The following is a 144,179-nucleotide window of genomic DNA, read 5'->3' as shown; positions in this document are numbered from 1 at the left end:
GAGATCTACAGTCTTTCTTTAGGTGTCCTTTCTTTCCACATTTCCAGCACACTATCCCCGATCTGGACTTGGATCTGCCTTTCCTTGATTTACTGCGATATCCTGAGCTCTTTCCTCTTTCCATTTTTCTTCCTCTAGACTCTGCACTCAAAGCATTTCCCGATGTCTCACCGGAGCTTTTCCGTCGCATTTCCTCACTAAGGATAGCACCGACAACATCATCAAACTTTAAAGTACTAGATCCAGAAACGGATTTACTAATGGCCATTACCAAACCATTCCAACTTTCTGGTAATGAGCACAAGAATAACAGAGCTCTAACTTCATCATCAAAGTTTACCCCTACAGAACTTAACTGGCTTGTAACTGTATTAAAATCATTTAAATGGTTTGCAACAGATCCACCTTCCGACATATTCATATTAAATAACCGTTTCATAAGAAATACCTTGTTTGAGGCCGAGGGTTTTTCATATAGTTTCGACAACGTCTGCATCAAACCCTCTGTTGTGGTTTCCTTCGAAATGTTGAAGGCGACTGACGCAGCAAGGCACAACCGTATTGTTCCGAGTGCCTTTCTATCGAGAAGGTTCCATTCTTCGTCTTTCATACCCGTCGGCATCTTTGTTTTTCCGCCCAATGGTAGGTATAGATCTTTCTAATACAGATAATCTTCCATCTGCATCTTCCACAGCGAGAAGTTTTGGCCGTTAAATTTCTCGACCCTAAACTTACCATCTTCCGCCATTGCTCCCACTCGAACCAGGAACCCTTCTTTCCTGCGAGTTTATCAGCTAAATAGACCTTCGGCTCTGATACCAGTTGTTAGAAAATTATATATTACGGAGCAATGGAACACATAAAATATTGCAGAAATATAAACACAGAAAACGCACAAAACAAGAGAGACACAGATATACGTGGTTCACCCATATTGGGCTACGTCCACCCCGAACAGCCAGTCCTTCCTTTCTATTATCCAGCAAAATGAAGAGACACAACCTACAGCAAAACCGCTGTAATATCCTCTGTTTTCTCTCACAGTCTCACCTCTTTGATTCTCACTCACAGAATACACATCTATCACACAGCCTCAAATACAATACCCTCATACAAAGAGAGGGGTTGCCTTCTAGGGCAAAAAACCCTAAACTAAACATAAGTTCTACCGTCAAATCATCCGCCTAATGAACGGCCCAGATTGACTAGAAATTACTATACTTTTACAAGGCAATTTTACAGTTGTTTTTAGCTTCGGGGGCGCTGCCCCCGAAACCCCCCGCCAGGGGGGGGGCTCCCAAAGGTCGCAGCCGCCCCCCCCTGGACCCCCCGTGCAGCGAATATTTTACGGGCGGCGTTGCCGCCCCCATTTCGAACTGGGGTCCTATGTGGCGATACCTTTGAATATAGAAGATAATCAGGGTCCACACCCAACAATATACGCGAGTTTCCTTAAATGCAATTGCGTATATACTTCGTTTCCACTAACTGAAGTAGCATATGCAAATCTGATTATGAAATGAAAAATAATTGACTTGATAATACTAATTCACCCCCCCCCCCCAAGTATTATTTCCAACAATTGGTATCAGGGCAGTCCTTCAGAAGAATCTTGATCGCTTGAAGGAAGATCTATCATCATGAGCAACTACGAAAAAGAAGCATCGATCAGGCCACCAATCTTTGATGGGAGCAACTTCGTCTATTGGAAGGTAAGAATCACAGCCTATCTTCAATCTCTTGGTACATAAGTTTGGGATATCGTGGAAGCAGGATACACATTTCCATCAGCAACTCCTACAGATACGGCTGGTAATAAGCAGTATGAAACAAATGCAAAGGTTGTCAATACTCTATTAGGGAGTTTATCTCAATCAGAATTTGTCAAGGTTATGCAGCTCAAAACCGCAAAAGTAATATGGGACAAGATCGTTTTGAGCTATGAAGGAGACAATCAGGTAAAACGTGCAAAACTACAAACTCTCGGAATTAAATTTGAAAATCTCATAATGTACAATGATGAAAGTGTGGCTAATTATTTCTTACGTATAGATGAGATTGTTAATAGTATGAAAAACTTGGGTGAAGAGATAAAAGAAGTTACTTTGGTTGAAAAGGTTCTAAGATCTTTGTCTTCTAAGTTTGAATCAAAAGTCTCTGCCATAGAAGAAAAACAGGATCTACAGAGTATTACCATGTCACAGCTGCACGGAATCCTAACTGCTTTTGAAATGAGAAAAGGGGGACCATCAGACAGGAGAGAAGTCGCATTCAAAGCTTCAGGAAAATGAGATTACAATGAGTCAGGACATATGTCAGAAGGAGAGGAAGAATCAAACTTTGTCAAGAACCTTCAACGGGGTTCTGGAAGATTCAGAGGTAAGCTACCTTTCAAATGCTTTGCTTGTGGAAGAGTCGGTCACTATGCAGCCAAGTGTCCTCATAAAGATAAGCTTGATAAAGGTAAGGAACCAGTTAGATGGAACAGAAAACAAAATGTAAGTAAGAAGAGCTATTATACACATGAAGACAGTGATGGATTTTCAATTAGTGATGAAGATGAACAATGTAATGATTATAGACTTTTGATGGCTTTTGAAGATGATGATTTCTTGGATGCTATAGATGAAAATGATCTCTATGAAGAAATTTCTAAACTTAAAATCTGTTTAGAAGAAAAGAGTATGATCATAGATACTCTGACATTCCAACTTGATGAAAGGGAAAAACACAATGAAAAGTTAAAATGTGAAATTGTGGGACTTAGAAAAGATATTGAGAAAACAAAAGCTCTTAATATTAGATTTGCTAAAGGATCTGAAACTTTAGATGAGATTTTCAAAGTGCAGCGTTCTCCACTAATCAAGACAGTCTTGGATATACTGAAGAAACATCTCAAGCACAGAAGCCATCCACCTCCAAAAGTTATCTTGATGGAACAAGGAGAAGTGAACAGGTTGACAATCGATAGCAAAGGGATAAAGCAGATCACCAGGCAAATCAGGGTCAATCTACCTCAAGGATGAACAGAGATCACCAAGTACATCAGGGACAATCTACTTCAAGGATGAACAGAAGCTACAACCAACCGCAGGTAAATCATTCTTAGTTTGCCTCAAGAATGAATGTCTATGGAAACTACAATCACCTAGACGGAAGGTTTGATAATCGCAGGAATTTCTTCAATGGCCAATGTTTCTCTTGTCATAACTTTGGACACATAGTAGCTCAATGTGTTGCCTACAAGACCATCATGACCAGAGAAGCACGAAATCAAAGGAGTGTGACTGGAATCATGAAAAGAACCTACAATAACTTTTCTGCTCTTGAAAATGAAATAGAATGTTTTATTTGTAACAACTTCGGTCATGAAGATTCTGAATGCAGGAGTAGGTTTCGGCAAACAACTCAGAAGGAGCAAGCTTCATTAACTCCCAAAACATGGAGAAAGAAAAAACCGCAACCAGAAAGATGTGGTATAGCCTTATATGTGGAAGGACAGGAAAATCAGTGATACATCGACAGTGGATGCTCGAAACATATGACAGGTGATAAAGAAAAACTTTAGTCATATAGTGCCTTAGAAAAGGAAAGGAAGGTCTCATTTGGAAATGACACCCCTGCATTCATAAAAGGTAAAGGTTCTGTTATTTTGAAAGAAAAAGTCAAAGCTGGAAATTTTATGTACGTTGATGGCTTAAAACATAATCTATTGAGTGTCAGTAAAATGTGTGATCAAGGAAATGAGGTAATATTTCGATCAAATGGATGTATTGTTCGTGAGCTTGATACAGGAGAAACAGTGATCAAAGACATAAGAACTCCAAATAACTTATACATACTCAAGGGAGGACAACAACAATGTTATCTAAGCAAGAATGATGAACACTGGCTATGGCACAGAAGATTGGGGCATCTAAGCTTCTCTCAGATAAGGAAAGCATGCAAATATCAAGCAGTTCGTGATCTCCCTGACATCAGAATTCCAGACAATACAATATGCAAATCATGTCAATTCGGTAAGCAAACCGGAAGTAATTTCCCTGAGAAGGAAGGATCCGCTAGTAAGCCACTTGAACTTGTCCATACTGATGTATATGGTCCATCTAGGAAAAGGTCACCTCGAGGAGAAGAATATTTCATATTGTTCATTGACGACTTTTCCAGGATGTGTTGGATAGGACTTCTGAAGCATAAAGATGAAGCTTTCGAAAAGTTCAAAGCATTCAAAGCAAGGAAAATTTTAAGGACGGAAAATTTTCTTGAAGTTTAAAATATTGGCGAATCTCACTAATCCCTAATATGCAAATTATAAATGTTTATTGATATATTTGTAAAATTAATCAAATTTATAATTATTTTATATATAGTCTCTATATAATGTTGGTGATTTTTAAGGTAAAATAATTTTATATTCTAAAATTTGGGCGAATCGTCTTTTATAAAATTGGAAATTGGCGAATCTTTTTTGTGGAAAAATCATGGAAAATTAGCCCACTGGGCGAATATTAGCCCCTAAAATTTTCCATGATTCAAAGCCTTGGTTGAAAACGAATCAGATAGCAGAATCAAATGCCTCAGGTCTGATCGAGGAGGGGAATTTACCTCGGATGAATTTTTCGATTTTTGTGAAGAACATGGAATAAGAAGGGAATTCTCTACTGCAAGGACTCCTCACCAAATGGAATAGTAGAAAGGATGAACAGAACGGTTCAAAAAATGGCTCGTGCTATGCTTGATGAATCTGGAACTCCCACAACCTTCTGGGGTGAAGCTGCATTTGTTGCCGTTACTATTCTCAACAAGACAAACGTCCGGGTGAACAGCACTAAAACTCCTCATGAACTTTGGTATGGTAAGACTCCTACGGTAAAATACTTCAAAATTTTTGGAAGCAAATGTTACATCAAAAGGACTGATGAAAACCTTAGCAAATTTGAACCTAGAGCAGATGAAGGCATTCTCCTTGGTTACTCTCCCCAAAGCAAAGGATATAAGTGCTACAATAAAAGACAGAAAAATTGTTGAAAGTATTGATGTAGTGGTTGATGAAGAAGGAAACATTCCAAGGCAGCTAAAATCCGAAGATTTCGAAGATGATGAGGACTATAATTCAACATCAAATCAAACTAATGATGAAGAAGAAACCTATGAGGCACCAGAAGAACAGATAAGGGTAGAAGAAAAGACTCCATCCAGGTATGTCCAGAAGAATCATCCAGAAACTCAAATTTTGGGGTAGAAAGAGGCCGGTGTACAAACAAGAAGAACTATTTCAGAAGCTTCAAGCTATCTAGCATTGCTCTCCTCCACTAAACCACGAAATGTAAGTGAAGCATGCAAAGATGAATGCTGGGTAAAGGCCATGAATGAAGAACTTGAGCAGATTGAAAATAATAACAATTGGGAGTTAGTTCCTAGACCAAATGATAAGAATGTCATAGGGACAGAATGGATATTCAAAAACAAGCTGAATGAGAATGGAGATGTTATTAGAAACAAGGCCAAACTTGTTTGCAAAGGGTATGCTCAACAAGAAGGTATAGACTTTGAAGAAACTTTTGCACTAGTTGCTAGACTTGATGCCATAAGAATGTTCCTTGCTCTTTCTAGCTTTCAGGAGTTCAAAGTATATCAAATGGATGTGAAATCTGCCTTTCTAAATGGAGACTTAGAAGAAGAAGTGTACATTCAGCAACCAGATGGATTCATCCTTGGGAATGATCCAAAACTTGTATGCAGACTCAAAAAGGCTCTCTATGGCCTTAAACAGGCTCCAAGGGTTTGGTATTATCATTTGGATAAGTACCTCCATCAACAAGGTTTTTTAAAAGGATCAACAGATAGTAATCTATATATAAAAATTGATAATGATAAATTGCTAATACTTGTTGTGTATGTTGATGATATCATCTTTGGTAGCAACGAAGAAGCCATGAGTCAAAACTTTGCTTTTGGTGATGCAGAAAGAATTTGAAATGTCCTTACTTGGTGAGCTCACATATTTTCTTGGTTTACAAGTCCAACAAAACAAAGATGGTATCTTTTTATCACAAACCAAGTACCTCAAGCAGATCTTGAAGAAATATGGGATGGAGGATTTGAAACCAGTATGTACCCCTATGGTAACAGGATGCAGCCTCAACGCAAATGATGAATCAGCAGCAGTACATCAACCAACCTATAGATCCATGATTGGTAGTCTGGTATATCTGACAGGTACCCGACCAGACATCATGCATGCAGTGGGAATAGTTGGAAGATTCCAGGCAAATCCAAAGGAAGCACACCTTCAGGCAGTTAAGAGGATCTTCAAATATCTTCAAGGAACGCAGAATTATGGCTTATGGTATCCTAGAGATACAGACCTCACACTTCATGCATATACAGATGCAGAATGGGCAGGAAGCGTGGATGACAGAAAAAGCACTAGTGGTGGTGCATTCTTTATGGGTTCCAGATTAGTATCTTGGTTCAGTAAGAAACAAAGCTCAATTGCATTATCTACAGTTGAAGCAGAATATGTGGCTGCTGCATCTTGCTGCACACAACTCCTTTGGATGATGCAAACATTGTAAGATATTCAAATCACTTGTACTCCACCTATCTCCATTTTTTGGGATAATACAAGTGCAATCAGTATTTTAAAGAATCCAGTCATGCATTTGAAGACCAAGCACATACCTATCAAATATCATTTTCTCCAGGAACAAGTGCTTGAACAAAAGGTCAAATTGGAGTATGTTCCTTCAAAGGAATAGGTTGCTAATATATTCACCAAACCGCTGCCCAAGGAGACATTTGAATACCTCAGACAGAAGCTAGGAGTAGTTGATGCATCATCTTGTTGTTGAAATTATCTGTTTTAGAGAAGAGTGGTTTTACGCGAGTTTGATGAAGAATATCCGCGTACATACGCATATTTCTGTGGATACAGTCGCGTATATGTTGGTTTGAAGATAAACAGTGGGACCAGACTCAGGATGAAAAGAGTCTGATATGGGTCTGACAGAGACCATCTGGCACAGGTTCAGGGGGAGCATATACTTCTAATAATGCATTGTTGGCATTATCTTAGAAGATCTTGGTGCATTTTCACAACTGTTTTGTTTCAGGTGGAATGGGTGCAGAGGGAGATCATGGTTGTTGGTCTTGATGATGATTGACATATGCTACTGATGTTAGTTGATGATTACTATCATAGTCTTGTCTTAGATATTTACTCTCTAGGTCATGTATTTCTTGTATTATCAAGGTCATGTAACGGCCTATGTTGGTTTCCCCACTATACCTGGGATGGATGATGTAATGTTCTTGCTTTATCATGTGTAAACTTTTGGTGGAGCCCCACTTGGTTGGGTGGATGAGTCAATATTGGTATATCCCCACTTGGTTGGGAGATAGATGTATGTATGAGTCTTTGGTGATAGGAAGGTCATATGAGTCTTTGGTTTCTTCTTGTAGAACATCTTTTTGCAAACCTTGCCTACAGTCAAGGGGAGCATGGACAGCGCAGCAGAGCAGAGATTTCAGCATGTACTCAGGGGGAGCATAACCCTTTGCACTTGATGACAAAGGGGAAGAATGACTTTAAGTGACTTGGGGTTGCCATCAAGTCCAAAGGGGGAGATTGTTGGCATTATGACACAAGTTTGGCGCTATGACACAGGTGTTGTTCTTGATGGCAACTCACTCAGATGACAAATCACAGTTCAGGCTCTCAGAATGAAGGAAAAAGATATATACGCAGGTTCCTCTTAACCAAGTCGCGTATACACGTGGGTTAGACGATCAAAAGGCGCGTATACGTATGCACGCACTTTCATGCAAGGAAAAGCGCGTACATGTGGGAAAACTTATTTTTTGGTCCATGGTATTTAGTCCTTGGTATTTGAACCTATGGTTTTGAACCATGGTATCTCATCCGAAGTGTTAAAACCAGGTATTGGGTCCATGGTATTGATTCTCTATGGTTTTGGACCATGGTATTGAGTAAGGCCTAAGACTATAAAATGGGAAGGAGATCATTAGGCAAAGGTATTCACTCAAGCATTGAATATCATATGAAGAGCAAGATCTGGAACACTGGTCATGGGGTTATGGTGCATAGCTGGATCAAGGAGGAACCTGAGCGCAAGGATAAGTTCTATTGATGGGTCAAGATATTAAGGCTTGAAGAGAAGTATCTTTGTGTGATTTGATCTGTTATATTTGGCGCATGATTTGATATATAAATTTGATGATCTGGGTATTACTAATGTCTGAATAACTAAAAAGGGTAAGATTATCTTTTGTAGATCTGTACGTAGGTTCAGTGAAGCAAAGGCGCGTATACACGCTGGTTCTGTAATTCAAAATAGTGTATACGCAGGTTGGCCTTAATACAACAGCGTATGCACGCAGGTTCTACATATTGAAGTAGCGTACGTCTCATGAAATATGTTTTAGCCACTTCTGTTTATTGTTGCAGTGTTTTGGGTTCAGGATTGGTTTCTGGTTACTGTTGATGTATTCTGGTTACAACATTCAGAGAAGTAATTGTTTGATTAAGTTTTGATTGAAGCAAAGGAGATTGGTTGATGCAGACATATTTGATGTTTGATTATTGTAATTGATGGATCCAGTCTGAAAATTTATGAAACGTGGTCCCTGGAAGAAAAGAGAAGGTTGTAGCCTTCTGTAGGTCAACACCTACGTACTAGTACATCAGCTAGTACAAGAGCTAAGGGGGTTGTAGCTCCCTTCCAGGAGAAGCTGGAGAACGAGAGAAGGTTGTAGCCTTCTGTAGGTAAAAGCCTACGTACTGGTATAAGACTGCATTAGTACAGAAATATTGTAAAAAGAAGTTTCTTATTAAAAGAAGATAGAGACGAATTACAGCAGGTGGTTTTCACCCACATTGGGTTTCCACCTTATATCTTGTGTTCTTGTGTGTGACTGTCTGTTCTGTTTTATTGTTCGTGGTTACTGTTTATATGGTTCTGACACACAAATTAATGATCAACATTTAAAGAATAAATTAAATTACAAGTCTGCAAGTTATACGCGAGTTTCCTTAACTGCAATTGTGTTTATACGCTGTTTCCACTAACTGAAGTAGTGTATGAAAATCTGATTATGAAATGAAAAATAATTGACTTGATAATACTGATTCACCCCCCACCCCTCTCAGTATTATTTCCAACAATTACTCACATTTATTTTTCACTTCTAATTACTTTATCTCTTTTTAAAGTTGATATGAAATTATATTATGTCATATAGACATCAAAATATTTTATTTATGATCGAGAGTGAGTGAATTATTTTTACCACAATGAATTGTAATATCACCAGTATAGATCCATCTTAACCACGTATCTACCATGTGCCTAGAGGGATCGAATATCTTGACATGCAAACCTATTTTATAATGCAAAACTTAAAAAAATGTTTGCACCTCAATAGATTTAATCCTACTTGTGCTTATATATATATATATATATATATATATATATATATATATATATATATATATATGTATGTATGTATATATATCATGTGTAATTTTTCATTGTTTAAATTACATTTTTGCATGCATAAACATATACAGTACTTTGAAAGTCTTCTTGGGCACTTGGATTATGTGGACTACACAATTGAAAATTGCAATTTCGACAAACCTTTATTTTTTCTTTCGTGAATCTAAAAGGTTATGCATATATCAAAAGATTACTTATAGAAGTACTATGATAAATGATTGATAGTTAAAAATATTTTGATTAGCATTTGGTTGAAAATATTACATTGGTTAATACATATTTCCAAAATTCTACTGGCCTCACTCTTACCAGATTTATCTTCCAGTAGGTAATTACCAAAACATATAGCAAGCTACCAAAAAATATTCACTAACCTGAACCAAAAAGACACATGATACCGAAAGACCTTCATAATTAAGATACAACCAAAAACCATTACAAATCAGAGGAATTAACTAGGGTAGGATGTTTTAGTCTAGAGCCTGGTGATGGAGGAGGCCCAGAATCACAATGAACATGCTTCTCCATATGGGCTAGTCTCCCTTCTAGACAGTATAGTTTATCTTATAAGTGCCACTATCCCCTATGTATGCTGGAAAAATGGTCAATCATATGCTACTGATTACTCTGAATCATTCAAAAAACAAATAATTGCATTCTTGTCATCATGCCATTCCTTTCTGAGTCGCCCCACAATTTGAGTGATGTGTATTAACTGATTGTCAAGGTTGTCTTAAGAGGGGAGTGTCTGTTGTGTACCAAGTATTTGGGTTGGGTTGGGGTCCATGACCTCACCAAGGCCTGGGTTTCCAAATAAATTCCTACCCCATTGACCCATCTCTCTAATTCCCCTTCTAATTCTGCCTCATTGGTGAGGCATTGCAATTTGAGTTGCACAACAATACACCCTGCAAGAAGAACGACTACATTTTCACCACTCAACTTCAATACATCAAAAAAAGCTACCTATAAGACTCAACTATAAGAACCTCTCACTTAGATAGGGGCCTAGGGAAAATTTTGGAAAACTAGAAACACACACAATCCTCCGACAGATATTCTAACCTTGAGGCCTCCCAAGTACAAGGACAACTTGACATAGATAGACCCTCTTGTATGTCCAAGACCACCCACAACTAGGCTTGACCCAAACAATTAAAAATAAATCCAGGAGTAACCCAAAAACCAATAAACCTCTAGTATTCCAATTTGGAAAATGAAAGAGCCTACATACATGCTCTTTTAAACACAAGTCCAAGATTGAAGAACTATGGTTGTTATTTGTCCTTATATAAGCTCGATCAGAAGTATCAGCATTGGTACCTAGACAATGAGTTCATGCTGGCGATGAATAAGTAGCTGCATACCCCTCTAGCCAAACCCCATGAACCAAAAACAAAAAATCAAAACCCTAGTCCCCTGCTCTAGACTCAAAGTGATGACACCACTATAACTTACGTAAAGAGCCGTAGACACCCCAATACAAAGATTGAAACTGGAAACCACTTTGATTACAAGGTAATACCAAGCAGATAAACCATTTTTACGTACCTTCCTCCAATCTAGAGGAACCAACTACACATCCGGTTGATGCTCTAGCATGCAAAAAATCACCAGGAGCACTATGTTCCATGCCAGCTAGTGTTTTCAAGCCACAAGGAGTATTCTTATACCAGGGTCCCATGTACACTTTGACTAGGAAAGTTTATATTCATCCCAAACTATCCTCGTTCCATGGCTTTGTTGCCACGACACCACCCTAAAACTATTATAGTAAGCATCCTTTGCCAATTTAACTCTCCACCCATCTAGAACCAACCAGACTCACACTCTAGTTTGGCCATTACCAAAACGAGCCCAAAAATCTAGTAATAATGTCAAATGCCTAAATCAATTCCATTGCTACCACACCCATTGTCCCACTACAAATATTGTGACTCTCCGCGTATTGAATTAAAAAAACTTTCGCACAAGACTTTATGGCTGGGGTGTGCCATGTCATGTCGCCTTAATTATCGTGCAGGTTGGTGGGGTGGCGAGCACCCACCCTGAGCCCCACATCATGTCGATTTGTCACCCCCATCGAGGATTCAACAAATCTTTTTTAGCTTTTAAACTAAATTGACTTTTAAATATACTTGAAAAATGACCAAAATGTAAAATAGTGAGACTGCTTGAAATGAATTTTGATGTGATTATCGCCGAAAACATGTCTCAAAAACATGCTTTATACTGTTTTAACCATAAGAATTTTCTATTTATTTTTATTTTTTATTTTCATTTCCTTATGACATATAACATAACTGACATTGAAATATTTATTTAATATGTACATTCAAATGTTTTACTTATGAAGCATATTATCCATATTAAAATGTTTTTCTGTTATTAATATAATTTTAAAAACATGTCAATATTATTTAACCTTGTATAGTGAAATATTTTATTTATGACCCACATTCAGTACTTTTATTATTATTATTATTATTATTATTTTTAAATGCTATATATGAATTTTATATTAAAAATTGAATGAATTACACATCCTCATTTTATTAGGAAGTAACTAAATTATTTTTCTTTTTATTACTTCTTCCCTGTGAGAATTGAAATATTTTCCTATGGTGAACACACACATATATTTCAAATTGAAATACAATATATAACATAGATATTTAAATAACCTAGTTTGTTTAAATTTTATATTGAAATATTAATAACCTAGTTTGTTTAAGTTTTATATTGAAATATTTAGAAGGAAAATATATGATATTGTTATTTAAATTACTTTTTTTTTTAATTTAACATAGAAATATTTTATTTGTGGCTATTATAGTGAAAGTGAAATATTTTTACCATGTCTTCTTCATACTGGGGTGTAATATTAACTACTATAGATCCATCTAATCCATGGATCTAGCAAAGGCCCAAAGGGACAAAATTTCTTAAGGTGCAAACCTCTTTTTAAGTGCAAAAGTAGAAAAGTAAGAATACTTAGATAATTTAACCAAACCAATTTTAAGTATAAAACTTAAAAAAAAAACATTTGTATTTCATTACTTGGTCTTGAGGGTTAGCTCAATTGGTTGAGTCTCCATCCTTGAAGCACCTTTGCTATTGAGAGGTCACATGTTCAATTCTCTCAACACCCTCAATGTGAAGCACCTTTGCTATTGAGAGGTCACATGTTCAATTCTGTCAACACCCTCAATGTTAGGTTTCGTCTTCACCCTCAAATTTAGTTTGTTTTAACCATAAGAATTTATTATTGTCATTTTTTAAAAACTATATTCAATATATACACACTTAATATTGAAACGTTTTACTTAATATAGACACTAAAATATTTTATTTAGAGCCCTTGTCAACATTAATTATTTTTTTGTTATTAATATATTTTTAAATACACCTCAATATTACTTAATTTGGCATATTGAAATATTTGATTTATAACTCATATTGAACATTATTATTATTAGTTCTAAATATGACATAAATTTTATTTTGAGAAATGAAATATAACACAAAAACATCATGACGAGATGAAATATAACACAAAAACATAAAACATAATAATTTATTGTGTATATAGTAATTTGATTTTCTTACTTATCTAAAACAGTTAATATAACATAGTGTAAAGAATGTTCTTCATGCTTGTGCGACATATGCACTATATCGTGTACATGATGTGATCGCTTGCCTCCCATGTAAGTAGCTACACTTACATGGGGAAAATTACCTTATGGCGTATGGCTTTATGTCTTATTACATCATTTTACTTTCTTTTTTTAATTTTTATTTATTTTTGTTTTAAAGCCAATATAAAATTAACTAATTTTATATGGACATTGAAATATAAAGTGAGAGTGAAATATTTTTACTAGATCTCTTTCATACAAGGTTGCAATATCAATAATGAATTGAGAATGAAATGGTTTTACCATATCTCCTCTATATTTGGTTGTAATATTTTTTATTAAAACTATCTAAACATGTATATTCATTTTTCTTTTTTAACTACATTGTTTTTTTATTTACAAAGCTTTTTTTTTTTTTTTTTAAAGGTACACGTGTCAACTCCATGTTACCTCATACTACGTTGTAGAATGTGTCAACTCCATGTTACCTCATACTAGGCTATAGAATGCAAAAGATTTATTTTTTATTTTTTTTAACCATATATAATCTATAAAGTTGAGATTAAAACATTTTAATTAATATAGAAATATTTTATTTATTCACATTATCCATATTAACTTTTTTTTCATTATTAATATATTTTTAAATACATCTTGAGGGTTCACTAACCCCCAAAACCACCTAAGGCTCAAACGAGGTTGGTATAAAGGCACCAGGGCCTGGTTAAACCATTGGGAGATCAACGAGAATGTTGCATTGCAAAACTTTAATAACATTAAAAATATTGTTACTTCTAAGTTCAAAGAAAAATGTGGCATGAGAAAGATTTAGCAGCTAAATGAAAAATAAGATATTATAAGGAGGTCATCAACCCCACCCTAGAAGATCAAAAGTATCTCTCTGTTTTATCTAGCTCAAAGAAGAAAATTAATATAGCGAAGATTAGAAAGAACTCTTATGAGCTCCATAGTGAAACGGGTCGTTGGGCAGTTCCTAAAACACCATGGATGGAAAGGTTTTTCCATCTCTGTGAGAATACGAACATCGAGGATGAAAATCAATTCCTCTTAGAGTGCCCCACATACAACCACATTAGATCTCAATTTCAAAATCTTTGTTGCAATACTGACCTTCCTAACCTTTTACGTTGTCAAAATTAAAGTGAGCTCGGGAGGCTTCTCTCCAAGCTTTTTGAGCATAGGAATAAAATTTTAAACAAACTAAATAATTCGTTTCTTTAGATCCGATAGACGAAAGTTTGGTCTCAGTGGACGTTAATCGTCATCATCATCATCATCAATATTCCTTAACTTTGGCATATTGACATATTTTATGTATAGCCCATATTAGATTTTATTATTATTATTTTTAAATGTGATATATTAATTTTATATTAATAATGGAATAAATTACATACCCTTGTCTTATTACAAAGCAATTGAATTTTTTTACCTTCAATAACTTCTTATTATTAAGCATTAAAATATTTTATTATTATTAACATTATATATATATATATATATATATATGGGTTGGAGTATGACCTAAAACTACTTTTACATGGTTAAGAGTTGGTCTTCCTCGGATGTAAGGAAATATGTTAACATCCTATGACTCAGAGGCATCTAACACTAGTGAAAGCCTGCCTCCTTACATATTACTAGCGAATAATTTCAGGTGCTGTGGTTTTCCTTGAATAATGGTGATGAGTCATCCTGCATTAGCGGATAACAACCAATAATCGTTATCCCCAATGCTGGTTTGAAAATTGAGTTATGATGGAATTTACCACTTTTTTCTATTTATACAACCAATAATCATTATCCCCAGTGTTGGTTTGAAAATTGAGTTATGATGGAATTTACCACTTTTTCTATTTATACAACCAATAATCATTGTCCCCAGTGCTAGTTTGAAAATTGAGTTATGATGGAATTTACCACTTTTTCTATTTATTTTTTCCACGGAAAATCAGGGTAGGTCCACCCGAAGGGACCACAACCCCCAACCAAAGTAATCTGAGCCTAACCCTAGAGGCGTCCAGGAGAATTAAATATGTGATGTTCCAATAAAAAGGTGTTTTTAACAACGATACCTCAACCACTTGAGCTAACCCTTGAGACTAAGTTTATATATATATATATATATATATATATATGAAGTTGATATTAGAATAAAATAGTTAACATGAATATTCAAATAGTTTATATAAGTTTTACATTGAAATATTTTCAAATAAGTATAAGAATTATGCATCTTCCTCATACTAAACAGTGAAAATATAAAGTTTTTTCTTCATTATTTTATCTTTCTTTAAAATTATATAAAATTAAGTTACATCAGATGGACATTGAAATATTTTATTTATGGTAGATAGTGAGGGTGAGATATTTTTATCACATCTCCTTCATACTAGGTTATGATAATTTTAATAAAACTATCTAAACATGTATACCCATTATATCTTTGACACATCTCATTCATACTAGATTATAATATTTTTAATAAAACTATGTAAATATGTATATTCATTTTTGTTTTTTATTATAGCCAACATTTTTTATATTAGACTTTCAGACGCATCACATTATGTTTTTGAGTTTATCATCAGGACAGTGATGAGAAATATGATCATTTTCATTATATAAATAGGTGAAATATGCAAGGTGAGAAATTCAGAAAGGGTAAAAAACGAACAAAAACCCAATAGAGGTTAGGTCAAATCAGAGTTGCGGGTAGCGCCCCCCCCCTCCCCCGAACCCGCTCCCAAATCACGCTCCGGGCGAGAGCGGCTCCGGAGCGCGCTTCCGAAAAAAATTTGTGCTCCCTGCCATTTTCGGGAGCGCTGTAGGGAGTGATCGCTCCGTCGCTCCCGGAGCGAAATTTTAAGCCGGGGAGCGATCTCTCCCGAACATTAAAAAATCGCTCCGGGAGCGTTTGCGGGCGGCGCCGGGAGCAATCCGACGAAAAAATAAATAAATAAAATAAAACCCCAAAAAAAAAAAAAAAACAACAACAACAACAACAAAAAACCAAAAAAAAAAAAAAAAAAAAAAACAAAACAAAACAAAACAAAAAACAAAAAACAAAAACAAAAACAAAACAAAAAACAAAAACAAAAACAAAACAAAAAAAAAAACAAACAAACAAACAAAAAACAAAACAAAAAAAAAAACAAACAAACAAACAAACAAAAACAAAAAAAAAACAAAAAACAAAAACAAACAAAAACAAAAAAAACAAACAAACAAACAAACAAACAAAAACAAAAACAAAAAAACACAAAACAAAAAACAAAAACAAAAAAACACAAAACAAAAAACAAAAACAAAAACAAAACAAAAAAACAAAAAAAAACAAAACAAAAATAAAAACAAAACAAAATAAAATAAAATAAAAACAAAACAAAACAAAAACAAAAACAAAACAAAGCAAAAAAAAACAAAACAAAACAAAACAAAAAAAAAAAAACAGAAAAACAAAATAAAACTAAAAAACAAAATGTTTTAAAAGCCTAATAGGCCTAAAAAAAATTCATTATCACTTCATTGAGTTGAGTTTCTTGGAGAGCAAAAGCAAAGGAGCAAGGAGAAGCGAGGAGCAAGCCTGCAAAGAGGTAAGTAACTTAGTAATTTAGTTAGTTTAGTTAGTTTAATTTATTTAATTTAATTTAGTTTATTTAGTTTAAAAATCATGAATTTAAATTAAATTAATTAATCCCAATAAATTAAATTAATTTGCAGATTCAAAACCCTACAAACATCAAACACCATGGACCTGGCTATATTTCTTGGCATTTTCCTCTTCTTGGTCCCTTTTATGGTTATTATGGTGCTGGAGAGTAGGAAACGGAGGGGCCAAATTGAAGAGGGGGATGAAAAAGTTGGAAAAAGTCGAATTGATCAAAACCCAAGTGAGGAGGAGCTGGAGGAGGGTGAAAATGACCCTCAAAAAACTAAACAAGACCAAACCCCATTGTGGAAATATGTTAACAGAGCTGAAACAGGGAGAGGGGTGGAACCACTAAATTTCATTGCCCCCATTGCAACAATGATTACACAGGTTCATACACTCGTGCTAGAAGACACCTCTGCGGGAAAAGGCCATGGGATGGAGACAAACAAATAGGAAACAAAACTTGTCTAGCGGTGTCAGCAGTGGATAGAGCCAAATACATAAGGGAAGAGGAGGAAGCCCAATACAAATCAAAAAAATCAAGGGGTTTCTTTGAACCAAGCTCACAATCACAAAGAACTCCTTCAGCATCCTCCCAAGGCAGTGGATATGGAGGCACAGGGTCATCAGCTTTAAGACGTAGAACCATATCAGATTTCCTTGATGAGGGGTGTAGGAATGATGTGGATTCAAAGGTTTACAGATTTCTCTATGCATGTGGGATACCATTCAATGTTCTTCGCTCACCTTATTGGCACGAAATGGTTTCTGCCATAAATGATGCCCCTAAAGGATACAAGAGCCCTGGGTATGACAAGGCAAGAACCGTTGGCCTTGATCATGAAAAAGCAAAAATATCATATTCTTTGAATAGAATGACAAGTTCTTGGACTGACCATGGGGTGTCCATTGTATCTGATGGATGGACAAATGTAAAAGGCAAGCCATTGATAAGTGTTCTTGATGTGTCTGTTAGTGGTCCCATCTTTCTAACTGCACATGATTACTCAGACAAGTTCAGGACCGCCATCAACATTGCAGAAGCATTACTTAAAACAATTGACCATATTAGGCCATACAATGTCATCCAAGTCATCACTGATAATGCTCCTAATTGTAAGGCAGCGGGAGCAATTATTGTGGATAAATACCCCAACATATTTTGGTCTGCATGTTTGGTTCATACATTGAACCTTCTAATGCATGATGTTGTCAAAAACAAAAATGCACAATACCAATGGATTGGTGATTTGTACAAGAAAGGCAAACAAATGATAAAATTTATTACAAATCATAGCAATACCCATGGCCTTTTCCGCAGTCACTCGTGATTTGAGTTGTTGAAGATTGCGAAGACCAGATTTGGTAGCTATTACCTCACCTTTAGGCGCCTTTTGAAGGTAAGAGAGTCATTGGCTAGCATGGTATCAAGTCCACATTGGCAGGTATTAAAGGAAAGGGCTACCAATGCAGCTGACAGGCGAGGTTTTGAACTGGTGGAGGAGGCCACTCTTGATGGTCAGTTTTGGACAAGTGTGAGGCAAGTATTGGATTTCACCAAGCCCATTTATCACATGATTCGGTTTGCAGATACAGACAAACCAGTGATTGGCGAGGTGTATGAGCAGATGGATACCATGTTGGGGGAAATAAAAGATATTGTTCATAACAGAGATCCCGACTTGTACAATCTGATTCACGATTGTGTGTGTGAACGGTGGAATAGACTTAATCTTCCACTACATTGCTTGGCGTATATCCTTACGCCAAAATACTACTCTACATCTTGGTTGGGCCAACCTGCACCAGGGGGTGGGATTAGGACCAAACCCCATTTAGATGCAGAGGTAACTAGAGGATATTTGGAAGCATTAGAAAAGTTGGTACCTGACAGGGAGGAATGTGCAACTGTGCGCCTTGAAATAGGCAGATACTTCAGTGGCACTGGTTTGTATGGTAACTTCCATGCAATGGACGACAGAGATAGATTTCATACTCTCACATGGTGGGAAATATATGGCGTCCAGGGACTTTTGCCAAAATTGGCAAAAAAAGTTCTTTCACAGGTTGTAAATACTTCTTCTGCAGAGAGGTGTTGGAGCACCTACAGCTACATACATAATGTGAAAAGAAACAGACTCAATGAAAACCGAGCAGAAAGCTTGGTTTATGTGCACTACAACTTGAGGTTGTTGAGTCATTACTGTGATCGGGCTTATGAAGATCCCACATATAAAATTTGGGACAATCACCCAGAGGATGACAATTTGGAGGATGGCATTGTACATCTTGAAGAACTGGAAGAGGAACTTGTAAGGGATGAAGATGAAACAGCTGCAGCAGCCATGCCACCTCCACCTCCACCATCCAGTAGCAGTGCTCGAGGTCTGAATCTTGTTCCTTTGTTGTCGCCACCTCCATCTACACCCTCACATGGAGGTTCTAGTTCTGGTCGTCGGTCTGTGCGGGAGACTCCTAGAAGACCACCACGACCTACTTATACTCCTGGAGACTCTCGTGGCAAGGGCCACATGTAGATTTACAGTTTACTTGTCTTTTTTAGTTTCTATTAGACTTTAGTTTTCATAACTGTTGAGTTTTGAGTCCTTGACTCTTGACTCTTAACTCTTTCATATCATAATGATATTTTTTGTAAACAATATATCACTGTGACAATGAAAATTTGAAGTTTGAAGTTGGGCCTTGGCAATTATAACTCATTGGTAATGATTGTGAATTATGAATATGATGCTTCGTGAAAGACTAAAGTTGTTTCATTTCATTTCATTATTCATGTTTCATTTTATAAATTTATAACATTTCATATCATCTTCACAGTTAGAAGTTAGGACTTAGAAATATCTAAGATATTACTTCTTGTAATGGTTAAACTTAGCTTACAATACAACTTTGGTGATCAATGATGATAAATGTTATTGAATTTTCAATTTTGAAAGCTTGAAGTTGAAACTTTAAGATTGAATTTGATGAATCATGATTCACGAGACTCAATATGTTGCAGTTGTAATATGTATTTTACTAACTTGTGGACATGGTTGATGAACTTGATGACGATTATAATTTCTAGATGATTGATGTGATATGGTTCAATGATCAATCTATGTTTTTTTATGTTTTTTATATCTAATTCATCATTCTACATGTTTTTGTTGACATATATGTATCAAAAATTAAAAAATATAAAAATATATATATTTTTAAAAAATCGCTCTCGGATTCGCTCCCAAACCGGGAGCTTCTGAAAATGGTCGCTCCCGCTCCCGCTCCCAAGCAACATTGGGTCAAATAATCATTAGAGAAAAAGAAAAAAATAATCAATAAAATAACAAAATAACAAACCATAATAACTAAAATCTAACATACTAGATATGAATATACTATTAACTAATATAAATAACAATATATATATATATATATATTCCCCAGATTTGGGTGTCTATACTATTCCAAAAACTTGCAGTACGGAGGGATGAAGGCTCCCTTGATCCAAAATGATCGAGTGATTCGAAGGATCCAAAAGATGCTCAAAGTTCCAGAAAATGCTTAACAATCAAAGTTGTGAGAAGTTTTTCAAACTAGCTCCATTACATAGATTTCATCGTTATGAATCCAACGCAACTTGAACAAGTGAAAAAGGATATCATATGACAAAGTTATAGCCAGTCAAAATTTAGGCCTAAGCAAGGCAAAAAGTCAAAGGTCAACAGGTCAAAGTCAAGTCAAAATTCACGCCCAAGCAAGGCAAAAATTCAAAGGTCAATAGGTCAAAGTCAACGGTAGATGCTCAAGGTTCCTTAGGTTAACGGTCAAGTCAAGTTTCCAAATCGAGGTTCTAGGCTCATGATTCCAACAACCAAGTGGTAGATTCTAGTTGGTTGAATTCAGGCCGATACTGAGGTGACACGTGGCTCACTCAGGAAAGGCCACGTGGGCTTGTCACATTGGTCAAAATTTGTTATGGATCGACTAACGAACCGGATGGGATTCAAACCAATGACCTGCTTTCAAACAATCTCGTGCCTTACCACTACACATCTGGTGTTACTTGTTAAGTGTAGCGAAGATATTGTATTTAAATTATATGGGCATAATAGATGGGGGGAATGGGTATGGCGGGAGCTCGCCATATCTGACGTCTCTTCCATATCCACGTTATTAGTTATCATAGCCAACATTAGCTATGGATATACAATGTATTAGCAATGGAGTATGGAGTGGACACGTATTGTGGTAATGGTGTAGGGCCATAAAATTTAATGTTATTCGTTGTATTATGGTATGGTGGGGTGGCAAGTCCGTTGACCTCGCCACCATATCCTTTAAAAAAAAAATATTTGCCATATATGTAATACAACCAACCTCTGACATATCAAAACAAATCACACTCATTAGGGATTGAACCCCTGACCTGGGGCTTTATAAGAAACACACCCAATCATTGGCCCATAGGTTGATTTGTTGAATATTTTACAGTGCCAATTCTTTTTTAGTTGCAGCAGAGAGTGTTTTTGGCTTGTTGTGGCCATTTGGAGACTTTTTTTAGCACGGGAAGAGCTGAAACAGGGGTTTTGAGGCCTTATGAATGCACTAGTGGAATTATTTTGACGAGATGGAGCTTATATTTTGATGTACATGCATTTTGAGCATTTTAATAAAGAGTCCTCTCCACTGAAGAACAGGCCCGAAGACTTAAGCTTGAAGATAGCCAGACTCCGTTATCAACATGCCGTGTCATTTTCTCTTGTGTGGTTTATTGTTAATGCTTATTTGCTAAAATTTCCTTTCAAGTTGCCCATGTCTTTTAAATTGAGCTCTTTTTAATGTTGATTTTATGTACATGCAAACACTTTTAAAAAGTTAAAGAACCAGTATCAATTTCGTTCGGGATTTCAAATCAAGTAGTATTAGATCGGTTATTAATAGTTTGACTGTGCATGATCACCAGGAGAAAATCAAGGCATGGTGAAAGATAATTCGTTGAAGGAGATCCAGAAGTTGACTCGAGAGGAAGGATAAATTGAGGAGGAGAGATGGTTGAAGAATGAAGAGGTGATCATCCTATTGGATCTGATGCAAGCTTTGTGGATGCTTTCATGACATTACGATGCATGGTTGAAGAGATGCACCATGAATTCAAAACGTCGAAGAAAGAGGATAAACCCAAAGATGAGGAAGCTGATGCATAACATCCCAAAAATCCTAAAGATGAAGGACCATCTGATTCAGGTAAAAACATAGAAACTGATGATGATAAAAAAGATCCTTTCTCTTCTCTTTTTGGTGGTCAACCTGAATCATCTTCTCCAAAACCTTTGCTTAAATTGGATGTGAAATTCGACTTACCCATGTATAATGGTGAAATCAATGCTGAGAAACTTGATAACTAGATTAGACAGATGGAGGTGTATTGTAGTGTGCAACAGATTTCTGATGATGTGGTCAAGATTCGATTGGCTTCACTTCGTCTAGAAGGCACAACACTCATCTAGTGGCAGAGTAAGTTACAACATGGGACTCAACAGATTGGTAAGATTTTTCCATCATGGAATGATTTTGTTTCTGCACTTAGAAAGCAATTCTACTCGTTGGGATATAAGGAGAAAGCCTTAATAGAATGGAAAAGTATTAAAATTAAGAAAGGACAATTAGTGCAGGAACATTAGAGAACTTTTGAGGTCTAAAATGGGACTCCTAAGAAAAATGTACAACCAAAATAAACTTTATAAGAACCAATAGGATTCAAGATGATGATGTCAACCATGGGGGATGATTCACCATTTTGAGGGTAAAAAAGTAAAAAGATTAAAAAATAATAAAATAATAAAACTATTTTTTTCCACTTGTATTTTGAACTTATCTCCTTAAGGTTTTACTCAAATTTCAAACGGGGTTACTCGTTGGATACAAAATTTGATTCCTCATCCAAGGAGTACCCATGTTGCATGCTTTCGATGGACCCAACTACATGAAAAAATAGAAATACGTGAAAAAAAGTGATTGCAATCACGTTTTTCATGTATTTCTCATTTTTCGTGTAGCGAGGTCCATCAAAAGCATGCAACATGGGTACTCCTTGGATGAGGAATCAAATTATGCATCCAACGAGTGTTCTCACTCAAAATTTGAGTAAACCCATAGGGAGATAAGTTGAAAATACGAGTTGAAAAAGTAGTTTTTTTTCTTTTTTCCCTCTAAAATTTGATGATGTAATCTAATCTTATTTTATTATTTTCATTATTATTTTATAACTTCCTTAGGAGACCCATTTTAGACCTCAAAATTCCCCTAATTTACACAAATGAATTTCGCAGAAAGTCATTAATGCTTGATATTCCCTTACATACACAAGAAACTCTAATGAAATATATAGGAGGATTACCTGAATATATTCGTAATACTGTATTCATGTTTAGTCCTACTAACCTAGATGAAGTGGTTGTTCAAGCAACTTACATTTAAGCAGGAAAATCTAGAGTTGGCGTATCATCGAAATCAGCATCCAAAAAAGAGGGCAAAGGCAAGGGAAAAGCCAAGTGGACAAATTCCATTAAGATGGAAGAGGAGAAGCTCTCTTGCAAGAATTGCAAGAAGGAAGGGCATGATGAAGAAAATTGTTGACAACTACACCCTAATAAGAGACCAAAGTGGTCTAAAGGAAAGAAGGGTAAGCAAAAAGTTACAACAATAATAGCACCAACGGATTTGGGTTCAGAATTAGGCGATGAGGCTCAAATTGCAATGGGTTTGGTAGGTAAATCAGATAAGGCTTTTGAATTTGATAATTCTTGTGATAAGAAGAGATGCAAGTTATTTCACATAAGGGTCTTTATGAAGAAAAATAAGGTCGACACTTTAATTGATAGTGGATCTCAAGTTAACTTAATTTTTGAGGAAATGGTTAAGCAATTGGGATTAAAAACTAAAATGCATCATAAACCTTATATTTTGAATTGAATGAGTAAAAGTCATAAGTTGGAAGTAATTAAGCAATGCACTGTGTTACAATTTTCAATTACATCTCAATTTGTGGATAGGATAACATGTGATGTAGTACCACTAGATGCATGTGGAATGGTATTAGGTAGTCCATATTTATATGATAGGAAAGAAATATTCTACAAGGAAAAAAAATCAATATCACTTGTTTAAAAGGGGAATTGAATATATTTTACATTCTCATCCTATAAAGGAAAATAAATATTTTCAAACAGTGGAACAGTTAAAGAGGGCATCTTATGCAAGTAAAACTATGTTTATACAATCAATGACACAATCATAAAACAACTAAAACAAATCAGAAAGATGTAATTAAGGAACCAAAAATTGTACAACAAGTATCGTTGCATGATAAGTTGAGTTGTGTTCCAGTTATGAAGAGTCAGCAGAGTACAGTTCATTTACGTCAGTATGTTCAGTGTTGTTATTCATCTTGCTTATATTCAGTAGTATGTGGTTGATTACAAAAAACATGGATGTAGATATGGATGGTGTAGAAATTTTGAATAATAAACACTTATTCAACAGAGATTATCCTGATTATACACTATTGTGGAATACATTCATAATACATAAGCTCCTCTATGTTGATAATCAATTTAGCAGCATCAATAACAATGAAACATCAATAGCATGCACACATTAACACAGTATGTAACCCGGGGAAAGCTTACAGCTGAAAACCCCACACTATCTGTATATTAATGATTGAGAACATGTAACATTACATAGTACAATACTCCTCACAAGTATCCATCACTATCTCCACCTATTACACACAAAACTAGCTCAGATCCGAACAAGTCACAGGTTCAAATCTCCACAGCTGCTTTGCCTGCCTCCACTGCACAATACCTTGTGAAAATCACTCACACTAAAAATCACGTGAGCACAGGCTATAATATTGGGCATATACTGCATAATTCTCATGGGCATACTCAATCCATTGATTGTGCAAAGTCTCATGCACAACTATAGTCACAACTGATAGCAATCTCAACCTCTAACACCTGTCTCCACTGAACTGTACATGCACTGAGTTAATTGATGTATTCTTCAGTTGCATTATGAGTTAATAATTAGTGAATTAATTTAATCAATTAATTCACACAACTCATCACTAGTCTATTTGCAATTAGACTAATTACAATTAGTTTAACAAAGTCAAACTGAACACAACTCCATCAACTCCACATCTAACTCCACCAAACTCAACCACATGAGTTCTAACTGATGTCCTGCATGCAATAGCTCAAATGACCCACAAAGAAAGCGTATTTCCTTCTGACAGCTGCATGTGCCACATCTGTAGCTCAAGCTGAAGTGCTCCAAGAGGATAAGATAAAGTTTATAGTCTAAATATTATTATGAGACATTAATATTTGACTTTTCTATTTTTGACTAGTAGTCTAAAAATAGACTCTGATCACTCCTGCTGTGATCCAAAAATAGAAGTCCATCTACTTTTCCCAACATGACCAATCATCCGTAAACAGCATCCTGCAACTCATAGACCATGATCCATATGTCTAAAAATAGACATAGTCTAAAAATAGACTTTGCGCCATAATTTTCCTGCGGGCCCACTTAGTGAAGGCGACTCCTTTCCACTAAGCTCCATCATCTTGTTGCATTCTCAACACTCCCTTTCAACAAGATATGGATTATCAGCAACCCCTATCCTGCCTCGGCGATATTTGAATTTGCTCCTGGTGAGCGCCTTCGTCAAGATATCAGCATCCTGATCCTCCGTTGGAATGTATGAAAGTAACATGATTCTCTGCTGCACACAATCTCTGATATGATGGTACCTGATGTCAATGTGCTTAGATCTATCATAAAATACAGGATTAGCCGAGAGTTTAATGCAACTCTGATTATCACAGTAAATCACAGTAGGCTCCAAGTGAGAACCAAACAAACTGACCAGAATCTTCCTCATCCATATAGCCTCGCATGCAGCCAAACTTGCTGCCATATACTCAGCCTCTGCTGAACTGAGTGCCACGGATCTTTGCTTCCTTCTGTACCAAGAAACTGTTGTCGACCCGATACTGAAGACCCCTCCTGATGTGCTCTTTCTGTCCGTTGGGCTCCCTGCCCAATCTGCATCCGTGAAGCCACATAGCTTCACCTCATCCTCCTGTCTGTACCACAAACCATATCTCGATGTGCCTCTCAAATAACACAATACATGCTTGCCTGCCTTCCAGAAGAGCTTGGTTGGCTTAACCATAGCTTGTGAAAGCTGGTTAACAGCATAGCATATATCGGGTCGTGTATTGACCAGATACATAAGTGACCCCACCAACTGTCAATAAACAATGGCATCCAGTTCTTCTGCCGAAGTGGCATCCTCCTTCCTCCAACCTCCAGGAAGAGGAGTATCAACAGGCTTGCAGCCATGCATGTTGAACTTCTCGAGTATCTCCCGAGCATACTTACCCTGAGAAACAAATAGTCCACCACTGCGCTTCCAAATTTCCAATCCCAAGAAATAATGAAGGAGGCCCAAGTCCTTCATTTCAAACTCCTTAGCAAGATCATCCTTGCATGAAAGTATCAACAGCTCATCACCTGTTAGAATCAAATCATCTACGTAAAGTACAATGATAAGCAACTTACCCTCCACCACAATCTAGTATAGGTTAGGATCCACCTCACTCTTGGAGAATCCAAGTCCGGTGAAATAACTGTCTATCTGTGTGTACCAAGCACGTGGTGCTTATTTCAACCCATACAACGCTCTCTTGAGCCTGCACACATGCGACTCACTGCTGAAGATCTCAAAACCTTCAGTCTACTCAATGTACACCTCCTCCTCAATGACTCCATTGAGGAACGCAGTCTTCACATCCATCTGATGAATGTGCCACCCCATCTGCGTTGAGAGAGCAAGAATCGTCCGTATGGAAGAATACCTTGCAACAAGTGTAAAGATCTCCTCATAATCGATCCCCTCTATCTGTGAAAAGCCTCGGGCAACAAATCTTGCCTTGTACTTCTCCACACTCCCGTCAGCTGCCTGCTTAACTTTGTAGATCCATCTCGAACCCACCGCTGATTTCCCTTCCAGTCTTGGGACATTTCTGACAATCGAATCATACTCTTCCACCATGGTGTCTACCCATGCAGGATCCTCCACAGTTTCCTTGAAAGAGGATGGCTCAATCACAACACATTTGCTCATAAGAGCCATGTATCCAGTGTACCGATCAGGTGACTGTCTCTGCCTGCGTTGGGATGTAGGTGGTCCTACAACTTTCTCTGCATCTTGAGCCAGTTGCTCAACTTCTGTCAAGCGCTTTCGCCCTCTGATGGTTGGCGCTGCATGAGTGGTCTCTTCCACTCCATGAACCTCATCCTGTGGCTGATCCACGTCCTGAAGCTCATCCTTAGGAACTAATAGCTCCTCATCTGCATGCAAGTGTGGCTCCCTCTCAAGCGAACACTTCATGGCTTTCTCCTCCTAAAATTTTATATCCCATCGCACAACAGTCTTACCACTGTCTAGAAAATACACACGATAGTTGTGGGGCGTATCAGTGTACCCCACAAATATCCCAACCTCTGCGGTCGGCTCCAACTTCTTCCTGACATCCTTCGTCACATGCATGAACCCACGATCGTTCTGTTCTTCCGCTCGACAACCCCGTTCTGTTGTGGGTTATGGGGAGCTATGAGCTCTCTTCGAATCCCTTCTGCTTTGCAGAAATCCTTGAACTCGTTAGAGATGTATTCACCACCATTATCGCTCCTAAGAGCCTTCACCTTCTTCCCCAACTCCTTCTCAACCAGTGCTTTGAACTCACAGAACTTTGAGTATGTCTCGCTCTTCTTCTGCATGAAGAAGATCCAGCACTTACGAGAGAAATCATCAACAAAGATCACATAATACCTGTGTTTTGCTGTCGAAGCTACTGAGAAAGGTCCACACACGTCTGTGTGAATTCTCTCAAGGATCGTCGTGGCGCAACTATCCTTCTTGTGAAAGGTGGCTTTCACAAACTTTCCCAAAGTACACTCCTTGCACTAATCTGACTGCGCAAGTGTGCCTTTAGGAAGCCCTGTAGTGATCTGTTGCAGTATCTTCAAGGCTCCATGGTGAAGGTGACCCAATCTCCTATGCCACAGCTCGCCATCATCCCGGCTCACCAATCCTTCTGCCTTGCATGCCATTGCTGCACAGCCATCTACATGCAACTGATAAAGGTTCCTCACTCGAACCCCTATCTTCCAGGTTTCTCTAGTTGTCTTGCTGCGCAGGAAAGCCTTTCCCTTGCTGAAAACAACATCATATCCCTTGTCTTCTAACATCGCCACAGAGATAATATTCTTCTTCAATCCTGGAACATGCATCACTTCCTTCAATACAAAGGGTTTACCAGACTCCCTCTCAAAGGAAATGGTACCGATACCAGTCGCACTGTATCTACCATCATCGCTCATCTGGATGTGCACTCCAAGATCTTTTTCCTCCAGATCAGAAAACAAATATCGATCTCTTGTCATGTGAAAAAGCGCACCACTATCCAAGAACCACACCGATCCCATCAAACTTGAAACCAAGCATGCGATCAATGAAAAATCAAGCTCAAACTGCGAGGCTAGAGCCTCTCCTGCTGCAGATCCAGCAGCTTGCTTGTTCTTCTTCTTCTGCGAACAATTAGTGGCATAGTGTCCGTGCTAGTGACAGTGAAAGCACTTCACCTTGGACATGTCCTGCTTCTTTCCTTTCGCACCAGATTGAGAATCTTTCTTGCTCTTCCCCTTCTTTGCTTTGGCAGCCAAAGCGCAATTTTCTTCATCAGTTCCCTTTGATGAAGATCCATCCCTCATATTCCGCCTGATCTCTTCCTGCACAAGATCTGACCAAAGTCTCTCCCATCCTGGCAATTTCTCCCGACCATTGACAGAGTCCTGATAGGAATGCCAACTCTTCAGAAGACCAAGGAGATCCAAGCTCACCAAGTCCTCATCATCGACAGTCACCCCCACACTTCCCAGCTCATCTCTGCACTGAGTGAACTTCGTGAGATACTTGGGCATATTGTCTCCCTTCTCACATTTGATGTTTCTGAGTTTATCCTTGAGCGCCAGCTTCCTCTGATCGCTTTTGCTTTGAAATAGATTTGTCAACGCTTTCCACATCAAGTATGGAGAAATCTTACCATGCAGGCTGGACACAATGTGATCCTTCACGCCCTCCAATAGAATCCTTCGACATTTTGTTGTCTTCTTTTGCCAAGCATCAACCTACGCAGCATCAGTAGGCTTTGGGACATCAGCCTCTATGAACTCCCTCAGCCCGTTATCATCCAACACTGCCTCCATCCTGTCCTTCCATGCAGTATAGTTTGAGCTGCCCTCAAGAGCATACTCCAATCGCAATCCGTTGAAAGACATTGCCACGTTGATACCAAGAAAACATTGTTGCAAATTCGAATTCCACCAGCTCCAAACTCAACTGCCTCGGATCTAAGATTCATGAGAACAAAGTATTTCTCGTACAGAGATTGACTGTATGGGCCTTTACCGAATATCTCACCTTCCAAAGGAAGGATGAATCCAGAGGCTACCTGGCCCGATTACAGACTCTGCCTGAAGAAATAAGATGTAAAAACTTTCTGAATAGTAGATCTGATGATCAACAGCTCCGATACCATGTATAAATTTTGAATAATAAACACTTATTCAATAGAGATTATCCTGATTATACACTATTGTGGAATACATGCATAATACATAATCTCCTCTATGTTGATCATCAATTTAGCATCATCAATAACAACGAAACATCAATAGCATGCACACATTAACACAGTATGTAACCCGGGGAAAGCTTACAGCTGAAAACCCCACACTATCTGTATATTAATGATTGAGAACATGTAACATTACATAGTACAATACTCCTCACAAGTATCCAGCACTATCTCCACCTGTTACACACAAAACTAGCTCAGATCCGAACAAGTCACAAGTTCAAATCTCCACAGATGCTTTGCCTGCCTCCACTGCACAATACGCTGTGAAAATCACTCACACTGAAAATCACGTGAGCACAGGCTATAATACTGGGCATATACTGCACAATTCTCATGTGCATACTCAATCCATTGATTGTGCAAAGTCTCATGCACAACTATAGTCACAACTGGTAGCAATCTCAACCTCTAACACCTGTCTCCACTGAACTGTACATGCACTGAGTTAACTGATGTATTCTTCAGTTGCATTATGAGTTAATAATTAGTGAATTAATTTAATCAATTAATTCACACAACTCATCACTAGTCTATTTGCAGTTAGACTAATTACAACTAGTTTAACAAAGTCAAACTAAACACAACTCCATCAACTCCACATCCAACTCCACCAAACTCAACCACATGAGTTCTAACTGATGTCCTGCATGCAATAGCTCAACTGACCCACAAAGAAAGCGTATTTCCTTCTGACAGCTGCATGTGCCACATCTGTAGCTCAAACTGAAGTGCTCCAAGAGGATAAGATAAAGTTTATAGTCTAAATATTATTACGAGACAATAATATTTGACTTTTCTATTTTTGACTAGCACTCTAAAAATAGACTCTGATCACTCCTGTTGTGATCCAAAAATAGAAGTCCATCTTTTTTTCCCAACATGACCAATCATCCATAAACAGCATCCTGCAACTCATAGACCATGATCCATATGTTTAAAAATAGACATAGTCTAAAAATATACTTTGCGCCACAATTTGCCTGCAGGCCCACTTAGTGAAGGCGACTCCTTTCCACTAAGCTCCATCATCTTGTTGCATTCTCAACAGAAAATGGAACAATGTGCTTTGCAATTTTTGTGTTGTACTAATGATTGTGTGGATGAGTAACATGTACATATTTAGAATAGGTTGGCCCAAAGATACCAGGCAGGTGGAGAGACATTTTCTTCACCTTCAAATAGTGTAGACAACCTTTTGGTGGTCCAAAAGGTCTTAGTGGGGAGGAATGATCCAAAATGATCAAGGAGTGATCTAGAGGATCCAAAAGATGCTCAAATTTCCAGAAAATGCTTAAAAATCAGAGTCATCAGATGCTTTTCAAACTAGCTCCATTGCGTAGATTTCGTCGTTCTAAATCCAACGCAAATTGAACGTGAAAAAAGGATATTTTATGATGAAGTTACAACCAGTCAAAGTTCAGATCCAAGCAGGGAAAAAAGTCAAAGGTCAATAGATCAAAGTCAACGGTCAATGCTCAAGGTTCCATAGGTCAACGACCAAGTCATGGTTCCAGATTGAGGTTCCAAGCTCATGGTTCCATCAATGGAGTGACAAATTCTGGTTGGTTGAATTCAGTTCAATCCTAAGGTGACACATGGCCCACTCAAGAAAGGCCACGTGGCCTTGTCACATTGGTCTCAACCAGCGAACCCAACAAGATTTGAACCAACGACCTGCTCGCAAACAATATTGATCGTTACCACTACACCATCAATGTTACTTGTTAAGTGTAGTGGAGATATTGCATTTAAATTATATGGGTGCCATATATGGGGGGAATGGATATGGTAGGAGCTCGCCATATCCACGTTATTAGTTATCGGATCCAACCTTAGCTATGGATATACAATGTATTAGTGGTGGAGTATGGAGCAAACACATATGGTGGTAACAGCCTAGGGCCATAAAATTTAACAGATATATTGTATGTAAAGAATATGGGCCTCATATATGGGGGGAATGGATATGGCGGGAGCCCACCATATCTGGTAGCTCTGTCATATCCACGTTATTAATTATCAGAGCCAACCTTAGCTACGGATATATGATGTATTAGTGGTGGAGTATGGAGCAGACACGTATGGTGGTAACGACCTAGGGCCATAAACTTTAATGTTATTCGTTGTATTATGGTATGGTGGTGTGGCAGGTTCGTTGACCCCGCCTCCATATCCTTTAAAAAAAATGAATATTTTCCATATATGTAATACAACCAACCTCCGACATATCAAAACAAATCACACTCATTTTGGATTGAACCCCCAACTTGGGGCTTTATAAGCAACACACCCAACCATTGGTCCATAGGTTGATTCATTGAATATATTATAGTGCCAATTCTTTTTGAGTTGCAACAGAGAGTGTTTTTGGCTTATTGTGGCCATTTTGAGACCTTTTTGAGTGCGAGAAGAGCCTAAAGAGGGGTTTTGAGGCCTTTTGAACACACTGGAGCTTAGACTTTGATGTACAAGCATTTTAATAAAGATGTCTCCCCAACTGAAGAACGGGCTCAGAGACGTAGGCTTGAAGATATTCGAACTATGTTATCAACGTGCCGGTGTCATTTTCTCTTGTGTGGTTTGTTGTTAATGCTTATTTGCTACAACTTTCTTTCAAGTTGCCTATGTGTTTTAAATTGAGCTCTTTTTAATGGTGATTTTAAATACATGCAAACACTTTTAAAATTTTAATGAACCAATATCAATTTCGATCAAGATTTCAGATCATCCATGCACCTGGCAACCATCATTCCCTCTGCGTCACACCTGGCCGCAATTCTCTTTAAAACACTCAAATTGCACCTTAGCAGTGTCTTCAGACTCTCGACATTAATGCTCACCTACTTCCTCCCCAAACTTATTTACTCCACACCATGGCTATTGTCTGGGACTTTCATCTAGCTCCTTTGTTCAAATCTTTGCCTTTCCTTCTCACCAGTTCTTCTCTAGCCTCCATTTCTTCCACTGTGCCTTCTACTCAGCTCTATGAACCTATCAGCTTTGCCATGATCCATGAACAGGGATGAGGCCACCGCTCCAGTTGAGGTAAGGGAAGGGCAGAGAACTCCAAAGGGTGATGGGAACATACCCCCAAGTCCACCAGTTTGTATGCTATGTAAATTTCTCTATTAATATAATATGATTACCTTTGCTAACAAAAAAAATAATAATACACACACACACACATAGAATTAATATATATTTTATTTATATATTATATTAGGTTAAGGATATTTCATTGATAAAGATGCAAGTTTGATATTTGATATGTAATTTTTGAAATTAAAATAATTAATTGTAATTAAGTTGTTCACAATTTGATTTGATTGTTGAGTAATTATTAGAGGAATCTTAACCATGAAAACATCAAATAAATGGATACACTTTGAAATTTGTTATAAACATTAAATTTCATGAGAATATGATAAATTATTCCATAGCCAACAAGCAAGTAAGAAGGAAAGAGTGTTTCGAAATTTCTAAGGAATATTAATTGTCCATGAGAACCTCTGTTTTAAGTTGGTATGTGTTGGTAAAGAAGACCCGCCAACCAAGGTAAGTTGACATGATACTACTGAAGGTGGAAGCACCCATTACCATATTCATCACAACCAGTTGGAGTTGAATTGCTTCGAGAGGAGAAGAACCACCCATGATAAGGCCAGTCATTGCCCCTGGTAGTGAAATAAGCCCAACCGTCTTTGCATTGTCGAGAGCAGGTGAAAGGGCCAATTTTATAGCCCTTCTAACATGTTGCAATATTGCTTGCCTTGGAGATGCCCCTAGTGCTAGAGATGTCTCTACCTGCATATACACAATGGTCATTCATTATTTTTTTATTTTTTTTGGTTGAGTAATGAAATTTAGAGGGGAATAAATGAATGAATAGACAAACCAATACGTGTTGACGTTTTAAATCCTCTCGGAGATGCCTCATGGTGACTCCAGTGACAGTCATTGCATTTCCAACCATCAATCCTGCTATTGGAATGATATATCTAGGTGTTAATGGAAACACATTTAATATAACAAGCAAACATAGTGTAAAGGATGTTCCTGAGAGAATTGATGCTCCTGCAACATATGAACTATATGGTACATGCTTTGCTCGCTTGCCAGCCGTGTAAGAAGCTACACTTACCTGCATAATAAGATGGGGAAATTATTCTTTAATAAAAAATCACCCATTTTTCAACTATTATGCTACTCATTTATTATTAAAACATAAAATATATTTTATAAAAACTATGAACGTGTATTAACCATAATTTGAAGACCAACTTGGCATAATCATGACATGATCATTTAATAAACAATGCAACTTTGACCAAATAAAGTGTGGAATATCATATAACCAACACCACACATTTCATAATGCATGATAAATTATCAACAATATACATTAAATAATATATTGTGTTACTTTTGTGAAAAAAAATAGTTGACTTGCTATTATTTTTTTAGTAGTTTAATTTAATTAATGGAAGAAATGATTTTATTAGTCATTATGTTTTGATGGTGTAATTTAATTAATAGAAGAAATGATTTTGTTAGTTAGAATTTGAAAATATACAATTTGAGTGAGATTACTATTTTTTATTGTTTAAAATGCATTTTTGAATGTATTAATAGATTCAACACCTTGAAACATTTGATATTTCCAAATTAAACAATTTAAACTTTTGATTTTTTAAAATAAATTCACCACCAAAAAGATCCATTTCATATATTAATTAAACTACACGTTTTTAACGCATTTTGTTTTAACATTTAAAATTTAAATTTAAATTAAATTTTTTTGTCTATTTTAATTTTTTGTAACTAGTAACTTAAAAAAATGTAAAAAATTTAATCTATTTTAATTTTTTTGAATAATAATTTTAAAAAATATAAAAAATTGGATAATAAAATATTTATATTTTCCTTTTATCACATTTGAGAATCCCTCTCTTTCACATATATAACTACTTCAAATAAACAAATTCTTATATTTTAAAAATTTGGACCATTTCTCGATTTGTGTGTTATCATATGCTAATCTCCTTTGTATCATTACAATTTTATAAGACGTCTCCTAAAAGAAAAATAAAATCTTATACTAGCCTAGATCCATCTTAACCCCGAATCTGTCAAGTACTGAGAGGGATCAAATCTCTCAAGGTGAAAACTTCTTTTTTGAGTGCAAAATATGAGGAAAGGTTTGCAATTCGAGATATTTGAACCGTCTCAGTGCTTGATAAATGCAAGATTAAGATGGATCTAAGCCAGTTTCAGTCATGTCTGGTCACACAAAATTTGTTGAACATCTAATTATTCGATCATTTTAAATATGCTAAATATGTCCAAGACTAATCTAGTCATTTTAATTTTAAATTTGCTTAGTTACCTCAGTTTATTGAGATGATAGAGATTGGTAATTACTTGAATGATGAAAAATGATGAAATAAAAGTTATGAATGTAAAGTGAAAATGTAACAATGTTGAATAATTGAAAATATGCATAATAAGAATATATTCAATCATATATAGTTTTCAATGTGATCAGTGTCCAACTATTTTCTTATACTGTTCTTATTGTCACAATTGTTAGTTTTGCCATCTTTTCATATCGATCATATGAAAAGGGCAGTGAGCTATTGTAGTAAATGTCATACCTTGTCTCTCTTGATATTCAATATTAATAGTAGCTTTCTCCAAAGTCAATCATTGCGACTTATGGAGTGTTAAACCCCAAGTAAGTTTCAATTGTAGTTGTCTTATATTTCCTCATTTGAATGAAAAGTGACTAACAATATTGAATGATAGAAAATGAGAATAATAAGAATATAGTCAATTACAAATAACTTATAGTTTAACTAAGCAAACATTTTAGGTAAGTGAATGTTTCATTTAAGCTGAAAATTCAAGTATTTTATTTATGGTTGAATTACTGTAATACAAAAATCAATGCACGTCATCAATAATTTTTTTGTGCTTACATTGAAATCAATGCACACTATTAATCTATTACTTTGAATTACATCAAATCAAAAATCAACATCTACATTGATATCAATGCATCTAGTGCAAGCAGTCAAATAGGATTAGAAATCAATGCTTCTAGTGCAAGAAACCAAATAAGATTAGAAAACAACATCTACATTGCAAGCAATCAAATAGGATTAGAAATCAACAACTATATTGAAATTAATGCATCCAACACAATCAATCAAATATGTATAGGAATGAACATCTACATTGAAATCAATCCATCTATTCTAATGAAAAACGAAGATATCCATGGCTCTCTAACCCAACTTATTTTACCTTATGTAAAAGTCTTACTTTCTCTCCCTCTATAGTAAATAATGTTCAAATATTACATAATACTATATAATATTTGTATTTGTCTCTGTCTTTCTTTGGGAGAAAGTGAGGGGCGCTCTACAACTCAATATAAGGGGATGAGTAGACGTAATGCAAGTATGTCAATCTAAATATATGCTCTATTACACAACATTGGTGAAGATACATACAAAAAATATGTAGAAAAAAGAAAATATAAGAAAAAAGAACCAACAATTAAATTCTTCCATAGCGTGTGTGATAATTTACTTAACTTGTGAGGCGATGACTATTCCTCCAATAAGCACATATTGTTATTGATACAAAATGTTTTGAATTTAGAGATTTTTCCATTATGCGCAACACTACTTTATTTGTGAGATATTGAGGTCGCCTTTGCATTTCTGTTGTTATTCTTACTAATTACGTCGAAAGGTGTTTCCTCTGCGGGGTTGGGGTGAGCAAACATTGTTCACCCCAACCAATAGAATGTCATCATTTTCATCCTCCCAACCAATAGAATGTCTTCATTTTCATCCTTCTCCATGTAATTAAAATTTGACACTTGGATGTTCTAACACCATTTGCCTCGACTTTGTCACCGTTTGCCTCTATTTGCTTGGCACGACCATCCTGAATTGCTGCAACGCAAACGCCTCCGTGGACATCACCATAAAAAATGCAACACGAAAACCTTCCTTTTCCAGTTCCTCAGCACTGAGTCCTCAAGTCCAATGCTCCAGTTGGTCATCGTTCAACTCAAGAGGACATTATTTCATTTTATCTACTGGATGCTCTTCATAATGATTATAGAACATCTCCAAGCATGTATTTCCTTGCACTTGTCTACTCCAAAACTCTCCGTAATATTCATTGTATGTGGTTGTCGCTAGTGGCCCTAACGGAAAGAACTACTTGGTTAAAAATACACACCCAGACAGATCTGTTGCCACCCTGAGATCCAAAACTCCTAAAATTTCTGCAACAACAATATTAGAAGCTAAGAAGACACATGTTGTGTTGTCCAAATATTGTAAAACAACAGGAACACCTGCTAGACATGGGTACAGAGAAACAAAAACTCAAGACAAGGAATGTTCAAATAGAAATCCTTTCGCTGACTCACTTGATCTATGCCAAGTTAAATCCTTGGAAAAACACATATCAGGTGTGAATGAGGAAGTTCATGCTTAAGATAGTACCAACAACTATTGCTTTTGCATTGGGACTAAAGCTCCTGACACTCTAGAATGACATAAAATGAAGTTTCCAAATATAAAAATTGTGATTTTTACCACATAAAGCCCAAGAGATTCTGGTTGCATCAAAAGAGAAATAGATCAAATTGGAAAGAAATCATTCTTTGCACAAGATGGGATTATGAGTACACCTTCCATAGATAAGGGGGGTGTTGGTAAGCCTTTAAGAAGAGAAATTGTGAATGTGATTAGTCATGTGTTGTCTTTTTAGGAGGACGAGGAAGACAAGTAATTATGGAAAATAGTAAAGCCTCTACTACGAGATAGAAACCAATTTCTCTCACATATATCATAATCACAATGACAATCCTAATAACATGTGGGAAGCCAAGAAAAGTTATACCTACGAATTAGAACGCCTCCGCCTTAGTCTCCAAAGTGGTCGCGTTCTCCTTCACTTCCATATGTTAATTCCAAAGGTCAAAATTGGTTTTGCCTTTTCACAGACGAAAATTGTTGTTGCTGCTGTTATTGAACAACACAGGCAGACTATGTGCTCTGAGCTTACAAGGAGGAGAGCCTAAGCTGTGAGATTCCTAAGAAGGACAGAGCCGAATATCCTTAGTAATGGTGGACGCTAAGGCCGCTACAATCAAAACTCGCCTAACAAGTTTTTATTAAAAAAGCAAATTGTGATTGATGTTCTTCATCCTGGTAGGCCAAATGTATCTAAGGCCAAGACGAAGGAGAAGCTTGTGAAGCTATATGAGGTCATACATTCACAGACAATATTTGTCTTTGGGTTCAGAACCCAATTCAAAGGTGGAAAATATTCAAGGTTTGGCTTGATTTAAGACAACTTCGAGCACGCCAAGAAATATGAAGCCAAGTATAGGCTTATCAGGAATGGGCTTGCAACCAAGGTAGAGAAATACAAGAAGCAATTGAAGGAAAGTAAGAACAAAGCTAAGAAAATTAGAAAATTCATGGAGTCAAGCAGAATAAGGCTGGAGATGTAGCAAGGAAGAAGAAATGATAGGTTTTTGCAGTTAATGAGATGAACATTATTGCTTCTTGCACAAATCAGGTGACCATTTCTCGAGGAAGCATTAATTTTTTTTGGAAACATGAAATGGAGTGCTGAAATGAATTTTGTGTCGACAGTGAAGCTGGTGTCGACACTAAAGCTGAGGATGTCCAGATGTAATTCTACTACAAAATTTGCATGTTTGGTACACATAGAAGCAAATTATTTGGACATATGTCATAAGAAGGAAATCCACTTGTCATAGAATCACTTCACTCCTCCACTCACCATTGAAATGTGGCTGAAGCTTCTAAAGAATTTACCCCAATCAATACTGAATTTAGCTCGAATTCATTTCAAGAACATGGAAAGTTTATACAAATGAACCAAAGCTAAGGGTAGCAACTTTCATTTAATTGATATTATGGCAGACATAAGACTGAGATTGATAGTTGAAGGCACTAATTTGGTCAAATTATTATAGAACAAAAGTTTAACTCTATGAGGCACAAGTGACATTTTTGAGTCAATTAAGATAGCGATACATGTACATTGGCTAAAAAGAAGCCAAAGGGCCTCTTCTTGGAGACTATTTTGGTAAGGTATATCTTGATGACATGTGGAAGAATTGGCCCATATTTCCTCTAAGAGATTTTGTTTGAATTTAGATCCACTTTTGATTAGACCCTTTTCCATTACCTGCCAAATTTGTTGTATAACTTCTGCGGCCATGGTGGTTTTATGCACTCTTAGTTTACCAGGAATTCTAACTTTCTCTTACCAATTATTCTTGTTTGGGATTTCAATTGAACAAGGAGTTTTTGTTTGAAAGCATTGATACATCTGTGAAGCTGGTGCGAGGAAATTCTAGAGGCATGATTACCACATACTATTTATCTTCTCTAGGTGACGAGCATGACAAAATTGATATGGAGTTCTTGCAAAATGTTTTTTAAGCAAACCCTACATTTTACACAAAAATTTATGTCAATGGTTCAACCAATAGAGAGCAATAACAATTCTATTTATGGTTCAACCCAAGAACAAATTACCACAATTACTCTATTATCTAAACCCGCAACAAATTTTTATTTTTGTTGATGATTTACCAATCAAAGTATTTGTGAACAAAGAGGTATTGTTTGAGTTGCAAAAGTTGAGGTTGTCGGTTGATGTGAAGTGTGATAGTAATAGATATTATAATCAACGTAGAGAGAACTTCATATTGATTAATCCAACATGTTTTAAAATCAAAGTTGTTAGAGTTAACAACTAAGACCAACTATGTTATAAATTGTTATAAACTAAGAAATTTAATAAATAATAATAAATACTACTCCTACATGTTATCACAAACTTTTCTTGACCTTCAAAGTTTAATTTTTTTTTTTTAATATTTGAATGTGAATTATGTTATAATTGTGCGTGAATGTCATGTACAACTCAATTTTCTCTTCTCTATTGTTAGGCTTTGGTATTAAATGTTGTTACATTTTGGTATTGAAAATCAATGTTTTTGGTTAAGTGTTGAATAGATGCATTCTTAAATCTATTTTTGATATGCTCATATCTTTGATTGAAAGTAGCACGACTTCGATGTCTTCCTGAAATAGATAATGGGTTCTCTCAGCACCCCTTTCATAATTTGAGGTCAACTCCCTACTCTTCAGGTTCCTTATCTCTCCCAAACCCAACGATTTATAGAATTCAGTCATATGAGTAAGAATTTTAGTGATTTCAAAGCTTATTATGTATGTGTTTATGAATGTAGTAACCACAATAGCTAGTGGACGAAGGGATTTAGAGTTTTTTTGGATTAGGAGATGATCATAATGTTGTAAATGTAAGTAGTTGAAAGTTGTATTCTAATTGACTCATTTATCTGAATACATTAATGCTCTCCAAAATAGTAATATCATGTAGTATACAGAGAAATAAATGTTGAATAGATGGCGAGAATCATAATATCATGCAGTATACAGTTATAAAATTGTTGAATAGATCAGTTCTTCTATCTCATATAGTCCAACATGTTGTCTTTGCTTTAGGACCTTCAGGTGAATATGATAATCATAGACTATTGTATGCCAATAATGTTATTTTCCTATTAACCAATGTTGATTTAGCATTTCCCAATGCAAGTTATAATGTTTTATGTAATTTTTAAATGAATCCCTGAGCTTCCATGCAATACTTGTTTTAAATGATTTGTTCGTTTTACATTCAATACATTTACATATAATAAAAATCTAACGTCTTCCTCTTCGGTTAAATTTAACATATAGTCATAACCCAACATCTTTGTCACCCATTTTTTGCTGCTCTTCTGAAGATAATATTTGTTCCAAAAAGTATTTAAGACTATCACGATCTATTTTTACCTTGAAGTGTCTTCCCATTAGGTAAGGTCGTCATTGCTTTAGTGCATGTTATTGCCAACATTTCCTTCTCATAAATAGGTTTGCGTAAATACTTTCCTTTGACTATGACGACTTTCAAAAGCAACGAGTCTTCCTTATTGCATTAAAACAACACCAATTCCATTTCCTGAGGCATCACGTTCCACAATAAAGGTTTTTGTGAAGTCTTTCGTAACTAAGACTAACGCTTGGCACATTGCCTCTTTAAGATTTTCAAAGGCCTTAGTTGATTCTGGAATCCAAGAAAATTCATATTTCTTTTGTAATGATGTTAGAGGTCCCGCTATTCTCCCATAATTCTTAACAAACTTGCGATAATACTTTTTTAGCCTAAGAAATCCTCGAATATGCTTTATGGTTGTGGGGATTTTCCATTCCTTAGTGGATTTAATTTTGTTAGGATCTACCATAACACCCTCATGGGATACAATATTACCCAAATATTCCACCTCTTACACTCCAAAGATAGATTTGGAGGTTTTTGCATATAATTGTTTCTCCTCCAATAGTTTGGGCACTCTGTCAACATGTTGAACATGATCCTTCCAGGACTTGTTGTAGAATAGTATATCATCAAAAAATACTAACACAAATTTTCTAAGGAAGGGTTTGAAAATGGAATTCATCAAACCTTGAAATGTGGAAGGTGCATTAGTAAGGCCAAAAGGCATGACCAAAAATTCATAATGATCCTCATGAGTTTTGAATGTTGTTTTCAGAATGTCTTCAGTCTTCATTCTAATTTGATGATATCCTGAATGAACATCCAACTTGGTGAAGCAAATTGCTCTATGTAATTCACCCAACAACTCATCAATGACAGGAATGGGAAATTTATCTTTAATAATGAGCTTGTTGAGCTCCCTTTATCTTTAATAATGAGCTTGTTGAGCTCCCTCTAATCTAGACACATATGCCATGATCCATCCTCCTTGTGCACTGATACTACTAGAGTAGAGAAAGAACTTTGACTAGGTTGAATTATACCAGCCTCTAACATTTCTCCAACCATATGTTCAATTTCACTCTTTTGGGCATAAGGATATCTGTAAGGCATGATGTTTGGAGGAACACTTCCTGGAATCAAATGAATATCATGATCATGATCACGAATAGGTGGGAGGCCTTTGGGAGTCTCAAACACCTTGGAATGATTGTCCAATACTTTTTGGAGATCTGGGAAATAGATGGTTTTGATGTTTGAACCTCTAGTGAGCATAATTGTGCAATTATGCCCCATTTTTCTTTCTCCAGAAGCTTTGTCATTCCATTAAAGCTGATTATATTTCTTGGTTTCCCTGCGATACCCCTTAATTCAGCTTCCCTTCCTTCCCAAAAAAAATTCAAAAAAGTTCTTGAAAATTGAAAGTTATTGTCCACAAATATTTTAACCATTGGACTCCTAGTATAACATTAGCACCACCCATTTGAATGGAAAACGTTGGAATGTTCAATACATATTCCCCAATGGCTAGCCTGATATTATGGCACTTTCCTGATAAATTTATAGTTCCTCCATTTGCAACCATCACTTGACACTCTAGTGTTGGATATAGGAAGCAATTCAATTCCTTGGCTATCTTACAATAAATAAAATTATGGGTACTACCCGAATCAATCAACACTATTACCTTTTTCTTCTTGATATATCCTTCTATCTTGAGAGTTTAAGGAGTGGTAATTCCTGCCAATGCATTACAAGATATGGTCATATTCATTTATTCTTTCTCTGGGGTTGGCTCCTGGTGTATATCCTCCTATTTTGATGTTTATTTTTCCTTTTCTTCCTCCTCTTCAAAATCTGTGTAGAATAATTTCTTCTCAGCACACTTATGACCTTTAGTGTATTTACTATCACAACTGTAACAAAGCCCTTTTGCTTTTTTTTCCTCCAATTGTTTTTGTGTCAACCTTGTAGGTTATGGAATACAAGGAGCAACAAAACTTCCATCTTTATAGTTGTGAGTGATAGACTTCCTTGTTGTCATACTTTTGCTTTCAACTTTTCTTGCCACCCTGAATGCCTTCTCCAATGAATTAAGTTCCCAAAGGTGAACCTCATGTTGGATGCTATATGTTAAATTCCTTATGAAGACATCAATCCTATGCTCCTATGGAATATCGAATATCCTAATATTCAATTTTTGGAAGCCTTCAATGTGCTCCGCCATTGAACCCATTTGTTTGAGATTTATCAATTGGATAAAGTAGGCGTTGCTCTTTGTATATTCATAATGTGATATCATTTCCTTCATAAAAATTGACCAGGTGACAAGTGTTTTACGAGAACAAAGCCATCTATACCATACAAATTGATTGGGTTCTAAATATAAAGATGCAATACATACCTTTTGTGAGGGTTGCACATCCTATAGATCAAAATATTGCTCCATCTGTAGTATCCATGTTACCAGATCCTTGCCATCAAACTTCCTCATATCTATCTTTGGAATGTGGTGGTTTTTAAACCCCACATTGGAGTCTCTAAAATCATAATTCATATTCCTTTTGTCCTCATCATTATTTTCATGGATTACCTTGTCACCACCAGGAAGCCTTTCTTGCAACAACTTTGTCAACCCTTCCAAATTGACATTCATCACATCCATGTCTACTTTAACAACCTCCACGTTTCCTTTTATACCATCTAGGTACCCTTTTAAGCCATCGATTTCCCCTTTTAGTTCATCTTTGGTTGCTCTTTGTGAGAGAGAAATTTGTTGCACTTGGTCTCGTAATTTTTATATATCATGTTGCAATTGTTCCTCTTCATGCATCTTAGTAGAGCTTTCTGAGGGTTTAATGGGTGTAGAATTATTTTGTTTGGGAGGAATTTTAGAACCAAATAATGACATATATGCTTCAATATGCATTTTGAATCACTTCAAACTAATTTTTGAAACAAAAGTTATGAAAAAATAAAAAAAATAAAAATACACACCTTTTTCTTGCTTTTTAGGAGCTCAATATTGCCACTATTGTATCTCTGTAATTTAATATCTCCAAGGTTTTCAACTTCGTCCTATGGTATCCCTCTGAGTCTTCTTTCCAACACCACAAGTTAGACCAATATTGGATTCTCCAAGAAATAATTATGCCCAATCTCCCACAATGACCTAATTATCGACTGGTTTAGTAGAGTGAACTTGTATGGAGTGCCAAGTGTCATTGTTCCAACCTTCGGCTCTAAAAATAATACAAGAAAATCTACAGTCTGTGCAAGTTTAGCGGCTTTTTACAAAATTCAAATCATATGCTCAAAGAGAAAGTTATGACAATTTTCCCTAGGTCACCCGTTTGAGATTTAATAATGGATCCTGCAAAAACCCTAATTTCCTCGTATCATATCTCTAAAATTATAGCGAACCAAGATCTAAAATTTGTACACGAAGTTCAACAAGATTTCCTTTCCACGTGATCTAAATTTCAGCTTTTGAAATCTTGTAGAAAAAAATTATATCGAAAAGTCCAAGATGTGCTGTTTGAAGAAGTGAAACCCTAGAATCCAAACCTCTAATACCAAATGTTATGCAACCAATTCATAGAAAATATAGATCAACGACTTAAAAATTATCCCCTTTGAGGGGAGAACCTTCTTTGCATTACATAATTGAAAAAATATTGGATGGTAAAAATAACAAGACCTCCTTTGTATATATAGGAGTCTAAGGGGTCATAATATAATCAGAGCCTACATATTGAGTGGAAAGTTTGTTACGCAGAAAAGCCATATGGGTTTTCCTGGTCAAGGAGCCATTTTCCATGTCGAGAAGAACGTTCTCGTGAGGATTGTAAGTTTGTAGTGGAAATTCACTTCTTGGAAATTTTCGAGAAAGTAATAAGGATTCAACGTAACAATCCCTTTACCTTCCATCAATGGAAAATCTATTTTCATATCTAAATCCCTGTAACGTAAAGACACTTCCAAAAAAATCCTGAGAAAATTGGTGATGCTGCTGTGAAACGCTACCTTCACCTTCTACTACTGTGAGGGACATCGCTCCATGTCGAAAATATCGGTGATGAATGGATCTCTTCACTTATTCGAAATCGTCCAAAAAATACTTAACGAATATGTGTATATTGTTATACTCATAAAATCTGTTCTTAGCAGCCTCCCTCTTTTTCAATTCTCAGTGCTTCTTGCACCCAATGGCATTCTGCAAAAAATGGAGAAGTATATCAGATACTTTTTTTGGAAAGGGGGTAAAAACAATGAAAGGAGATTCCCATTGGTAAAATGGGAGACAATCCTCAAACCCATGATGGAAGGAGGGCTCAATATTAAAAAACTTCAGCTACAAAATATAGCAATGTGTGGCAAGCAGCTCTGGAGACTAATAGCGCCCAAACCTGGCTGGGTACAGTTAGCAATCTGGAGAAAATACTTCCAAGGCAAACGAATGAGATGTTTAGATGGGCCTCTTCCGCAAGGAACCTCGCCTTTCATCACGCTCTGCTCAAAAGCAGCCCCGCTAGTGCGATCCAGAGCCTATTGGATTCTCGGGAATGGAAAAAAAATTAACCTATGGACAGATCGAATCATGGACAGAGATCCAATCGAAGACTTCCCAAACGTGACTGCTCTAAAAATCTGGATGAAGGCTACAGGGATAAACAAGCTATGGGATATTACAGCGTGGAATGGGGTGCAATGGGCGGGCTGGCAGCTGTCGGACGTGCCGTCAAACCTCCAGCATGAAGTCCACCATCTCCGTGTTCTGCTGAATGTCATTGTTCCCCTGCACTGCCGCAAGAAAGACAGACGAGGATGGGGTGATTGGGCTGCAGGTTACTCGGTCGCCCAGGCCTATGCGCAGCTAGATTCGATCCCCAACGTGCCACCCGATCCAGCCCCGTGGAAAGCCATTTGGGATATAAAATCGCAGCCCAAAATCGATATCTTCTGTTGGCTGTTATGCCATAGAAAAATATTGACAGAGGATAAACTCCAGAGGCGTGGTTACTGTGGACCTTCCAGATGCTCCTTGTGCCAAGAATCAGAAGAAAATGCCACGCATCTTATTCTCAGCTGTAAATTCTCCATTCAGGTATGGAGAGAATTAATGGATGATTGGAATCCAAGATTCAAGTTACCTGCCACAATAAAAGTCATATTTGCAACTTGGAAAAACAGTTATCCTGGTCCATTTCCTAAAAACAAATTGATCAAAGCGGCCTGGGCATCTCTTCTCAAAATCTGCTGCTAGCAAATTTGGTTAGAGCGGAATGGCAGAATCTTCAGAAGTACTCAGCACAATCCCAAGAAAGTTGCAGCCAAGGTAAAGAGCCAATTAAAAGAATGCTTGGGAGAACAAAAAGACGACTCGAATCTCAGCCAGATAGACATAGATTGGGGGTCTTCCCTGGACCTGCAATTCCGCCAAAAAATTAGAAGCATGGACCACCCTGAGGAATGGCAAATCAGGGGAAAAAACAGCGAGGAGTTTCAAAACTGGGTCCCCAAACAAAAGGCTCACTCTCTATTCTTTGACGGGGCATCAAAAGGGAATCCGGGCAGGGCTGGAGCAGGAGGAGTTATTAAAAACATTGATGGAGTACCGATTCTTCAGTTTGCCTGGGGTCTAGGAATCAACTCCAGTATTCAAGCTGAGGCATTAGCCCTCTTCCAAGGACTTAAACTACTTTTGAAGCTGGGAATCAAGGAGGCAATAATTTTTGGGGACTCTGAAGTGATCATAAAAACCATGGTGACCAATTCTAGTCTGCGGGATCTAAGGTTAGCAAGGTTGATCCAAAGAATCAGAAGCATGGTGAAGCTGTTCCAAAACCTGAGATACTATCACGTGCTGAGAGACAACAACAAAGAAGCAGACCTTGAAGCCAATAAAGCAGCACAACTCATGGACGGGGCAATGAAAAGCAATGAGGAAGAAACATGGGTCCCAATCCCTTAAATCTGTTCAGCATCTATGTTCTTTTGTTTGATTCTAAAACAATTTGTCTGTATATTTAAACTTGGGCAAATTGCAGAAACAATCCCTTTAGATGACCGCAAAAGGAACTGGAAGTGGAATTCAAGCTCCACAGTTACTCAGAAGGACGAATCCTACAGGATCAGGCCTATTGTAATCTGAAAATTGGTATTCAGACTGACCCAATAATATATTCCATAACCGTTCTTGTGAAAAAAAAATATAATCAGAGCCTACATAACAATAATAATTTAAGGGCACACCAATAAAAATAGCGGGCTTCTATGGGGCACAAAAATAACAATATGGGGGCTACATGGGCACAACAATAACAATAATGGGGCTACACTAACAATAAAAATAAGGGGTATACACTAGTATTATAGGGACCTAACAACATACTTGCCTTAAGAGACAAACAATTCCCCATCGCATTCCCACACTTCCAAACCGATGAAGTAGTGCATGAGACCCATGTCCTTCATTTCAAACTCCCTTGCAAGGTCCTCCTTGCAAGATTTGACTAGCTTCTCATCACCAGTTAAAATTAAATCATCAACACATAAGACAATAATAATCAATTTACCTTCTACCAACATATGATATAGGTTTGCATCCGCTTCACTTTTGGTGAAGCCCAAACCAGTGAGATAGCTATCGATCCTGGAGTACAAAGCACAGGGTGCTTGTTTGAGACAATACAACACTCGCTTGAGTCTGCACACATGAAACTCTCGATTAAATGTCTCAAAACCTTTTGGTTGCTCAATGTTCACCTCCACCTCAATAAATCCATTGAGAAATGCTATTATTACGTTCATCTGGTGGATCTTCCACCCCATCTGCACAACCAGAGAAATAATTGATCTAATGGATGAGTACCTTGCTACAGGAGAAAAGGTCTCCTCATAGTCAATTCTCTCAACTTAAGAGTACCCTTTGGCCACAAATTTGACCTTTTACTTCTCTATGCTTCCATATGTTGCATGCTTTTCCTTGAAGATCCATCTCGAACCCACAATTGATTTATCTGTTGGATGAGTATCTTGTTATTGGAGAAAAGGTATCCTCATAGTCAATTCTCTCAACTTAAGAGTACCCCTTGGCCACAAATTTGACCTTTTACTTCTCTATGCTTCCATCTATTGCATGCTTTACCTTAAAGATCCATCTTGAACCCACAACTGATTTATCTGTTGGTCTTGGGACCACTTCCCAAACACTTTTCTTTACAATGGATTCACATTCCTCCACCATTGCACAACCCATACATGTTTCTCTACTACTTCCTTGAAAGAGGATGGTTTAATCTATACAAGCTCATCCATTAGATCCATATAACCAGTGTACCAATCAGGTGACCTTCTCTACCTGCGCTGATTTGAAGGAGCCCCCACATTATCCCTCGCATCCTGCACAAGTCTCTCAACTTCCTTGGATATTTTTCTGCCTTCTCTGGATGGTTCTTCTTGAGTGGTTTTCTCCACACTTTACTCCTTAATTTTTGGCTTCTCCACAACTTCTTGAGGTTCCTCCTTTGGAGCTAAAAGCTCCTCTTCTGGTGGGATTTGAAGCTCCCTCTCAAGAGAGCACCACATCACTTTCCCCTCATCAAATTTTACATCCCTTCACACAATTTTCATTCTAAGGGATGACAAGCACACATGACAGTTATCTAGAGTTTCTGTGTAACCCACAAATACCCCCTACTCTACTATTGTATCAAGTTTCTCCCTTGATTGTTTGGAGACATGGCAGTAAACAAAGGCTCCAAAAATCTTGAAGTGCGACACATTCAGCTTCCTCCCAAAGCAAGCATCCTCTAGTGTAATCATGCCAAGAATCCAATGAGGACTCTGGTTCTGCAAATAGATTGCTATGTTGCATGCTTCAACCCACAAATGTAGAGGTAGGCCTTGGCCATGCAACATTTCCCATGCTGCTCTCACAATGCTATGGTTCTTTCTGTTAGCCACGTCATTCTGCTGTGGGTTGTGGGTTGTTTTCAACTCTCGTTGAATTCCTTTTTCTCATAAAAAATCTTAAATTCATTTGAAACTTACTCACCTCCATTATCGGTCTTGAGAGCCTTCACCTTCTTGTTGGTTTCTTTCTCAACCAGTGCCTTGAATTCTATTAACTTGGAGAATGCCTCATATTTCTTCCACATGAAGAAGATCCAACATTTTCATGAGAAGTCATCAATAAAAATGACAAAATATTTGTGTCTGGCAGTGGAGGTTGTCACGAAAGGTCCACAAACATCAGAGTGGATCCTTTCAAGGACTATATGTGCTTTGTTGTCTCAATCATGGAAAGTGGATTTGTGTACTTCCCCAAGGTACATCATTTGCATACATCCTACTGCTCAAGTGCTCCTTTGGGGAGGCTTGTGGTTACTTGTTGCATAACCTTCAAGGCGCCATGATGTAAATGACCAAGTCTTTTATGCCAAAGTTCAATGACATCACGGATTTGCACCTTCTCTGCCTTTATGCTTAATGCAAAAGTCTTCCACATCTAACTTATACAGGTTCTTCACATGAACCCCGATATGCTTCATCCGTCCTGTGGCTATGTGCCTTAGGAATGCCTTTCCTTTTCTAAAGATCACATCATAACCACGGTCTTCCAGAACTGCAACAGAGATGCGGTTTTTCTTTAGGCCCGGAAAGAACATGACATCCTTGAGCCTAATAGGGGAGCCTGAATCCCTTTGAAAGGTGACTATACCAACCTCATTCGCATTGTTCCTTGCATCGCCCCCCATATCAATGTGCATATGCAAGTCTTTCTCCTCTAGGTCACTAAAAAACTCTCTACACCCTATCATGTGGAACGAGGCACCTGAGTCCAAGTACGACACGCTCCCCATTACTGTGTTGGCCATGCATGCGATGGATAAATTCAAGCTTGAATTGCGAAGCTAAGGCTTCACTTGTTGCTCCTCCTGACGTATTCTTGCTTGCATTTTTGTGTGAACACTTCGTGGCATAGTGCCCGAATTCATAAGAATGGAAGAATTTAATTTTGGATAAATCTTTCTTCTTGCCCCCTTATCTGGACTCTGGATTGGATTGAGATTTCTTTCCTTTTCCCTTCTTTTCCTTTCCAATGAATGAAATTTTTTCTTCATCCTCTCCCTTGGATGAAGTGTCATCTCTGGTATTTCACCTTATTTCCTCATGTACCAAATCAGACCATAAGTGTTCCCAATTCGGTAGTTTCTCCCTCCTGTTCACCGAATCTTGATAGCTATGCTAGCTCTTGGGAAGACCTAGAAGGGCTAGGCTTATCAACTCCTCTTCAGCAAACATTAACACCAACTGCACCAAGTTCATCATGACATTGTGTGAAATTGCTCAGATACCGTGGAATAGTGTCATTCTTCTGCATCTTTATACTTCAAAGTTTATCCTTGAGTGTTAACTTCTTGTGGTCACTATTATTCTCGAACAATTTTGTCAGCAATTTCCACATTAAGAACAAAGTTTATTTTCTATGGATATTTGAGACAATGTGATCTCGTACTCCCTCCAAGGTTATTCTCCTCGCCTTAGCTACATCTTTATTCCATTGAGCAAGGTTTTGGGCATTAGATGCTTGTGGTTTCGCAACATATGTCTTGATGTATTCTAGCAAGCCATTGTCATCCAATATTACCTCCGTGTGATCCTTCCATGTGATTAAATTAGAATTGCCTTCAAAGGCATACTCTAGACTCAACCCGTTGAAGGTCATCTTCTTAGCTCTAAAGAGATCATGTTGTACTAAAATTGAAATTCAAACCTACTGAGAAATAAATTTGAAATTTATTCTCTAGTGATCTGAATTCTTGGGAAAACTTGTAATAGTTATGCAAGCTCCCTCATTAGTTAAAACATATTTTGATTTGTCTCATTTACCAAGTTATGCAAGAGGTTTATGTGCCAAGTTATATGTCTTTTATGTGTCGTGCGAACAAATTATAAGTTAATTAGCTGCTTAAATAACATGAACTGAAAATAAAATTGTAGACATCATACACAACAAACTCACAACACATAATTGATCAAGGAGTTCACCCTCCAGTACTAGGGTACATCTGATACGACCTCCGTCAATGGCTAAGCCCACTTTGGAATTATTGGTCAATTCTTGATTACAAGCATCTGCTACACTCCAATGGCTTTTAAAACTATACCATTGGGTTTAGAAGACCCAAAAACCCCCCAAAATGACTATTATATCTTTGAAAACTAACTTTGTCTGAACTGTGTTGGACCTCCTCCACTGGTGGCCCTAAGCTTCTTTAACTTCAACATGGGAATATCATGCACATAAGTTCTTCTTTGCCTCTTCAACCTACACCAATTAGTTCATAATGTTGAAATCATTGAGGAATGACTATTCATTTCCCAAAATTGGTCGAAAATTGAGCAAGATATGTTTCATTCAAACTTTTCCTAGGAAACCCCGCTAAATTTGGAGAAGACTCTAGTTAGCACTGCCAAAACTGGAAATCCCACCGAATTTGACGCACCTCCAAAACTTTCGCCATCTTAAACTCAGGTTAATTATGGCTAAACAAGATTAGGGCGCTAATTGTGCTTAATGGTGGCGCTGGCCCTTGGTTTTAAAAACTTGGTCGTATGGAGAGGGGCTTGGCTCGTAGGGCTGGCTCACTCCTCTCCCACTGTCAGAATATATGTCGGCATTAAATAAAAGAATGTGGCCTCCGTTTTCAAATCCTTTTCGATGGTTCAATGGTATTGCATGGAGTTTGGGAGGGGGAGGTCATGGGTTCGACTCCCCCTCCGCCCCTCCCTCATATGATTTTTTTGATTTCAATTTGAACTTTGCCACCGAATTGGTTTCTTTTCTTTTCTTCATTTTTTATTTTTTCGAGAAAAAAATCGAACTTTTTATTGCAAGACAAAAAGTTACTTTGTATATGTTGTAAGCATTCAAGTCACTGTATGATTTTGGTCATAGAGTTGCTGAGATTTTGCATGAGGAATATCTTCTCCTACCATCTCGAGTTCTAAGTCCAGTTCCCTGATCAGTTGTGTGATCGGAGTCTCCTTAAACCGGAGAAACCCCAACTGAACGATCAGTTCCGATGCATCTTGGCTAGATCACAAAAAGAAAAAGCGAAAACAGTTTCCAGATTTTAGTTTCCTACTGTGGCTGCTCCATCTCCGGGTCTCCTCAGAAGGGAAAACAACCCAAACAGAGATGAGGCAGCAATATTTTTAAAATTTTATGCAAGTTTTTTAGCAAGTCTGAAGTGTCTGGCTTGAAGAAAGGAAAACAAGATAATCCAACCACTAATCAAAAAGTTGCTTGGCTTGGATGAGGCTTCAGGGAGGGAAGTTTGGTGCATATGGTGGACGATCCGACACATGGATCTCGTCCATCTCTTTGTGTTCTATTCGCCAACTGCCCAGATTTTGTTGCAGACCTTATTTAGAAAGCTTGTTTGCCTCATCATTGAGTTCCCTGTAGTGATGTTAAAATGAGATTTTAAGCTCGTGGTTTCCTCTAGAAGTGATGATAGCATGTAATTCTGACATCTATTTGTTCCATTGAACCATTTGACAATGTTCAGTGAATCCCCAAAGATCTGAATCATGGGTATGCCCAATTGAATGAGCCAACAAAGGAAGAGTTTTAAGGTTGTCAACTCAGCAAAATTGTTGGTTCCAGTCCCTAAGCCTACTGAGGCTTTGAGGCTTTTATGGGGGTTTAAGTGTGTGATCAGCCCTGCTCCGCATTTATTTTCATCGCTAGAGGCCGCATCGAAGTATGCCCAAGGTATCCCTTCCCGGATGTTCTCTTCTATGTTCGGTCAGGGAAGCTTCTCATGAGTGGGTTCAGGGATACTGGTGTATATAGAGGCACTTCCAATAGCTATACTTTCCACCGATGGGGTGTGATCTTGAAAAATGATTTTATTCCTTGTGATCCATAATCCCCAGGAAATTATTAGGGGAAAGTTTCTCAGGTTCCCTTCTTAAAGTTGAGTCCACCATGATTTCCAGGCTGAAGCTACCGACTGCCCATTCCATACAGTCCTTTTTTGTATCAAGTCCCCTACTAATTGCCAGAATTTTGTAGAGAAGGAACAATCCATAAAAAGATGTGAAATTGATTCAGAGGCTGCTTTACAAAGGGCACATCTTCCTGATCCTGATTTGAATCTCTTCTGGAGGATGTCCTAGGTAGGAACCTTCTCTTTTAGTATACACTAGAAGAGCATTCGGGCTTTTACCGGGCATTGCAGTTTCCAGATTAAGGAAACCCACCAGTCTTGGATTCCCCAACCTTTCTTTGTCATTAAGAATTTGTATCCTTGTTTTGGGGAGTAATTCCCTGTCTCTGCATGGGCCCAAACTAATTGATTTGGTCTGTCTCTTAGTCTGACGTTTGATCAAGACAACTCCGAGGTGAATGTATGCCATTCCCTTTTCCATTGGGGGGTAAGATTTAGGTCCAAACCTGAAAGCCATGCTTGGCCCCATATGGAGGAATGCCCATGGTTCTCTATCTGGCTAAGGTTGTTTATGCCTCTGGAGTTGAGGTGAATGGTAAGGTCTAGAGATAATCTGTAGTCTTCGTTGCAGCCAACCCAGGGGTCCTTCCCTATGCGTACATGTTCACCATTCCCTACCTGCCATGATAATCATTGTTCTATGATCTTAAAGCCTTCCAAAGTAGCTTTCCACACCACTGATGCACTGCCTTTCTTTTTGGATGGACTTTGAATCCAATCTTCTAACGGCATAGGGTCGATATATCTCCTTTTGACTACTGATGTCCAGAGGTTCTCCGATTTGATGAGCCTCCATCTTAGCTTTGTTGCAAGCGCTGATCCGAAGTCTACTAGGTCTTTGATGCCCCATCCTCCCCATTCCTTTGGCCTTGCCACTTTCTCCCAAGCCACCCATGGGAGTACCGAGTCTTCCTTGGATCTTGCCCATAAGAACTTGTTGCATACTCTTCTAATTTTGTCCAGAATCCCTTTTGGGACCCAGGTTAGTGCGACCCAGTAAACCGGAATAGTTAGGAGGACTGATTTGATGAGAGTCAGTCTGCCAGCTCTAGATAGCCATTTGAAGCTCTAGTGGGTGACTCTTGCTTCTATTTTTGCTATTAGCCAGTGCCAATCATGTTTCCTATACGAGCAAGGTTTTAGATAAAACCCAAGATATTTGAAACAATCTTGGAGCTTCCGATCCTCAAAGGGCAAGTCCTCTTTGATTTAGGCAATTTCTAGCCTACTGAATCCTTCCAAAAAAAGTTGGGATTTAGCATTGTTTATTTGGAGTCCGGTTGCTTTTAAGAATAGCTTAAGTATCCTTTTTAATTCTAGGGATTCAGATCTTCTTCCTGTAGTGAAGAGCAAAATGTCATCCACAAATAGTAGATGAGTTATTCTCAGATTGTCTGCCACTTCCAGCGCCTGAATATTACCTTTCCTTCGCCCATCATTAATAAGTTGGTTGAGTCCTTCCGCTGCTAATAGGAAGAGGAGGGGTGAGAGGGGACATCCTTGGCGAAGTCCCCTTTGTCTTTGAAAGAAGGAGGTGGCTGCTCCATTAATGAGAATAACAAAGCTTACATTGGTTAGGCATCCCATTACCTAGTTGATGAATTCTATGTGGAATCCCAGATGAGTGAGAAGCATCCGAATGTACATCCAACTAACCCTGTTAAATTCTTTGGATAGATCAATTTTTACTACTGCTCCTTTGATTTTCTTTTGAATGATGTTGTGGATGGTTTCCTGGGCTACTCCAATCGCTTCATGGATCTGCCTTCCATTTAAGAACCCAAACTGTTCTCTTGACATGTGCCTGGATAGGATAGGTTTAATTCGGAGGGCTATCACCTTTGCTATTATTTTATAGATGCAGTTGGAAAGGGAGATTGGTCTGAAGACCTCAAAGGAGGAGGGATCTTATTTTTTCAGAATGAGGGCTATGAAGGTCGAGTTGAAGGGTGAGTAGATTACTCCTTTCCTTTTGGATTCTTCTACCACTTCGGTTAGGTCATGTCCTAGCTGATCGAAAAAATGCTGAAACAACTCCACTCTGCAGCCATCTAGACCAGGACTCTTGTCTTTAGGCATTTCTTTTACTATTCCTTCCACCTCCCCCTTGGTGACTTCGTTCATTAGTTCCTGTGAATCCTCGTCATCCACATAGCAGGGAAAGGTCTGGGCCGTCTAGATTACTTTTGCCAATGAGATATCAAATTGGTTGGAGAAGAGGTTTTGAAAGTGTCTTATGCCCATCTGGGAGAGATCTTGGAAGGAGCTGGCCTCGCTGCCTCCTTCTCCTTTCAGATGCCAGATGGTGTTAATGTTTTTCCTTCCTCTAGCATAGTTCTAGAAAAAATTGGTGTTTTCATCACCTGCCTTTAGCCAGATGGCCTTGCTTTTCAATTTCCATTGCTCTTCCCTTGCTAGGAGGATTTTGTTCCTTTTATCTTCCTGCTGCATTATTAATTCTTTCCTCCCCTGAGTTTCATATCCATCAGCTTCAAGGATTTCAAGCCAGTGTAGCTTTCTTTCTATTTGGCTGTGTTCCTCATCTTCTTTCATCTTCTTTTCCTTGGCCCAGTTCACTGTGGCTTTTTAAAGGCATTTTAGATTCTCCATGAAGAGGGAGGCTTTATTGTCCAACTCATTGGAGCTGGTAGGTCTCCAGGTGGATTTGAAGAGGGAATTGTAGGAGTCCTCTTGAAGCCAAGTGGGGTTGAATTTGAAGGGGGCAGCTGGTTTTTTGGGGGGCTTGGATAGTTCAAGCAGAGGCAAATGATCCGAGTTCCCACCTTCCCCAACACACTGGCGAAAAACTGGTATTTTGGTAGTAATTTCCTCCCGAAGGAGGAATCGGTCTAGTCATTTTGCTACACGGCCTTCCCCTGTTCTTCTATTCCTCCAGGTTGATCTATTCTTCAGCAGGGTGATGTCTAGTAATTTGTTGTCTCTGAGAAGGTTGGTGAAGAAGTCTGATAGCTGATCTTGTCTGGCCAAGGGACCCCAACTTTTTGAAGATCCTATGGAGAAATTTAAGTCTCCACCAGTAACCAGATTTGGGCTATTTAATGAATATTTGGAGAGTAGGGTCTTCCAGAAGTGGGCCCTTCCTTAGCAAGGTCCATAGATGTTTATAATCAACAGAGAGGTACGGAGTTCCTGGGAGTATACTTTTGTCCCTATCACTTGATCCATCCCCTAGGAGTTTAGACATTTGAACTTCTCAAGTTTGAAGGTCAGAGCTAGGCCCCCGGAGTGACCTTCTACATCTAGAACCTGGTTGATCCAGGATGGCAAAATTTTTGATAGGGTTTTTGCTACTTCATCTCCAGCTCCCAGACTTTCTTGAAGGAGAATCATATCCGGATTGTAGTTCCTGATTACTTCTTTTAAGGCCAGCTTTTTAGGGTTGCTAGCTAACCCTCTGTAGTTCCAGGAGAGGATGATCATTGGATAACCTCCGGGAGGGCGTTTACTGCTCTGAGCACCCCAGATATGGACATCTATTTGCCATCCGCAATTTCTATCTTGGCTCTTAGCTGAGCCTTGGATAAGTTTGATTTTCACCCTCTAGTTTTCCTGTCTTCTAGCTGGGAGGTTTGCATATCTATGCCTCCTACTATCTCCAAGGATCCCCATGGGGGAGGTTTCTTCTCACGGGGTCTGAGATTATAAGGATTGGAGGCTGGGATGGGATCCTCTCTCAGGGGTTTAAAATTTGAGGGGCCATAGTCACGATTCAGATCTAAGTTAGGGATGGAAGTAATTATGATTTCCGTTTGCATGGTTTGAGAATGAAGCAAAGGAGTGACCATGTTCTGGTGCCTAGAGGGACCAAGCATAGAATCAATTTTATTTAATAAATTTTCTAGACATAAAGATGATGGATTTGGAGCAAGTTCCATACCCTCTTTGGCGATCGATTGGCTTTTATCCATGTGAGCTTGAAAGTCCTAGATCATTTTCGTCCCTTCTAGCTGGATGGGAGGTCCCTGACCCTGGGAAGCTTGCTGATGTTGATCAGATCCCGCTCCTGAATTCTTCCTAGTTCCCTCCATATCTAGGTCCATCAGCTCTTCCTCCTTGTTGTCCTTTTCTAGCCTGGTTCTGAGAGGTTCCATTGCTATTCCCCCTGTCCCAGCCTTCTTCTTCTTGCCTCTACGTCTATGGGCCAATGGGCAGTCCCTTGCCAGGTGCCCATAGATGTGACATCTGTGGCATTGGAATGGTAGATGTTCATAGTTGAGTTGCTGAAGATATTTGAACTCTTTGTAGTGAAACTGTATTTCTTCAGCCAGGCCTGCCTAGGGAGTGAGGCTGACCAGAATGCGAGCCATCCCCATGTCTCTGGTTTGGAGGAAGGACATGTTTGTTTCCATATACTTCTCGAGATGGTTCCCGATGGATCTGAAGACAGACTCAACCCAGAGGAAAGGTGGGAGCCCTAAAAGGCAAACCCAGACTGGTAGCTCGTCAGTTCTTTCCCTCTGGGTGTCGAAAAGGGGATTCCAACGTTTGAGTAAGATCGGTGTCCTTCCAAAGGCCTAGTTCCTGTCCAGTACCCAGCTCACTGCTTCTTTGTTGACGAATTTGACCATGAACTAGCCCTTTGCAAGCATCGACACTTGGAAGGCTGAGTCCGACCCTTCCTTCCATTGCTGGGAAGCCCATTCTTGGATGAATTTCGCTGAATATTTTTTCCCCCTTGCCCTTCCAACCAGCATCAGATCCGTGACTTCCATGGCTTCGTTATTGACACATTTTCCCCCAGTATCAGGTCTGAAACCAATTCTTTCCTTTTAATTAGCTTTGGTTTTTTCCTCTTCTCCCCCTTCTGCCTCTGCTACGGCCCTTCCTCCCTGTCCGAAACGATTGTTTCCACATCTGCCGCTTCTCGGTGGATCTCGTTCGTTCTCCTCTCCTCCTGGGTGAGGGCTCTGTCATCCTTGTCACCACCTCCAACTTGTCTCTTTTCTCTGTTGTCCTTGTGCCCCCCGAGTATAACTTCCTCCTCTAACCTCGGTCCCTTCTCCATTGTTGTTCCTTTGCCCAGTCCATCTGTAAGGTTGAGGACCCCAGCAAACCCTGGCCCCAGACTCAACAATTTTTGTTTCGGCTACCTGCGGCTATGGGGGTTATGGGTCTTTGCGGCTTGTATTTTCGTTCCCGGTTTCAGTTCTGCACTGTGCCCTTCTGGGGTCCCTAACCCACAACTGATGACCACATCTTCTAACCCACCTGAGAAGAATCGACTGAGAGGGAGGGGGTTTGGTGTACTTACAGTTGGGTTTTTTACTGTCGTTCTTTCTGAATCGCTCTGAGGTTGTTTCTGTTGAATGAGAGGGAAATCATTCCAATTACTTAGGAAAGGTAGGCCAAAATTACCCTCTAGCTGCCCTCGGGTATCCTTCCGGTTCCAGACCTCCTCCGAGCCGTGCGATTCTTTCCCTAGACTTCCAGCTGGACAGATATATCATTCGATATTCTGATATGTGACTTCCAAGCCCCAGACCGACAGGATATCTCCAGTTTCGGGGTCCAAATCAATGTTGTCGTTCAAGAAGCCCATCCCCTTTCCGGATGCTCCTTGGTAAATGTTGACTGCGTCCTGGTAACTGCTGGCTGTAATTTCCTCCGTTAATCGACCCTCCACCGTTTCCATCGATTGCAAGCTGTAGCCTGGGCACGATTAAACTTGAAAATTGTTTTACTAACCCCGTTTGTGTGCCCATTTTTTCCCTCTTACACCGCGCATGTGATTTCCCCGGGTTTAACCTGGAGCTTGACCCGCCATCCTGTCCTAGCTGTCGTCGTTCTCGAGCCCTGCTCTGACGCTCCTGCCCGAGCTTCTTCCAGTCGACTGCCTTTCGTACTTAGCCCTGTCATTGTCTAGGCCTCGTGGCCTCCACCTGCAAGCCGTCCTGCTCCTATCTCCACCTGGTTCCATTGTTCAAAACCCTAGGTGTGCTCCCTTCCGCCATCATTCCCCCACCATTTTTGCCGAATTGGGTTTTGATTTATTGTCGGTTTGAATTTGAATTTAAATTAATTTAATATATTTAACATATTTAATATATATATATATATATATATATAATATATAGTTTTTATATTTAAATAACTAAAAAAAATTCAAATTCCACCTTGGAGGCCAAGTAGGAAATTTCCCCTTCACAAAACCAAACCGGCGAATCTCAAAGTGACACTTGTCATAGCCTCATTGGGTGAAAACTGAAGAATATTCCCCTTATTGACTGTACTGCCATGTCATCATTTCGTCCTGTTCTGCAATTTTTTTAGCTGTTTAGGAAAACGAACAACAGGCCTTTTCTCCTTCATCTGGACTCGGTTTTCAGTGAAATGAATTGTGTTGTGATCATCTTGATGAGATAGATGCATTCATACAGGTTTCAAGTCGATCTAATAATTTTGAATTTTGAGAAAATTTTGGCCCCTAATCAAGATTCCGATCACTCCTTCCCACTAAAGGGCTTTTGGACCCAAAAAAGTTGGTTATCTGATGAGAGCTAAATCCTCTTCTCTTTCCCAAGTTCTATCAATTGATTCTACTTGAATAAATCTCCATGACAACCACTTGGGTACACTGACATGCCTTGCATTACAAATGGTTATGTCCCTCAACCATTATTCTCCTGTTGCTGCTGACCTAATCCAACACTTGTTGGACACTTGTTGGCTGCAAAATACCTTTGTTGTACCACATCGATCCCTTGGTGCTTGGAAAACTGATACAAACTGATAGCCTTCCCACTGAGAATCTTGGCGTCAACACACAAAAATGGTCTACAATGGCTGAAAAGTTTTGGCATCTCGTCCACTTTCGCTTCTTTCCTCTAACAACCTCCTGTTCAACATGATGCTCATGTCATAATTTGAGAATGAAAGCTAAGCATGAGCATCTTTCTCAAGAATGGACCTTTCAAAATCCTGCGACATCTTGTCACAAGAAACACCATTAAATGGAAAAACACATTATGCAAGAAATTGTAAATCGACGACCTCTTCTTTTGCTCCTTCAAAGCAACAATTGTCACATCATGTAACATTTGCTTGTACTCTTGCATCTTGGTGTACAAAATATCAACTAAACACAAACCGACAAAACATCATCGAACAAACATAAGTCGATAAACATGATCCAACAATTGAATTGACTTAAGAGCCAAACATAATCATGTATAGAAACTTGATGATTATTTGCATAAACAACAAGAATTCCACATTTTCATGCAATAATCCGTCAACATCTCCCTTTCACCTTTGGAGACAAAATAAACTCTTCCAAGTCGATATGACATACAGGTGAAAACAATCGACACAAGTTGACACTCATACATGTATCTAGTTTCATTGTTCACACACACACAAACTCTCATGTATGAGTACAATTCTTAAACTCTCCCTCAAGTACAATAACAAGTACAATAATCCCAAAAACATGTAGCCTATGGTTACATAAGAGCTGAATTGACAAATTTTCTACAAATGAAGTGAGTAACATACTCTACTTCCACACACCTTCATGGCGAAATTATGCAACATCAAGAATGTTTTCAAAAGATATTCATTCTCATAAAAACTTGCAACCACAAATTGTCTTCTTTTGCCACATTAAAGTGAGTCAAACAAAACTCTACTTTCAACAAAAAAGTAATGCATCCATAAGGAAAAAAAATGCATTTATCAACAAGACAAACTAGTATTGTAATGCTTCAAGAAAAATATTGTTGCATATAAGTGATTTATTTACGAACATCACTTTTACAAGTTACCCAACTCTGGGGCTATGCAACTAATGCAAACTTAAATTTGTAAACTTCAACTAGACAAATAGTCCGCCCATTTCTTACCCAACTAGGTGAATGAACCCTCTATTTGAACTTTCTCTTCTTTTGCAGTTGTTTCAAGGATGGTCGCATCTTGCGCCACTTTTTATGTTGTCGCTTCCTCTTCTGGTGCTTGCATGATATGCTTTCCCTTACCAGTATGAAGATGTGGAAACAATTTTCAACACTTCTCGACCCAATGTCCACTGATATTGCAGTGAGTATAGAAGTTATTTTGAGCTCCTCTTGGCCCACTTGCCTTTATCTTTGGATGAGATTTTCTCCTTTCATTCTCACTTCCAATAGATATAAACATCTTCTCGATGATTGCTTTCTTCTTTTCGTTCTTATCTACACAATGGTTAGATGAAAGGAAAAAAGCAAATGGAAACATTTTCATTAACACGTTATTCAAAGCTGCTTTTTGTTTTCCACCATGAAAAATATTCGATTTCTGAGCACTTGAATTAACACCAGTTGAATTAACAGAATGATTATACCTCTTTTTGGAGGATTTTGGCTTACGCCTCGTGCGTGAAGAACTTGCATGTCAAGAAGAACTTAGATTTTTTTCTTCCTTAACTTTTTTATCTCTCTTTGGAGATGTTTTGTACTTCAAGTCCTCCTTTCGCTTGTGGAACCAAGCAAGCGTCATTTCTGGATGCAAATCCCAACATCTTGTCTCTTCATGTCCTCTCTTATAACAGAAGGCACATGATACCCACAAGTTGTCGCTAGAAGACCATTCTTCTTTTGCAACATAGCCTAAGCCTTCATATTTAGGCCTCTCCTTGACCTCAATTGGATTTTTAATGCCTTGCTGGTTTACTCCAAGGCCTCCTCCCTTGTACCCCATCTTGGTCAAGAGTTTAGATCCAATGCCTTTACTATATTTTTCAAAGGCTATAAATGAATTTACATCAATACTTTCACATAAGGAAGAAGCATGTAAATTCTTACCATTTGCTTCATCTTTCAATTGACATACGAAGATGATTTTGAATTCCTTTTTGATTCGAGATGTGTCCTCTTGGACCCTTCGACTCTCTTCTTTCAGCTCCTCAGATTTGGGTGCTGATAGAACCTCATCTTCCACATAATTTGGACGTAAGGTGCAAGCTTGTCCATTTGTCTTATCTGAAGGACTTTCTACACTAGCATCTTGCATAGTAGTTGTAGAAAAGCATGAATATTGTGGAGAAAATGGTGGTTTATCACCACTCGTATTACCTTCTTCCCTTGAAGAAAATTCTCCTCTTGGAGGTCTAAATTCTACATCTTGCAAATTGGTATCCCTCTCTTCATAGAGGACTTTCACCATTCCTGCCATGTCTAAGAAAGCCTTTCTAAAAGTATTCACATCCTCTGACATCCTTGCAGGTTTTCCTCCTTGGAACATGCTTTGTTTGAAGCTGCCTTCACAAGTATAATAAATTAAAGAGCTTCACAACAATTCACAAAGCTTCACAAACTTCTTTACTATGATTTGAGAACCAAGCTCTCAATCTAGAGCTTCTCCTTGCTTTAGCTTGTATGCACAAACTTTCACACAGTTAAATGATCTTTGCACAATTTCAAAAGCAATAGCTAATTCTCTAGCTAACCTTGGCAAACCATCTCTGGGTTCAAATGAGCTAACCTGCTCTGATACCAACTTGATTTGAATTCTTGGGAAAACTTGTAATTGCTATGCAAGCTCCCTCATCAGTTAAAACATATTTTGATTTGTCTCATTTACCCAATTATGCAAGAGGTTTATGTGTCAAGTTATATGTCTTTTATGTGTCATGTGTGAGCAAATTATAAGTTAATTAGCTGCTTAAATAACATGAACAACAAATAAAATTGCAGACATCATACACAACAAACTCACAACACATAATTGATCAAGGAGTTCATCCTCCAGTATCGGGCTGCATCTACTAGGACCTTCGTCAATGGCTAAGCCCTCTTTGGAATTATTGGTCAATGTATGATTACAAGAATCTTCTACACTCCAATGGCTTTGAAAACTGTACCATTGGGTTAAGAAGACCCAAAAACCCCAAAAGTGACTATTAGATCTATGAAAATTGACTCTGGCTGAACTGTGCCCTAAGCTTCTTTAACTTCAACATGGGAATATCATGCACAAAATTATTCTTTGCCTATGCAACCTACACCAATGAGTTCAGAATGTTAAAATCATCTAGGAATGACTATTCATTTCCCAAAATTGGTCGAAAATTGAGTAAGATATCCTTCATTCAATTTTTTCCTAGGAAACCCCGCTAAATCTGGAGAAGACTCTAGTTAGCATCGCCAAAACTGGCAATCCCGCCGAATTTGGCGCGCCTCCAAAACTTCCGTCATCTTAAACTCGGGTTAATTAAAACTAAATGGGATTAGGGTGTTAATCGCACTTAATGGTGGCGCTGACCCTTGGTTTTAAAAACTCGGTCATATGGAGAGGGCCTGGCCCGCAGGGCTGGCTCCATCCTCTCCTGCCGTCGGAATATACGTCGACATTAAATAAAATAACGCAGTCTCCATTTTCAAATCCTAGCCAATGGTTCAATGGTATTGCATGGAGTTTGGGAGTGGGAGGTCATGAGTTCGACTCCCCCTCCGCCCATCCCTCATATGATTTTTTTGCCCGTTTCAATTTGAACTTTGCCACCGAATTGGGTTTGATTTACTGCCGGCTTGAATTCGAATTTAAATATATATATATATAGATATATATATATATATATAATATATATATATATATATATATATATATATATATATATATATATATATAAGAAAATTATATATATAATATTTATATAACTAAAAAAAAAAATCGAACTCCACCTTGGAGGCCAAGTAGGCAATTTCTCTTTCACACAACCAAACTGGTGAATCCCAAAGTGACATTTGTCACAGCCTCATTGGGCGAAAACTGAAGAAGATTCCCCTTGCTGATTGTACTAGCACGTCATCATTCTGTCATGTTCTGCAATTTTTTTAGTTGTTTAGGAAAACGAACAACAGGCCTTTTCTCCTTCATCTGGACTCAGTTTTCAGTGAAACAAATTACGTTGCGATCATTTTGACGAGACAGACGCAGTCGTATATGTTTTGGGCTGATTTGATAACTTTGAATTTTGAGCAAATTTTTGCCCCTAATCCATATTCTGATCATCTAGTGTGAATCCAACTCTGATACCATGTAGAAATTATGGTGTATATTTGCAACTGCTCATGAAGTTTTAATCAAAATCAAATGACACAAACCTATTCTATCACTCTAGGGAAAGTAATTCACAATCTAGAACAAGAATTCCAGACATGCAATAAGAAATAACACATGCACAAAATCTTTTTCTCGAGGACAGATATCTGCTAAAAACCCCAATGCTTTCTTGCATAGTCTAATGAATAGAGATATATTACAATTTCTTTGCTCAACTAAGCAACCCCTGCAAGTGAATAACTTATCTCTCTGCTCACTAAGAAGCTATGACCTAGACTTAGTCAATGTCTACCACTGCTTGATCCCCTATTTCCTTGTGCAATTCCTTAACAAATTAGGCCCCTATTATTTATCAATTTCTCAAAAATGGATTTTGCAATTCCCAAGGTTGATCATCTGACTACATGGAACACCTGTACACTCAAGACTAGTCTATACCTGATGTTGCACTTCCTTGGAATCTCCACCACAATTAGGGAACTCAATTTCTCTGCATACACTAGCTATTTTGGGCCGATTGATCAGTTAATTGTATGATCACTGATTTTGAATGAAGTCCCACTAAAAAACTCACCTCCCACTAGTTCCTCCAACACTTGGAACTAGTTTAAATGAAGATTTTTTTTTAGATAACTAACTTTGATTGCTACAAATTAGCAATCACACATGCTTAACTAAACTCTAACTCCTCCAACTTAAATTTACTGAGTAAATTGGGTGACACAAGCCATCTCACACAAGTTAACTGCATCCAAATTATTCGTTGATGTGGAAATTCAAATTTTCTTAATTTCATCAAGGAAAAATCAAGTTGAGAATTTCTTGTTGCATTTTTCAGCACTTCATGCTCTTGGTGAGAGGTGCACAAATCTGGCTGAAATTTCTAACAAATTTATGGTAGAAGCTTGCTAGTCCGTGAAATCTCCTCACCTCAAAAGTAGGACGAGGTGTTGGCCATTCAAAAATAGCCTTCATCTTCTCAGAATCCATCTTCAAACCTTCCTTAGAAATCACAAACCTCAAGTACACTAACTCATCCTACATGAACGTACACTTCTTCAAATTGATCAACAACTTCTCTTCCTTCAACCACTACAACACTTGCGTTAGATGCTTGAAGTGCTCGTCTTTGTTTTTGCTAAAAATTAAAATGTTGTCCAAGTACACTACAACTAATTTTCCCAAGAATGGTTTCAAGACCTCATTCATAAGGCTCATGAATGTGCTAGGGCCATTAGTCATCCCAAATGGCATAATCAACCATTCAAACAATCCATCCTTCATCTTGAAAGTAGTCTTCAACTCATCATTTTCCCTAATCCGTATTTGATGATAACCAATCTTCAAGTCGATCTTTGTGAAATATGAATCCCCACTCAAACAATCCATAATATCCTCCATCCCTGGCAAGGGAAATCGATAGTTGATGGTTATCCTATTAATGTCTTGATAATTTATGCATATTCTCCATTCACCTATCTTCTTTGGAGTTAATATTGTTGGTATAACACAAGGACTCAAACTTTCTCATATCAATCCTATATCAAGCAACTCTCGTACCTACTTATTTACTTCATCATTCTCTGTCAGAGTCATCCTGTAAGATTCCTTGTTTGGTAAGCTTGATATTGGAATCAAGTCAATATGATGAGAAATACTTCTCACAAGAGGTAGTCTTTTTGGAAATTCATTAACAAAAATTTCCTTGAATTCATCAAACAAGGATTTAATTTTTGTTAGGATGGTTCTAATTTCACTTCCTATGGCACAATATTTGGAATAACTAATAAACATAATTTTTCTTCGTGTTCCTCACGTACAAACTCCTTGTCGGAACACAACATGGTCTTGTTGTTACATGCGTTGGTACTTCCACAACTTCATGTTGTTATAACTGTATTTTATAGCATTGGGGTGAGTTTGTATCATTGGCGATCCTTCCTGAATTCATATGTATTATTCTAGCCATCATGGTGAACTTGCCTGTCAAACAACCATGACCTTGACCCAGAAGTATGTGGCATGCATTCATATAGACCAAATCGCACAACACTTGTTCCTGAAGTTTTCTGATTTGAAAATTCAACAAGCACTACTTAGTCACAACCACTTGTTGTCCCTTTTGCAACCATGAGACTTTGTAAGGGTTGGGATGAACTAGACTCTTGAACTTCATCTTGTTCATGTCTTCAGTGAACATTAATTTATCTGTAACTCCACCATCTATGACCAAGTTACAACAATTTCCTTGGACCTTACATTTAGTTTTGAGAATTTTCCTTCTTTGTTCTGGTTTTTCCAATGTTTTCTTCTCAAGCTTGAGCAATACTCTATGAAACATAAATTTTTCTCCCTGTTCTTGTTGAAGCACACCTACATTTTCTCCAAAAACATAAGCTTCATCAACTTGTGTAACTTGTGTTCTGGATCCACCTCTTCTGTTTGCATTTTGTCCTTTTATTCATTCAGATTTCTTATGTCCTTCAACTCCACAAATGTGATAGGCTTCATCAACAGTTCATAAAAATTGCGTACTCATTTCATCTTGAATCAAATATTTTAGTCCATTCACATATCTTGCGACTCTTTGAAATTTGGTTTCCTTTATACCTAATTGAAGTGAAAGTCTAAAAAACTCCTCAGTGTATTCACAATTGAGAGGTATCCTTTTGTCTTAGATTTTGGACTTGTCTATACAAATTTTGTTGGTAATCAACAGGTAGAAATTTATCCTTGATATTCATGACCATATTCTTCCAAGTCTTGATCTTTTCTAGTTGATTATTTACTCTGTCTTTTTGTAACATATCCCACCACAATGCAACATGACCTTTCAACTTCATCTTGGAAAATTTCACTTGATTTGGATCCTGAACATTTTCATAATCGAAGTATCTTGGCAAGTTCTCCAATCTAATCGATGATCACATCAAATCTCAGATTTCCATCATAATAGGAAACTTCAACTCTTGCAATACCTCTATTGATCAAATATGAAATCAACCTCGTTGGCGGGTCTCTCTCCTTAGCCTCCTATTCTTCATCTATTTCTTCTTCAGGATTTGAATCTACCTCTGCATCCCCATTTCTTCTATGTTCCAAATATTCTATTCTTCGTATCAACTATTCTAGCTCTCAATTTCCTACTCCTCTTCTCCTCGGCGGCATCCTTACAAGTTGTAAATGTCTCACTAACATCCACATACCTCAACCCAGATATGTAACCAAACTTGTACCTTCAACACTCCTATTGTAAAACCACCACCAAGGTTCCCTGATAACCTATTACACTAAGTAATTGAAGGTGCAAATACCAGAACAAATCCCCTTTTGATACCACCTAACGCAATATCCTTTCTATAGCTTTCACAACACCTACAAAATATGGATTGTTGTTACAGAGTTGTTATCGAGAAATATAGTGTCTATGCAGAGCTGCTAGTCCCACTAATGCTGGTAGCTACCTTAGAAACAAACTAACTAAAACCACTTTCGTTTTCCTTTATGAGAAGTAGATAAGAGGGGAACAAAGGAGACCAACCTCTGTCTTGCGCTTGGCTCCTTGCTTGATTCCTCTCCCTTCTGATAGATCTTTGCCACTCGCTTCCTCATCTACCCAGCTTCAAAGAGCACCTGTAGAATCAAAGTAGCATAACACTATCAAAGAACATAGATCTACTATCATAAATAATATAGGACCAGATATATATTGACCACACAAATGCATATATCATTAATCATACAAGAATGTGGAGGAAAACTTGAATAGCTTTATTAATAATCAAGAATAGCAAAGAGGATTACAACCAATTTTTCTAACCCAGCATCATCCTCTCAGCAAGAAAGCCCTTCTTCACCTCATGAAAAGCTTAGATCACCCAACACTATGATGTTACACCAAGAAACCAACAGCACTTCCTTACAAGATAAAGAATTCTAGCCCCTGGATCTCTGGGATGAGGGATCCATATATAGATGTTTGCAAGGGGGGTGAGTCAGCTTTTGAGATTTGATTAGTGTCCTCTCTCTGATAGTTCTTGATTCCACTTGGAGATTGATGATCTCTTACTCATCCCTGGGTGAATGCGGAGAGGCAAGTGTCATAGGAAAAGTTTCTAGAAGATTCCATGATCCTCCACCTCACAGATTGACCCTGCCATTTGTCCACTCTCGCCCATCGCACCCCATAGAAGGGCTTTTTCAGTATGCATCGCACCTCCCATGTGCATTTAGGTGGGATGCAGCGCACTTTGACCATGGAGCAGGTGAGATGGTCCAATTTTGACCAGTTCTGAGTAGTTTTTCATGGAGAACTTCTGGGAGATGATGTAATCAGCTGACCTTGTTCTTTTAGGGGTCGGAACAACACTTTTAGGGACTTAAGAGCCCTTGATTTATGGACATTTATGATTGGGGTTGTAGTGCCCAAAAATGTCTATAACAGTTGCCCCCTAAAGCATGAGGTCGTTAATCTTTTTTGATGTCGGGTGAAATGCTTTATCATGAGGATTTGATGTTTTTTCGAGCTGGAAGGCGACTTGTAATAAGATACAATACAACACATTATCTTCATAACATTTTCATGATCTAGCTGAGGCGGGAATTCCCATGCTCAGCTTTATAAATTCATTTTCATGTACATAAGACAAACAATCGTCTGTGTGCAGACTGATGATTCTGGTAGAGTCATCATCCCTTGGATTGGATGATTATCTGTGCAACAATGATGTACATTTGATGCCTTTATTTTCCTGAATATATATCACAGCCCGGATGGATGAAACTAGATCCGGGTCTTCAATATCGTTCGATCTTCACTCAAAGTACAAGTCGATCCATGTGAGAGATGTTCTGGAGTCGAACATGGAAAGACATCGCCTGATTACCAGCCAATGATGTAGGCTATTAACAGGCGCGAGAGGAATCACCGATAATGATGATGACCCTCAAGGTACTATAGTACAATTCACGTGGTGTGAATAAGGGACTTGGTGTCGAACACCACGCAAAATATTTCGGTCGAAGGCCATTGATGTAAACCTGTCGCCGGAAGTGAGAAACTTGCCATTGAGGCATGCAAGCTTCAAAGTACTGAAAGGGTTGTTCCTAGATCGACTTCCTGGATAATGAGCTGATGTCGACAAGAAGCGATCTATCATAGGAGGGCCTTAGTGGATCCCACATCAATGACACGAAACGGAGCAAATGATTTTAATGGAGGTGAAAACAATCTGATGATATAAGGTTCAGGGTGGCAGTCATGAAAGAATGGAGTGTAAATGTATTGCAGTGGATGAGACATAGGTGAATTCTCTGAGCGACTTCTCTTGAACATATCGGCGACACTGACATGATGGATTGGTAGCGTTAACCCCAAATATGGATGGTGTGACGAACCAATGGTGATATGACTAGTGAACGGAACAACCCAACCCGACTCGGATGCGGAGTGAAAGTGTCATGTTCAAGAGCGACTTGCTACCAATAAAGTTTCTTCAAGTTTTCTTCCCAATTTTTTCCCAGTCATTGCTGACCAGTACCTCTTTATTTTTGTCAAGCTTGAGGAGGATAACATATGCTTGTTCTATAATTTGCCCTTCGGGCAAACCCATCGCTATGTTTTAATGAGCCTAGCGATAGTGAAACTCATTCTTGTCTGTATGGACAAGTTTGTTTCTATTTGGTTTTAATGAGCTTAACGACAAAGATAACTCGGTCCTTTTCAATTTTAGAGATTCTGAAAAGGGACTTAAAGAAAACTCCAATAATCCTTTTTCGTCATATAATCCCTTGAGTCCGAAAAAGTTTAAACTAATACAAAAGGGATGAATTTTCGGTAATTTTAACGAGCCGAACAAAACAAGTGCTCGATCTTTTTGTGTAATAATCCCTCAGGTCCAAAAAGATTAAAATCTAAAAGAGGGATAGCACTTCCGGTCACTTTAACGAGCTGGAGAGGCCAATCGCTCGGCAATCTTTTCATATTTTACGAGTCAGTTGAAAAGAGCTTAAAGGAGACTCGTCTTTCAAGGAACGAGTGATAAATTCGGGTAGCAACTAATTCCAGGTAAGGTTTGGAATTTTCCAATCACGACAGTGTCACAAGGATGGCTAACAGGATCACTCTTCGTAGTTGTTCCTCAAAAAGGGTAAACAATCAAATGGAGGTGAATGATCGGCCAATATAGAGTGGAGGTGATGATGAGAACACGACCAAGGCTTCAAAGGCTGATGATAATACATTCACGATGGTTATTTACCGGAAATTGTTTCATTTTTTAATGAGCTTAAACTCTGGGGGAACATTTGCTCATTGCTTATGTTTATTTTTTAACGAGCTTGAATTCCACATTAAAACTGCTCGATCCATTCGTATAATAAGGATGTCTCATTTAAAATGGCATTTTTCAAAGCTTTGCCCCACATCCTTTCTTTATGCAAGTTAGGAAACGACCAATCCTACGAGTTTAAAGGTTTAGAGGACCTACAAATTTAAAAAAATAAATGGTCGCTCTTCGCTTGCATGCCAAAAGGTTTGCATGCCCCCAGGTATAGCGAAAAATTTCCAGGTTACCAAAAATTGTTCTATCCACACTTCAGACAAAACACTTCCTCGACGATGTCTACCGAAATAAACAAAGGTGAATGGCGCAACTAGCTCCACTCACATAACTTTGACGAAGGAATCTTATTCCAGTCTAATCTCATAAACTAGTCATATATCCTTCGCGGAAACCTACTCTATACCCAAGGTTTTCCTGTCGAAACAGGCCAGGGTGCATGCCCCCTGGGTTTCAGTCATGTCCTCCGAATCACTCGCGCTCATCAGGTGGACGGACTGGGGATTTATGAGACATTCCTTGCGTGAAAAGACCATTCAGGGATGGTATTTGACTATTTGCTATGTGTGAACCGGGGAATGAAAGTTGGTCTATGAGCTTGACCACTCTTTCTTCATGCGGAAAACACATTACTCTAAAGAGTGAGGAGACAATGGCTCCCATGCAATAAATATAGTCGCGTCCAAAGAGTAGATTATAATCTAAGGGTCCTTGGACTACCACTACGTTCATGTGAACGGTTTTCCTTCTCAATGTTATAGGCACATTGGGAAGGATCCCTAACGGTCGACTGGTTCCTTTGTCAAAGCCTGTTAGATTTCTCATTTCAGGCAAAAGCGATGGCGAACCAAGCGCTTTCCAAGCAGTTGAGGAAAGGATACTCACAGAAGCCCCTTCATCTATGATGGTACCGGCCATGACCATTCTATATATTTGAGCAATGATTCGAAATGGTACACTAGCTGGTAAACGGGGTCTGCCTAGCAGATTCCAATTGAAGGAAACAACTAGGTTGCTTGGAGGTGGGACCGAATAGATGGTTGGATACGACTCTGACGAACTTCCTTCCTGCGGTAAAGGAACGGGTAGACTGCCCCCATGTTCGTTGAAGTCTGTGCTTACGAAGAGAATTTGAACAGTGTCGTTCTTGTTCTCTCCCGTGACTATATCATCTGAAGATGGATCCTCTGAAGGCAAGACCGGGTCAACTGCCGCCTCGACCTTTTGACTTTCGTCTGGTGTGGATTCAGATGGTTTATCTTCAGTGATAGACGCTTCGGTCGAATACAATGGCGTGTCAGCCGAATTTTCAACTAGTGACGGACTCGGCAAGAGCTTCTTATATCCAGGAGGAAGTCATAACGGTGAAACCGGACGGTCGTCCAAAACTCTTTTAGCCTCGTCTAAGAAGGGACAACGGTGGACGGCATGATCGCCTTCACACAGTTTACAAGGAAATTTACATTTTCCTTTTTGTCCAGGGGCTTCACTTTCACTAGTTGACGGTGTATTTTCAACATGATCATCAGAGGTTGATGACACCGGATTGTGCAAACGAGGAGACCAGTCCCTTAAGATCCGAGGGATGCAAGGACAATCTCGATGATAGTGGTCTCCTTTGCAAATGACACATGGGAATTTAGGTCTGGATGGTGCAGTGTGTGAATTTTCGCCAGACGATGCCTGGTTGCCCCTTTTCGCCTTTGGCTCCTTCTTCTTCTTCTTTTCCTTCTTCTTCTCAGTTACTTGATTTTTGGCTTTACCAGCTTTATCAAGCGAAGAGGAAGGAGGAGAGGGAGAATTGGACGAAGTAGAAGGTTGGGGGGTAACTTTGGTATCATTTAGTTGCTGACTTGATTGTTCAGGAATCACGATGTTCTGAACGACAGAGGTCGAGAAGATCCATACGGGCAAGCCGATTGTCAATCCTGGAAGCGACAATGTGGCCGTATGGGGTGCACCAACATCTCCCCAAGAGGAGAAAGGACTAGGATTTCCTCCAAGGGGAAATCCCTGGTTGGTGGACTCCATTTTTCTCAAACTAAGACCAACATAGGAAAGGTGATGTTTATTTCGATTAAAATAAATTTTAGATGCTTTGACACAACTTATTTTTTCAATTTTTAAGAGTCGAGAAAAAGCAAAAGATGACTCTAGTCGCCTTTGATTTTTAATGAGCTTGAAGTGACAAGTGCTCAGATGGACCTTTTCCTTTAAGGAGTCTGAAAAGGAATGAAAGAGACTACTCTGGAAATCTAGACAGAGGGATTACCAAACCAATCGCAAAACTGCAGAATACTTTTTACGGTACGACAGTCAATCTTCCCGAATGTTGTGTTCAGTGCATTGCGATCGATAGGGCGGCAGACACGGCTTCCTGTGGATAAAGGATAAAGCCTATTGTGGTCTCCCAATATATACTCGACGGTACCTGGGAGCATAAGTCCGTACTAGCACTTATCGTCTCAAAGTGGAGGAATCACCCAACCAGTAATGAAAACAACAGTTACCAGGCTTTATGACGCCGGAATACGTCTCTAGCCTAGACTTCTAAATGTTGTGCGTTAGGTTCCAAAGTGTTTTTAGATTCATTAAATTTATTTTATAGTTGATCTTGCTTAAGAAATTTGCCTTTCAGGTTCACCGCGTGATGTAGATATACAATTTCCTAAAATGCAATCTAAGATGATAAACAATCGTTTAATCTTCTTTTTGCAATGAAAATCCTAGCTACTAAGGAAAGAGAGATGATATTATTTCAACATAGAGCAGAGAGCACACACTATATGCACTGTCCTAAATCAAACCAACAAACAGTCTAAATGCAAATGCACATGCATGTATTTGTTTTCAGCCTTCTTAATGTGTGAATGATAAAAAGAAAGCTAAGCGCAAATCTAAATTATTTTCAAAGCGACATTACAAACAAGTTTCTTTTCAAGACAAAATGAAGACAATGACGACACTTTGCTATTTGGAATTGAAAACTTGCTTTCGACACTTGAAAAACTATTAATTCAAATCAAATACAAGAGTAACAGTGTAATCGATTATCAAGAACAACGGGATTCTCTTCTATGACTGAAAACGACACTTGCGACACTTCCAGATCAAGAAACGATAGTTCAATTACGCTACTTCTTTGTAAAAGAGAACTGAAAATGGTTGACAGTACATAAAAACATTTACAGTTCTTTGCACAATGGAGGCGGAATAATGGCAAGGAAGGGGATTTCCAACAGAGGTATACTGATTACAGACAGCAAAACTCCTGAATAGAGCTGAAAAGAGTGAAAAAACCAAAGTCTGAAGGCAAAATTAGCCCTTTCTGATCAGTGCACCTATTACACAGGGATTCCAGTATGCATCCCACCTACAGCACACGGGAAGTGCGATGCATACTGATATCCTTGAAGGGAGGGTGCGATGGTACAATGCGAGACTTTTGATCCAGTTCTTGATCACAGTTTGCAGCACAGTTCAGGGATTTTGGCCGAGCAAGTGATAATCAGTAAATAAATCACAGGGGTAGATCTAAGGAGGTTACTAGAGCCACCACAAGGGCAATTAGAGAGCTTGTAAATCGATTGTTCAGTTCATAAACAAAACCCGGAGATAGACTGAAGTAGCATTGATCTCCTTTGCACTTGCATAGCAAATGCAGTTCGAAGGCTAGCTGGCTTGACTTCAGGCTTCGTCTGTAAGTTTATAAAGCAAACAAATATAGACACACAAACAATCTATTCGCTCCCCAGCGGAGTCACCATTTTTTTATCGGGAAATCTAGTGTCTATGCAGAGCTGCTAGTCCCACTAAGGCTGGTAGCTACCTTAGAAACAAACAAACTAAAACCACTTTCATTTTCCTTTATGAGAAGTAGATAAGATGGGAACAAAGGAGACCAACCTCTGTCTTGCGCTTGGCTCCTTGCTTGATTCCTCTCCCTTCTGATAGATCTTTGCCACTCGCTTCCTCGTCTACCCAGCTTCAAAGAGCACTTGTAGAATCAAAGCAGCATAACACTATCCAAGAACATAGATCTACTATCATAAACAATATAGGACCAGATATATATTGACCATACAAATGCATATATCATCAATCATACAAGAATGTGGAGGAAAACTTGAATAGCTTTATTAATAATCAAGAATAGCAAAGATGATTACAACCAATTGTTCTGACCCAGCATCATCCTCTCAGCAAGAAAGCCCTTCTTCACCTCATGAAAAGCTTAGGTCACCCAACACTATGATGTTACACCAAGAAACCAGCAACATTTCCTTACAAGATACAAAATTCCAGCCCTTGGATCTCTGGGATGAGGGATCCATATATAGATGTTTGCAAGGGGGGTGAGTCAGCTTTTGAGATTTGATTAGTGTCCTCTCTCTGATAGTTCTTGATTCCACTTGGAGATTGATGATCTCTTACTCATCCCTGGGCAAATGCAGAGAGGCAAGTGTCACAGGAGAAGTTTCTGGAAGATTCCATGATCCTCCACCTCACAGATTGACCCTGCCATTTGTCCACTCTCACCCATCACACCCCTTAGAAGGGATTTTCAGTATGCATTGCACCTCCCGTGTGCATTTAGGTGGGATGCAACGCACTTTGACCATGGAGCAGGTGAGATAGTCCAATTTTGACCAGTTCTGAGTAGTTTTTCATGGAGAACTTCTGGGAGATGATGTAATTAGCTGACCTTGTTCTTTTAGGGGTCGGAACAACACTTTTAGGGACTTAAGAGCCCTTGGTTTATGGACATTTATGATTGGGGTTGCAGTGCCCAAAAATGTCTATAACAAGAGTGCACAACCTAGGCCATTGGAGTTTGGCTACTAAATTAATTAATTCAAATGATTAAATCACAGAGCACAAAAGAGAGAATAATTCAAGTATGCTCATGAGAAAACAAAAGGGATTTCAATTTTTTTTTTTTTCATTCCAATGTGTTGTTATAGAAAATAATTCAAATTACTGAACAAAGTCCTCAAAGCACTTAGAATTTCCACACTATTGCACAATAACACCACACACAACAACTAGACACTTTCCTAACTCATGCAATAGCCAATCACGCTCTCTGAAAATTGTGCAACAACCAAGCCTACACCAACATTCCAACATTCGAACAACCAAACATCTAAGACTAGAGAGGTAGCAACAAAGCCTAAATTCCGGAAAAAAATCTCGTCATTTATCTTTACACTATTGATCTCTTCATATTCCATCGAAATGAATCGATTCCATGTTTCCGACCTCTTCATCTTCCAGAACTGAACCAATTTACCTCCTCTCGGCATGCAGAAAAATCAAATTTGTCTCATCCTAGAAGTGCATCCAACAAGGTTTTTCTTATAGTAGCACAACTAAACAACTGTCAATTTTGGTGTGTTATCAACTCCACGCAACAAGAGTATCAACACGCAATCCTGGGAGTGTCAGCAACAAGAGAGAAATCATCACTTTGATAAAATGTAGCAACAAGAGTAGAAACAACCATCCACTAGGTGTATCAACAACTAACATAACAGGTGTATCAATAATTTAAAATACATGGGTGTAACAACACTTCTTTCAAACTCGTAGAAACCTGTTTTTGGTTGATGAGGATTGTTTGAGGCCAAGGATGCTCCTACATCATTCAATATACGAAACCAACCTAGATCCATCTTAACTCCAAATCTACAGAGGGATATTCAAATCTCTTGAGATGCAAATCTCTTAATATGTAAATGCATTTGATCCCTCTTGATGCTTGGTATTTTGAGAGCTAAGATGGATCTAGGTTGGTTTAACTCCCCCGTTTAAATATGCTATATTCCACATGAATATCATGGGTTCTCATAAACTTGGAGTCCATCGGTACTTGAGCAAGTAAATTTTACCTTAACTACCTAACAAACATTAATAAAAATAAAAATAATAGTGTAGAATTTTTATTTTAACATAGGTTTATTTTTGTCTCGAGGGAGGGGGCAGCTCAATTGGTGAACGAGTAATGTGAAATCCATGAAAACTGAGAGATCCAAGGTTAAAATCCCCCTGTTTGCAACCCAATTTACGGAGAGGAGGACAAGCCTTAGACTCCCAAAGTTTACTAGTAATTATGTGTCAGGTGAGCTGCTGGGTTCCTCTGGGATACACAAAAAAACATAGGTTTATTTTTATTTTATTTTATTTTGACTAAGTTAAATTTTAATATGGAAAGCACCTTGAAACATACATTATACTCCATTTCAATACTAAAATCGTTGTTAGTATAAAGTTACTCCACTTCAACACTAAGATTTTTGTCAACATCGATTTTGATTAAAATAAAAAGAGCTTGGGTGCATGAATATTAGGTAGATCTCATGAGTGTATATATTGTTTTTAAAATTAAATATATTATAATTATGTTAAAATATAGAATGAAAGTACATGTCATTACTTTTTTAATAAAATGTTTTATAACTCTATTAAAATAAAGAATGGAATTACATGACCTCTCTAAAGGATTGTACTAACAACAACCATGAGTTTAAGGTGGTAAGGAAAAACTTATAACATATAAAAAATTGCAATGCAAAATGTCCAAAATCAAGAGATAACAACTTGCAGTGCTGCAAGTGGATCAATATGTTGCAAGAACCAAACCCAATGACATAAACCATCATTGCGAGAAGTGGACCAAGTTAATTAAGAATCTTAAAACTGGTAAAAAGAATATTACAAAAAAAATTGTTAGTGAAACTAGGGATAAAGAACGTATCTGTTAAGAGAATGGGCAGGGTAAGGGAAGAAGCCAAATCTTCAAGTGAGAATCAGTAGTTGAAATCTACATGGTAATTTAAAAACTCTGAAATTGAAGCCTAGAATACGGAAGGTAGTGAGAAATGTGATAAATGCTAAAAATTGCTCAAGGGGAACGTCAAATGAGAAACATAATAAGAATAAATTCTTTCAAGCTTATGACAACAAGGGGAAATGAGCTCATTCCTTATCTCTATTTTCGAGGTGAGAACAAATTCTATCACCATAAATTAAGAATAAACAACTCTCCTATCATGTCACTTTCAACTTTCAAGATCTTTAACCTTCAGAGAAATATATAGAAAGCGATCAATGCAGCCTTCACTTTACTTAAAGTACTATTCAATTAGGACAAGAGATAAAATATAGATTGAAACAAGAGCTAGAAAGTGCAATCAAGAAAATGGCAATAGACAAAGCCCTTGTTCTCTATGGATTTCTGATGAATTTTTACAAATTAGTGTTATACAACTCACTTCTACTTTGAAATGTAATAAAGGAACTTCACATGAAAGAAAAAGTATGTTATGCTACCAATGCAACTTATAGAGTTCTTGTTCTTAAAGGAAATATTTCTGATATAGTTAAGAACACGAGGTTGATTCCTTTTTATAATATAAGGTACACAATAATAGAAAAGTCTTGGCTAATTTACTATAATCCTATATGGAAGAACACATTTCTAGACATTAGGAAACCTTTGTTAAAGTTAGAAAAGTTCAAGAGAATATCTTAGTTTTGGTAGAGGCTTTATACTCTTCAAAGAAAAGATAGGATCCAATTTAGATTAATCTTAACCCCTGATGTATTAAACACCAAGAGGGACCAAATATTTCCAGATACAATTTAATGTTGTAAAAAATTAAGATAAGGTTTATATTATTATTGTTTTTTAATGAAATTGTTATGATGTTTTTTGTTTTTTGTTTTTAACTTTTTTTTGGTTGTTATAAGCTCTATGGATAACTGAACGAACATATGTTACAATATCCCCCATTCTGCATTCTACAAATCGATGGACATACATAAGAATCTTCCCACATCGGGCCTTAAAATGTGCCTCTCAATGCAATAAGAGGTTTGGGACAGGGTGGATTGTGAAGACAATCATGCATGGATCACATTCATTATTGTCCTCACTCGTAGAAACTCTAGAATCAATGAAAAATAACACCATTCTTATTTCTTCCAAATATAGATATGGTCAAAATTTTCCATATGACTAATGATCTCAACATTGATGTGGCATGCTTGGGGATAGCCATGTATTCTGTGGGAATTCCTTGGTTATGAACATGTGACTGGAAGCTAACAATAGATTTAATTAATTTAATTAATCATTGCGTGAATAGAAAATTCCACACAAATAATGTAGAAAATATTTCAATTTAAAGTGCTAATGAGACAAAAACCTACCAAACGTCCTACAAAAAAAATGAATTACAGTTATGATGAAAAAATAATGATACACTCATTTGACATGTAGGTCAACAAACAATAGCTAAATAAACCCCAAAAAAAGATTGTCAATACAACATAAATTAAATACTAAGAAAATCTCATTTAAATCAACATACACAACAAAGCATTACAAACTTGTCATCGCTCATATTTTCCCAAACTAAAGATGATGACTATGGACAAATAAGGAATATAGTAAGTGTCATGCATGTAATATGAAAATACTAGTCTGTAATGTATTTTTGGTCAATATATGCATTACAAGCTTGTCATCCCCCATAATGTTCCCAAACTAAAGATGATGACTATGGACAAATAAGGAATATAGTAAGTGCCATGCATGTAATATGAAAATACTAGTCTGTAATGTATTTTTGGTCAATATATAATCCAAGCTGCCATGGTTCATATAACACACATTATGGTGTAAAGAATAGAATCATAACAAGAAGTTTTTTTTTTTTTTTTTGGTGGCGTAAACGCCCACACGGGATTTGAACCTTGAATTTCACAATTTACATAATACTTCATAACATTGTGATCACCAATTGAGTTGGCCCTCGTGCGATAAGTAGAAGCCTATTTGTTTCAAATATTAAAGAGAAAATTTTGCATACCTACATTATATATTACTAAATGTTTGGTGAATATGATATACCTCAAACCAAAGGTAATTTTTTTTTTTTATCAGTAGAATCAATGAACTCGCTGCCTATCCCTAAAGAGACTTTGGATTGAGTAGTAGGATTGCCACTATACTCAAGAGCCTAAAAAAACTAACCATAAGCCCCTCTAGAAAGGTAAACCATGTTTCGAAATTGGGCAGAGTCCCTATATTTAACATAAAACACCTTCCAGTGGAGAACGCCCACCATTCCACCTAGCCAAATAAAATCTCAAACCAAATGTAATTATCCTCTAAAAAAGAGGTGAACGAGGGGCACTACACATGTTTCTATTATCTATTGAGACACATTCTTAAAACTTAGCCTTGCAGCGATTTGGTGACTAAGTGGTGGTGGGGAAACTACCTACATAGTACCAAGACTTAAAAATTTGCGATTCCATTGCTCTGAAGAACTGCCATTCCCCTAAAATTTTGTACACTACTTTGTAGAATTAATGAGCTCGTCACTGAAAGGAGGTGTTATATGGAAACTCCTATTTCCACCTCTATAGCAAAGTTAATGCATCCTGACATGCAAGGGGAATAGGGGTTGCCTTGCATTTATATTTCCCTCAAAATTGACTTTGGCATGTTAGCAGCAAGACACCCCCTATTCCCCTTGCATGTCACGCTGCATTAACTTTGCTATAGAAATGGAAATAAAAGTTCCCGATGTTATATCATGTAAATAGCAACTCTAGAATGTAATAATATCTTCTAATAATATCATCCCCATCCCAGTGTAAGCATACATGAGATCTATAGTTTTACCGCGCGACCCAAAACTATCAAAAAAATGTTGCCCTTGCTTAAAAATACAAGGATGAAAAAATGCGCCCCCACCGCGGGTGCAAATGCAAGGGAGTCTCAATGAAAAGACCGCTTCAAGCGGCATAAGGAACTCGATGGAATGACATGCATTATCCCCAGCCTTGGCGTACACAAGTACTAATAGACTCATGCCTCAACCTCTTTTTCTCCTGTCGACGAGCACATCAGTGTCCGGTTCATCATGACTGGCTATTATTATTCGATCAACCCAACTCATATTAATTCATGGTGGTTTAATGCTGGTGTGTGAAGGATTTACATGGAGATAAACAGAGGGTTTCATACAGTTAAGGAAATGGTAGGCATCTGCAACTATGCCAGTAATAGAGTCCATCCTCTGGTAATGAACTTCAGCGCCACTTAAGGGAATACTGATTTTCTCACCCGTCTGGAGGGCTGGATTCACTATCCACTGGTCATGGGGTATTCGGAGGCCGACCGACTTCCTTTGGTCACCGTGGGAGACAGACCCTACACTCAGACTTTCGTTTCATTTCCAAAGTCTCTGGTCGGTGGCAGGTGTAATTACAATTGGGAAATTCATTAAGATTTAGGGACAACTCCCCGACCATCCTTGGCACTCAAGTTCGGCATTGGGGTTACTCTTTGGCATCCTGCATTCATTAAATATCATTTTGCAGTAGACTTTTGCAGCTTTGCCGAAGGTTCAAGCCTGTTCACAATTCTCAAAATGGGTATCGCCCTCTTCTGGTCTGTTGCTCTCTGCAAATAGGCGTCAAACCTGATGGGTGTCTCGGGCTCAAATTTCGTAATGTTGGCTGCCCCGGGAGGTCTACAAGGTGTGCTCAGCCCATGGAAGGAGTTAAATAGGCAGGAGCAGTTGACGGTCGAACCATTCAACATGGCTCAAGGGTTATAGCTTAGATACATAATGTGGTTCGTGATTCGTGGATGCAATAGGGCTTGTGGTTACAACACGACAATCAGCAACATCATGGCTTGGGCACAAATTATGATCAAAGCATGGCTCGTGACTCTGACTCGGGGTCTTGGCAGAGTCTGCCGCTGTAGCTATCTGTCAGCTGACCACCCTCGCAACATTGGTCGTGGCCTATGGACAATGGTAGGTATTTCGTCCTCCGACAAGCTCATCATTCCTTCTAAACATCTCTATGTCAATTAGTTCTGATATGTTTTTCTTAGTATATGCTAGTTATGTGGTCAAGGGTCAATGCTATGGCTATTCTGTAATTTTTCGAAAACTATGTTGAGTCGTATTTCTGGTTCGAAAGATACTCGGCTTAAACGCAGTATATGCAATTTAAAGACTCTAAATTGGTGTTTGGGGGCTAGTTTCCCTGTGGGGCAGCACCAATCACCAAGTAATGCTGATTGTACTCCTTTTTCAAAGTAATATAATGCCAAAAAGAAAAAAGAAAGCTTGTGCTTGGAGGTTTTTGTATTTAGTATCGCTCAACAATGCTCAAAGAGGGCCATCAACTATTGAAATGACACTAATGGTTGGCATCCATTACGGCAACGCCTTGTCCAATATCCTTGAAGATTAACTTACCCTTCAAAGGATAGATCGCCACAAAATTTGATGTTCTAATAGTTGAATGTGATTTCCATTTTCTCACATTGGTAACAAATAATTTGTTCTTTAGTCTCTTCCACACCATTCACCATGAAACTTCATACTGGAATACCCCAAGACACCTTCATATCCAAGAGAGTCTGATCAACTGTGTACAAAATATTTGCATCTATCAACATCAGGTGTCTCCCACAAAATCTTTGCATTTATCAACATTGGGTGTCTCACACAAGAAAAACATGCACTTCTTTATTGACCTAAATCCAACTGCATCAAGGTATCTGTATTAGTTCTCTCTCTTTCAACAATTTTCTTAACTTCTCAAAGTCACCCCACCTGTCAATTGCCACATAGATGTTGTGAGAATAATGTAGAAAATGAGTTAGTTATGAACAGTTACACAAGATGCAGTTGTGAGTAGTTAGAGTTGGTTACCAAAATTGGTTGTTAGTTTCCTATATAAATGAATATGTAATCGAGCAGAAGATTAATAAAGTTTTGTGAAGTTTATATTTTAAGTTGGTATCAGAGCTTTCTTTAGAAAACGCCTCTCTTCTTTTCGTGGGCAGGGAGAGACCTCCTGCCATTAGAGTGTGCGTGAAGACTGCTGTTGCTGCGTGTGGTGCAGCGTGAGAGCCGTGAGGCGGAGTGTGTTGCTGCGTGTGGTGCAGCGTGAGAGACTGAGACCTGCGGGTGTTTCCAAGAAGACGGAGCAGTTAGTGGTGCGTTTGTGGACAGCAAATTGTGGACAGCATACGGTGCAGCAAATTCCACTCGAAGTACTGCGTTTGTGGACAGCATACGGTGCAGCAAATTCCACTCGAAGTACTGCGTTTGTGGACAGCAAATTGTGGACAGCATACGGTGCAGCAAATTCCACTCGAAGTTTTCAACGGCGTTGCAGCAAGAAGTGCCCTGAATCCGGTGCAGCAGGACGGGTATCGATTTTTTATTCTGAGCAAGAAAATCCGGAATGTGGACAAAACTTCTTACGTCTACAGTTGAGTTTGACCGGTGGTATGTATTACAATTGAATTTGATCGTTGGTGTGTGAGCAGACGGCAGCCCCTACCTGTAGACTTCTCACAAAGACTTGGACCAAACCTGCGGCCCTTTGCTGCATAATGTTCTTTGCCGAGAGCCACCGTTAGACGCCATCTATTTTTTTTTGAAATTCAAGTCATTGTATTCGATAAAGATTTGAAGGATTTTATTAAATTGCCGAATTTCCCAAAGTTATGATTTAAGATTAAGTCGAGTATTGGTCATGTACTTGTGCTGTTTTGGTTTAGTTTGCTGCCGAATCTTGTAATTGATTGATAGCAGAGGTTGTTCTGTGTTTTAAAAAAAAAAAAGGATAGCAGAGTACAGAGATGGCTAATCCCCTTGCAGATTCCTATTTAAATGAGTCTTCAAAACTTGACGGAGACAACTATGTAAATTGGAAATTTAAGATCACCACAGTACTGGAGGCACACAATCTCTGGTCGATTGTAAAAGGTGACGAGACCAAGCCTCAACCTCCTACTAACCCTCAAGATTGGGAGAAGCGTGAAGTAAGAGCAAGGGTGCTGCTTCGTATGTCAGTGAAGGACAATATTATTCCTCACATTCGGGACTGTGACACTTCGAAGGCGACATGGGACACTCTTAAAAGTTTGTATGAGACTTCTAATGCTAATCGTATTTTATTTTTAAAAACAAAGCTGCTATCTATCAAAATGGATGCCAATGAAAGCATTAGTAACTTTGTTTCCCGAATTAAAGACTTTAGTGATAAGCTTGGTGATATTGGTGAAAAGGTTTCTAGTACAGACTTGGTAACTGTTACTTTAAAGGGGTTAGTCCCCGACTATAAAGTCTTTATTTCAGCTCTCTCAGCTAGACCGACACCTCCTACATTTGAAGAATTGGCTGGAATTCTTCTTCAAGAAGAAGAGCGCATGAAAACATTTGAACTGGAGTCAAATGGTTCTGATTTGGCTTTGACTGCAAGAGGCCAAAAACCATTCCGAGGGAGATCATGGGACAGAAACAGAGGCCATTTTCAAGCAAAGCAGAAAGGTAAGGCACCTCCTGATTCTTATGTTAAAAGGAATATTGTATGTCATTATTGTGGAAAACCTGGACATCTGGCAAAAGATTGCTATAGGAGAAAGAATAATGAATCAAATCAAAGACATAACAGGCATAATGGAAACTACATAAACAAAGACACCTCAGTGAATGATGGATTTAAAAATCTTAAGTTATTTCTTTCTGATGCTGCATTGTCTGCTGAAACTGATGATGAGAATACTTGGTTTATCGATTCTGGTGCATCGGCACACATGACTTGTAATAAAGAATGGTTTGATAAATATTTTGAGAAATCTGATGGTACACACATTTACTTAGGAGATGATAGGTCACTTAAAGTTCAAGGCTATGGCATAGTAAATGTGTACTTACCTAATGGACAAATGAGACAGATTCATAATGTGATGTATGTACCTGCTCTTAAAAAGAATCTGCTATCTGTTTCCGCCATCACTGATAATCATTTAAAAGTAGAATTTGGTAAATTGGGGTGTATAGTTAAAGATGTTCAGGACCACTACAAGGTTGTTTCTACAGGTACCAGGGTTGGAGGATTGTACAGATTGGATGTGACAGTCAAGCGCCATGTTGCATTGACATCTCAAGAGACATCGACAGCAGAATTATGGCATCACAGGTATGGGCACCTAAATTACAATGATTTATCGTTGTTACAAAGGAAAACAATGGTTGAAGGTCTTCCTGAGATGAAGTGTGAACATTTACCATGTGAAGCTTGTGCACTTGGTAAGCAGCATAGAGAAGAGTTTCCTACTCATACTGAGAAACGGAAGTATGATATTCTTGAATTAATTCACACTGATGTATGCGGACCTATGCAAACTAGGTCTCTTGGTGGTGCTTTATACTTTGTTATTTTTATTGATGATAGATCTAGATATACCTGGGTCTATTTTGTTAGAAGGAAAAGTGACATATTTGAGTATTTTAAAGAGTTTAGAAATATGGTTGAAAAACAAACAGGAAAGTGCATTAAAATACTCAGATCTGATCAAGGGGGTGAATATAAATCAAAGACATTTAACACCTATTGTAAATCTAATGGAATTCAACAACAGTTCACAGTGCCACATACCCCTCAGCAAAATGGTGTTGCTGAGCGATGGAATAGAACCTTGGTGAAATCTGCTCGTAGTATGCTGCAAGGTAAGAACATCTCTAATGGTTTCTGGGCAGAAGCCATTAACACTGCTGTTTATCTAAAGAATCGATGTCCCACTAAGCAATTAGTTTTTCAGACTCCTTTTGAGGTTCTTTATGGTTCTAAACCTGATGTGAGTCATTTCAAAGTCTTTGGATGTACTGCTTTTGCTCATATTCCTGAAGCTAACAGAAGAAAACTTGATGCCAAGTCCATCAAGTGTATTTTCATTGGATATTGTACGGATCAGAAAGCCTATAAATTGTTTGATCCAAGTTCCCATAAACTATTTGCAAGTCGTGATGTATTGTTTCATGAGCAGACTGATAAAAGTAATACAAAGAATGATACATGGCATATTTCTAATGATGATGCACATATCAAGCTTGATACTATGATTAAACAGGAACAGGAACAGGTCCAGGTACAGGTACAGGATCAGGATGATAGCAGCAGTACGAGCACATCTAGCAGCAGTGAGTCATCACAAGGGGGTGATACACCTCAAAGCCAACGAATCATGGATGGAACACCCACACCAAGAAGGTCATCCCGACAGACTCGGCCTCCTGCAAGGTATAGAGACTATGCCTTAATGTCTAATATAATGAATGTTGAAGAACCAATTGATTATGAGCAGGCTAAACAACATGAACCATGGATTAATGCTATGAATGATGAGTATGCTGCGATTATGAAAAATCAAACATGGGAATTAGTGGAACTTCCTGAAAATAAAGTTCCAATTGGCAGCAAATGGTTGTATAAAACAAAATTTAAAGCAGATGGTACAATTGATAAATTTAAGGCTAGATTAGTAGCAAAAGGATATGCTCAACAGGAGGGCATTGATTATGAAGACACTTTTGCACCAGTAGCTAAGTTGAATACAATTAGATTACTGATTGCCTTAGCCACCAAACATAACTGGAATATACATCAAATGGATGTCAAATCTGCTTTTCTAAATGGTGATTTACAGGAAGAAGTTTATTTGGTTCAACCTGAAGGGTTTGTCAAACAGGGACAGGAGCATCTGGTTTGCAGGTTACGAAAGGCCTTGTATGGTTTGAAACAGGCACCAAGATCATGGTATGTAAAGATTGATACTTTCTTTCTTCAGAATGGGTTTGTGAAAAGCAAAAATGATCCTAACTTGTATGTAAAGAAAGATGAAAAAGGACATGTTGCTTTAATATCTTTATATGTGGATGATCTCATTATAACAGGCAGTGCTCACAGGTTAATTGAAGAAATTAAAGTTCAGTTGTCACAGGTTTTTGAAATGAAAGATTTGGGTGAAATGCATTACTGTTTAGGCATTGAGGTATGGAGAGAAACTGGTAAAACATTGATCACTCAAAGCAAATATACGAAGGAGATTCTTAAAAAGTTCAATATGATAGATTGTAAAGCTATGTCAACTCCATTAGAACAGAATGCAAAGTTGTACAAAGAAGATGATTCGGAAGAGGCAAATGGAATTTTATATCGTCAGTTAGTGGGAAGTTTGAACTATCTCACCACTACCAGGCCAGACATTGCATACTCAGTCAGTATCCTTAGTCAATTCATGGCTAAGCCTTCAGGAAATCACTGGATTGCTGCAAAGAAAGTTCTTCGATACTTAAAGGGAACAGTGAATCTTGGTATTATGTATACTGATGTATCTGATGTTGTACTGACAGGTTTTTCTGATTCAGATTGGGCAGGAAATCCAGATGACAGACGATCTACCTCTGGCTATGCATTCCATATTGGATCAGGGGTCGTATCTTGGAGCAGTAAGAAACAGCCAACTGTTTCTTTATCATCAACAGAATCAGAGTACAAAGCTTTAACCAATGCCACCTGTGAAGCTATTTGGTTGCGGAGAGTTCTTGCTGATCTTGAAGAAGCGCAAAGTGGTGCAACATGTATTAATTGTGATAATCAGAGTGCTATCAAATTAGCACATAATCCAGTTTACCATGCTAGAACAAAACATGTTGAGTTACAGTACCACTTTGTACGTGAAAAAATTGAGTCCAAAGAAATTGAGTTGATATTTTGTAACACCAAGGATAATGTGGCTGATATATTTACTAAGCCCCTTGGTAAAATCAAATTTGAAGTTTTTAGAGATCAGTTAGGTATTGTAGAAAATCCATTTCTCCATTAAGGGAGGATGTGAGAATAATGTAGAAAATGAGTTAGTTATGAACAGTTACACAAGATGCAGTTGTGAGTAGTTAGAGTTGGTTACCAAAATTGGTTGTTAGTTTCCTATATAAATGAATATGTAATCGAGCAGAAGATTAATAAAGTTTTGTGAAGTTTATATTTTAAGTGATGTTTGAGAGAAGCACATATGGGGTAGCATTCTTAGGGTCCAACACAAAAATGTGTTCAAGAACATGTTCTCCTAGCTCTAAATTATTATGCAATCTACAAGAACCAAGCATAAAATTCAATACAGGCACATTGGGTTTTATTGGCATCTTGTTGATGAATTCTTCTTATTCATGAAGATGTCCAACTCGTCCAAGAAGGTCAACCATGAAGCTATACTGATCCATTGTGGGTGTGATTTGATAATGTCCACTCATGCAAGTGAAGTTCCGTTGGCCCTCATCCACTAAAATGACATGGCAACATGCAGAAAGAAGACAAATTAAGGTGACCTGGTTTGGGCTTATGCTAGACTCTTTAATTTGTTTGAAGAGTTCAAGGGCCTCATTGCTAAAGCGATGCATGGTATATCCCACAATAATTGTTATCCAAGACACAACATATTTTTAATGCCTTTTGTTAAATAATTCCCGAGCCTTTTCTAGGCTCCCAAATATCCCACAATAATTGTTATCCAAGACACAACATATTTTTAATGCCTTTTGTTAAATAATTCCCGAGCCTTTTCTAGGCTCCCAAATTTTGCATACATGTCTATAAGGGAGCTCACAACAAACACATCATATGCATATCCCCTTTTAATTATTTCTTCATGGATTTCCACACCTTGTTCCAGAGCTCCCAAGTTAGCACATGCTCCCTGCATTCTAGCAAAGATGTTTTCATTTGGTTTCAACCCTCTGAGTTGCATTGGTTTGAAAAGGGCTTCCTTTGCAGACTCATTTCATGCATAACCTGTAGTCATCATTGTCTAGAACAATACATCTGGTTCAGACATTTTTTCAAACACATCACAATCACTCTCTATATTGCCACATTTTGCATACATGTCTACAAGGGAATTTGCAACCAAGAGATTAATATGAAATCGCCTTCTTGTTATTTCTTTGTGGATTTCAGCACCTTGTTCCAAATATGCCAAGTTGGCACAAACCGAGAGAACACCTGAAGAGGTGAACTGCTTGGGTTGGACACCCTTTTGTTGCATTTGGTGAAATAGAGTCAATGCCTTAGAGGGAAATCCATGCTTACATAAGATGTAATCATCACTATCCATGACCATACATCTATTTTAGGAATTTTGGCAAATCTCTCTAATATTCCCTGCCTATGAGTATCTGGTCATCAAAGCTATCCATGACATCACATTTGGTTGATATATTTTGTCAAACACTTCGTTTGCCTTCTCTATATTTCCACATTTGGCATACATGTATACAAGTGCATTTCCCGTAAAAATATTAGATTCATATCTGCTTCTTATTATCTCATCGGGGATCTCCATGCCCTCTTCTAGAGATCCCAAGATTGAACATGCTATAAGAACACTGGCAAAGGTGAACTGATTGGGTTGGACACCCACTCGTTGCATTTGATGAAAGACTCTCACTGCCTCCTGGGGAGGCCCAATCTTTGCGAAAGATAAAATCATGAGATTAATGAACACATATCTCGCTCTGGCATTTGGTCGAAAACTCTCTGATCATCCACCATACTTCCACAATTAGTATACATGTTGAGAAGTGCGTTTCCCAACACTCTTTCGACAACAAATCCAAATCCTCTCTCACTGATGTGGGCGTGATTAGTTTTCCAAGAGTTATGGATTTCTTCTTGATGCAAGCCTGCAACAGAAGCACATACATGAAAGAATCCACATGTTCATTTGCAATATGCAACAATGCATCCTTTGTTGCATCCTTCAAATTCCCTTGTTTACAGAGTGCTCTCACATAATAAAAACTAATGCCATTAGCATGATCAGTAGTTGCATCTATTACGTAGTGAATGTGGAACATCGAGTTAAGGAACATGATCATCATCTTCTTTTTCACATTAACGTTTACATCATTGCCATGGCGAAAAGAAAAATTAAACATCAGTAGCAACAACTCAACGGGCTATGAAAGGTCGATAGCCCTTACTGAAGGTTTATCCTAACTGCATCCATACCCGATACTTGATTATGTATTATTTGAAGGTTTATCCTAACTGCATCCCATCCCTGGTCGAGACTTGATTATGTATAGTTCGGTCAGAGATTTCCCCAGCATATTGGTTGGTTGGTATTTTACAGGGAGAACATTGAACAAGTGAAAACTTTTTTTCACTTATCCCTTCCACGTGTCAAATTATGATTGGAACAAGAAAATGAAGGTGGGTGAGCAATGCCTGCCTACCCACCCCAACCCTGTAGAGAAAATCCTATCAGCGTAATTAATAGACATATATGTATATGAAACATCTTATATTTATATCGTGATATGGTGATTTATATCTATGTGTGTGGCGTGTTATATGTTCGATGTTGTATATGGTTTGTGCGGTAGGAATATATAAGTTTTATATAAAAAAATTTCATGTTATATGTGAAATTATGAAGGGTGGTGAAGTCCCACACCATGAATGTTGTGCCATAAACCCCACAACCAAGGATCATGGATTTAACTTGGAGGATTGACGGTGGAGAGCGTGTATCGGGTGACAAGGTGCACACAAGTTAAGGGACGTCTATCGATCTGATGGGTGGATCTATACCCATGGCAACATTGATGCGGTTTCCGTTATTGGGTATCAATTTAGAGGAATGTCCCAGAAAATGGAGTTGTTTTTAGTTGTGATTTTTTGGAAGCTTTTTTCGTGGATTTATCTGGTTGGAATTCATTGAAATCACAAGATTGATGGGTAAACCCTGCACAATAAAAATGCCTTAAGGGTTTTTCATGTTGCTGAATCCATATATACAATCAAACACTAATTTAAATAATACAAATCAAGATTTCACTTCAAATTTTTCCACCGGCACCAGAAACTCCAAAAAATCACACTATAAACAACTCCCCAAAAAACTATCCTCTGTGTAATCCAATACACACCATACAACCCGTGGAAAACCAGGGGCGACCACTGGTTTCCTCCTCCCTAGTCCTCCCGTTAGCTAGCCTAGGGAAGTGTAGATGCGTTCATGGTTAGATTTGGTGCATCGGGCCCACTGTTTAAATCAAACTGACCATACCACTATTTAAATCAAAATGCCCATCGATCATCGATCAAATTAGGATTGTCGATCGTATTGGTGTACATATATTTTTTTTTTTTTACAACATGGTGAATCAGTAACTGCTTGGCCTAATCTAAGGGAGACCCAGGATCAAACCTCAACGCTGCCACTATAACACCAAGAGCATAACCAACCAACTGCAAGTCGGGTATACTAAGTCTCTATGATTTTAGCAAGAGCAGATTCACGGGAAAGGGGAATCCGCCCCTCTAGCCGCCACCACAGCAGGTCAATGTACTCAATGAGATTTGAACTTCGGTCTGCCTGAGCATAGCCCAAGTGACTTACCATCAAACCACACATCACTGTACGTATTGGCGTACATATTTATTGGTATAATTATCAACCTGTTAGAGGTTAGTTTTGGTTGTGGGCACATGTTTTATTTTGAGCCTACGGAGAGGTTGGTTGTGGGCACATGAGTGTGAGTATCCCATGCCGGCATGTTATTTTTATATATAGAAATCAATTTATGGTAAAAAACTTTTGACCTTTTGATTTTTTTAAATAATCTATAAAGTTTATTAATGTTTTTTAAAATAATTATATTAAAATGATTTTTTTGAAAATTAAAATTATTTTTAAATTTTATTTTTTTAATGGGCTAAAGCTATTAACTAAATTAATTTTTTTTAAGTTTATTTCACAATTGTGAAATATAAAAATTGTAAATAAAAAATAAATTTTAAAAATTAGACATATACATCAATTTAATATACCTCCTTTTTAAATAAAAAATTTAAAAAAATCCTTACCACTTTACTTTCTTATTTTCCCAATTACATATGTGATTTACAATTCGCAATGTTAAAGTCGATAAATCTGTATTAAATGTTGGACGGCTTTGGCATACATGTCATGGCCTTGATAGTCCGTCATCTTATTTAACTTTAATTTAAAACTCCATTCTATATATTTTATTATGTAATTCACCACCTTCTATGGACAATGCAATTCACCACCTTCCATTGACGATGGACATAGACATTAATAATTATATAAATAATATATATCATAATAATTTTAACAATATAGTTTGGTAAAAATCGTATGAGAGATATTTTCGTCGACGCATTTCGAATCAGTCAGTGTGGTTCATCTTCAGGACAAGATGGACAAGATGAGGAAGCAGATCCAGGCGTTATAAATAGATGTAGAGCGCTGCTAACTAGCCCTTAGGGAGTAACATCTAGTTTGACTAGAGGCAGAAACTAGAAATTAGGTTTTGAAAAAGAAGGGTAAGGGAATTTATTGAATTAAACTCTTAAATTTTTTTATGAAATAATATTAATTGGGATTCTAATAAAATAATATTATAAATCAAGCAGTAAAATAAAATAGAATAAATAAAAAAATAAATTCTAATTAAATAAATTTATTATCCCTTTATAACCTTATTATTATATATAATATCTTTATAATTATTAATATTAATAGGTTTATGCTTAAATATTAACTAATAACTAAATTTATAATATTATAAATTAAATAATTAGGAGGATAAATATTATTTAAAAATGATTAATACTGATATTAAATAGTAAAATTAAAAACAAAAATATTAAAAATCAAAATGTTAAAAAAATAAAATAAAATAAAATAATAATAAAAAAAAATAAATAAATAAATTTATTTGTATCCCTTTATAATTTTATTATTATATATTATAATATCCTCATAACTATTAATATTAATAGGTTTAGGCCTAAATATTAAATAATTAGAATACCATAAATGAAATAAATATTATTAAAAAAAAAGGATTTGATTAGGAAGAAAGAGCAGGAATCCAGCATATGCTGATACTCCAACCATCATCCTTATTCAAATTAATAGGCCTCTTTTGAATTTCTAAGGCCTCCCTAAATTTACGATGATGAAAATGGTCAATCTTAGCAATGACCCTAGCCTCTTCAATGCAGATTTGATGATTGATTTTTTCTGCATGTTTTGCCAAAGCAGAGGAGCGAGACCTTCCATGCTTGATGTCAGTAGCATGCTCACAAATCCTTTGTTTTATTGATCGACTGGTCTCACCAATATAAGGAGTTCCACAAGAACAGGGAATGATGTAAACACCTTTCCCATCCTTGGGGTTAACAAGGTCGTTAACAAACCGAAGAGAACTCTGAATAGTGTTAAAGGGCATTGTGACAAAAATTGTCTCCATATGAAAATCATGGACAATCATGGTCAACCATGGTCTGACGTCACATTGTGATTGGTTTTTTCTGCATGTTCTACTAAAGCAGAGGAGCGAGACCTTCCATGCTTGATGTCAACAGCATGTTCACAAATCCTTTGGTTTATTGATCGACCCGTCTCACCAATATAAGGAGTTCCACAAGAACAGGGAATGATGTAAACACCTTTCCCATCATTGGGGTTAACAGGGTCCTTAACATACTGAAGAGAACCCCAAATGGTGTTAAAGGGCATTGTGACAAAAATTGTCTCCATATGAAAATTATGGGCAATCATGGACAATAATGGTCAGCCATGGTCTGACGTCACATTGTGAAAAAGAGTGTCTCGATATGAAGATCAACCATGGTCAACCATGGTCCAACGTCACATTGTGACAAAGATTGTCTCTATATGCAAATCAACCATGGTCTGATGTTGCATTGTGATAAGGATTGTCTCAATATGGAAATGAACCATGTTCAAGCATGTTTATTTTAGTGTTTATAATATTTATCTTAGGGTTTATATACCTTGGGTTTCTAATATTTGTCCCTTGGGTTTAATATTATTCCCTTAGGGTTTTAGTATTAATCCCTCGGGTTTATAATATCAATCCCTTTAATTTATTTTTCCTTTGGTTTATAATATTAATCATGATCAACCATATCCAACCATGGTCAAATGTCACATTGTGACAAATATTATCTCAATATGTAAATCAACCATGGTCAACCCCAACGTTGCATTTTGACAAAGATGGTTTCTAATATTTGTCCCCTGGGTTTAATATTATTCCCTTAGGGTTTTAGTATTAATCCCTCGGGTTTATAATATCAATCCCTTTAATTTATTACAGGGTCAAATGTCACATTGTGACAAATATTATCTCAATATGGAAATCAACCATGGTCAACCCCAACGTCGCATTTTGACAAAGATTGTCTCGATATGAAAATCAAACATGGTACAACGTCACATTGTCAATCATGGTCAATCGTGGTCAAAGATTGTCTCAATATGGAAATTAGCCATGCTCAACCACGCTCAACCATGTTTATTTTAGTGTTTATAATATTTATCATAAGGTTTATATACCTTGGGTTTATAATTTTCATCCCTTAGGTTTATAATATCAATACCTTGGGTTTATTGATCTAAGGGTTCATATTCCTAGGGTTTAATTTTATTATGTTAAGTTTATATTCTTTTGGGTTTTTAGTATTGATCCCTAGGGTTTAATTTTATTTCGTTAGGTTTATATTCCTTTGGGTTTTTAGTATTGATCCCTAAGGTTTATTATTCCCTTCGGTTTATAATATCAACCACGGTCAACTATGGTCAACCATTGTCTACCATGTTTTAATATTAATCCCTAGGGTTTATTGATCTAAGGGTTCATATTCCTAGGGTTTAATTTTCTTCCCTTAGGTTTATAGTCCTTTGGGTTTTTAGTATTGTTCCCTAAGGTTTATTATTCCCTTCGGTTTATAATATCAACCATGGTCAACCGTTGTCTACCACATTTTAATATTAATCCCATTGTCTCAAAATGAAAATCAACCATGGTTAACCATGTTTATTTTAGGGTTTATATTTTTCTTAGGGTTTATATACCTTGGGTTTATAATATTAATCCCTAGGGTTTACTATTATTCCCTTGGGTTAATAATCCCTTGGGTTTTTAGTATTAATCCCTTGGGTTAATATTATTCCCTTTGGTTCATAATCCCTTGGGGTTTTAATATTGAACCCTAAGAATATGAACCCTTACATTAGTAAATCGAAGGGATTGATATTATAAACCCAAGAGAATACTAAAACCCAAGGGTTAATACTAAAACCCCAAGGTATTATAAACCCAATAGACTAATATTATTAAACCCAAGGGACTAATATTATAAATCCAAGGTATATAAACCCTTGGTTGACCATGATTTATATTGAACCTAAGGGATTAATATTATAAACCTATGAATAATATTATACCCTAGGAATATGAACACTTAGATTAATATACCCAAGGGATTGATATTATAAACCCAAGGGATTAATACTATAAACCCAAGGGAATATAAACCCTAGGGTTTTTAGTAATAATCCATTGGGTTTATTATCCCTTGGGTTAATATTATTCCCTTGGGGTTTTAGTATTAACCCCTTGGGTTTATTATTCTCTTGGGTTTATAATATCAATCCCTAGAGTTTATTAATCTAAGGGTTCATATTTATATTACATAATTTCAAATTAAATAATAATAAATAACATTTAATATTAAATAATAATTATTATAAAGAAATAATAATTATTAATTATAATGATAATAATAATATTTTTATTGCAATAGTGTGTTTTTTGGTAGATACAAATGGTATATTTATCAAGGGTAGATACAAATGAAGCCTTCGGCATATATCAACCACATTAATACTTTTAATGTGGTTGTGCTAGTATTTAAGCGCACATATTTAATTTCCATAGGTCGACAGAGAGTGTACGTAATTTTTATATACATTGGTTGAGTGTCATATATATCTTTGCATGTATGTATGTATATGTAATTTCTTTTATGGATATGCATTTTGATGTTGATGAAATATATGTATTTGATACTTGGCATTTCTACTTCATGGGGCGCAAGTATTTACATGATCTCTCGTTGTAGCTGTGAATCATTAATTTATATGAATGGATGTATAATGTATGAACGCAACTATATATATTTATTGGTGAATAGTCTAATAACCACATAAAGACGGAAAACAAATTAAATTACATATATATAAATGCATTTTATATATGTTGTATTTAATATGAGTAGTACTTATTATTGTCATATGTAATTTATATGGGTCTCACACACACACACACACACACACACACACATATACCACAATTTTTTTAGCGTGGTTTAATAACCCCAGACAGTGGATATATATAATTTTGCATAATCTGTGTAATTTTAGGTGTATATTTTATATAGTGTGGTGACTGTGAGTTCTCAAAGGATATATATATGTGTTTGTGTGTGTGTATTTCATATTGCTTTTGGTTGATGATTGCGGGCCTATGATTGTGTATTTCATATATATATATATATATATTAAAATGGTTGTATATAATATATGCTATATAAATGTATAGTATATGAAATTGTTGCTACATATATAAAAATATATTCCAGTTTCTATGTATGTATGTTTTATGGACTAGAGATGTATATGTTGCAAACGCATGAGAACCGTGAGATATGTAGGTACATGGTTATATATATCATTCCTATATAATGAGTAATTTGTTTTTGCTGACGAGAGTGAATAGTTGTTAAGTCAATGGATGTTAAGGAAGAACAAGCCCATGTGAGGGGAATGGAATCAACTAATGCATGTTGGCCAGCTTCTTGAAGACTTGGTTGTTGCCCAATGAGAACAAAGGTGCATAATAATAAAATATTAAGCCTAAAATAAACAACTAAATGAGGAAATTGATTCTATAATAGTTAAGAAACAACGAGAGAGCAAAACTTTGGAAATACATATCTTTGTGCACAAAAAATATAATTTTTCCGGTAACTAGTCAAACGACAAAGAATTCTAAACAAAATATGTCTGGTTGGATAAGAAGTGGATTGGGTGGTAGGAAGTTTCCCAATATTGAGGGGAAAGTTACATGAGTATTTAAGAGAAGAAAGGAGCCAATTAAAATTTTTGGAAGTCGTAATTTTTTGTGTTGATGTAGAAATGTTGCAATTAAATAGTTAATGTAAAGCAATTAGAAAACATAAAACACCGATGGCAATAGAAATCTTATTGAGTTAGGAATTTTCAGTATTTCCCTTAAGGAAGAGCACAAGTCATGAAGACAACCTTAGCCATAAGAATCGAAGAAATAGGAGCTATGACAAACAGTGACAGTCCAGAAGAGGAGGTTAGAGGAGCGGATGTTAGTATAGGAGATGCCAAGATAGAATCAAATGGTCATGCAATGAATAGGAAGGAAAATTTTGACCTAAAGGAGACTATGATAAGCCTTAAGATGGAGGTTCTTAGCTTTAAAGTGGATATTGTTAGACTAGTAAAGGAGAAACAACATCTCAACACCCAGATTATGCAAAGCCTAGATAGAATTCATCAAGGATTGGACCAATAGTTTGAGTCTATAAAAGTTTAGCAGACTAAGCATAGGCTTGGTAAACAAGGTACTGTGGGTTCAAGGATGGATAGGAGTGATCACCAACAACATTTATATGCAAATAGTAGATCACACAAGGAAGGTTATACTACCTTAGGGGTAGATAAAAATTCTACTATGTCACTAGAAAGCAAGTTCAGTAAGAAGAAAAATTATATGGAGAAAAGAAGGGAGGGGCTTAAACCCTCACTTTTTAAGTCTGAATCACAATTGAAACAACAATTTCTCTAGCTATCAATGAACCTAGATGAAGTGGTAAGAAACCATTAGCCCGACCTATCAAATGTTGGGGTTGTCAGGGACTTATAAAATTAAAGATTGCCCCCGTAAGGGTAGAAGTAAGAAGACAATGCATAATATACATGTAGTTGGTATAGTAGAGGACATGAGTGAAAGTATGCCTAGAATTTGTATGACATTAGATAATAAGAAAATGGAATACCAGGTGCTCATGATTGAAAATGAACGTAAGTTATACAATCAACTTATTGCTAATTTAAATGATGCAGGAGCCAGTCATAGTTACATTGAAATTAGTAGAGAAATCTAAATTTGGAGAAAACCAAGTACCCATAGATATGCATGATGCAATTAGCTATAGGAGTAATTGCAGATTTAATGAAAGGATGTTCAACAAAATTGTAGGGAATTGTTGAAAAGTGTGCAACAAGAAATGCTTGTTGAGAATGCAACAAGATGATGGAGCTTAGTGGAAAGGAGTCGCCTTCACTAAGTGGGTCCGCAGGCAAATTATGGCGCAAAGTCTATTTTTGGATCACAACAGGAGTGATCACAGTAGGAGTGATTAGAGTCTATTTTTAGACTGCTAGTAAAAAATTTTTAAAGTCAAATATTATTGTCTCATAATAATATTTAGACTATAAACTTTATCTTATCCTCTTGGAGCACTTCAGTTTGAGCTACAGATGTGGCACATGCAGCTGTCAGAAGGAAATACGTTTTCTTATGTGTTAGTTGAGCTATTGCATGCAGGACTCATGTGGTTGAGTTCTGTGGAGTTGGATGAGCAGTTAATGGAGTTGTGTTCAGTTTGACTTAGTTGAACTAGTTGTATTTAGTCTAACTGATCAATAGACTAAGTGATGAGTTGTGTGAATTAGTTATTAATTAATTCACTAATTATTAACTCATAATGCAACTGAAGAATACATTAGTTAACTCAATGCATGTACAGTTCAGTGGAGACATGTGTTAGAGGTTGAGATTGCTATCAGTTGTGCATGAGATTGTGCACGTGCATGGGATTGAGTTATGCCAATGATCTCTGCGTAGTGTGGGCCAATACCAAGTGAAATATAGCTTGTGCTCACGTGATTTACAGTGTGGGTGATTTTCACAAGGTAAATAGGAGTTTGGATCAACCATTCTCATTCACTCTCAGCAGGTATTGTGCAGTGGAGGCAAGCAAGCAGCGGAGGAGATTTGGAGATCAATTCTGAGCTGTATTGTGTGTAACAGGTGGAGATAGTACTGAGTACTTTTGAGGAGTATTGTACTATGTTTGTTACATGTTCTCAATCAATATAATATACAGACAGTTGGGGTTTTTAGCGAGATGCTTTCCCCGGGAAAATACTGTGTTGATATGTGTGATTGATGCTTCTATGTGCGCATGTTATTGTTTCTGCTTCTGTAAATTGATGATCAACGTAGAGGAGGGTATGTATTATGCATGTTTTCCGCAATAGTGTATAATCGGGTTAATCTTTGTTGAATAAGTGTCATATTATTCAAAATTTCTACATGGTATCAGAGCTGGTTGATTTGTAGGAAAAGTTCTACAGGATATCAAAGCGAGGATTGATCATCAGATCTATTATTCAGAAAGTGTTTACATTTTATTTCTTCAGGCAGAGTCTGTAATCGGGCTAGGTAGCCTCTGGATTCATCCTTCCTACGGAAGGTGAGATATCTGGTGAATGCCCATACAGTCGATCTCTGTACAAGAAATACTTTATTCTCACAAATTCTAGATCAGAAGTGGGTCCTGGCATAGCTACCAGGACTCGGTGAATGGAAGGGAGAAATTGCCAGGATGGGAGAGACTTTGGTCGGATCTTGTGCAAGAGGAGATTAGACGGCGCACCAGAGACAGTTCTTCATCTATGCATGATGAGGAGAACTGTGCCTTAGCGAGTAAGGCGAAGAAGGGGAAGGGGAAGGGGAAGGGGAAGGTTTCTCTTTCTGAATCTAGTTCTTCCAATGATGGGAAGAAGGTTGACAAGTCGAAGATGCGATGCTTTCGTTGTCATTAGTTGGGCCATTATGCTACTAATTACCCAAAGAAGAAGTCCAAGAAGGGATCTGGGGAAGGAAGGATCTGAAGGTGAGGCAACCTCACTTGCTTCACAGTTTGAGTTGGACTTCACACTCTTCGCATGCATGGTTTCATCCATGGTGGGAAGTGGTTGGTTTCTTGACAGTGGAGCTTCTTTCCACATGACCGGTGACAAAAGTTTGTTTAGTACTTTGGAGGAGAAAGATCTCCAGATACTCATAGCGATGGGTAATGATGAGAAGTATAGTGTCTCAGGTGTAGGCACGGTTATTTTTCAGAGGGAGCATGGAGCTCGCCTTACCTTGATCGATGTCAAGTATGTACCAGGACTGAAGAGAAACTTGGTGTCGATCGCGATGCTGAAAGACAGAGGCTATGGTGTAGTCTTCAGTAAGGGAAAGGTTTTCCTTAGACACATCATCACTAGACAGGTGAAGCAGATTGGTTCACGGGTCAAGAACCTGTATGCTCTTGAGGTTCAAGATGCATGCAAAGCCTTGAGCAGCGAGGCAACTGATGGAGACTTGGTGGTTGAGAGGGAGCGTGTATTACCGCTTAACATGCAGAGCCAGAAGAAGTCTCAGACGATTGTGGAGGAGCCACGATTGGTGCAGCAGCTTCAGGAGGTTGTGGAGCAGCCACAACAAGGGAAGCTGAGAGGAGATCGAGTAGAGACATCTACTCATGCAGAGACCTCTAGTAGGGGGAAACTTCGAGCCAGGTGGGCTGAGGGATCACATGCAGCCATACCTCCAGGTAGGAGGTGGGGTGATGTGGATTCGTCCCAAGGAGGAGGGGAAAGATCCTTGAGGTACCCAACCTCTTGGATGAGACCTTGCTACGGGAGCCCCGATGTGGAGTAGCAGGAACTGACTGATTGGGTAGAGACAGATGCAGATGGAGCGGCAGAGAGAGAGACAATGTAGGGAATCCTAGGATTGCGCATAACATGCAGGCTGCAGCAATGCGAGAGGCGCAAGTGTTTTGCACAGTGCTAGGTGGCACAGAGAGGTGTGCAATGGTGCGAGATGCATGGAGATGTTGCAGTAGCGCAGATGTCAGACACGGAGCACTTGTCAGCAGCAGGTAGAGCTTCAGCATCAGAGTATGTTCCTAGCCCAATAGAGTGGTCAGTTGAGAGTGTTTTTGTTCCAAGTGTTGTTGGAGCAAAGTGGAGCGGGCATATGTGTTGCATGCAGAACATTCCAGAGTTTTAGGATTGGGTTTGAGAGGCAGCGTTTCTTGTTGAGAGGGAGTGTTGAAAAGTGTGCAACAAGAAATGCTTGTTGAGAATGCAACAAGATGATGGAGCTTAGTGGAAAGGAGTCGCCTTCACTAAGTGGGCCCGCAGGCAAATTATGACGCAAAGTCTATTTTTGGATCTCAGCAGGAGTGATCACAACAAGAGTGATCAGAGTCTATTTTTAGATTGCTAGTCAAAAATAGAAAAGTCAAATATTATTGTCTCATAATAATATTTAGACTATAAACTTTATCTTATCCTCTTGGAGCACTTCAGTTTGAGCTACAGATGTGGCACATGCAGCTGTCAGAAGGAAATACGTTTTCTTATGTGTTAGTTGAGCTATTGCATGCATGACATCAGTTAGAACTCATGTGGTTGAGTTCTGTGGAGTTGGATGAGCAGTTAATGGAGTTGTGTTCAGTTTGACTTAGTTGAACTAGTTGTATTTAGTCTAACTGATCAATAGACTAAGTGATGAGTTGTGTGAATTAGTTATTAATTAATTCACTAATTATTAACTCATAATGCAACTGAAGGATACATCAGTTAACTCAGTGCATGTACAGTTCAGTGGAGATAGGTGTTAGAGGTTAAGATTGCTATCAGTTGTGCATGAGATTGTGCACGTGCATGGGATTGAGTTATGCCAATGATCTCTGCGTAGTGTGTGCCAATACCAAGTGAAATATAGCTTGTGCTCACGTGATTTACAGTGTGGGTAATTTTCACAAGGTAAATAGGAGTTTGGATCAGCCATTCTCATTCATTCTCAGCAGGTATTGTGCAATGGAGGCAGGCAAACAACAGAGGAGATTTGGAGATCAGATCTGAGCTGTATTGTGTGTAACAGGTGGAGATAGTACTGAGTACTTGTGAGGAGTATTGTATTATGTTTGTTATATGTTCTCAATCAATATAATATACAGATAGTTGGGGTTTTTAGCGAGATGCTTTCCCCGGGAAAACACTGTGTTGATATGTGTGATTGATGCTTCTATGTGCGCATGTTATTGTTTCTGCTTCTGTAAATTGATGATCAACGTAGAGGAGGTTATGTATTATGCATGTTTTCCGCAATAGTGTATAATCGGGATAATCTCTGTTGAATAAGTGTCATATTATTCAAAATTTCTACAGGAATTAGTACTAAGGTTGAACTTAATTTAATCTCATTGAGATTGTATGATTTCTTGATGAGTATCAATTGGCTACATAAGCACCATGCGATTTTGGATTGTTACAATAAATCTTTTCCCTGTATTGATGATGATGATATTGCTTTTATGTCAAGAAGGTTTGGGTGAAGTTCTTATGCAGAGTGGACATGTGGTATGTTATGAGTCCAAAAGATTGAAAGACCATGAGAAAATTTATGTTGCACATGACTTGGAATTGACAATTATTATTCACGCTCTCAAGATGTGGAGACCTTATCTTATGGGACAGAAGTTTGAATTGCAAATGGATCACTATGGGTTGAGGCACTTATTTGAGCAGTGAAATATAAATGCTCGATGAATTAGGTGGTTGGAATTGATTAATGGAATACACTTTTGAGATTATGTATATTAAAGGAAAAGAGAACAAAGTGGCAGATGCCCTTAGTCAAAGGGTGCATTTGATTCATGCCTCCACAATAAGTCTATGTATGGCGGATATAGTACCTAGAGTTGAAGAAGTTGTGAATTTGGATGAGCAATATTTGACCATAAAAAATAGTAACAACATCAGGAGAAGAAACCAAGGTATTTAGATTACGAACTTGAAGAAGATGAAGTTCTTATTTATAAAGGCCACATGTATGTGCCAAATATGTAGGAGGTAAAATAATTAATTCTGAAGGAGATGCATAGAGCACCTTATGCAGGACACCACATATATTAGAAAACTATCACAATGGTTAGGAAGCAGTATTTTTAGCCTAGACTAAAGAAGGATGTAGCACGTTACATCGCCATATGTTTGGAGTGTTAGCGAGTTAAGGTTAAGAACAAGCACCTAGTAGGCTTGTTGCAACTTGTACCCATTCCTTTGTGGAAGTGGGATATGGTGTCGATGGATTTTAATACCAAATTTACTAAGAGAACTAAGGGGCAAGATGCGATTATGGTAGTGGTTGATAATCTTACCAAGGTTTCCCATTACGTACCAGTGAAATCAACACATAAAGAGGCTAATATAGCTAACATTTTTATGATAGAGCTTGTTACGCTGCATAGTGTGCCTAGGGCGCTAATTTTGGATAGAGATATGATGTTCACATCTAATTTTTGGATGGTACTATTTAATGGGTTGGGTACTAATTTGAATTTTAGTACTACATATCATCCTAAGTTCGATGGACAAATTGAGTGCATTAATAAGGTGATTGAAGATATGTTGCAAATATATATTATGGATAAGCCATCCAAATGGGAAGACTACCTACATCTAGTAGTTTAAATATAATAATAGACACCAAGATTTGTTGAAATTGCCTCTATTTGAAGAATTATGTGGAAAGATATTCCATACTCCGACGAGTTGGAGCAATCCAGGAGACAAAGTTATGGTTGGTACAAAATTGCTCAGAGAAATGCAAGAGCAGGTTGTAAAAATTAGAAAATTTCTTAAAGTTTCCTAGGATAGGTAGAAAAGTTAGTGAGACATGCCTAGAGTTCACAAAGAATCTAATGTTGGTGATACCGTGTTTCTAAAAGTCATACGACGAAAGAGCTCATTAAAACTGGGCAATTGTGCCAAATTAGCAGCAACTTATTGTGGACTATTCAATATCCTAGAGAGGATCGGTTCAGTTGCATATAGACTTGCTTTGCCTGCATCCATGCATGTTCATGATGTAATATATTTGATTGAAAAAATATATTCCTCCTATTGATCACGCGATTGATTGACATATGATCTAGGTGGAACCAGGGGGTGGTTTCCAGGTACACCCCATACAAATTTTGGACGAGATGGTCAAAGTGCTCCTAAACCAAGTCATCAACATGGTAAATGTACAATGGACCCTACTCAGTCTTGATGAGGTCATATGGGAGTAGGAAGATGTTGTGAGGGTAGAGTACCCTCAAGTTTTTCACTGATGTATTGTATATATGCAAAACTAAGGAAAAATGGATAAAATAATGGGTGGAGGGCAGCAAGAGGATGTAATACCCCTGCCAGTTTATGATGTAAATATGTCACCTTGATATTAGATTAGTGAACTGGAGACACTTTTGTGGGCTTTTGTTCCTATGTATTTATGTTTTGTGTATTTTGGGGGCCAATATGCCCAGGCTTATATGTCGGTTTTGATTATGTGTCTAGAGGGCCATGATTGTAAAATGATGTAACTAGTGTACATATATATAATAAAATAATAAAAAATAGGTTGGTTGCGGAGCCCACTCCACGGTAAGAGTATGGGGGGCATGCAACTCCACAGTGACAGGGGGAAGCAATGTTGGATGACGGGTGTTGCTGATGTGGGCACCTGGGTTGACGTAGCCTGAGGGTGTGCCCCATTACAAAGACACCATGAGGTATGATATATATATATATATATATATATATATATATATATATATATATATATATATATATACACACACACTTTCCCATAGACCTTATGATTATTATGATCGATATGATGATCATGCTTACGAATATGAGGAGGATTGGACTTCGGTTCAGAGGTACTAGTTTCTGAGCCTTGACCCTGGGTTCTAGACCAACTAGGAGCTATATTAGTTTTGTCCGGGAGGGTGCTTGGAGCCCTAGAGCAACACGGTTTTTAGGTTGGCACCTTGGTAGTTAATGTTGGCCTAGAGAGTGCTTAGAGCCCTGGAGCAACATGATTGTTGGGTTGGTACCTTGGCCATGGAGATACCGTTGTTTTGGTTTCCATTGTTTGTGGATTTGTACCCCAGGCTCAGGGGTGATTCATGGTTGAAATCTATGAACCACGTAGTCTATGGAAGGGTGGACCGTGGAGAGCCTGTAGCCAACGATCTTATTTGACAAGATAAGTAATTAATCTCATGTGTTGTGCTATTTATGTACTTTATGATAATACCCTAGTTTCAGGGTTTATATACAAATGGTTATAATTGTTAATTTCATTGTGCATTTCAATTATGAGCTTTATTTTTCTATACATGTTATTTACCTGTGTATATGGATAAGTTTTCTGTTTAATGATGTGTTGTCATAAACCCTAATTGGGGTTCTATGTTAATACACTCAATGTTGCTAATAAATTGATATTCTTGCAATGCACTGTTATAATTTTGGTTCATATATGTTAAATGTGGCAATAAAAACATTCAACATTCACATCCATAGAGACCCAGTTCTAACAGGCATATACAACACTATATAAGGATTAGGGTTTTTCATTCTTGGTGAGAAAATCACGAGAATTAAGTGTTGTTGAGGTGGTAGCATCGCCCCACAAGTGGCTGGAGACGTTACATTGTACCTTATGAATAAGTTTGAAAATATAATCAAATGGAACTTAATTCAAATTGTAGGGAGAACTTAGAAAAAACCTACACTTTGCAACAACAATATAATAACATATCTAACAAGGGCCACCTTACTTCCCCTCCTGTTACCTCATTTCCCATGGTTCTCTTACTAAGATGCAATCAACCCCAAATGCAACTCATTATTATTATTATCTAATAATACTAATATAACTCAAATGATAGTATACCTACCATTAAAACATAATTACCATACCTATTTCACAAGGTTACACCATCTCACATGCTCGATGTACTAACATCCTATAATAGGCCTTACTCTTTCGTTGTCATGCACTTGAAGCATAAGCACAAACATAATTTCTTGGGGCCAATATTGGAGTATTACATAACCAAAATGGTTATTCTAAAAATTTATCTTAATCATTATTTGATAATAGTTTATGGTAATTCTTCTTCTTATAACTAATGATAAAGGGTTTGTTGACGAATGCCACTAATTGGGCGGCTGACACAATGATAATGAATGGGCGTTCATAATATATCTTCACACAACATTGACCTTTTATTAAGAAATACCTTTGCATTATCTTTTGATCTCTCACAAATTATTGAATGGAAAGGCACTTCCTATAGCTTAGTATGAGGGAGATGAGTAATTCCTTGCATGCTCAACATGGAGTGGAAATTAGGCATATATATATATATATATATATATATATATATATATATATCTATATATATATATATGGTAAATATTTTATATTTCATAGGCTAAATATACATGTTTTGGTCCTGGAGGGACTACTCAGACTCAACAACAAGGCTCGAAGTCATTACAACAAAGCACATAATGTCACCTGTGGGAATTGGACCTGGGTAGGGGGGATAACAATCATTCCTCCCAACCACTTGAGATAACCCTAATTCAATTTTGTACATACATACATAAATACGTAGTCATTTTAATTCTCGATCTATCATGTGTCGAGAGGGATCAATCATGTCAAGGTGAGAACAATTTTTAAATTAAAAAAATCTTGAGGGAAGGTTTGCAACCTTTAGATATTTGACCCCTCTCGACACATAATATATATATATATATATATATATAGTTATTACATCAATATGAATTTTCTACAACATAGTATGAGGGAGATGTTACTATAATTCCTTCCATGTTTAACATGAATTTGACATGTAGCATTTAAAAGAAATATTTCAAGGTTGACAATAAATAAAATATTTCAATATCTAGCTTCAACTTTTTATGTGCGTGTGTGCACGTGTGTAAAGAATTAAAAGTAAAAAAATTCTACTGTTAAAACATTTTAATGATATATTACTCAATATGAGGGAAACAAGTAACTCCTTCTATGCTTAACATGGGTTTGACACATGCTCGAGGAATGGTTTGTATCTCAAGGGATTAAATCCATCTTAGTGCATGATATATTTAGTGTGAAGATGGATCTTGGCTTAATCCAGACTTATGTAGGAACGCAAAAAAGTATAGATATAAACATGAAAATAGAGATGCAACAGAAATAAAGCTTCATTTCATTAATATCAAAGAAGTAAAATATGCTTACATACAAAATGGAAGTAGACTAGCTCAAACGATGGTAGCTTATCTCTAAGAAGAGATGTGGCAGATATATGCCCTCTAAACTGTGTTACAATGAGGCTCCAAAGACTTTTTATTATTGAATAACAAAGGGAAGCCCTAAACAACCAAAACCCTAACCCTAAGAGATGGAACACCAAGAGTTTGTGGGCCCATTTGGGGTTAGTTGGGCAACCAAGGTCGTAACTTGGTCATATGATATTCGTTTGGTGCGTATGAAACCTTGTTAGAAAGATATCTCTGAGTACATCATGATTTGTGGTATGCCCTTGCCTACAAATATGGGTTTGTTGCGAACCTCAAAAAAACGTTGTTCAGGGGTCAAAACAACTTGGGAAGTTCCGGACTTGAAAAACTACTAAAAATAGTAAATATTGTTATAATCAAGGAAACTGATGAAATTGACTGGAGGTCTAGGTGGAATAGGCAGGTGGCCACCAATATCCACCTATATCAGTCCTCCCCCCTTAGGAAGTGATGGTCCCCATTGCGTGCAGAGCCTCCATGAGGTGAGGGAATTTCTATTAAACCTGGTCCTTAGTGAGCCACTTACGCCGGTGAAGGATTTGTCTTGCTTTGACAACTCGATATAGTTGGATCTTCTGCTGGCGAGTGTTCTTGATCTGTGTGGATGATCATTTCCTTCCCTAGAATGTTATGCTTCCACTGTCGGCAGAGCTGCACAATGGAATACATCTCTTTGTCATATGTGGGATACTTTCAGACTGTGTCTAAAAGCATCTCACCATGATATGCCACTGGATGCCCCTTATGAGTAAGAACTGCACCAATAGCATAGTTGGAGGCATCTGTCTCAATCTGAAATGGTTACTGTAGGACTGGTAATGTGATCACTGGTGCAGAGCAGAGGTGATGCTTCAACTTAGTAAATGCCTTTTGTTGGGATTTAGACTAAAATAAATTTTCTTTCGCTCTGCCCTTGGTGACTTGACTAAAAGGTCAAGTGATATTAGAGAAACCCAAAACGAACCTGTGGTAGAAATCGAAAGACCCAAAAAGTTGTGGATATTTATTAGAGTGGATGGGGATGACCAATCCCAAATAACCTGTATCTTTGTTGGGTCCACATCCACACCCCATTCATTAATGATGTACACCAAATATTGAACTTGGGTCATAACAAAATTGCATTTCTCCAAATTGGCACACAATTTGTGTTGTCGCAGGTTTTTGAGGACCTTTTGAATGTGGTGGAGGTGCTCTTCCCAAATCTGGCTAAAGACCAAGCTGTCGTCCAAATACACTACCACAAATGAGTTGGTGAAGAGTTGCAAGATGTCATCCATCAACCTCATGAAGGTTGTGTGGGAATTCGCCAACCTGAAAGGAATGACAACCCATTCGAAAAGGCCCTCCTTGGATTTGAAGGAAGTTCTATACACATCAGAGGGCTCAATTGTTACTTGATGATAACTGGACTTCAAGTCAATCTTGCTAAAATATTTGGCCCCCTTGAGCTGGTCCAGAAGGTCATCAATATGTGGGATTGGATAATTATTCTAAACAGTGATCTTTTTCAACACCCAATAGTCAATACAAATTCTCAAGGTATCATCTTTCTTATGTAGCAACATAATCGGATTGGATAATTATTCTAAACAGTGATCTTATTCAACACCCAATAGTCAATACAAAGTCTCGAGGTATCGTTTTTCTTATGTAGCAACATAATCGGGCTCCCACAGGTTGATGAACTTGGCCTGATGTGCCCTTTCTAAAACAACTCCTGAATATGCCTCTTCATTTCATCATTCTCCAGAATAGAGAGTCGATAGATCGGTCCGTTGAGTAATGACACACTCAGGGTCAAATCGATGGAGTACTAGACCCGACAGTGTAGGGATACCCCTATGGGTAAGGTGAAGATGTCCCTGTACTCCTCCACGACCTTGTCCATCTATTGCTATTGTGCAGAGAATCCTTGTCTGGAGGTCGTGGATGTGGTCGCCATCTTTTTCTTGCCCTGAGGGTGGATCATTAGGAAGACAAATTTCCTAGTATATATGAAATGATCTTACTGCATTGCTTCGAAGATATCAAAGATATGGAAGTAGATGGTGCTACCTCCGATATCCTATATAGCTTATTTCCCAAAGTAATAATAACAGTGCGAGGCTTAGACTCATATACAACATGATGCTTCCACAAGTATGGTTAGCCTAATAATACATACCAAACTTCAAGAGGAGCAATGTCACACAATACCTCATCTGTGAAGGGCTTGATGTTGTAAGGAAGGAAACACTGCTGGCTACAAAGAGATAACGTCCTTGGTGAATCCATCTAAATGTGTACGATTATGGGTGTGGTGTGGTCGATAGGCCTAGGGGCTTCATAACATCTCTGCTGAAATGAAGTTCTTTTGGCTCCCACTATCGACATTGAATTACAGTGGAGAACCCTTCAACCACATTTGTGAGTGGAAGAGATGCTCCCCCTCCTCTAGATATTCAGGTTCAATATTCTAGATCTTGGTGGTGGAAAATATGGCACTGGGCTCCACATTAATAATTTGCTTGCTTTTTTTATTCCCCCCATCGAGTTATGACTCATAGTTGGAACATGCATTTGATTCAGAAGCCTTCATCTCGACACTCACTTATGTTGTGAGTGGGGCTCTTATGGAACTCACACTGTTTTCCTTTATCCTTTTTTTTGTTCATGGTGTTTATCTTGCTTGTGCTTTCGAAGGCTAGTCCTGGGTCGCCCTGCCTTGGCTTTGTCATTTTTTTTGTAGTTTGGGGGCACCTTTCCATTGCTTCGAATTTGCAGATCCAAAGTATCGCTTCTTCTGTTTAAATTTTTGCTCAATTTTGACAACATATCTATGGGCGACGCCAAGAAAGATGTCCAAGAACTCTATCTCGTCTTGTATGTACCTGTGTAGACAACCACAATACTTGAGTACCAAATTCTGCTCAGAATCCTTGATACCCATCTTCATGTGAAGGGTATGAAAAATATTTGTGAACTCCGACACGTCTTGGACCCTTCCCTGTCGTAGCGTGGTCCATTTTAAGTATTTATTTTTATAGCTCCCGACAGGGTAATATTGCTCCTTGATAGCATCTTAGAAAGAATTCTAAGAGGGTGCGCTAAAAATAGTGAAGGTTAACTCTCGTCTCTCTGCTCACAGTGGGTTTCCCACCAGTCTTTGACGTGGGGGGCGACTTTGAGGAGTGCAAAAGAAACATTTTCCCGATCGGAAAAATCATGATTCGAAAAATATCCTTCTAACAAATCTAACCATTTATTTACGACATCCGCATCTATCTGGCCTTCAAATATGGGGATGTCAAAGTTGACTTGTACCTTAAAGGGAGTGGCGCTTTCAATGTGTTTGTTGGATGAAGATGCGTCCCCTGTGGGTAATCCCGAAGGATTTGGGCAAAGTTATCCATCATCACGTTTCTTTGTCACTCAAGGGCTTCTTCGAGAAATATTTTGGAAGGATCTCCTGTTGCCTCTGAACTGTGTTACAATAAGGCTCAAGAGCCTTTTTATTATTGAACAATAAAAGGAAACCGTAAACAACCAAAACCCTAACCATAGGAGATGGAATGTCAAGAGTTTATGGGCCCCATTGGGCTTAGTTGGGTAGCCAACTTCCTGGGGTCATAACTTGGTCATATGATCTTTGTTTGATGCGTATGATACCTCGTTAGAAAGATCTCTCTGAGTACTAAATAAATTGTGAAAGACCTATAACAATAAGGGGCTTGTTGGGAACTTCAAAAAACGTCGTTTAGGGGATTCAAAACAGCTTTGGAAGTTTAGGACCCAAAAAACTGCTAAAAATAGGAAATGATGTTATAATAAAGTAAAATGATGAAATCGACTAGAGGTCTAGTTCGAATAGGTAGGTGGACTAGTATCCACCTGGATCAATCCTCCCCCCTTATGAAGCGATGTTCGACGTGTGCAGAGACTCCATGAGGTGAGGAAATTTTTGTTGAACCTATTCCCTAATGAGCCACTTGCCCTCGTGAAGGAGTTGGCCTACTTTGACAACTCGATATCGCTGGATCCTTTGCTGGCGAGTGTTCTCGATCTGTGTGGATGACCGTTTCCTTCCCCAAAATGTAATTATTCCATTGTTGGCGACCTTGCACAATGGAATACATCTCTTTGTCATATGTGAGATACTTTCACACTATATATGAAAGTGTCTCACTCTGATATGCCACTGGATGTCCTTGCTGAGTAAGAACTGCACCAATAACATAGATAGAGGCATTTGTCTCAATCTAAAATGGTTGTTGCAAGTATGGTATTGTGAGCATGGGTGCAAAGCAAAGGAGATGCTCCCAACTCGGAAAATGCCATTTGATGGGATTTAGACCAAAAGAATTTTTCTTTTACTCCGCCCTTGGTGTCGTGAATCGAAGGCCAATTATGAGAGAAACCCAACACGAACCTATGTTAGAAATTGGCAAGATCCAGAAAGTTGCGGATGTCTGTTATAGTGGTTGAGGTTGGGAAATCCCGAATAACTTGTATCTTAATTTCTCGAATTCTGATGTGTTGTCCATCATGTCCCTTCCATGGAAGGAACTTGTATCTTGGTTGGGTCCACATGCATACCCACTCATTAATGATATACCCTAGATATTGAACCTCGGTCATGCCAAAAGTGCATTTTTAAAAATTGGCCAATAATTTTTGTTGTCGCAGAGTTCGGAGGACTTGTTGAATGTGGTGGAGGTGTTCTTCCTAACTTCGGCTGAAGATAAAGATGTCGTCCAAATACACTACCACGAATGAGTTGGTGAAGGGCCATAAAATGTCGCCCATCAGTCTCAAGAAGGTTGCGGGGGCATTCGTCAACCCGAAAGGCATGATCAACCATTCAAAAAGGCCCTCCTTGGATTTGAAGGCAATCTTCCATACACAAGAGGGTTCGAGTGTTACCTGGTGATAACCGAACTTCAAGTCAAACTTGTTGAAATATTTAGCCCCCTTGAGCTAGTCCAGAAGGTTATTAATGTATGGGATTGGATACCTATTCCAGACAATGATCTTATTCAATGCTCGATAGTCAATACATAGTCTCTAGGTACTGTTCTTCTTCTATACCAATACAATCGGGCTCCCACAAGGTGATGAACTTGGCCTGATGTGCTCTTTCTGTAACAACTCCTGAATTTGCCTCTTGATTTCATCGTTCTATAGAAAAGAGCGTTAAAATGTTAGTCCGTTGGGTAGCGACGCGCCTAGTGTCAGATCGATGGAGTGCTTGACCTGATAGTGTAGGGGTACCCTTGTGGTGAGGGGAAGATGTACCTCTACTCCTCCACGACCTTGTCCATTTGTTATTGATGTGCATAGGAGCCTTGTATGGAAGCTGTGGATGTGGCCATCTTCTTATTTCCCTGAGGGTAGATCATAAGGAAAACAAATTTCTTAGTTTGGGAAATGATCTTACTGCATTGCTTCACAGAGATTAAAGAGATGGCGGTAGATGGTGCTACCTATGGTATCTTGTATAACTTATTTCCCAAAATAATAATAATAGTGTGAGGCATAGACTCGTACACAACATGATGCTTCCACACGTATGGTTGGCCTAGTAATACATCAAAAACTTCAAGAGGAGCAATGTCACACAATACCTCATCTGTGAAGGGATTGATATTGTAGGGAATGTGACATTGCAGGTTGACGTGGAAATCTCGTCCTTGGTGAAACCTTCTGATGGTGTACGGTTGCGGGTATGGTGTGGTCCATAGGCCTAATCGTTTCACAACCTCTACTGAAATGAAGTTCTTTTGGCTCCCGATGTTGACAATACACTGTAATGGAGAATCCTTCACACACATTTGTGAGTGGAAGAGGCGCTCCCCCTCCTTCATATCTTTAAGCACAATCTTCTGGATCTTGGTGGTGGCAACAGTGGCACTGATTTTCACATCAATAATTTACTTTCCTTTGTCATTCCCCTCATCGGGTTCTAACTCAGAGTCGGAACATGCATCTTACTCAAAAGCCTTTAGCTTGATGACCAGTAACTGCTTTGCTCGACACTCACTTGTGTTGTGAGTGCGGTTCTTATGGAACTCACATCATTTTCCCATGTCCTTCTTTGTTTTCATGGTGTTACTCTTTGCTTGCGGCTTCGACTGGTTGTCCTGGGTCACATGCCTTCAATTTGTTCTTTGTTATGTGGGTCCACACTATGTACTTATCTTCATAGCTCCCGACAGGGTAATACTGGTCTTTGATTGTGTCTCAGGAAAAATTCCAAGTGGGTGCGACTGAAAATAGTGAGGGCTTCGTCTCATCCCTCTATTCACATTAGGTTTCCCACCAATCCTTGATGTGGGGGGGTGGCTTTGAGGAGTGCAAAATTAATAACGATTGAAAAAATAATGAACCGAAAAATATCCTTCTAACAGATTTAACCATTTATCTATGGTATCCACATCTATTTGGCCTTCAAATATGAGGATGCCAAAGTTGACGTGTACCTTAAAGGGAGTGGCACTTCAAGAGTGGATGTTGGATGAAAATATGTCACCTTTCGCTAACTGCCAAAGGATCTGGGAAAAGTTGTCCATCTTCGCATTCTTTCGTCTCTCGAGAGATTCTTCGAGAAATACTTTGAAAGGATCTTCTGCTCTCTCGTCTTTCTTTTCTTCCGCCATGAGAGTCTGTTAGGGTTTGCGAGGCCGGTCTTCCGAAAGTTCAGCCAGTTCGAGTCTTAACTCCTTATACCCTGACCTCATTGGGGACATGCAAAGAAAAACAATGAAAAAGAAGACTGCACTCACATCGGTGATCTAGACTTATGCAGGGACACAACAAAATATAGATATAAACATGAACACGAAGATGCAACAAAAATAAAACTTCATTTCATTAGAAGAACTAAATTATGCTTACATACAAAATGGAAATAGACTAGCTCGAGTGATGATAACTTATCTTTGAGAAGAGATGTGGTGCTACATGCTTTTGAATTGTGTTACAATGAGGCTCAAGAGCCGTTTTATTATTAAACAATAATGGAAAACCATAAACAACCAAAACCCTAACCCTAGGAGATGGAACGCCGAGAGTTTATGGGCCCCGTTGGGGTTAGTTGGGCAACCAAGTTCTCGGGGGTCGTAACTTGTTCATATGATATTCGTTTGGCGTCTACAATACCTCGCTAGAAAGATCTCTCCGATTACTATAGGGTTTGAGGAAATCCCTTTCTTAAGGCTTGCCTAAGGCAATGATCCCGCTACGGACCTTAAAAAACGTCGTTTAGGGGGTGAAAACAACTCCAGAAGTTCAAGACCTGAAAAAATGCTAAAAGTAGTAAATGATTCTATAATCAAGGAAACTAATGAAATCGATTGGAGGTCTAGGTGGACTAGGCAAGTGGCCACCAATATCCACCTAGATTAGTTCTACCCCCTTAGGAAGCGATGGTCCCCATTACGTGTAGAGCCTTTATGAGGTGAGGAAATTTCTGTTGAACCTAGTCCTTGGTGAGCCACTTTCCCTGGTGAAGGAGTTGGATTGCTTTGACAACTTGATATAGTTGGATCTTCTGTTGATGAGTGTTCTTGATCTGTGTGGATGACTATTTCCTTCCCCATAATGTAATGCTTCCATTGTCGATAGGCCTGCACAATGGAATACATCTCTCTGTCATAGGTGGGATATTGTAGGATTGTGTTTGAAAGTGTTTCATTGTGATATGCCATTGAATGCCCTTGTTGAGTAAGAAATGCCTTAATAACATATTCGGAGGCATTTGTCTCAATCTCAAATGGTTGTTGCATAACTGGTAATGTGAGCACTGGTACAAAGCAGAGACAATGTTTCGACTCGACAAATGCTTTATGTTTGGGTTCATACAGAAAGTAATCTACGTTCCCTCTGCCCTTTGGTGACTTGACTCAAAGGCAAAGTCATATGAGAGAAACCCAACACGAACCTGTGGTAGAAATTGACAAGACCCATAAAGTTGTAGAGCTCTGTTAGAGTGGTTGGGGTTGGCCACTCCTGAATGACTTGTATCTTGGTTGGGTCCACAAGCACACCCCCCTCATCAATGATATATCTCATATATTGAACCTAGGTCATACCAAAAGTGTGTTTCTCCAAATTGGCACACAATTTTTAGTTGTCGTAGGGTTTGGAGGACCTATTGAATGTGGTGGAGGTGCTCTTCCCAACTCTGGCTGAGGATGGGGATGTCATCCAAATACACTACCACGAATGAGTAGGTGAAGGGCTGCAAAATGTCCTCCATTAGCCACATGAAGGTTACGGGAGCATTTGTCAACCCGAAATGTATGACCAACCATTTAAAAAGGTCTTCCTTGTATTTTAAGGCATTCTTCCACACATCAGAGGGTTCGATTGGTACCTGGTGATAATCAAACTTCAAGTCAGTCTTGCTGAAATATTTGACCCCCTTGAGTTGGTCCAAAAGGACATCAATCCATAGGATTAGGCACTTATTCTGGACAATGATTTTATTCAGTGCCCAATAGTTAATACAAAGTCTCCAAGTACTGTCCTTCTTCTGTACCAACACGATTAGACTCCCACAGGGTTATAAACTTGGCTTGATTTCATCATTCTCTAGAACATAGTGTTGATAAATCAATCCGTTTGGCAACGACATGCTCGTGGTTAGATCAATGGAGTGCTTAACTTGACAGTGTAGGGGTACCACTGTGGGTGAGGTGAATATGTCCTTGTACTCCTCCACGACCTTGTACATCTCATGCTAGCGGTAGTAGAGGAGCCCTGTCTGGAGGCCATGGATGTGGATACCATCTTCTTCTTTCCCTGAGGACAGATCATAAGGAAGAAAAATTTCCTGGTCTAGGAAATTATCTTACTGCATTAATTCACAAAGATCAAAGAGATAGCTGTAGGTAGTGCTACCTCCAGTATCATATATAGCTTATTTCCCAAAGTAATAATAAGAATGTGAGGCTTAGACTTATATACAACATGATGCTTCGACAAATATGGTTTGCCTAATAATACATCACACAGTACTTCATCTATGAAGGGCTTGATGTTGTAGGGAAGGCCACATTGCTGGATGACGCAGAGGTCTCGTCCTCAGTGAAGACACCAGATGGTGTACAGATGCAGGTGTGGTCTAGTTGGTAGATCTAGCCACTTCATAACCTCTGCTAAAATGAGCTTCTTTTGGTTCCCACTGTCAACAATTAACTGCAACGGAGAACCCTTCACCCACATCTATGAGTGGAAGAGAGACTCCCCCTCCTCCGGATCTTTGGGCTCAATCTTATGGATTTTGGTGGTCGCAATGGTAGCACTGGGTTCCACATCAATAATTTGATTCCTTTTTTTATTCCACCTGTTGGGTTCTGACTCAGAGTTGGAACATCATATGATTCAGAAGCCTTCAGCTCGACCACTAGTGATTTCTTGGCTTAATACTCACTTGTGTTGTGAGCGAGGGTCTTATGGAACTCACGATTTTCCTTTGTCCTTCTTTGTCTTCATGGCGTTGCTCTTTTCTTGCGGCTTCAAAGGGTTCTCTTGGGTCACCCCGCCTTGGATTTGTCTTTGTTTTGCGGTTTGGGGGTGACTTTCCCTTACTTCGAATTCACAAATCCAAAGTCTCGCTTCCTCTGTTCAAGTTTTTGTTCGAACTTGACAACATATCGATAGGTGGCGCAGAGTGAGGAGATGTCCCGGAACTCCATTTCGTCTTGGATGTACTTGTGTAGGCAACCATAGTACTTGAGTACCAAATTTCGCTCATAATCCCTGATACCCAACTTCTTCTCAAGGGTATGAAAAATATTTGTGAACTTCAGCACGTCTTGGTCCCTTACCTGTCGCAACGTGGTCCACTTTATGTATTTATCTTCATAGCTCCTGACAGGGTAATATTGATCCTCTATGGCATCTCAGAAATAACTCCAAGTGGGTGCGACTGAACTTATTAGAGGAAATTTTAGCGTAAAAGTGGTCTCTTAAGGAAAAATCAAGAAATTAATAAAAAATGCAATGTAGATAATTTTTTAATATTAGTCTACCTTTATTTATGTTCGACTATATTTATTAGTATGAGATTTAATAAAAAAAAATTAAAATATTTTTTTAATTTTTTATTTTTATTGAAATCCCTTTTTATATGATACTTTTATTAAAATAATTGTCTTCATATATTTTATATTTAACTATTTTTTTTGTGTTTTTTTAACGACATTGTCTACCAAAGCCACATTTTTGCTCTAAATATATTTTTTGGCCGGAATTCGGTAATTTGTCCTCTTTGAAATATGTCTTTTAACTATTTAATATTTAATTATATTTAACTATATAATTATTATATATTTAACTATATATTCTACATTTTTTTCCTAACTTGTCATTTTTGAAATAGTTTTTTTTAGCTATTTTATATTTAACTATATATTTTATATTTTTGGCTAGAATCCGATAATTTTTCCTTTTCAGGATATGTTTTTTTAACTATTTTATATTTAACTATAGTTATATTTTATTTTTAATTATTTAACTATTTTATATTTTATATTTAACTATAACTATTTATATTTATATTTTATATTTAACTGTTTATATATATTTTATATTTAACTTTTTTTTGGTGTTCTTTTGGGGCATGGTTTACTAATGTCAGATGGGCCGACATTTTTAATTTATATTTTTTCATTAATATCACCATTTGCATTGCATTAATTTCGATATTCTAATTCATATGGGTAAGACAGGTAAATAATATTAATAAAACATTTCACGGATACCCAAATTAAACAATTTAAAATTATTTAGGACATGTACCTCTTTTTAAATTTAAAGGATTTTGATTAGTTTACATATTATGACATGGAAATTACGTAAAAAAAACATGGGCACTTTTACCCTAAAATTTCCTCTAATGAAATAGTGAGGGTTCCCTCTCGTTCCTCTGTTCATGGTAGGTTTCTCATCAGTGATTGACGTAGGGGGTGAATTTAAGGAGGGAAAAAGTAATCTTTTCCTGATTAGAAAAATAATGAACCAAAAAATATCATTCTAATAGATTTAACCATTTATCTACATAATCAACATCTATCTAGCCTTCAAATATGGGGATGTCAAAGTTGACTTGTACCTTAAAGGGAGTGGCACTTCCATAGTGGCTGTTGGATGAAGACCCGTCGCCTGTGGTTAACCATTGGAGGATCCGGGAAAAAATGTCCATCATCGCATTCTTTTGTTTGCTCTAGGGCTTATTCAAGCAATATCTTGAAAGCATCTTTTGCTCCCTCATCTTTCTTTGAAAATTTTCAACCAGTTCGAGCCCTAACTCCTTATACCCTGACCTCATTGGGGACGTGCAAAGAAAAACAGAGAAAGAGCAGACCACTCTGATACCATTGATCCAGACTTATGCAAGAATACAACAAAATACAAATATAAACATGAACACAGAGATGCAACATAAATAAAACTATATTTTATTAATACCAAAGAACTAAAATATGCTTACATATAGAATGGAAATATACTAGCTCGGGCAATGGTAGCTTATCTTTGAGAAGAGATGTGGCCGTTACATGCCTTTGACCTATGTTAAAATGAGGCTCAAGGGCCTTTTTATATTGAACAATAAAGGGAAACCACAAACAACTAAAACGCTAACCTTAGGGGATGGAACACCAAGAGTTTGTGGGCTCCGTTGTGGTTAGTTGGGCAGTCAACTTCCCAGGGTTGTAACCTGGTCATATGATCTCTGTTTGGCGTGTATAATACCTCACTAGAAATATATCTACGAGTACTACAAGATTTCTGGTAGGCCCTTTCCTACGACCATGCACATGCTACAGACATCGAAAAAAACGTCGTTTAGGGGGTTAAAACAACTCCAAAAGTTCAGTACCCGAAAAAATACTAAAAATAGTAAATGCTGCTATAATCAAGGAAACTGATGAAACCAACTGGAGGTCTAGGTGGAATAGGCTGGTGTCCACCAATATCCACGTGGATCAGTGCTTTCCCTTGAGGAAGCGATGGTCCCCATTGCGTGCAAACCCTCCACGAGGTGAGGAAATTTCTGTTGAACCCGGTCCCTGGTGAAGGAGGTGGTATGCTTTGACAACTATATAGATGGATCCTCTATTGGGGAGTGCTCTTGATCTGTGTGGATGGTCGTGTCCTTCCCTATAATGTAATGCTTCTATTGTCAGAAAACCTGCACAATGGAATACATTTCTTTGTCATAGGTGGGATACTTTCGGACTGTGTCTGAAACTATCTCACTGTGATGTCACTGGATGCCTCTACTGAGTAAAAACTGCACTAATAACATAGTTGAAGGCATCTGTTCCAATCTCAAATGGTTGCTGCAGGTCTAGTAATGTGAGCACTGGTGTAGAGCAGAAGTGATGCTTCAACTCAACAAACACTTTCCGTTGGGATTCATAACAAATGAACTTTTCTTTTGCTCCGCCCTTGGTGACTCTACTCAAAGGACAAGTGATATGAAAGAAACCCAACATGAATATGCTTTAGAAATTGGAAAGATCCAGAAATTTGTCGAGCTTTGTTAGAGTAGTTGGCGCTGACCATTGCTGAATAACTTGTATCTTGGGTAGGTCCACATGCATACCTTGCTCATCAATGACGTACCCAATATATTGAACCTGGGTCATACCAAAAGTGCATTTCTCGAAATCGACATACAATTTGTGTTGTCGGAAGGTTTGGAGGGCCCGTTGAATGTGGTGGAGGTGCTCTTCCCAGCTCTAGCTGAAGATCAGGATGTCTTCCAAATACTCTACCACGAATGAGTTGGTGAAGGGTCGCAAAATATCGTCCATAAGCCCCATGAAGGTTGCAAGGGAATTTGTCAACTCGAAATGCATGACCAGCCATTCGAAATGGCCCTCCATGGATTTGAAGGAAATCTTATACACATCGGAGGGTTCGATTGGTACCTAGTGATAACCAGACTTCAAGTCCATCTTATTTAAATATTTGGCCCGCTTGTGCTGGTCCAGATGGTCATAAATCCGTGGGATTGGATAACTATTCCAGACAATGATCTTATTCAGAGCCTGATAGTCAATACAAAGTCTCTAGGTCTCATCTTTCTTATTTACCAATTCGATTGGGCTCCCACAATGTGATGAACTTGACCTGATGTGCCATTTCTGCAACAACTCCTGAATCTGCACCTTGATTTCATGATTCTCCAGAATAGAGCGTGATAGATCGGTCTGTTTAGTAGCTGTGCGCTCGAGGTTAGATTGATGACGTGCCAATTTAGGGGTACCCCTGTGAGTGAGGTGAAGATGTCCCTATACTCATCCACGACCTTGTCCATTTGCTGTTGTTGTGTGGAGGAGCCCTATCTGGAGGTCATGGATGTGTCCACCATCTTCTTCTTACCCCGAGGGTGGATCATAAGGAAGAAAAATTTATCGGTTTGGGAAATGATCTTACTGCATTGTTTCATAGAGATCAACGAGATGACAGTAGGCAATGCTACCTCTGGTAACCTGTAAGCTTATTTTCCAAAGTAATAATAACAATGTGAGGTCTAGACTCATACACAACATGACACTTCCACAAGTATGGTTGGCCTAATAATACATCACAAACTTTAAAAGGAGAAATGTCTCATAATACCTCATTTGTGAAGGGCTTGATGCTATAGGGAAGACGACACTACTGGCTGACGCAGAGATCTTGTCCTTGGTGAAGCCATCCGATGGTGTATGGTTGTGGGTGTGGTGTGTCCGATAGGCCCAATCGCTTTATGACCTCTACGGAAGGGAGGTTCTTTTGGTTCCCGCTGTCGACAATGAACTGCAACGGAGAACACTTCACCCACATCTGTGAATGGAAGAGACGCTCCCCCTCCTCCAGATCTTTTGGATCTTGTTGGTGGCAATGGTGGCACTAGGTGCCACATCAATAATCAACTTCCATTTGTCATTTCCCTTGTTGGGTTCTAAATCAAAGTCAGAACGTGCATCTGATTCAAAATCCTTCAACTCAACCTCCAGTGAATGCTTGGCTCGACACTCACTTGTGTTGTGAGTGGGGCTTTTATGGAACTTACACCATTTTTTTATTTCTTAAAATTTAAAATGCATCTACTAAAAATCAATGTTTGAATTATTATGTTAAGTTAATTTTTAAACGAATAGTATACCTTCTAACATCATAATTGTAGGATTTCCAAAATAACATTATAAAATTGGGCCCTTAGTAATGCGATTTTAATTGCAATTCAAATACTTCATAATGTTGACTATAATTCATGAACTCGTTCAAATTCAAAAGAGATGTTTTGATGACATTACTTTTCAATTATTTTCGAAAAATTATAATAGACTTTTAATTTTCAGCAGGGGCTTCGGGCTTCCACAAAGCTTGCTACAGTGCCGCGCGCTTCGCGCGCTATGCTGTCGCGCTCTGCTGTCTTGGCCTTGCTATTTCTCTTCGTCTATCTTCACTGATCGACCTCTGGTGAACTTAGTGCGAATCTATTCAGATCTTTCACGCTCTGCGACCTTACACACGGCTTCCTCGCCTTTCAATGGTTTGGGGTTCCTTCGAACCTTTGGCGAATCCCTAATGAACTTCCAGTGAAGATTATGAGACAACTACTACATAGCAGATGATTTATAAAAGCGCACAAGTATTCAAATGCGGAAAATGCCTTCTCATATTATTGCTCAGAAATGGATATAGATTACAGATTATAGAGAGTATTCTTTATCAGAGATAGACTATTGTTGCATTTATCGGACTTTTGCTTTTCACAGAGGAATAAGAATTACCGAAGGCTTCTTGGCAACAGATAAGCTCTGCCTCAGAATATACAGACTCGACTGATATACAGACTTGACTGACTTTAGACTACTAATAGATCTGGCCACTTTAGGTTCTTACTAGTGCCGAGCACACTGATACGCAGGCTTCTTAGATCTCTAAGACTTTAAGACTCTCCAAATGCGAATGCCTCAAGAATGAGCCTTACCCTCAATTTATAACAAATGAGAGGGGACAAACATTCTTGTAGAGTATCAAACAACTGGATGGAATCATTGCTTTCGGGTAACACCGAGGTGACATCCGCACAAAGATTCCAGTGTGGAAAAGTAAGTCCTATGGGAAAATATGTTGTCTGTATTGTTTACATAGTGGATGCTTTTGTAAAGCAAAGCCCACGAGAAAATATGGCCACAATTAAGTCCTTGTGACTGGACAACATTATTACAATAATAGATGTTTTTTTTCGGTCAAGCCCATGAGAACCTTTAAAATTTCATTTTAGGGAATCTATGCTTTTTGTACAATAATTCGTCCCATGCTTTGGTAAAAATTCTCCAAACAATAATAGATTTCCTCAAAATGATTTGATGCTTAACTTTGGTTAAAACTAACCATTTATAATGACGGGTCATATATTCTCTTAGAGTTTTATTGTCATCATGAAAAGGTGACCATTCTCCTGCTATCATTTCTTTGACAGTTTTGTATGGGATGTGGAAGCAATCTGGGATGTTATGTTCGAAACATATGTCACAATGGAATCTACAGTGTGACTCATGATAGAGTGGATCCATTGCTGTCCTGTTAACGCCGAAATCAATCCACCAATTTTGTAGCGATTCACATTGTTGATTTCTTTGCATTATTTCCGTTGTACTAAATTTTAATTTAGTATAATGGTTTTCTTCCTTGTCATCTATAGTCAGAAAATCCCACCATAGCTTTTTATATGCTGCAAAATCATACACTGTCTGGAAAGATTAGCTTAGGATTTCCTCCTGGCCATAATGTAGAAGTCTAAGTAGGCATAGGCCATGCCAGATTCCTGGTTCGGTTGATGCAGAAATATTTTTCATAAATTCCTCTGCGGATACCTCCATGACACCAAATCCCTGAAATATCATGAAAGTCTCTTTGAAGAACATCTTCTGCATATAATGCATCCCTTTTGGCTTTTGTGTAGATCATGTCATGTATCCATTTACTCCCTTTTGGATACACCCTTCTTTCTGGTACAAGATGCTGGATGTCAGTATGTGCTTGCAGATTAACATCTAACACCTTGGTATTTCTCAACTGCCATGTTGGCTTTCACTTGTCCCTGTATTCTTCCCAGTCCTAATTGTCTGGTATGGTGCGCAAGACTTCTTGTTTCTGATTTTGGTCCCATTCTGTGACTATGACTATGATATGTTCTTGTGGCTGGATAAACTCCCTGCTGAGAAAATCTGGGAGACAGTTCTTTGTGCCCTTTATATGTTCGAATTGAAAGTTGAAGTTAGCAAAGAGTGCTTGCCATCTGGCAAATTTGGCCTCTCCTGGCTTCTTGATGACCTTAGTTAAGACTTTCTGCAACGCTGAAGCATCAGTTCGAAGCAAGAACTGTTTGTTTATTAAATGAATATCAAATTTGCTGATACAGTTCCATGCAGCTTTTACTTCTTTCTCAATCGTGGAATAATTCTGTTCAGCAGGATTCTAGGTCCTTGATGCAAATTGGACGACTTGTTCAGTGCCATCTTTTCTTTGTTTTAGGATACCTCCCCATCCTATATTACTAGCATCTGTTTCAACAATATTGAATGCACTATCATCAGAGACATATAAAATGGGAAGAGACTTTACCTTGGCTTTGATGTTCTGAACAACGTTGGTGTGTCCTCCTGTCCACTGACGTGGCTCCTTTTTGAGTCTTTGATTTAGCACACTTCTGTCTACGACACAATCTTTGTAAAAATTACTGACATAATTCAAACACCCCAAGAATCTCTGAAGCTGATTCTTGTTTGTAATAACATCTGGGAATTTGTCAGCAAACTCAAGCGTATGCTTCTGCAGAGAGATTTGGCCATTGAATATGGTATGGCCAAGAAATTTGATAGTAGTTTGAAAGACCTCTCTTTTTCTTACTCAAAACTAGACCATTATGTTTTACCAGCTATTTAAATGTATGAACATGCTTAAAATGGTCTTGAATGTTCTTGGAGAAGATTAGAACATCATCAATGTAAATTATAAGCTAATCAAAATATGGCTTAAAATTTTTATCCATTACCTTCTGGAATTTTGATGGAGCATTCTTTAAACCAAAAGGCATGACATTCCACTCATAGTGGCCTGTCGGAATACTGAAAGCAGTTTTGAATTTATCTTTTTTTTGTTGTTGTTGTTGTTTTGAAATGGCAACTTGCCAAAATCCCGCCTTCAAATCAAACTTTGAAAATATTTTAGCTCCAACTATCCTACTCATTAGGTCTCCTTTGTGAGGAATCAGATAGGTGTCATCTACAAGAACATAATTTAGAGGTTTGAAATTTATTACTAGCCTTGGGATACCTCTGATTTGTTCTGCTCTTTTGTTGACATAGAATCCATAACAGTTCCAGGCACTGTCAGATTCTCTGATGAGCTTTCTGTTTAAGCAGCGTTGTTTGATCTCTTTTTCGTAGAGATGTCTATATTCCTTGTTCATAGGAATAGCTCTACTTTTACAGGGCTTACCTGTATATCCTTTTCTGTATGGGAGCTCAATAGTACGCTGCTTTTGGTGCCAGAATGCATTTGGTTCTTCTAAGTAGCATTCATTTTAAATTTGTTTATTCAGTTCCCCAATTTTCCTCTTAACCTGAGGATCTTTCAGCTGTTCTTCTACCTTAAGTGTAGATTTTAGATCTGTCAGTTTGGCTTTTGCTTTGTCAAATCTTGGACAGTCTAGACCATTGTAGAGACTCTAGGATTTGAGATATAAGGCAACTCAATCCTTTTTGTTATTCCTTTCGAAGTAGGAACATAAATAAAATAACCAACTTTGTTTTCTTTTAATTTGGTTGACCCATGTGGCTCAACAACTGCTAGGAATATATTTCCTAGAATACAGTCCACTGGGATGTCTGCTACTGCAAATTTCAAATTGATGCAATGATGTTCAAAACAAATAGAAGCCTTAGGAACTTCATACTTGAGCGTTTTATTACCCGATCCTACAACATTTCTTTTTGCAGAAACCCAATATTTCGCTGGTATCACTTTCTTATTTAAAATGTTCACATTAGCTCCTGAGTCAAAGAGTGTTGTGAGTTCAAACATTTCTCCCTTTATGCAGATGTTCACTTTTACATGATGTCGCTGGTAGGGGATAGCGAGAATTCTCATTTCTTGAAATCCAAAGACAGGGTCTTTTTTTTCCTTCAACAATTTCAAGATTTGGATTAAGATTTTTGGCATATTCTGCTTTGTCCCATGAATGAGAATTTTCTTCTATTACTTGCTTACCTTTCTTTATTTCAGCAATTTGGGATTTCAAAGCAGAGATTTTAGATTTAATATTATGGATCTCTCTACTTACTTCTCCCAAGGTGACTGAACGCACCTTGTCTGGCTTCTCTTGATGTCGCTAGAAGGATCTGGTATTTCTATCAAAAGAAGCATCAACAAATAATGGCTTTTCACTTGTATTTTTGGAAGAACTGGATTTGCGCTGGTCCATAAATGCCTCTGTTAGCCGATTCTTCATTTCTTCATCTTCCATTGCTCGAATCTGAGAAAGAATTTTTATCTCAGCTTCTTCTGTGGCAGGCATTAAGATTTTCTCTTTCTGTGGTTTGAAGGATATTTCTTCAGTGCTGGAATCACTATATGATTCTGAATCAGAATCATAATGCATCTGACAAGCACATTTTTCTGATTCAAGACAAGAACAAGATGTTGTTTTAGAATCAGAACAGTCTTGCATGTGTGCTTGTAATTCTTCTTGAGACGAAGAGCTAAAAGAATCAAAAGATGATTCTTCAAATTATTGCTGCTGAATTTGGTCTTTAATTACCACATTTGGGCAGCGCTCTGTTCTGTGAGAGCGGGCACCACACTTCATGCATTGTATCTGTCCCTCTTGCTTGATATTTTTACCTCTCTGAAAAGAGGCTTGGGACTTATTCCCTTTGTTTTTCTTAGATTCTTCTCCTTTTGGACATCTTGAGGATGTATGTCCAGTTTTGCCACACAACCAACGAGTGAGATTGTTCCATTTCTCTTGTTTGGATGTATGCAAATGAATGTCAGAGGGTCTATAATAATGTGTCCTGGGGATATACCTGTAATAGCCCTTTCCAGCTTTGGAGGAGTGAGCTTTAAATCGTTGGGAATGCTTTTTTCTATCTTTATAGCCTTTAGCGTTCTGTTTATACTCCTTTTTAGCCTTTTTCTTAGCTTTTCTTCTCTTTACCAAAGGGTCATCCACTGTGAGTACATATTTGTTGCAAATGGACTTTTTATCTGGGAGCTTTGAAAGTTTTTCCAAAGATTTGTTTACTTTGGAACTTGTGCATAAGCTCACTAATGTTTTTGTAATGTGAGAATAAATCTCACCCCAAGTATATGATTCAAATGGCAACTGAAAAATCTATTGCAACCTGATATAATCAACAAACCTGGATGGAAGGGAAGCAAAATAAACTTGTTTCCATAGTAGATTTTTTGAATTTTTCACTTCATAGATTCTTTGCATCCAATCCCTGTGAAAGTCTTCATATTGTGACATCTAGTGACACTTGAGATTCATGAGAATAACTTCATTCTTATTTGCAATCTCTGTTTCACTGCCACACCAGTGCTCCAAGATCATAGATGTCAGAGCTCCTATCATGTTACTTGTAGTTGAGCCATATGAATTGTGAATCACATCTCCTGCTTCATCTTTAAGCACTTCTGCTTCCATTTTTATCAATAGCGCTGGAGATGATTCAGTCTCCCACCACTTGAGTAGTGTTCCTGTAAAACACTGAATAATAGTCTTGCATGCTACTATTTCACATTTTCCTCTAAGACACATATGTTTATATTCTGTGAACATCATATCAATTAATTGTCTAATCTGACCAACACTCAGATTACCAATATTCCAATCTCTGTGTGACTCAGGGAAAAATGTATGAGCTTCAGGAAGCTTGCCTTTGCCTTCAAGATCAGGTGCAAGATATTTATTGAACCTACTTTCAAGTGGTTCATATATGGGAAAGATCTGAGACTCAGATTCTTTCTTTTCATCTTCTTCTTCCTTGAATAAGGAAGCAATGGTGACTTTTTCTGTAGCCTCTGGTTTTTCTGCTGAAGATGTGGCTACTTCTTTGGGAAATAGTGCTGGGAACCTGTTGATTGGTTTAACAGGATCTTGAATCTTTATATTTCTTTTTTAGAGAAAAGAGGTAGGAATTGGTTTATCAGTTTTTGATAGATTTATTTTTTCAACCTTCTCAGTTAAACCAGATATCAGATTTTTAGTAGTATCCATATGATCTACTATTTTCTCTCCCACTTCCTCTATTTTATTTAAAGATTCTTTGGCATAATATCTAACAACAGATGAAGTATATTATACTTCGTTGAGGTTTCCGTTAACCTCATTCAGTGAGACTTGAACAATATCAATCTGTTCCGTTATTTCTACAGCCTTTGCTGTATTTATCTCCAGACCCTTTATTACTGTATAGTCCAGTTGATTTGTTCATCGGCCTTTTGAATCCTTCCATCTATCCCCAATGCGTTATCATCTTTTTGAACCAAAGGAAATGCCTTTGCTGCACTTTGATTTTCTCCGATGATAATTCCTCTGTATGGGGGAAAAGTAGATGGAGTCTCTACTCTACTGCCATCTAAAGCAGTCCAAGCATGTTTGGTGGATGATGAAGAGGATGACCTGTCAACACAACTTTAGGGGAAACATTTTTATTCCATTCATAAAAGGAAATCCAAGAATTTGCGACTTCCATATAATGTTTCCAATCTTCAGAGAATTTAATCTTCTCCTCAATAGTATGACTAAGGCCAAACTGCACTGCTTCTGGATTGGTAAATAAGTCCCAATTCAACATGGTTTTCATCCATTTAGAACTTATTTTTGATTTCAAGCAGCGATTCATCAGAGTAAAGAACTTGTGCATTTCCATGACTACGAGGTTTTTACAGTCATCTGGGACAAGACCAAATCTACATGAAGGAATTAGGGCTTTTGCTTGCTCAAGATAGCCTAGTCTATATTTGGGCTTGGCTGGCCTCATTATACTGAACATTTCTGTCAATCTGAGATCTTCCCCTTTTAGAGTGATAATCTCATGCATCATTAGGACATGGTTAGACTCTGGCTCATGGGGAAAGGAATGTCTGAATATTTTGGATTCAGGCATGGATTAACTGATGTGGAAGGAGGAGCTTCTCCAGTTCTTGGATGGTGATTCTCATGGATGATAGATTCAGCGAGGGTACATAAATTTACAGCGACTTTACATTTAGGACATGTAACTTCTAGGGAATTGAAATTGACTCGTTGGGCAAATTCAAACAAAGAAATATGTTTACAAGAAATTGAGCTAGAACAAGCGGTATCAACAGTTGATGGATCTTTATAAAATCTGGAACTTTTGCAGGCTCTTTCAATTCCTCTGTAATCAATAGTAGATCTTCTGGGGAAAGACAAAACAACAGAGGATTGGTTCTCTTGGATATTAGCAGAGGTTATTCTTTTAAGCGTTGGAGGCTTGGGATTAGAAACTACCTAGTGTTCAGGGGATGTAAGATCTTCCCATCGAGTTGTTTGATGTTCTATTCCCTGATTCTTTCAATCTGTTAGAACAACGACACTTGCTTGTGAATCTCAACTGGGTGTATGGCGTATCGCTGGCCATAAGGTATTTGTGCGTCGGAAACATCCTCTGGATTGTATGGCTATGTTATGTCTTTTCTGTGCATATCAAACCCTGAAGTTTGGATCTGCAACTGCAGGATTTGATTTACTGTTTCGTCAAAGACATACACTGAAAAATTAGGATAACAGTGAAAGTATACTGGGCCATGCGACAAAGGGGCAACTATACTTCCTATTAAGGAATCGGTATACTTATTATGAGTAAGATCTCGGACTGTGGCTAGCACAAAAGTATTTAACCCTTGATGAGTCAAAGGGTTGATCCCGATCCTTATGCATCCCAAGTGCAAATATTTTGTTTTTAACCTTTTAGCTTCGGCGTATAAAGTTTTTGGATCCAGAAGAGGGATAGATTGAATATTGTCAGAATTCTCCTGAATCTGACTAATAGACTCCTTTATACTAATTCTAGTGGCGACTTTTAAATGGAATATAGACAAATCATCATAAACTTCTGATGCAGAGATACTAGGTAATTGCCATCAAGCAGATGGTTGTGGCTCTTCATATTCAAGTTCTGCTTGATTTAAGACTTGACTAGAAGTTGATGCAAACATATCCCTATGGGGATTCTCTGTAGCGGATGACTTTGTCTTCTAATTCATGGAAGGATACAGACTTCCTGAATGGATCCATTAATATGAGTGATGATTTAGAATACCAACCTCTTGAACCAGAGGTTACTGGCTTTGATACCAATTTTTAGCAGGGTCTTTGGGCTTACACAAAGCTTGCTACAGTGCTGCTATAGTGCCGCGTGCTCCGTGCGTTATGCTGTCGTGCTCTGCTGTCTTGGCCTTGTGTCTCTTCGTTTGTTTTCGCTGATCGACCTCTGGTGAACTTAGTGCGAACCTACTCGGATCTTTCACGCTCTGCGACCTTACACACGGCTTCCTCGCCTTTCAACGGTCTAGCGTCCCTTCAAACCTTTGGTGGACCCCTAATGAACTTCGAGTGAAGATTATGAGACAACCACTACACAACAGACGATTTATAAAAGCGCACAAGTATTCAAATGCGGAAAACGCCTTCTCATATTATTTCTCAGAAATGGATACAGATTACAAGGAGTATTCTTTATCAGAGATAGAGTATTGTTGCATTTATTGGACTTTTGCTTTTCACAGAAGAATAAGCATTACCAAAGGCTTCCTGGCAACAGATAGGCTCTGCCTCGGAATATACAGACTTGACTGATATATAGATTTCACTGACTTCAGATTACTAATAGATCTAGACACTTTAGGTTTTTACCAATACCAAACACTGATAGGCAGGTTTCTCAAATCTCTAAAAATTTAGGACTCTCCAAATGCGAATACCTCGAAAATGAGCCTTACCACCATCAACATTTATTCTTCTCATACTTATTATGCCTACCGCGCAGGGTATAACTCATTTGATAATGCGTTCACTATTTAATTAATCACTTTCGACTAAAATCAAACAAATTTATGTAAAGTTGACATTATCCCCGCAAAAATTTTTAATTTTTTTAAAATTTTAAACTTTATTTATTTACTATTTGATTGGTGCATGGGTCGTCGGTCTTATTTAGTAATGATGATTTCGGCCGCCATTTAAAGCGAAGGTCATATCGACGTACACTGAATAATTAACATGTGATGTGATTTGCTTGGCAGTGAGATTTGGTAGCATTGATGGTTGCGGATACTATCTAGGTTTCAATGTCAAATTATATTGACGGTTGTCCACATGACTCGCCTATGTGGACAACCCCACCATAGTGCAAATACATTGCAACATAGTGAAAGGTTAAAGTACTGTTATTATGGAAAAAGACGGGAAAATGAAAGACGCAGGGAATAGCGCATCAAAGTGAAATTTAAATTTTAAAGGAAAAAGATGGGAAAAATAAAGATGCAGAGTAAAGTGCATCAAAGTGAAATTTAAATTTTAAAATCTTCAACACCATGCGATGTACTCTAATAAACAGAGAAATTAATGGGTAAATCACATCAAAATAAAAAATCAAACTTAATACTAAAGGAGTTGTCTATAATGCGATTTTTTGGAGATTCCGGTGACAGAATCTGGCAGAAGAAATTGAGATTAAATCATGATTTGTTGCAGTTAAAATGGTTTTTTAACTGCATATTCGGATTCAGCACCCTGAAAAACCCCTGAGACGCTTTGATTGTGCAGAAACTAGCTATAGACAACTGCAATACTAAATGGACAAACCAGATATCAAATCGCTGCCAATACCCAGGGTACAAGTCCCGTGGCTCTCCAAATATGACAGTGCAGCAGCAGGAACGGCCGATTATGGATCGAAAGAGCAGTTATTACAGAGCCAATGGAATCTAATAGCAAAAGAGATCCCATCGATCTTCCTCCAACCACTCTAACACTTGGACGTTGCCCTCTATCTGAAAGCATGGCAGCTTTGGAGCATGTAGAGCCCACCACGTTTGTTTAATTTAATTGTTTCAAACACAGTAAAAATGATGAAACATTTAAATGGTGCAAATATATTATTGCCCAGCGATTTGATTCAATATCGTTTCTTAATTTTCTGAAATCATAGTACTTTTAGCTGTAGAGATTTGCTGAAGAAGACGCCAAATGCATTTGAAAGTATATTTACTAACTTTAGCTTTTATCATGTTATTGATTTTAGTTATACAATACAGCTCTCATTCCATATATAATTTGGCTTCGAAAAAATCAAACAAAATCACAACTTATTAATGAAAATTAATAAAATAAAATAGGTATGACCTCATGACCATAAGTTTATGTTACGTGGCTTCCGTGAAATCAAACAAAATCAGACTTTATTAATGGAAAATAATCAAATAAATTATTTATAATTCCAAGAAGATAAGTTTGTCACGTGGAAACATGATGCAACATTAAGTGAGTTGCCTTGTACGTTTTAAATGAATTTCATGTTTTGAACTAGTTAAAATTTGACTAAATTTTAATTAAAGAATTAAAATGTAGAATAATTAAACATAATTATGTATACATATCCATACTCATACTCATTTCAGCAGACTCAGAAAATTAAAAAATTTAAATATAAATAAGTACTTTAAGCAATCTCTTCTATACTTGGCAAGTATTTTAATTAACAAATTATTCAAATAATGAATTAAATAATTTAAAAAATGTTCGGGGAGAAATCTCTTTACCATACAATATATGGCTTTAGCATATATATTTATTATTAAATTTAAATAATTTAACAATGTGTAAATATGTCTAGGAAATAGAAGAAATTGGTTATCCTTTAAAAACAATACAATATGAAACATATCACTTTATACAACAACATGAAGTTTACACTAAAGATTCTAATCTTCTTTTTTTTTTGTTGTTTTAAGTAGAAATGTAACAATAACTCTCCTTTTTATAATAATATTTTAGAGGAAATTATATCCTACAAGTGTAAGGAAATTCAAAAGTTGTGAGTCGAAGCAACGACCAACTCACACTTTTACACTATCTCGAAAACATAATCTTAATAACAAGAAGCTCTTTTAAGATTATATCGAAAAGGCTTATATTTATAGGTTGAAGTTGTGCTAGAAGGTAAACTGGTTCAGTTAGAGATGCCCAAGATTTAGGTATAGGATTTTATCTATATGACTTGATAGAAAGGAGTGCTAAGCACCTTTTCATTGAACACAAAGAATGACTAGTACAACCCTGCATTCATCCTCCAACCATATAGCTTACTTTGGGCATTAATATGCTATAAAAATGCACGAATCAAACTACGACAAATATCATGTAGCCATCAAAAGAGTCCTAGAGCGATCATGTAACTAATAAAGTAGAGATAGCATATTCCATGTGATGGTCAACCTAAAGTTTGCCTTGAATTTGAAATTCCCATTAGCCATACATGCATTAAGTGAATTTTGTGGTTAATAATGAATTAGAATGTCTTTGGCTAAAATAAAGCAAGTGTTCTAGGTGGAAAAAGATGGCATAATAATGAGTATGTTGGCAAGAGGTTCCAAATCCATCTACCATGTTACACACCCAAAATGTTATCCAAATTGACTTTGCACTACCCCACCAAGTCTAATGAGAAATATATTTAGCTTGAAAAGATAGAACCTTAATTTATCTAACATTCTAAATCCAAAAGAATTAGGAAATTCAATAAGTTCCCTCTTAAATAGTTAAAAAAAATTTGGATGAAAAAATGTACAACGTTTAATCTAGAAATGTGCGCAATAACACAAAACCTAGAATCACCCCCAACCTCTTATTCCACGAATACTAACAACATAATATCATTTCAATACCATGTGAACACTCTTTTATCCATGTGCCCCCTTAAGTCACCTTTGCTAATGTTAACATCATATCATGGCATTCTCAAAGTATATGATGTTTCCTATAATCTTTCCTATTTCTTTTTCATCCTTTGATCCTACAACATCCTACTTATAAACATGTTGATATGAATCATCATGCGACATCAATATTTATTATTGGTTCATGTTACATTAGTTATATGTGACATTCAAATATTATTCACTAAACACTAATATATGGTTAAGCTCACTAGAGCACTTGTGCTAGATGAGGAGCATAAGCCCAAGATGGATGGACCAAGTCCAACAAATTAGATTGAATAGTTAATTATAGAAAACACCATTAGGGAAAAATTATATACATTAAAAAACATTTAATTTACTAACATAAAAATTCAAGAATCAAATCAAGTGGCAAAAAATGCTAACTATGCTACCTTGTTCTAAAATCATTTCTCATTTTTCTTAAATTTTACTTATAAAACATGTTTATCTATAACAATAACTCTTTTGTATCTTTTAGATTTTTTATAATAAGACATTAATATAAATTCACCATCAACCAATTAATTATTATTTTTTTTTTCCTTATATTACTGCATATTATTTGTTGTATCTTTTATATTTCTTCTTATAGAACATTAATATAAATTCACCATCAACCAATTTTATTCCTTTCATCTTATATAGCATTGATTTGAGTTGAAGGTGATATATTGTAGCTTTATACTCCACACTAACAAAAGTTATTTGGCGTGTTGCAAATGTACTATGACCAGACACAGCTGGACAGCTAACCATAAAAACACAGTACATATCAATTTTTTTTAAATAGTTTGGTTTTTTCCCACGAGTGATTTTATATTTTGAACCTATTGAAATCTTTTAGTATTCAATCTTTTTATTATATAATATTTTTTTAAAATTATATAAAAATAAAAATAAAAATAAAAATAAAATAAAAACTAAAAAAATTAATAAATATTATATAAAAATAAAATTAAAACTAAAAAAATTAATATTTAAAGCACAAAATTAATAGTCAAAAGAATGTAAAAAAATAAAAAAGTCATATAAAAATATATCAAAATAATAGACATAAAAAATTAAAATAAAATTTAATTAAAAAAGATGTATAATTTTTTTTTTTAATTATTATGAAAGAGTTTAATAATTGATATATACAATTTTTCATGTATAGTCATTTATGTTAGAGTATAGTGAAACAAAAATACAAATTTTGTTTTATTTAGTAGTTTTTAAGCTATTTTGAGATTTGAGGCCGATTTAAAAACATAAAAACACTAAAGGCATAGTACCATGATGATGGACACTAAGATTATGGTGAAACTATGATCATGATAAAATTTTTTCCTAGCATTATATAATTTAAAACTCCATTAAAAAAATTAATTATCTTTTATCTTACACAAAGGAAGTTTGATAATTATGGCTGAAAAATGTATGCTATAATCTTAAAAAACATGTTGTCAAAGCATTCACCAATCAAGTATATTTTAAGGTATTTTGAAATTTTGGATTGCTTTAAAGAAGGGGAAAATCCCCAAACACATAATTCTATCATAAAGGAAATTAAGTTTATGATGCTATTGTGGTCATCATTGAACTGTGGTAGATGTTTTCATGAAATGCAAGTCAAAATTTCATTAGAATAACAATGTTTTGAGAATCTTTTCCAATTGTCTATACCCAAATCCAAAGAAAAAGGAAGAGGATTGAGATAATCATGGAATTATGATCAAGGCTAAGAAATTTATTGGAAAAGGACCATTTGTTACTAAAAGTGGAGTGTTAAGTACCCTTTATTCTATGCTTCTAGAACTTGTGTCTATATGAGCGTCCTAAAGAGTTTGATTTCTAGCTCTCAAAATCCTCCCTTTCTAAGTTATGTTGGTGCAGAGACATAAAAAAACACTTAGAAGCATAGTTCCACCATGATAAGAATTGTGATTACAGTTTAAAAAAACAAACCACCAAAATTATATTTTGACTATTTTAGGTGCCCTTTATCATAGTAGGAGAGAATTTGATAATAATCACTCAAAATTAGCTACTTAAAATCTTACCAAAATATTTTTTAGAAAGATAAGATCATGAACTTTTAAGGTATTGAGTTGATTCAGATATGAACAAATTCCTAACTCAAAATCTTACCAAAATATTTTTTAGAAAAATAAGATCATGAACTTTTAAGATAAGGTATTGAGTTGATTCAGAGATGAACAAATTCCTAAGGCATAGTTCTACAATGATCATGGTGAACTATGATCATGGTAGAACTCTGACATGGTAGAACTCCGACCATGACCATGGTAAAAAACTCATTGGAATTGGGCCAAAATTTCTTAGAAAAAAGGTGTTTCGAATTTCATTTTTTTATTTGCCACAGTGAAAGAGTGTTTGATAATATAATAGGATTTAGAACTCTGACCATGACCATGGTAAAAAACTCATTGGAATTGGGCCAATTTTTTTGTTTAGAAAAAAGGTGTTTCGAATTTCATTTTTTTGTTTGCCACAGTGAAAGAGTGTTTGATAATATAATAGGATTCAAAACACCTCACTTCATTTCAGAGAAGTTTATCCTGTTTGCAAAGAAAAATAGGTCCAGGTTCAGAGAACTCTTATCTGACTGAGAAGTCTCAAAACATCTCACAGACGGTTATCGATTCTTAATCCATGGCACTCTACTTAATACGGAACATCTTTCCGGAAAATTACTTTGAGCTATTTTATGGGACTATTGCAAGGGCCAGAAGGCCTAACTGCGAGTTGATTTGATTGGCACTGGTGTCTAGCAATTTCTGTACTAGTCTTTGATTTGGATAATACCACCACTCTGTACCCTGATCTGATTTTAATTTCTAAAACAAAAAGAAGCAGAAATATCTGCCCGTTAATGCAAATTCAATTATCCATTATTCCAAGCCTACCATATATTATGAGCCTAATCCATCGAACCGATCACGCCGAATAAGACATTGAAAAAGTGAATAGAGCGCACACCGAAAAATTGTTTTCAAAGGAAAAAAGGAAAATTGGAAAATTTGACCAAAATTTTGTATTACACAGAGCTACCATGGATGAACAGAAACAGAATTGAAGTGAGGGAAGGAAAAAGAGCGTACCATGAATAAATAAGCCAACAAAATCCAGCCCACATTTTGCTGAAGGAAGATAAATTGCAACACGAAGCCAATAACAGAGAGCTGAAGAAAGGCCCTTGCTATGGAATATGGCATTTCCCTTTCCAGCTCAAGTTTCTGAAGATATGAGAGGAAGACAGCAACTGCTGGCACTGCTAAAGCAGCCACTGGCTTCACCATTCCTTTCAGGAAATCAATCAAATCCGAGTCCATTGCGGGTAACTGCGTTGGCTCCCGTCAAAAAACACAGGAGGGAGGAGTGTGAGAGGAGAACACACTGGCAAAAATGGGTGAAAGGGCGGAGTTATAATAGTAAGCATTATGCAATGAGTGAATGATTTGCTATTTTTATATAATAGATAAGATGGAAAGATAATTCTTTGCATAAGGTTTAATATTAACTAATTAAAAAATTATTTATTGTGTTTTTATTATATAAATGAGTGAATGATTGATTGGTTTTTTCATTAGGTTGATCGAATATCATAATATTATTTTCATCCAACAAATAAAAAAGATAAAAATTAATCATTAACTTACTGCAACAAAATGCTTAATATTTTCTTACCACTGATTAATATTCCTTTCATTATTTTTTTAATTCTAACATGAAATTTTTATAATTTTAAAATAAGAAATTTATATTTTTTTTATTAAAGTTAAAAAGTTTTTAAATTTTTATAATATTAATTTATTTCGGAATTTTCTTTTATAATTTCGATTTAGTTATAAATAATTATTAAGTAGACAGTATAGATATAATTTCAATTGAATCTTTTAGAAAATTCATAATAGTATACATAAATTAGAGGTTGAGATTTATATCTAAAGTAGCTATAGGTTTTTTTTAGAAAGACTTCCAAGGTACCATTCTGCACTATTCTGCCTCTTCAAATTTAATATTAGACGACTGAACAGTAGACAGCTGTCAAAAACAGTAAATCAATAGTTAATGATAGTTTCAGATTAATAGTCAATTACTTTTTAATAATAATTTCAGGTTCATAGTTAATAATAATAGCTAACAAAAAAATTATAAGTTTAACTCGTGAGAAACTCATTATAAAGATTTTCCTTCGGTGTTTTTTCATATCCAAAGATAGCAGAAATGCACTCATCTCTCTCAAAATGATGGTTAGTTTCTCAGTATCTCCTAAACGAAGATTAGGAGGTTGGTTGGTTTTCACTACAATTTCCTCGATTTAGGTGCATGAGGGCGCTACCAAAATGAATTGATAGCGTTTCCTATTAAGTTTGGTTTCTTTATGAGAAACAATGAAATCCAAGGTGTTTCTCTCTTATTATGAAAGTTGAAGAGGTTTTCCGTTGCACCAAAACCTGCAGGTGTTGGTAAATGTTCCAAACCAGTAACTAGGATCCACAGTGTCATGCCCCCAGGCCGGCGGTAGTCTTTCAACCGCTCTTGGTGATGTGCGGCACCACCGAACACTTTCTTTTCACCAATACTTATGTTCGTGGACTACGTCTAACAACTTATCCTACTTAGTTTGTGTTTCACAACTAAGTAATTATTATGTTGTCCTTTATACCAATGAACACCCATACACATTCATCATCAACAACAATTATACAAGAGAACACAATTGCACAGTATAAACGGAGAGGCAACTCCCTAAACAATGAGTTTGCCCGAATAATATATTATATAGTCTTTCAATATTACAAAGCTTCACAAGTATACTTGGAAACACCAAGTTTCATACTTAGCCAATTTTACAACTTCATCACACCTCCATGTGATAACCAAGATTCTTTGCCCAAGTCGGGCGGGCGCGCTCTCACACGAGCTACCTTCCGCACTTCACAACCGAACCTTGTTCACCTTGCATGACGGGCGGGCAACCCACCCGAGTCACCCGAGTCACCTTTGTTTGCTCCTACACGGCGGGCGGGCGACCTTACCCAAGTCCCCGTTCACCTCTGCGTTTAGCCTTGCACGACAGCGGGCGCTCACCCGAGCTACCCGAGACACCCGTTCAACGTTCGGCGCCTTCACCCGCGGCTTTGCCCGAACACCGGGTAGCTTCACCCGCGCCCTTAACCGATGCGCTGAGCGACCTCCTACCTGCGCCCTTCACCAACCTGCGTGCTATTCCGTGTAGTCTTGCTCGTGAGTAACTATCTAATATATTCTCATTAAAAAATTTTAAATTTAAATAATTTAGCAATAAAATTACGTTGAAATATTTCATCACTACAATTATAATAATAAAATTTGATATTTCCATATATCATTTGATTTTAATCTCATTCATAAAATTAAATTTGGTTAGGAGTTTGTCTTTTTTGGATGTAAGGAAATAAGTTAATAGTTTAAGATCCAGAGAGATATGACACTAGTGAAAACCTCTTCTTACTCATTATTAACTAACAGATAATGTAGTTTTCCTTAAATAAGAGCAATAAGATAGCAACTTCTTATTCATCAATAACGAACAAATAATGTAATTTTCTTTAAATAAAAAAATAAAATAACAGCCAATAATGATTATCCCCAAGCAAATAAATTATGATAAATTTTTCCAAAAAAACCAATTCATACCAAATTATTGATAGGCCTAATGAGAAAAATATAAACGTGATGATCCGTTTAAAGTCGTATACTTAAAAGTGTTATAAAGTTTGAAGTGAATGTAGCATTTGTCTTCTATGCAAAATATAAAGTTGGGAATCAAACAGAAATTTTAGAAATTGTTGCTTTCTGTCTGCAGCTGTCATCGTCCTCCCATCTGAAAGAATAGTTCGTGGCTTCGACTTTATTAACAAATCGTTTTCACAGTCTGGCACAATAATTCTGTGGGGTTTACCGCCCATCTGAAAGAATACTGTGTGGCTTCCAATTTTATTAACAAATCTTTTTATGTGAACATTAGAATGGAAAATATGGTTAAACATGTGTACTGGTCATGCATATAGAATAAATATATTTTTAATGTAAGACGAGAAAAAATTTAGAAGACAATTTGGTTTTGAATTATCATTTGCTTTTCATTTATTTTGTTTTATGGTTAAATATGGTCTTTTATTATAAGATGATTTTTTTAACGAGTAAAAATGTTTTTTTGTTTTTGTTTTTTTTTTTTCAATTAGTATTTAATTTTTTTTTTCTTATTCTTTAATCTTATATGATATTGTCATGTTTTTCTTCAAGATTTATTTATTTATTTATTTTGTTCATTACAAATATTATTTTTTTATTTAAAATTTATATATATATATTTTGTTATTATTTAATAATAAAATGTAGTGATTAAATTTATTAAATTACTTGCATTTTATAAAAATGATCATTTGTGATGATTTGCATTATTACAAGATTTGTTTTTCTCATGTATATTTCCAATTTTAACATTCCAATTCTTGCCAATTTTCTTGGTAAAATTGTCTTTTTTGCTTGCATCTATGTTTTAAACCTATTGGTGTTCATTGACCATTTAATTTATATGGCCACACCTATTGGAGTTAATCAACTATTTAATTTATATGGCTGGACTAGTATTGTTGTTATTATGAAGAGTGAAATCTTCCATTATACCTCAATCATCTATGTTTTAAACCTATTGGTGTTCATCAACCATTTAATTTATATGGCCACACCTATTGGAACTCATCAACCATTTAATTTATATGGCTGGACTAGTATTGTTGTTATTATGAAGAGTGACATCTTTCATTATACCCCAATCATTTAGTTAACGCTTAGCATCTTTATGTCAACTTCACTAAAGTTAGGTTTTTTGTCATAGCCATATCTGGCTTTTATGAGAAGGATATGACAAGACATATATTATAGTTATAAAACACTTTTGAATTTGTAATTCTCTAGAAATATTACAAGCCCAAACTCTACAATCATATAAAAATATCTTATAATAAAAATAAATATATTATTTATTTGTTAAATAATTATCTAATAACAATAATAATTTTTTTGGGTATGAAATTTTTTGATTTTTATGGGCTATTGAATATACTCTTGGTGTTATAATGGATGAAGTTTACAAAAGAATATTACATATTTTATCTCATTTTGAATTTAAATCTATAACTCTTTAGGAGAAAACATATACTCTTAATCATTAAACTAGTTCAAAATATAAAATTTTATTAACTATTTTTTAAATAAATAACATTTTAAAATAAAATTCATAATTAATATGTTTTATTATCTTTATATAATATATATGAATGAATGATAGTAAAAGTTAATGACTACAATTCTCATCATTATATAATTATTAATTACTATAACTATACTGAATTTTTTTTAAACATGATAAAATTCTCTTTTTTATTAAGTAAAATCATGTTATTATTATTATTGAGCTGAGAGTTCTACAACAGGGTATGACAGTAATGTGTAAGTATGTAGGTGGTCAACATAGAGTTGACATGTGGCCTTTTTAAAATAATAAAAATGAACTATTACCTAAATAGAAAAGAAATGTCAACTATAATGAAAGGCAAAGTCAAATATGCTATGCATGTTTAGTTAGTTGTCCATATGATGTAATATAATTTCATCTAAAGAAATTAGAAGTAGGAAAAATCTGTGATTAAGATGTTTAAACCTGTATTTGAAGAACTATGTTAACTAATTTATGTGAATATCAACTTCACCTATATATAAAAAATACAATATATATATATATATATATATATATATATATATATATATATATATATATATATTGCATTCTAAAGAAGTTTACACCCTAAGAAATTTGATCCCTTAGATAAATCTAAATTGGTCATAAAATAAATTAAAAGAATTGAGAAGAGCCCACATAGTGTTTTTTCAAGTGAATGTTAAAACTTTATTTTTCCACTGGAAAAATCGTAATCTTTCATTATGATTGAAAAATTACATATTGTAGACGTTGTAAGCATATGCCATATTGATCTTTGCCATGCAGTTCAAAAAATGTTTCAGTTTGTCAAAAACTGTGAGTTTTTTGTGCAATCATCACCACGCAGGGTGTTCATTCACTATTCACTATAATAAAAGCATAAAAAAAGGAGCTATAAATATGTCTGTCATCTATACTAGATTCCACATACACCACGTAGGGTGATGTATTTGCTGATAGATCTTACCTATATACACTAAAGATATAGCTTGTGTGAGAAGTATATACAATGTATGGGCCAAGTAAATACATCAAAAGTTGCCAAAAAATAAACTATAGTCTAAGGGCTCTCTTCCTTGTGATAGTGTTGATCAATGTAGGGCCGATGATAGTAATGGTATTCGTTGGGTCCTCACTGTTCTTGTATCATCCACTCTCCTCGAGGAAGTACCGTGACCTCCTTGGAAAGCCCGTCAGCACTGCTGTTATGTTCCCTGTAAATGTTATTGCATGTAATAGTGTTAAACTGAGCCTTGAAAAGATTTTCTTCATTCAGAATATTACTGAGTGTGTGTGAGTGACAAACAGTAATATTCTTGAACCAATTTATTATGATTTTTGAATCGCCATATATGTTCAAATCCATGCAATTATGACCCAGTGAGAAATGCAGTGGGTGACATAGTGTAATGAGCTCTGCAAAATTATTTGTGCCCTCACCCATCGCCATATTTACTTTGTAGTAATGTTGTTCATTAATGTAAAGAATGAAACGGCCGCCACATCCTTGGTGCTATGCAGCACCATTAAAAAAGGCCCACGGGGAGTTTTTTATCAATAGGAGTAGGATCATGTGGTCTACGGGGTCGAGGTTTGTGAGGCTTAGGCAACTCATGATAGGTAGATATAATTTGAGCAGTGATATGAGGCCATCAAACAGGGCTGTCATCGAATATAATTCGGTTCTGAGCTAGCCATATATGCCAGCATATGATTAAGGGAAGGCATTGTAGTTTTGTGCCTTGATGAAGATTACACCAACTTTCCCATGCTCGACCAATGTTGTCTCCCTCCCAACGCCCGGTGATATGGATAGTAGAGGAGATATTCTACCAAAGATTGATCATGGAGGTGCATTGTAGAAATAAGTGTGGAGTCGATTCAGATGAGTTCTTACATAAGACACACCAGTGAGGACCATGGAAAGATCGGTGGGTAAGTGACTCGCCCGTGGGAATTTTGTCTCTGAGGATACACCAAAATAACAACCTAGTTCTTGGGGGCGATACTAATTTCCAGATGCTCTTCCACCAAAAAACTGTCTGCTCTGGCTCTTTGTGTGAGATCAGATTGAGGTATTCGATCTTTGGTGAATAGATACCATTCTTTGCAAGACTCCAGATCAGTTCATCTGGTCCTTCTTTGATCCTGATGTGTGATTCACATAGTGCATTTGTGTATTCCTGCCATTCCTGCTGCCACTGTGGGGGAATATCAAGCTGTAAGGCTATTTTCCATCCTTGAGAGAAAATGTTGGTGCTGAGAGGATCCACTATATGTGCTATAAACTTGATCTCATGTGAATGAAGGTGCTAGATGAGATCTCTTGATAACTAGAATCTACCTCCACCTCCAGTCCAGGGATCCAATCCTATGCGAGCCTTTGTTCCATCATTTATTCTCTAGATGAGGTTGTCCCTGATGCTAGGAAGAGAGTGTAGCAGAGCCTTCCATACTGATGAAATACCAGTTTTGGGCCAGCTCGGCAAACAGACCCAATCCATAATTTGTTGTGGCCAAATGTACTTGTGATATGTGATTGTAGTCCATAGATTTTGCCCAGTCAGTAGAGTCCAGCCCATTTTTGCAGCCAGGGCTTGAGAAAATATGGGAAGGTCTTTTAGACCCCAGCCTCCCCATTTTTTAGGCAAGGCAATCTTATTCCAGCTGATCCAAGCAAAGATTTTTTTGTCTTGGTGGCCATTCCATAGATATCTGCTACAGAGTTGTTGTAATCGGGCCAGAATGTTCCTGGGGATCCATGCTAGTGCCATCCAGAAAACAGGGGTGGCCTCAAGTACAGATTTGATGAGCACAAGTCTGCCAGCCCTGGATAAATATCTATGACTCCAGTTAGAAAGCCTTTTCTCTAGCTTGGTGACAAGCCAGACCCAGTCTGCAATTTTCTGGCTGAGAGGCTTAATCCAGAATCCCAGATATTTGAAACCCCTGTCCAGGGGAATGATGCAATAAGGGAAGTGCTGTTGTGCAAGTTGAGACTCTTGGATGGAGGTGAGGGCCAAGGTGATGGTAGATTTTCCATGATTTTCCTGCATACCTGTAGCTTATGAGAAGAGTGAGAGAAGTTTGGAGAATGTGAGAGAGTCTCGAATGCTCCCATCCAGTAAAATGAGAACATCATCCACAAAAAGGAGATGTGTGAGAAAGCAGGAACTAGTAATCTTGAGACCACGTAGGCTGCCGTCTCTATTGGCAGAGGCTAGTAAACAACTGAGCCCATCCATGACAATTAGAAAGAGAAGAGGGGAGAGGGGGTAGCCCTGTTTGAGTCCACTCTCAGCATGAAAGAAGTGGGAGGCAGATCCATTGATGAGGAGACTATAGGTAGGGGAGGTAATGCAGGCCATAATCCAAGCAATGAAATCATGGGGGAAGCCTAGATGAATAAGGAGCATTTTGATGTAGAGCCAAATGACACGGTCAAAGGCTTTAGCCAGATTGATATTTAATATGATGCCCTTTAGGTGTTTAGTCCAGATCGAGTGGATGGCCTCTTGGACCGAGCCAATGGCTTCATGGATCTGGCGATGCTCAAGAAAGGAAAATTGTTGGGGAGCGATATGTCAAGACAGAATGGGTCGAAGACGATTTGCAATGACCTTAGATATGATTTTATACAGACAGTTGCATAGTGAGATAGGCCTATAGTCATTGAAAGAGGATGGAGTATCAGATTTCAAGATAAGGGCAATAAAGGTCGAATTGACAGCATTGTATAAAGATTCGGATACTCTACATTCTTCCACAACTTTTAACAGATCATTCCCTAGAAGTTCATAGAATGCAAGATAGAATTCTATCGTCCACCCGTCCAGACCAGGACTCTTGTCCTTTTTGAACCATTTCAACATACCCTCCAGTTCCCCTGCCGTAACAGGGGCAATTAACTCCTCGACCTCATCTTCATTTACAAACCTGGGAAAATGTCCTGCCACATTGATGATATCAGCCAGATTTGACCCAGGAGGGCTTTTGAAAAGATTCCTGAAATGAGTGGTGGCAAGATGAGAGAGTTTGTTGAAGGTGTCAGCCACTCCCCCATCAGGTAGAGGTAAATTCCAAATTGTGTTTGAAACTTTTCTACCTTTAGCAAAGTTTTGAAAGAATCTAGTGTTTTCATCTCCAGCTTTTAACCATATAGCTCTGCTTCTGAGGCGGCAAGATTCCTCTTTCTCCCTCAATATCCTTGCCTTTTGGTTTTCTAGTTCAATCAAGTGGTCTTTTTTTTCTACTGAGGCAAAACCTAGGTTTTGATCATCAAGCGATGTACTCATCTCAGATTGAATTTGTGATAAAATCTGCTCCTACCTCTAATGTTTCTCTTTGGCCCAGTTGATAGATAGATGCTTGAGCTGGGTCAGGTTGTAATAGAAACCCTTTGTCAAGGAATCATGTCTATCAATCAGGTTGGTAGTCCAGAATTCCGAGACCATGTTAATGTATTCAGGATCCTGAAGCCAAACATGGTTAAATTTATATGGAGCTTTTGGTTTAAGATGGGGGCCAAACACCTCCAAATAAATGGGGGAGTGATCTGAGACGCCCCCTGTGCCCACCCTTTGTTTGTAGTGATGCAGTTGATTCATAAGGGGGGCCTTTATCAGAAAACGATATAATCTTCTTGCAAGTGCAGCTTCCCCCACCCTTCTGTTTCGCCAAGTAGGGAGAGGCTTATTTATGGGAATATCCACCAAGTTATGCTGATCCAGGAGGTTAAACATATATCCAGTGATAGAGTCCACTTGTGCTTGTGACCCCCAAGACTCTCCAAAACCCAGAGAGAAATTGAGATCTCCCCCTAGAATGATGTGATCAGGAGAAAAAATCGATAGGTTTA

General features: G+C 37.4%; 1 protein-coding gene and 2 pseudogenes across 2 annotated transcripts; 1 reads left to right on the top strand and 2 right to left on the bottom strand.

Moving 5' to 3' along the window:
• Window positions 1-33,100: 33,100 nt before the first annotated feature.
• On the bottom strand, window positions 33,101-135,475 carry LOC149180761 (protein ALUMINUM SENSITIVE 3-like). Of its 2 annotated transcripts, none has more exons than XM_089418218.1 (3): window positions 135,153-135,475; window positions 33,519-33,764; window positions 33,101-33,427 (listed from the first exon to the last, which is right to left on the bottom strand). In XM_089418218.1, exons 1-3 carry the CDS (start codon window positions 135,381-135,383, stop codon window positions 33,113-33,115), a joined length of 792 nt encoding a protein of 263 aa, XP_089274344.1. In that variant the 5' UTR covers window positions 135,384-135,475; the 3' UTR covers window positions 33,101-33,112. The 2 variants fall into 2 exon arrangements, with proteins under 2 accessions (XP_089274344.1, XP_089274345.1); XM_089418219.1 differs by having other exon boundaries at window positions 33,525-33,764.
• Window positions 34,618-34,708, bottom strand: LOC149180763 (U6 spliceosomal RNA; annotated as a pseudogene).
• On the top strand, window positions 37,774-38,182 carry LOC149180762 (small ribosomal subunit protein eS24z pseudogene; annotated as a pseudogene).
• Window positions 135,476-144,179: the final 8,704 nt, after the last annotated feature.

Source organism: Pinus tabuliformis, chromosome 3_2 (assembly GCF_031772625.1).
Source record: "Pinus tabuliformis cultivar Carrire ecotype Pingquan chromosome 3_2, CPIR1, whole genome shotgun sequence".
In the NCBI taxonomy this organism is placed as follows: domain Eukaryota; kingdom Viridiplantae; phylum Streptophyta; class Pinopsida; order Pinales; family Pinaceae; genus Pinus; species Pinus tabuliformis.
This window is presented reverse-complemented; position numbering and strand designations above follow the sequence as displayed.

Bases quoted from the DNA above. Each gene is read 5' to 3' on its own strand.
- LOC149180761 (XM_089418218.1), bottom strand. From the start codon at position 135,383: ATGGACTCGGATTTGATTGATTTCCTGAAAGGAATGGTGAAGCCAGTG. The intron at 33,765-135,152 runs GTACGCTCTTTT...CTTATTATGCAG, and splicing joins TGTTGGCTTATTTATTCATG to GTAAGTGTAGCTTCTTACAC. The intron at 33,428-33,518 runs GTTTGTCTATTC...GTGTATATGCAG, and splicing joins TAAAACGTCAACACGTATTG to GTAGAGACATCTCTAGCACT.